The sequence below is a fragment of the Pinus tabuliformis genome, chromosome J (genome assembly GCF_031772625.1).
Source record: "Pinus tabuliformis cultivar Carrire ecotype Pingquan chromosome J, CPIR1, whole genome shotgun sequence".
Classification (NCBI taxonomy): domain Eukaryota; kingdom Viridiplantae; phylum Streptophyta; class Pinopsida; order Pinales; family Pinaceae; genus Pinus; species Pinus tabuliformis.
In genome coordinates this window covers 914050975-914195153 of record NC_142295.1, presented here as the reverse complement: position 1 = coordinate 914195153, position 144179 = coordinate 914050975, and the positions used below count along the sequence as shown (strand labels likewise).

The window sequence follows — 144179 nt, the reverse complement described above, 5'->3', positions numbered from 1 at the left end:
CAACATGTTCCATAGACCAATGTTACTCATTCAAAAGTTGTAGTCCTTGAATAGATCTTTCTAGCAAGGTATTGTGTGCGTCAAACAGAGATTGTATGCCAAAGTTACGACCTCGGGAAGTTGATGTACCACTTTACCCAAACGGGGCACACAGTTTGGCGTTTCATCTCCTAGGGTTAGGTCTTTGAATGTTTAGGGTTTTCCATTGTTTCTCAACAATAAATAGGTCTTTGAGCCTCATTGTAACCCAATTTAGAGGCATGTAGCTGCCACATCTCTTCTCAGAGATAAGCTACCTTCGCCCTAACTGGTTTATTTCCATTTCTGTTTGAAAGCATATTTCAGTATTTTACATTAATGAAATGAAGCATTATTTCTACTGCATCTATGTATTTATGGTTATATCTGTAATTTGTAGCGTTCCTGTTTAAATCCGAATCAATATGGGTTTTGCACATGGTTTTGGGCATGATGGTTTTTTGCCCATGGTATTTTGTAGATCTGGTCAAGGGAACTATGGTTATGTTCGAATCTAGGGTTAGTGGATTGGGGTTTATGAATGCTTCGACATGTATATATGTATTGTAACATTGAAAGGAATATAATGAAAAATCAATCTGGTAGTCTCGGTTTTGGGATCCAGGGGAAAATCTTTGTGTACGTTTGTTTTATGTTCTCGCCATTATTTATTTTTCCATTTTAAGAATTTGTTTGTATGTAATTTCTTTACATGGTTAAAAACTGCATCTCAAAGAATTGTTGGGTGGCTATCCTTGCAAGGGCTCATTGGAGGACTTTTTCTCTAATCTTTTTATAATATCTCGAATACAAATTTAAGAAAATATTTCTTTAGAAAAATATAAATTGTCTCCAAAAATTTACACCGTCAATTTTGACAAATAATTTATGCAGAATAAACCATAAAATTAAGGACAAAAACTGGAAAATATAATATGCAATTGAATAATAAACAAGACAAACAGGTAGAAAATCTCAACCTTGATTTTATTTAATATGGAAATATGTTGGTGCAAGAAACAAGAATATGGTTGAGGTGAAGGCCCGAAAAGATCTACAACAATGTTGCACCGACCACTATAACAATTGATCTGATGAATGCTCCTGTGAATTCTAGATGAATTCACCAAGGGAAGAGATGCGTTCTCGAATACTCTCACTAAATCACCCAAGGGTTTCTATCTTGGGGCTACAAAAGCATAAAACTAGGTTCTCCGAACCACACCAAAGAAAAATATTCAAATCCAAGATGTTCCCAAATGATATGCTCCTCCTCATTTTAAAGACTTAATAGAGAGATCTCCAATCTTCTAGAAGTATTTTATTTGATTATTTTGATATTATTTTAGAAGCTCCCCCTTGACTCCACCTAAGTGACTTTTAATTTTATTTTACTTCACTTAAGTCACTTTTGGCATTTTCCCTTTAATTAACCATTTTACCCATCTTTATTTAATTAGGTGACTAATTAAAGTCACTTTTAATCTAGGAAAATGGTAAATCATTCACCATAATTTACTTGGCCGCTATAAGTCACTTCTCATCATCACATCATATAGATCTTCTCGTTCCGATTCCGACGAACTATTACATTGTGGTGTTCCATCAAATATTCCTCCCGAAATGCCACCTTAAGTGTAAAGTATTAACTTAGGCTCAATAATAACCCCGTTTATGATGCATCACATGTTGTAGCAGTACTTGAAACTATCGATCAAGGACAATTAGTAGGAGAACAAGGCAAGTTAGAAACTATGTATAATAAAGGTATGCTCATACTTAATGATGCTAATTATTAGGACTAGAAAGAAAAGATGAAGTCTAAGATAATATCCCTCAGATTTGATGTTTTTCATTTGGTTTGTAATGGTTATACTAAAATTCCACCACCAGGACAAGAACTACAGAAGAATAGTCATAAATTAAATGATTTTTTTTGTACTGTACCTGATTCAATATTAGAGAACATTATGCATTATGGAACCACAAAGGAAGTATGGGATAATCTGCAGGCCATCCATGAAGGAGAAGGAAAAATAATAAAGAAAGAAGTTTGTTCATCAGGTAAACGAACATGTAATATGGTTTCTGAAACATTAAATGAATCTAAAGGAAAACGTAACCCATTAGAAGATTAGAGTGACCAAGAAACAACCTTTATTATATCAGGTAGAGTTATTGATTCACAAGAAGAAAGGTTAGAGGAAGAATTTAAACTTAGAAGAGAACTTGTTTCTTCTTTAGAAAGGATTAACAATCTTGAGAATAAGTTGCAGGAATATGAAAACAGGGACCATGATGAATCAATAAATACTGCAATAGTAAAAATCAACTTAACGAAATTAAACAATATTATGAAGTACTTGAAGTTGAGATCATCTTTCTAAGATCAGATTTGGAAAAGCCAAACAAACAAAATGAGGAATTACTTCATGTATTTGAAAAACAAGAGAATGAGCTTAAAGAAGAAATTATTGAGTTAAGAACACAACTGGAAGAAGGAATAAAAAAAGAAGAAGGAATGAGGAAGTGGTATAAGGAAAGGGAAGATCAACGTCAATGACTAGAGGCCATGGTAAGCATTCTAAAAGGTAAATTAACAGAAAAGGACAAACATTTGAAATATCATGGTAGTAATAAGATATTGGACAATCTTCTTAATAATCAAATACCCCCTTCCATCAAATCATGCCTTGAATTTCATGAAATAGTTAAGGGAGAATCTAGCTCACAAGCTTGTGTAAGTAATCTTGAGGTTAACATAGCAAACTATGAAAATCCTAGTAGAGAATTAAGAAGCCAACTAAACCAACAACCAAGGAAAGTGAATTTTAAAAGGAAATCATTTGCTCCCGATAATAGAAATAACAATCGATTCTCTCCTTTGGTCAATGATATTGAATGTTTTATTTGTCACAATTTGGACACATTGCAACCAATTGTAGAAGCAGAGTGTTCAGACCTCAAGGAAATAGACTGTCCACAGGAAGACCATCAGTTCCCATGTACTCAAGTTTCTTTAAGGGGTATTGTTTTACATTTAATGCATTTGGTCACAAATCTATTGATTGCAATAAGTGAAATATGAAGCGAAAATACTACGACTCTCTTGCCCCTTTCTTTGGTCACATAAGGTGTTATACATGTAATAAGTTTGGACGTATAGCAAAAGAATGTGGGACCAAGTCAATGAATTCATACAAACAACAAGTAAACTCCATAAAAAAAAGCAATCATACAAGAATATTGTCATCAAAAGACCTAAAAAAGATGGATCCACGTATACTCCTCATATTAAATAAAAGGAAGAAGGACAAGTGAGGTGTGGCATTGCTTTGTGCGCATTTGAAGAGGCATACCAATGGTACATAGATAATAGATGCTCTCATCACATATCTATAAATAAGAGTAAATTTATCTCTCTCAAAAACAAGAGTGGTAAAGTTATTCTTGGAAAGAGTTCACTAGCAAAGGTGCTAGGAAGGGGTACTACTGATCTTGAAGTCAAGAATATAGAAGAAAATGTATTATTGGTTGAAGGGGTAAAGAAAAACATTCTAAGTGTAGGCCAAATAGCTGATAAAAGGAATGTAATTGTACTTACATCAACTGGATGCAAAATTATAGAAGAAGACACTGGAAAAGTTATAGCAAAAGGATTTAGAAATGCATGATCTCGAGGGCGAGGGGGCGGGTGGGGGGGGGGGGGCACTATGCATGTGGGTTATTTCACTATTTCAACCTTGATGATGATTTCATATGTTGGTAGATTATTATTTTGGTGATTATTTAAGCTTCTAATGTTGCATCTGCTAAAGTTATTGCATTTAGTAAAATATATGACATGTTCAAGGGGAGTTGTGGTTATATGATTCTAAGAAAAAAAACAACATTTCACATTTTATATACACTCTTCTTACGAAGGACAATCACGTATCTACGTAGTCCTTACCTTAGGTAGTCGCGTATTATCAAGTCTAGTGATGAAGAATTGGCCCAGGTTCAGGGGGGAGCATCTCATGCGCTTATGATAATTCATTGTTCGCATTATGATCATGACATTTGTTTATTGCAAACTATCGATGATGTCTATCTAATGTTTGGGATTGGTGATCATCTTTTATGCTTCCAATGGTTCATTGTTCACATTATGGTTTCTAATGAGTTCATGTTTATTGTTGTTGTGATCAATCTTCTTACATTTGTTCTTCAATGCATTTAACTTATTGTTGGAAGATATATATTATGTTGTCACTATGTCAAGAGTTATTAATGATGCTTATATATTGCTTAGGTTGTATGTGATGAAGCTATTGATGGTGCCCTATTATTGCTATTGTTGTATAAACCAGTGTTCGTGATGCACTTGATGAGGAGGATATATATATAATGCTTATTGTTGTTAGTTAATATATGACATGTTGTTGATCAATCTTATCTACTACTATACTTAACGACTTGTTTTGCTACAAAAGGTCTGCATATATGTTGCTGCTGAAATCTTTGGAGAGTAACCATGTGATATGAATTCCATGTATTTGTTACAACTATGAATCTTTATGTCTCATCTTTTGGGGTATTGGTCATGAAGAGACCCATGTTGTCTGGCATGTAAACATTGTCAAATTCTATCATGTATGGGGTATTAGATGTCAAAGGCATGTATATCATTGTTATAACCTTATTGTAAACTTGGGTCCATAGAGTCATTGGTTATAAGAGAGGTCATATGTAGTTATGGATAGCCATGTATTTGCTTCATGAAGCCTTATACTTACATTGCATATCACTAGAAGGTCCAATATATGCTCATGGGAAGCATGGTCTTTGCTTCACATCAACAAATCAAATTTATAGTGTTGAGCATTTTAGGGGTAGTACTTCTCTCAACTTGGTTCTGCCATTTTCTCTTGATGTCAAAGGGGGAGAGAAGGACTTGGTGCTTTATAGGAGGTAGACATCAATTCCAAAGGTGGAGATTGTTGGCATTATGGCTAATGTGTTGTCCTTAATGTCAACCTTATGGTTCTGTTACACATTCTTGTCACATTATGACTGAGTGCAAAACTGATGTGCCTAGCTATATCTTGGATGGAGAATGTGCTTAATGATTGTATAGATGTTTCAAGAGTCATGATTGTTATAGAGGAGCTACAATGGTTTGTTAAGTGTTATAGGTAATATGAATGTTTGTACATGTTATGCAGAGGATGAGGAAGAGCTTTGGAAGCTTAGTCACAGTTTGGATTTGAAATGGATTGAAGAATTTGAAGTTTATAAAATATATACTACTCTTGTGTGGAAAAGTCGCGTATACATCCTAAAAGTGAAATACTCGATTTGTGCATGCACATGAAATACCATGAACATTTCCATGGTATTTTCCCAAGGTTTTGAGTCATCAATGTCTATTTGATTCTGTCAACTATTCCCATCAACAAATCCAAGGGATTTGACTATGGATGGTATCGATGAGGCAAAGAAGTTATAAAAGGGGAAGTAGATCAAGTAGTTGTGTCTGAATTCGATGGGTTATTCATTTGGGATATGATCTAGAACAAGTGTGCACCAGATTGCAAGGAGGATGCTCATATATGAGAGATCTAAATATGTGTTGAAAGGTAATTAATATGCTTGTTTGATTTGTTTATTGAAGGTCTATTAGAGGGACAATGAATTGGTTTATCAACGTTTTATATATAGGATTCATTAGTAGATTGATTGCAAATCAATATGATTGTGAATCAATATTTTTGCTTGTTAAGGTTTTATGCAAAGGTTAATGATCTTGATGACTTATCATATTATTGAGAAGAGAGTATGTTGCTGGGATATATTTGACAATGTATGCAAAGATCAAAGTGTTTATTTGACAGTATATTCAACAATTTGTGAAATAGAGTAGTATGCAAAATGTTGTGTTTGACATGGGTTATGTTTGAAGAGAGTATTTAATGAAAACCACGTTTTTGAGACCTGTACGCAAGTTGTATTCTTGAATAATGCGTACATATGCAGATTCTCCATATAAAAATCACATACACTATTTGAGTTAATTTGGTTTGATTAGTATTGCTGCTTGTTGGATTTGGTTGATTGTTGTCACTGTGATGTATGAGAGTGTTTAGTTGACAATTGTTTTGATGTTGATTGTTAAGTATATTGATGGTTGATGCAAATTTGTTGGCTTAACATTTGGTATATTGGCAAACTTGTTGAAGAGAAGGTTTGAGTGGCTTTAGGATATTGATGAATTCGTTGCAAAAAGTATTATATTTAGAGGCTATGTGCGTTGCAAATAGAGTTTGACAAAGAGTATAAATTGACTGATAATGATTTGAGATTTGTACGCTAGTGTTATGCATTAGAAGTGTGTATATACACTGGTAGCCTTAATTATAGGGACATATATATTCTAATTTGAGTATGGATAGGGTGCAAAGGGAATAACTTACAAATCTTCTGCGAATAATGTTGTTGTTTGTTTTTTATTGAAGTTAATGTTATTTTCCCTCATGGTTTCCTATTAATGATGCTACTGTTGGCAATGATACGGCATAGTGTGGTAATGGTTGCATGGATGAGTCTGAGACAGTGTTGATTAGAAAGAGTTTGAGTTGATATTGGACACTGTTTGGCTTGATATATGAGAAAATACTTTGACTTGGATAATGTTGATGAGATTTGGGTTGGTTGACCAATGATTGATTTCAGAGAGGTTATTGTAAATTTGTTTGATTAGTGATTTGGTTGTCGAAGGGTAATTTGTATTCAAATATTTAGTTTTTGGTTTTAGAGAGGTTATTGTTATTCAATGATTGAGCACAATAGATGGTTGTTTATTTAATTATTTGTATTCAAATAATTGAAAGATGGATGAAATGTGGCCTGTAGGTTTTTGTGATGGTTTTGAGTTAGGTAGGTCCAACGTGAAAGATTCTGAAATGTGGCTCACAGAATTGCTTGGTTGAGCCTTTCGACAACCATTAAACTTGATCAAGGAGTAGTAGCTTCCTTGCAGTTGGAGTTGGAGTTTTTCTGTAGGTTGTAGCCACCTGCAGGTAGGAGCCTGCGTAGTGGTAAGAGTTTGCACCAATACAAGAAGAAATGAAGATTTTCTTTATAATAAGAAAGAAGACGAAGATGACAACAATGGTAGTTTTCACCCAATTGGGTTTCCACCTAAAATTTTGGTGTCCCTATGTGTTGATTATGTGTTATGGTTTATCTACACTTTTGAATAGTGCTCATGGTTAATGCATAATGAATGATTGATGATATAATGATTCATATAACTCTTTAAAATTGTTAAATATCAAGTAATCTACATATACACTCTTTGCTTTCATTAAAAGATCATACACATACTAGTTGCTTTAAGCAAGGTTGCGTATAAAATGATGGTTGTGGAAATAAATATTAATTGAAATGAAATATTGATTCACCCCCCTTATCAGTATTTCTAACAATTTCTTCCCTCAATGGTCGTGTGTATGAGGAAGCTTTTTGTTGTGAAAATTATTTTTCGAAGAATGGCTTGGTTTGTAGGTTTAATGGGTATTAGCCGCCACTGGCCAACCTACAAAAATGGATCTCTGAGAGATGAAAGCCCCTTTTTATGGACAAACTAAACATTTAGCCTATGGCTTGTGGTTTTTTCACTGTGTTTTTTTATAACAAACAGGACAAAGCCATATGTGAAGCTAGGTCGTGGTTTTGGGCGGTGTTGGTCTCTTTATGCAACTATGGACTCCCACGTTTGATCCAATAACGACATCAATTTATACAACCCCAATTTGGGTAAGGCTTATGAACCTTCTATTGCATTTTTGGAATCTTACATCACTTTCCTCCTCTGGGAATGCTTTGGGAAATTTTTATCATTGTTGTTGTGAAACATTTTTTTTTTTACAAGACTACTTATGCCCACATTTGTGTGGAGATGGAATTCAACAAGTGTTTTCTTGTGGAGATTAATTTGATGGCTCCAAACTATGTTTTGGTACAAAAGCTCGACTATGAGAATATTTCATTTGGTGTAGAGCATGCTATGAAACAAGGCATGTAAATAAAAACTGCCCCAAACATTCTTAGAATAGAAAAGAGTGAAAAAATTCCCGAAGTCCTAATGGTAGGAAAGAGCACAAAGTGATCACTATACGATATTCAAAGAGGAAGAGCTTCAAGACAAGAAAGAACTAGAAAACAAGAAGGAAACAAATACAACCAAAGAAAACATATCCATAACAATAGAATTTAAGCAAGAAAAATTGCATGCCTGTGTGGATCCTCCGGTTTCCAGTAAGGATTCCCTAGTCGTAGCATTAGTGGAAAAGCAACAATCCCTCATGGAAAATTAATCCCCTCCAGAAACCACAAGGAATAAAGTTGAAAAGACAACTTCTCAGGAAAATTAGAAGGATGAGGAAGATTTTAGGAATATTATTGTGCACTTGCAAAGAACGATCCACCGAAATTTGTGGAAAATGCGGGTTGGACTCAAGTTAGGAAGAAAGGAAAAAGTTTTTCACCAAGAAAAACAAGAAGTCAGACTAGATCAAATAAACTAATGAAAAATGGAATGTAAATGTGTTTGGACATTGGGGATTTTTGGAAAATGTTTACTTGGAAAGGGACTAAAATTTTTGTGTCATGGGGAGCTTGTTTGAGGGTTGGGATTGGGCCTCCATGCTTAATCTCAAATTTGCAAGCCTTGGATATCTCTGAATCATGTAAATGGTTTTGGCCATGTACCGAGCTATTTTAATAAATGCTACCCATTCCATTTAAAAAAAACAATATGGAAAATTCCTCCGAAACTTGGATTGTATTGACTAAAAAACTTAAAATTATTATTTTTCCAAAATTTTGATCAAATTTAAGGCAGAATCCACTAGAAAAGCTTGGTCAGAAAGGGCCAAAAAATAATATTGTTAAACTACTATAATTTTTTCAAACCATGGTGAATAAGTAACACGTTAGAGTAATATATGTGAGGCTCACGATTAAATATTCTTGTTTTCACTATAATACTAAGAGTATATCCAACAATCTGCAAACCAAATATAGCAATAACTTATGACTTACCAAAAAATCACTTCGTTAAACTTGTTTTTTTTAATCATGGTGAATCAGTAACACAAAGGAGCATTCTAAGAGAGGCCCAATATTAAATATTCTCGCAACCACTATAAAACTAAGAGTATATCCAACAACTCACAAACTAAAGATACCAATGACTGATTACTTAGCAAACCAAATATACCGCTAAGTTATGACTTAGCAAGAGCTGAGACATCATGTGGGTGTGAGTGCTTGCTCTTTGAGCCTTATCACAATGGTCCAAACATGTCCATTAGAATTAAATTCAGGTGGATAAGAGAACAACACATACTCCCAACCACTTGAGTTACCAACATGGGACGTTAAACTACTATAATATTCTGAAGTAGCAAGTGGGAAAGATATTTTCAAAATAGTTAAGTTAAAATATTATCCAAACCTCAAAGCTTCACATTTTCAAATATTCCAAACGGTTCAAGGTTATACAATAACAAGGTTCAATGATATGAAACATAGGTGGGGAGGATAATAATCATTGCTCCCAACCACCAAGGATAAACCTAATTCACTAAATTATTTCGTGTAACAAGTACCTCACCCTCCAACTCATAGCTAAGTGTAAGATATTACATAGGGCTCAAGGTCCTACAACAACAAAACTCAAAGATATAAGTTCAACATGTCATTTGCAAAAATTGAACTTAGGTAAAAATGATACAATGAAATATATATATATATATATATATATATATATATATATATATATATGACAGTTTGCATAATAATAAGAGAATTTGCATATCATGTTTTCTTACATATACATATATTAGAATAAAATTAATCATTTTCTAATATATGTTTAAGATTATTATTTTTCAAAACTTTCATTTTAATACACACACACATATACACACTTAGTTTGATGTGTGTGTATTTGACCTTTTTTTGATTGATTTTAAATGCACACACATATATTAATTTTGTAATATAAAAATATCATATATGGACAAGTACTAAGTATTGTGCATTGTACGTTGCAAGTTGGGAATATCCAAATCTCAAAGTTGGTCAAAGTTGTGTGAAGAAGGCCTTATAAGTTATTGATTTATGGTTAGTTTTATTGCTTCAAAGATGGGTGCCCCTCCATTCATTTCACAATCTCTATGCTTACTTATCCAACACATTTGAAGTCAACATATGATCTATTTTAAATCACGGTTGTCACTTTAGTTTAGGTATTTTTGCCATGATATATTTGAATGAAAGGGTTCGTTTATGACACAATCCTTTCTTATTAGGGTTTTGTATGTTGGAACCTTCATGCTGTAAGGGGTATGTGGGAGAAGGGAACTTTGATAATACAAATTATTTTTGACATTTGTCCACTTGTGTCTCAAGGCTTACCTTGCCTTTAATGAATTGTGTGGTAGAAGAAGGGTAAAATTTTATCAATTTTCGTTGTGTAGAAGCAAAAGGAACTTTGTATTTCAAAAAGAAACGCTATGAGTTCTTGGAATTTTTGTAGCTGTGATTTCCAAAAGGAAAGGAGGTGTATTCTTGTTTATAGATTGATAAATGTGGACCATTTGAAGGTATTATGAAATAAAAATTTTAAAACTGTGGAAAAACACAGATGAGATATTATGTCATGAGGAAGAACTTGAGAAAAATTCTTAAATACTTGTTGGATTGTGCAAAAGTTCAGTGTACATTGACATCTTAAAGAACAAGTAGCATTTACCACCCAAAATTAAGCATTATGTATGCCTATTAGAATGTGATTATGCTACTTGTTTAGGAATATATTCAACTCGATTGTTCTAATCACTAATTTTACAGTATCAAGCTCTGGGTGAGTCACAATGGCTATGGAAAGTTCTGGTAGAAAAAGATGGTGATGTGAAGTTCTTTTGATTGTTATTTTGATAATTTGTGATCATCAAACCAAATGTACTGCTAATGAAATATGTAGTCTACATGGCTGGAATGCTGTAAATATCATTATTAAACTAAGATGACATACACAATAGCAATAATTTTTTTTTACATAAGTTACAAGAGAGACCAATAATTGATTTCCAAGAAAAATGAAATTATGTTTGTTGTCACTTTAAAAAGATTTGCAAAGAATTTATTAATGACTTCATAAATTTTGTATGCTTTTCCTATATGATTCACTTGCTGTGAGAAACATTTGTTTTCATATTGACCTGAGAAAATAGCAAAGACGATGTGCATGAAATTGGAATTTATTCCTCATATGTAGATCTAAATCTCTATGGAACCATACAAAACAGTTGTCATTTTTCATTTTGCAAAATAAAGATTATGCTAAATTGTGCCCATCAATTTGTTTTAATATTTGATACCAAAATATTTCCAACCTTTGTTACATAGAAAAATTAGTGTCATGGATGTTTAAAAGTAATACGAGCTTGATTACCGACTTTTACATGTTGTGCAAAAAGAGCATCCCTGGTACAATAATTGGGGGAATGAATTTGGGAGAGGAAGTTAGGAAGTTTTGGAACACATGAGACATACAAGAGAGCTCTTAAATGTCTATCAAATATTTGTTTGGACTTAGTTTTGTCTCCCATGACTAAGAGAGCATTATGGCAAGGAAGATTGCTGAAAGTACAAAGGGCACCCAACCTCCTTGTGGCATTTTATTCAACATGGCAGTCATGTAGATGCTTTCTACAAGGCCAAAAATAAGGAAGAAGGCTCATGTCTTTCTGAAGAGAGTCTCATGTCTCTCTTATTTGTTTTTTTCTCACCAACCCCCTCAGTCAACATTACTGATGGATCATAACAAATGAACCACCGCATTCTACATTTGGCCTACCATCCATCCATATTGCAGTAGACCATCTACTTCATTACATTTGCCTCATCCAGCAACAAAGTTATCGATCAAACGAGAACTATTACCTCAAAATGAGAACTCTAGCCAAGAAAACCCAAAAAAAACATGAAAAAATAACTTAAAAAAAGAAAAGTGTTGATGTTGGAATAACATTGTTTTTTATTTTTATTTTTTTTTTGTAAATTTTCAACATTTTTTAAAAATGGAAGTAAAAACCAGTAAAACCCAAATTTTCATGCAAAAAACACCCTAAAAATGAAAAGTGTTGCTGTTCGAATAAAGTCTTTTTTTCGAGGTAAATTTTCAAAATATTTTAATAATGACGTTAAAGATAAAATATCATGACTCCGAAAAACCTTAAAATTCCAACGATAGGCATGACATTAAAGATAAAATATCATGTCTCTGAAAAATCTTAAAATTCCAACAATTTTTAGGCATGGCATTAAAGATAAAATATCATGTCTCTAAAAAGCCTTAAAATTCCAACGATTTTCAAGCATGACATTAAAGATAAAATATCACCTCTATGAAAAGCCTTAAAATTCCAACAATTTTCAATTATGGTGTTAATATTCTTTTAAAAAATTATAACCATTCAATTTATATTAATTTATTTTTATTTTAAGTTTATCATATTAATAATAATTTACTAAAAATAATGTCTATTTAATATAACGTATTGAAGTCACTAGATAGGAAACACTTCAATTACGATGAACAAACAACTTTACGAAACAAGTAACTTTATATGTGATTTTGGAGTTTTTAATACTCTTTGCATTAAAACATTTGTTTTTTAAGAAATTTGTGTAAATATTCTATTTTTAAATAATTTTAAGATTATTAAATTTGTAAAAGAATTTTAAAAACTATATTTCATTATTCAGAAATAGATATATATATATATGTGTGTGTGTGTGTGTGTTAATTTTGTTTTTATATATAATAATAATAATTTAATATTAAAATTATATTTCTTTTGAATTTAATAAATCAGAACTGATAAACATATTGAAAGTTGGCAAAAAAAAAAGAGATTACACAAACTTGTCGTTTCCAAAATCTTATCAACCGCAAAGGAAGTACACCATCAACAAAAAATTATTCTCCTAGACTTATTACTTCTACATAATTTTTATTTTGACATATATATCCAATAAAATATATTCAGAATATAGAAACATTGAAAAAATCGAAACTAATAAACATATTGAAAGTGGGCAAAAAAAACAGAGATTACGCAACAACAACAAAAAACTTCTTGTTTCTAGAATCCTATCAAATGTAAAGGAAGTACACCATCAAGAAAAAATTGCTCTCCTTTTGATTTTGACATATATATCCAACCCAATATATTCACAATATAAAAACAAAAACAAACAAACAAAAAACACAAAAATTTAAAAATAATAATAAGAAGTAAGTAAAAGTATATATTAAAAAATAAAAATTAAAAACATAGCCACAAAATTACAATATATAAAATATATGTAGAAAAGACAAAAAAAATATGTATATATATATATATCCAAAAAAACATAATTAAAAAAAAAAATTCAAATATTGACAAAGAGAAAGAAAAATAAATAAATAACACTGATGAGATAAATTTATATATATATATATATATATATATATATATATATATATTGAAAAAACTTCAAAAAAAATAATTAAAAAAAAACATTTTAAACAAATTGAAAAAAAACATTAAAAATAATCAAAAATAATAATTAACGAAAAACATTTAAAAAATATCAATTTTATATAAAAAAAATTGAAACCCCTCGCCTCTTTACCCATGGGCCCTTGGCAGGCAAAGTCGATTCCGGGAATCGACTTTGCCTACCCAGGAGCCGCGGGGCCTGGGGTCTAGGTGGGCAGTGAGTTGCACAATCGACTTTTCCCACCTAGGGACCACGTGGGCAGGGGATTTCGATTTTTTTTTTTTATAAAATTAAATTTCTTTAAATGATTTTTTTTAATTTTATTTAAAATGTTTTTTTTTTTTAAATTATTATTTTAAATTTATTTTTGTGTTTTTTAATTATTATTTTTAACTTATTTTTAATGTTTTTTTTAATAGTTTTTAATTAGTTTTTTTAGTTTAATATGCATTTTTTTTTAATTTAAAAAAAATGTTTTAATGTTTTTTATTTTCAATTTAATTGTATTTTTTTTATTATGTTTTTAATTTTTATTTTGAAGGGTTTTTTCTTTAATTTATTGCTTTTTTAAAATTTTATGTTGTGTGTGTGTGTTGTTGTTGTTTTTTTTTTTTTTTTAAACTTAAATCTTATCTAAATCTTTTTCTCTTTTTTTTTGAAAAAAAAAAAAACTTAAAATGTCATCATCTTTGAATACAAAATTCATAAAATTTGTTATTTTTCAACTTTTTTATTTAATTTTTTCATAAAACAATTTTATTTAACATGTCTTTTTTAGCGAAAATGTCCTGAAATACATATTTTTTTAATTATATCTATATGCAAAATGTGTTTTTTTTGTTGAGTATTTAAAATTGTTATTTTTTAGTGACAATTATTTCATGTGTATTGAAGTTTCAATTAACGATATATAAATATATATAAAATCTTAACCTCAAAATATTAATGTTACTATTTTTTTCAAACTTTGCAAAGCAAATTAAAAAATTCATTACAAACAAACATTGCAAAGAAAAACAAAAAAAAAACAGGTATTGGATTTTTTTTTTTTTTTTTTTTGAAGGGTGTTTTCTTTAATTTATTGCTTTTTAAAAATTGTATGTTGTGTGTGTGTGTTGTTGTTGTTGTTGTTTTTTTTTTTACTTAAATCTTATCTGAATCTTTTTCTTTTTAAAAAAAAAAAAAAAACTTATAATGTCATCATCTTTGAATATAAAATTCATAAAATTTGTTATTTTTCAACTTTTTTATTTAATTTTTTCATAAAACAATTTTATTTAACATGTCATTTTTAGCGAAAATGTCCCGAAATACATATTTTTTTAATTATATCTATATGCAAAATGTGTTTTTTTTGTTGAGTATCTAAAATTGTTATTTTTTAGTGACAATTATTTCATGTGTATTGAAGTTTCAATTAACGATATATAAATATATATAAAATCTTAACCTCAAAATATTAATGTTACTATTTTTTTCAAACTTTGCAAAACAAATTAAAAAATTCATTACAAACAAACATTGCAAAGAAAAACAAAAAAAACAGGTATTGGAAAACCCTTAAAAAATAATCTTCTTAGGACGAAAAACAAGAAGATGAATAAAGAAACTTGAAAAATGGTAAAATAATCGACATTTACAAGAAAAAACATTTACACTAAATACATTAGAAAATTTGAAGTGTCAAAAATAAGCCCTCTAAAAAAAGGGGGTTGATGTTGTATCAACACTTATCAAAATCAACATGAAAATCACTAACATTTAAAAAAAATGTTCATACACGATACATAAGAAAATTTAAAGTGCCAAAAATATGCTCCCAAAAAAATATATATTCTAAATAACCACTTTTCAAAATCGGGTGATTTTTTTGCTACCTCAAAAAAAAGGGTAATCGGTAATTTTATCGTTTTATCAATAACTATGTCCATTGCACATGGATTCCAACCAATGAGGCGCCCACCCTCTGCAAAAAACCCACTTGAATCATCACACATGCCACCATTTTCTTGGGGCACTCGTTTCCATGTTTGTACATCCCCAACCACTTTTAAATTCTTTTGGCAAGCGTACAAATATTTTTTAAAGGAGCAGGATTCTCACCCATATTTTTGTGCCAATTACCTGGTGGAAATCCTTAGTCGCCGTTGGTTGGAGCTCACTTGTTATCCATCTCATACACATCCCAGTGATCACCATTTTCTCATACCATACCACTACATTCAGAATGAACATTTCCCCCCTTGGATGTCCTATTGAATCCAAGGGAATTATCTCAGCACCATTGTTTTGATTGTCGCTACTTTAATCAACGTTCTAACCTTGGGAAATTTTTTCATATCCCTCTCATACTATCAACTTGGATTTCCTGGAACCATCTTTCGGGTAGTTGGTGCTTCATTCTCTCAACATCAACAACCATCTTCCATAATTGAAGCAATAACCTTGTTTACTCCTATCTTATAGGGACAATCTTGGTTGGCACAGTGTGAACCATTATTTTCCCACTGATGTCTTCGGTCTCCATAACATTTAACTTCAGGATAGTTTTTCATGTCATGTTAATATCATACATTGTGACCATTTCATTTCTCTCATTTAGGTGAATACCCATGCATCCCATTGCACATCCTTCAACAATGCCTTATATTAGATGCATGGGGGCACCTAGTTCAGCCTGTTTGTCAGAGACACCCTGGAGAGTGAAATCAGTTATCTTCTTCAGCTAGCAACATGTCATCCATTTCACTGCTGACATGATAGGACCTTTCCTATATGTTTGTAATACTTCAATCCTAGCTATCATAATGAGCATGGGACATGCCCGCCTCGTATATAATCACCATTTCTTTAGAGCATGGTTTTCTTTAAGTTCTCTGTCAAGTAATCATCTCCATAGTAATCTCCTCTCTCTCAAAAAGCATGCTAGACCCATCGTCAGAAAAACAAAACATGATGTATTTCATCTATACACTTGCTCCTAGCTTCATACATCAAGGGGTAATTATTAATATGGAAAAATCATATGCACATTTGTATAAGCCAGATGACACCTAAAGTGAGAAAGAAACATGTACAGGTGAATCTTTTCCAGTTGGAAACATCATGAAAATAAAAAAACAAAGGTTTTCCAAAGTCCAATTAAAAACATCAGCCCACGCGGGTGCTCCAAAGGAAAAAATTCAATACTGCGTGGTTTTTCCTTTGATAGCCATGTGGGTCTCTCAAAGTCTAATCAACAGTCTGGGACCACTCCACATGATTTGATCTTAGTTTCCATGAAAATTACTTCCCAAGGACCACAAATTTTGAGTCGATTTGGAGATATACAACCCCCAAAGGAATCCTCTTGTCCTTCTCTCAAGTCACTTTCTCATTGATGAGTTAAGGGAGGGAAAGAGGCAGGGAAAATTTTAAGAACCACCCCTAAATTTATAAATATAATAAATGGGCGAATCTCCATGGTATATAGGAAAAATGGAAGGCGATTTTATCAATACTATAATATGTATACATAATTTTTTGGCAAATCTCTCACTAGGCATGGCGAATATTTTACTCAATTATAAAATCTTGTAAGACCTTGGCGATTCTTTCACTAAATAATAAAACTTTGTAAAGTCCTAGTGAATCTTAGCATAGGCTACATGCTGGTTTAATTCCCCCATTTAAATAGGCTACATTCCAGGTGAATACCATGGGTCAATACCATGTGCCATTTTGGTGAATACCATGGGTCAATACCATGTGTCATTTTCGTGAATACCATGGGTCAATACCATGTGCCATTTTTATTTTTATTAATTCTAATATTAGGGTTAATAATGGTTTTTTGCATGGTATTAATAACAATCTAGTCCATGGTATTTGTCCCATAGTATTTTTGCCATAGGTTTCACCTAAATATAACCCATTTGTTGAGTGTTCGTAAATATAAGGTGACTTATGGAGTAAATATAAAAAAATGTTTTATTTGTTTACCATACCTCTCGTTTATTTATATTTTTATTAATTTACCATACCTCTTTTACAAATATGGTATTTGGCCCATAGGATTCACTTAAATAAAACCTCTTTCTTGAGCCTTCATAAATAGAACGAGGGTTATGGACTAAATATAAAAAGAGGTTTTATTTATTTATGATACGCCTAGTTTATTTATATTTTTATTTATTTACCATACCTTTTGAGTAAGTATAAAAAGACGTTCTATTTATTTACCATACCTCCACTTTACCTATATTTTTATTTGTTTACACCCTTACATGTATATAAGGTGACTTATGGAGTAAATATAAAAAATGTTTTATTTATTTACCATACCTCTCACTTATTTATATTTTTATTAATTTACCATACCTCTTTTATAAATATGGTATTTGGCCCATAGGATTCACTTAAATAAAACCTATTCTTGAAAATGGGCGAATGGAAGGTTGTAAGTCCTAATTTCAAGGGCTAAATTTACCTTTTCTACCCTCTCCCTTAAAATAAGGTGGGCTATTTGAGGTGATTTGTAAAAATGTACTATGATACAAAATATTCGCCCACTAAAAATTTAAAACCCCTTAATTTCGCCAAAGGGCGAACATTCGCCCCTAAAATTATCCTTGGAAAGAGGAGTTCAAATTCTATATATAAAAGGCATTGGAAGACCACGAAGAAGAAGAAGTTTGTGCATTGTTACACTAGAAAAAGTGCTCCCAAGTAATCTTGCATTCCATTGTTGAGAGGATTCTACCACTATTGATAGTTCTATTTGCCTCTTTGTGAGAGAAGAAATTTGCAAAGGAGATTGAAAAATGGAAATCCTGCTTAGAGCTCTTGGGCACCAATTCTTAAGAAAATCTCTTCAAGTATCTTGATATCTTATTTGTAACTCTTCCACCACCAGTAATCAATAAAGAGGATCTTGTTCCTTTACCTTTGTTGATATGTTTATGTTTCATTAAGCTTGTTTTATGTTGGTCACTTTACGTTTAGTTTAATCTTACTCATGCATTGTTATCATTACATTCAATACTTTGTTAGTTATTGTTTCAACACTAACATCATCCAATTGTTTGTATGCTCCTTGTAGGAAACAACCAACTGCAAGGAAGGTATGTTTGGGACCCTAAGTCAACAAACACACCAATACAGATACGATTAAAAAGTAGTTGTTGGAGGAAACAACAACAAAAGATAAAGTGGCTAAAAAGCTAAAAAAGTCTCAAGAATTTTAGAGGTCATCTATTGACCTAGATATTTTACATTCCCTAGGACATGTTAAGGATATTTTTATTGAAACAGTAAAATAGAAGATGTTGACAAAGCAAGGATAAAGAAGCATATCAATAGTTGATACCAACATAGTCAAGTTCTGAAAAGATAACAACACCACAAAATTATTTCCTAGGTCAGTCGGGTGGAGGTGGAAAAGAGAAAGAACAAGTATCGGATATCTCCTCACCTCTTGTCACTTCAACACCAGTCGTAGAGGTGAATGTTGCTCAGAAGACACTAAATGGTCAACAAGTCGACATAATGAAATTTCATCAGAACAAGTTCATTCAACAAATTTGGGGAAGGGTATTATAGTAAATAATGAACTAGAGTTAAAAGGTACACACGACACATCTCAGACTTGAAAACAACATAGCCGACCATGGTCGGCACATCCACTCAGACATTAGGGTTAGGACCATTAAAGGAAAAATCTACAAAACTCTATGATCTTACTTATGCATCTAATAGACTCATTTTTTCTTTCCTACAATACAGTGAAATAATCCAGGGGGAGATGGAAAAAGAGAACATCCAACGACAACACACTATGATAAAGAAAGCAATAAGAAGAGGATATTTGGTCAAACTATATGACCCAGGCAACAGAAACAGTTAATTTAGACATTTTTTCTAATATAGATGATCTACTTGTTGTTATTCAGCAGTTGGTATACCAATCGGTTGATCCGGATTTAAGCAGGAACACAATAGATTACAGAGATAACCATAAATACAGAGATGCGATAACCATAAAAATAGAGATGCAGCGGAAATAATACTTCATTTCATTAATGGAGAATACTGAAATATGCTTACAAATAGAAATAACCCAGCTAGGGCGATGGTAGCTTATCTCTGAGAAGAGATGTGTCGGCTACATGCCTCTGAACTGTTTCGAACTGTGGTTACAATGAGGCTCGAAGGCCTATTTATTATTGAGAAACAATGGAAAACCCTTCACATTCCAAAACCTAACCCTAGAAGATGAAACGCCAAATTGTGGGCCCCGTTTTGGGGTGAGTTGGACAGCCAACTTCCCGGGGTCGCGAATTGGTCGTATTATCTCCGTTTGACGCGCATGATAGCCCGTTGGAAAGACCTCTCCGAGGACTACGACGGAAAAGACGATTTTTAAGAGAAAAATCGCTGGCGGTGGATTTCCCTAAAAACATCGTTTAGGGCCTCAAAACGGCTCCGGAAGTTTAGGACCCGAAAAACTGCTAAAAATAGTAAACTGTGCTATAATTAAGGAAACTGAAAAATTGAAAGAGACAGCTGTGGGGGTCCAAATGGGATAGGTGGGTGGCCACCAACATCCACCTGGATCATTCCTCCCCCCTTAGGAAGCAATGGTCCCCATTGCGTTGAGTTCCTCCCTGAGATGAGGAAGCTTCTGCTGAGCTGGGTCTCTAGTGAGCTGTTCTGCAATCTCTGATGTGTCCAGAAATGGTGGGAAGCATGGTCGGCGATGGTCCACATTGAACAATCGGTGCAAGCGAAGGAATGGAGGAATGCTGTGCTTCAAAGCATTGTTTCCCACAACCTTGTTACTGTTGTAAGGACCATGTCGAAGCGGTCTGAGTTTCTGATGGGTTCTGGTAAGGCGTTCTCTCTGCAGATGTAACCAAACTTTTTTCGCCCACCTGAAACTTGTGTGGTACCCCTCTGGGTAAGGAGAAGTTTTCCTGTGTTCTGTCATGACTGTATCCCTATGTTGCTGCTGCTGCGTGGAGGAACCCTTTGCGGGGGTCATGGATGTAGCAACGATCTTCCCCTTACTTTGGGAGCGAACTAGACAGAAAATAAATTTCCTAGTTTGTGAGATGAGCTTGCTGCCTTTCTTAGCAGTGATCAAAGAGGTGGTGGTAGGTGGAGCTACCTTTGGTATCCTGTATAATGAATTATCCAAAGAAATAATGACAACGCGAGGTCTTGACTCATACACAGCATGTCGCCTCCACAAGTATGGCTGGCCTAATAGTACATCACAAACATCCAGAGGTGTAACATCACACAATACCTCGTCTGTGAAGGGCTTGATGCTGTAGGGAAGGCGGCACTGCTGGCGAACTTTGAGATCTCGTCCTTCGTGAAGCCAACCGATACTGTACGGCTGTGGGTGTGGTGTAGTTGGTAGGCCCAACCGCTTCATGACCTCTGCTGAAATGAGGTTCTTTTGGCTGCCACTATCAACAATGAATTGCAGCGGCGAACCCTTCACCCACATCTGTGAGTGGAAAAGACGTTCCCCCTCCTCTGGATCTTCGGGCTCATTTTTCTGGATCTTGGCAGTAGCAACAGTGGCGTTGGGATCCACATCAATGATCTGCTTCCCTTTGTCATTCCCCTTGTCGGGTTCTGACTCAAAGTCGAAACATGCATCTGATTCAGAAGCCTTCAACTCGGCGACCAGCGACTGCTTGGTCCGACACTCACTCGTGTTATGAGTGGGACTCTTGTGGAACTCACACCACTTTCCTATGTCCTTCTTCGGCTTCGTGGTGTTGTTCTTTTCTTGCGGCTTCGACGGGTTGTCTTGGGTCACCCCGCCTTGGCTTTGTCCTTTGGGCTTTGGATTTGCAGACCCAAAGTCTCGCTTCTTCTATTTGAACTTTTGCTCGATTTTGACAGCGTATCGGTATGCTGTGCCAAGTGAGGAGATGTTCAAGAACTCCATCTCTTCCTGGATGTATCTGTGTAGGCAGCCGCGGTATTTGAGTACCAGATGCAGCTCAGAATCTTTGATACCCAACTGTGTGCGAAGGGTATGAAAAATATTTGTGAACTCTGGTACATCTTGGTCTCGTCCCTGCCGGAGTGTGGTCCATTTGATGTATTTGTCCTCATAGCTTTTGACAGGGTAGTATTGCTCCTTGATGGCATCCCGGAAGTCATTCCAAGTGGGGGCAGCTGAAAATAGTGAGCCTGTACTTTCATCCTTCTGCTCACAGTATGTTTCCCACCAGTCCTTGACGTGGGGGGCTGCTTTGAGAAGAGCGAAAACAATCTTTTCCCGACTTAAAAATTCATGAACAGAAAAATACCCATCTAGCAGATTTAACCATTTATCTACGACATCTGCGTCTATTTGACCCTCGAAGATGGGGATTTCAAAATTAACTTGTACCTTAAACGGTGTGGCATTTCCAGAGTAGCTGTTGGAAGCCGATGCGTCGCCTTTGGGTAGCCGCTGAAGGATCTGCGCAAAGCTATCCATCATCGCGTTCCTTTGCCGCTCGAGGGCTTCTTCGAGCAAGATTCTGATAGGATCTCCTACCCCCTCGTCTTTCTTCTCATCCACCATGGGAGGTCGTCGAGATTTGCGAGGCTGGTCTTGCAAAGGTTTGACCAATTCAAGCCCTAACTCCTTATATCCCGACCTCGTTGGGGACATGCAAAGAAAAACAGAGAAAAAGCAGACCGCTCTGATACCACTGATCCGGATTTAAGCAGGAACGCAATAGATTACAGAGATAACCATAAATACAGAGATGCGATAACCATAAAAATAGAGATGCAGCGGAAATAATACTTCATTTCATTAATGGAGAATACTGAAATATGCTTACAAATAGAAATAACCCAGCTAGGGCGATGGTAGCTTATCTCTGAGAAGAGATGTGTCGGCTACATGCCTCTGAACTGTGTTTACAATGAGGCTCGAAGGCCTATTTATTATTGAGAAACAATGGAAAACCCTTCACATTCCAAAACCTAACCCTAGAAGATGAAACGCCAAATTGTGGGCCCCGTTTTGGGGTGAGTTGGACAACCAACTTCCCGGGGTCGCGAATTGGTCGTATTATCTCCGTTTGACGCGCATGATAGCCCGTTGGAAAGATCTCTCCGAGGACTACGACGGAAAAGACGATTTTTAAGAGAAAAATCGCTGGCGGTGGATTTCCCAAAAAACGTCGTTTAGTTCCTCAAAACGGCTCCGGAAGTTTAGGACCCGAAAAACTGCTAAAAATAGTAAACTGTGCTATAATTAAGGAAACTGAAAAACTGAAAGAGACAACTGTGGGGGTCCAAATGGGATAGGTGGGTGGGATAGGTAAAAGGAAACATCTGCCCATGGCTGGGGAAGCGATAGCCTATCAATTCCTCTTCCTTTCTTTTCCAGTCGTTCTTCCCCTTGGAGAAAGTCCTCCTTCAAAGAGGGGTAATTGATCTTTCTGTTGAACCACCTATTGCCTTCTGGCTGCAATGTTGTCACATGAGAAAATACCTCCTCTTTGACTTCCAGCTGCAACCCCCTAACCTTCGTTTGATACTCATTCAAATTATTGGCAAATTGGATAGCACTTATTTCCTCCGATCCCTCCAGCTTTTGGAAAAATCCAAACCAACCTGCATCCTTGAAAATTTGGCATGCTTCAGGACAATTTTCCAATGTCTTGGTTGAGTCTAGTTCATGTCGGATTTCTACCCCACCCATCTCTACGTTGTTACAACACGTTGTTCTTCTTCCTTCTTCTCTCTGAGAAATTTCCAAGTAATGGCACAATGCTCAGTTGTTCTAACTCTTCAAATTTTTCTCCTCCGCTTCTTTCTGAGAGTTTTGAATGAGGATACAAAGCTTTAGTGGCAAGTGATGGTAGGGTGACGCAGTGAGGTTAAAGGCGAGGATTTCAAATCAGGGTTCGTAGTGCGCAATATTACTTCCCTATTAATGCTAAGTTATGGAGGATTTGTTATGAGGTACAATTCCCTTTTCGGTATGATTGGTCATAAAATTTTACAATGGTGGTTATAAATGATAATGATTATGAAATCATCGTTCTTTAATTCTGGTTTTAAAATTCATAGGTCATGCACAAGTCATGATGTAATTCGCCCTCCCCCTCGCTTAAGTGTGAGGGCCGTCCTCAGCCGTAAAAAGGATATCACATTAAATTTCCATAATTGCTAAATAAAATAGGACAGTGATATTACCATTCCATGATGTACCTGGTATGATGTGGAAAGAAGAAATTGGTGACAAGGTGTGCGTAATTAATTCCAGTGATCATGGAAATTACTCTTGAATCGTGGTGATGAATGATGTATATCGTGATGGATAGATTCACTTGGATCATGGTTTGTAAGTTTTCGGTTGTTACAAATGTAATAGCCAAGACAATTAGCATGCTCCTTTTCAGAAATTTATTATTAGTTTCCATAAGGATAAAAAAACAAAGAACTAAAAACAAGCTTGTAACAACGTTATTATAAGATATGCATGAAATGACAAATGTTGTTTCAATGAAAATGTGTAACATCCACCACAAAGTGGTTTTCAACTGTCACAAAAATTGTTTGTCTGCGCCCCTAAAAAGAGGTTTTCACAGTCATATTCTGTATTATTATTATTATTATAAACAGGTGTAACAACTGCCAACCAAGGTTCGTTTTCAGCTATTACCCTTATTGGAAAATTTAAAATTTTGGTAGCACAGGGGGGTTTTCCCCTGCTCCTGTAATCTGAAGGTCAGAATCTGTGACAATGTTAACAAATGAATCCCTTGAAGCAGGTTTATGATATAACCGAAGACGGTTTCCATTAGCAAGTAATGGTGTCCTCGCACTACCAATGGTAACCATATTCACAGTCCCATTTTCAAACACTGCATCAACTTCATAGGGACCTATCCATCTAGTGCAAAGCTTACCCTTGAAATCCTTGAATCTCGAATCATATATGAAAGCCCAATCTCCTTTCTGAAATTTATTTTTTTTTATAAGCATGTCATGCCACTTAGCTCTCCAATGCTGGATAATCTCTGTTTGTTGAATAGTAGCTAGTTGTTTCTCCTCCAATTCATTGAGCTGGTCCAATTGTTGTTTTTGTGTTGTAGCCAGATCCAGATTTACCTGCAATGTTGTTCTCAATGTCTTGATTTCGAACTCTAGGGAATAAGGAATTTTTACCATACACAAGTTTGTATGGTGAGAATCTCGAAGTATTCCTCCATGTAGTTCTATATGCCCATAGCACTTCTGGAAGTTTATCAACCCAATTACTTCAATGGCTAGCCACAGTCTTGGTAAGAATCCCCTTAATGACTTTGTTGGTGCTTTCCACTTGGACCTTTTCTTGTGGGTGATAAGGTGAAGTGATTCTATGATGTATTTTATACTTTTCAACCAACTTATGGATCAAGTGAGATGTAAATTGGGGCCCTCCAACTGTCACTATCTCCCTGGGTATCACAAAACGGACAAAGATGTCTTCAAACTAGAAGTCTAAAACAACCTGCTCTGTGGCTCTGGTTAGTGCTTTTTCCTCGACCCATTTTGTGACATAGTTCATGTAGAACAAGATGTAGGACTTCTACTGAGATGAAGGATTAATTGGTCCTGCGAAATCCAATGCCAATTTCTCAAATGGTTCTAAGACTATTTGAGGCTGTAACAACATCTCATTTGATTGCAGCAATTGGCCCATCCTCTGGCAGCTATCGCACCCTTTCACGAACTTCTTAGCATCCTGAAGTATTGTTGGCCAATAATATCCTCTCGAGAGGACTTTGTATCATGTTTGCTTGTCTGCGAAGTGCCCTCCACAAGGTTCCTCGTGACAAGATTTAAGGATATCAAAAATCTCATCTTCCCTGACACACCATCTGATCTGAAAATATGGTCCACTGCGATAGAGATTCCCTTCTATCCAGGAATAAGTAGCACTCTGTTGTATGATCTTTCTCTTTTCCCTAGAGGATAAGTATTGTGGGAACTTTCTTGCAGCAAGATAATTGGTTATGTCTACATACCATGGTGAGTGAGTAGAAATAGCAAAAAGATACTCACCAGGAAAAGAATACTCAGTACGAATGCAATTGTCATCAATAGTTAACCTAGAAAGAAAATCAACTACTACATTATATTTTCCAGGTTTTTCTAGGATTGTGATATCAAATTCTTGTAACAACAATAAACAACGTGTAACTCTGGCATTGGTAATTGTCTTATTCATTAAAAAATGAATGGCAGAGTGGTTAGTGTGTACAAATACTTGATACCCGGTGATTTAATGTCGAAACTTGTTGATGGCATGCACTACTGCTAGGAATTCTTTCTTGGTCACTATATAGTTGAGCTTAGTTGGAGTCAAGTTCTTTCTTATGTAATAAATATCATAGGGTTTCCTATCCTCCATCTGGCCCAAAACAACACCCATAGCAAAGTCAGATGCATTTGTAGCTATGTGAAACGGCAGTTTCCAATTTGGTCCACGAAAAACAGGGGTTGTTGATACACAGCTTTTCAACTTCAAAAAGGCCTGCTCACACTTTCCTATCCACACAAATTCCACATCTTTCATAAGGATAACAGAGGTGATGCAATTTTTGAAAAATTCTATATAAATCTCCTATAATACCCTACATGCCCCAAGAAACTACGTATCTCTTTTTATGTCTTGGGAGTTGGGATTTTCAAGATTACCTCTATCATAGCAGGGTTTACCTTGATCCCGTCAGCAAAAATGAGGTGTCCCAGCATGATCCCTTCATTCATCATCATGTGACACTTTTCGGTGCTCAAAGCAACATTATTTTGTACACAACATTCAAACATTTTTCTAGATTAACTAATGTTGTTTCAAAGGCATCACCATAAGTTGTAAATTCGTCCATGAAGATTTCAAGACAGTCATTCAACAGATCTGAGAAGATTCCCATTGTTTCCCTTTGGAAAGTTGTTGGTGCATTACAGAGTCCAAAAGGGAGAACTTTGTGTGTGAAAGTTCCCCAAGGGCAAGTAAAGGTCATTTTATCCTGGTCCTCTAGGGAAATTTGTATCTGATTGTAACCACTAAACCCATCTAAGGACAAAAAAACTTTCTTCCCAGAGAGGGTTTCAAGGACTTGATCTATAAATGGTAGAGGAAAATGGTCCTTTTGAGTGGATTTGTTAAGTTCTTTATAATCCACACAAACTCTCCACTTGTCATTCTTCTTACGGATGATGACAAGCGGAGACACCCACTGACTGTCAAATATCGGATACACCCACTAACTGTCAAATATCAGATAAATGAAGTTAGCATATAGGATTTTCTGCAATTCTTCTTTCACTACCTCCTTCAGTGAAGGGTTCATGTGGTACTGCGGTTGTCTAATAGGATTGCAACCATATTTCAAATAAATGTTGTGAGTGCACAGGCTGGGATGAATCCCTTTCATATATGTGTAGTCCCATGCAAATTACTTTTTGTATTTATGTAACAGCAGTTTATTTTTCTCAACAGTCAGGTTGGGATTGATATTCAAATACTTCCATAGTTCTATTTCAACTGGACTACTGTCAGTATGCGGAGTGGTTCTCATTTGTTCAAAGTTTACATCATCTACCTCATCTTCCTCCCTTGAATCTTCAATAGAGGTGACAAAAGTGAATTACTAATAAATCCATTAATGATATCATCCTATGTCTCATCCTTAAAATATTGGGCTTTTCCAAGGGTAAGGAGTGGTAGGGAAAGATCTAATTCGGGTTCAAATTCATCCCACCCGAGATTGTTCAAATCAATATTTGCTTTTGCTAGGGGGTAAATATTAAGGTTCTTTGTAGCTTGTCCATCTGAAATTATCATAGATCCAGATATGTACCCTATAAATGCATCTGCAATGGCCAACCAAGGTCTCCCTAAAATCAAGGGATGTCCCCCAGGTTGGATTTGGTTTGCAAGATAATAAAGCCAGTCAGATACCTCCAGGAAGCTATTATGATTACTATATCCTCCAATACCCCCTCGGGTTTAACACAGAACCTATATGTTAATTCAAGCACGATAGGCATATATCTAAGCCCATGTAGCCCAAGGTGGTAAAATGGTCCTTTTTCATTACGTTAATGGCCACCCCTAGATCAATCAGTGTATTAGTAATGGGTTGGTCATCAATATAAATAGTAACCGTAAGATTCCCTAGATCATTATACTTGGTTAAGAGAGGTTGATCAGTCATCAATTCAGACAGTTTTCCCATCACATGTATAGTAGCAGGGTCCTTAGGCTTCCTTCCAGGCTTCTTAATGCACAGGTCTCGTACTATTTTAGCATAGATGGGCACTTCTTTAAGAGCTTGTAGTAGAGGAATCCGTACATGCAAGTTTTGCAACTCCCTAAGAAAATCAGATTCAGTTTGTGAAGTCATTCCAGTCTCGATTAATCTTTGGAGATACGAAGGATCTTGAGTCGTAACAGCTGAATCGGTTGTTGCAAGTGTATCAGCTTTACTCGAGTTGGTTGTTACAGGAGAAACAACTCTTCTTAGGTTGGCTGTTACAGGTGTAACATTCCATCTTGCATCAGATGTTACAAGTGTAACATCCGCCTCAAGATCTATCATACCTTCTTTGGAAGACTCACATTCCTCCTTGGTGAGGATAGGGGAGCGGCTTGGTTTAATCACCTTACCCGATCGTAGTTGAATTTCATTAAGTCCAACGGGAGTGATAAGATAAGTCTAGAAGGTATTCGAAGCCTTTATGCTCCAGGTTGCCTTATTATTTGGGTTAGGGCTAGGTTGCACAGGTAATTGGGGTCGCACAGGCGGTGTAGGAACAGGAGTTTGGAGAGGAGGAAATTGTAACTATTGTTGCATCGGCAATGCAGAGGGGGATGGACTTTGGGCATTCCCCCTCCAGTTTTGACTCCAAGGATATGGTTGAGATGGAGGATACTGAATAGGTGGAGAGGGAGACCACTGGTTCCAGGGCGAAGGAAACTGTGCTGGAGAAGGAGTAGAGTACTGCCATGGATATTGTTGAGCATTATATGCATTATTCCATGAATTAAAAGAAGAGAAATATTGAGACATACCTAGGGGTCGTGGCTGCCATGGTCTCCTGGGTCCGATGAAATAGGAAGACTAAACTTCTTCACTCGACTCTCTAAGCACTGGTTTCACTCTGGGAAGCTCTGGACATTTACCTATAGGATGCTCCAATTCACAAATATTGCACAAGCTAATGATGTTCATTTCGCAATCACTCAACGGATGTTTCTTTCTGCACTTCGGACAGAACACAACTAAAGTTGTATTAGCTTCCCCTTGTGCCTTCTTGATTTGTGCCATCATTATCTGAGCAGATAAAGTACTGAGGAAGTCGGTTTTAAAATTTTCAAATAAATTCTCGATCTCTGCTCTAGTTACTCCTCCACTTACAGATTTCTATATTCGGGCAGAGGCATCTCATATCGCGCTTCTCCCCTTCAACAATCCTCTAGAGCGTCTCAAATAAAGCTTTATTATCTTGGCGAATGGTTCCTGAGATATGTCCCCCTTCCCTAATAGATTCAGGGTATCAAGGCAGTCATCTCTCATTCCCCTTATGAATATGGTCTTCAAGATCTCTTGATCTAAGTCACTATGTTTAGATCTCTGCAAATTGTAATGGAATCGCTCCACATAGTCCTCCAATCTCTCGTCCTCCTTTTGTGTCATCCTAAATATTTCTTCCCTCAAGTCCCTGGTTCTACAATAATCTTGATACTTAGATAAAAATGTCTCCTTCATGTCACCCCATGTTTGAATGCAAGCAGAGCCTAATCCCATGAACCATCTCTAGGATGCTCCTTTTAGACTAGCAGGAAATAATTTTAGTTTATGAGCTTCTGAAACATAATCATAACTCCTACAAAAGATATCAAATTCAAACAAGAAGGTGTTAGGATATTCTACAGTCATTCCTTGAAAAGATGGAAGAGATGATAAAGGAACGTTTTTCATGGGAGCCTCGCCTCTGATATCCCCTATTAGAAAGTCAAAGGTGGTGATGGTAGCATTCATTTTAGTGTTTTTATTATTTTTGTCCCCCATTTTTTACCCTCCTAATCCTTGTTGTAACAGATCTTCTTCATACCGTTCAAGTGATTGTCTTATGGGTGAAATTGATAACTCAAGCTGCTTCAAGTCTAGCTATTGCACTGTGCTACCCAAATCCTGATATTGATAAACCAATAAATGTTCTCTCATTTCAGGCTGCTAGTGCTCCCCCTCAGTTTCCCCTTGTCCCTCGGTCTTAAGCTTCTGGTCACTAGCTTCCCTCTATTGCTCTTGATTTGGATGCTTACCCTTGGGAGTGTTCACACTAGTTTTAGAATGATATGGTCTAGAGACAGAGGAATTGGATGCTTATGTTCTTATTATGGGAGTAACAGATTTTTGTGGCCCTGTTTTCCTTACGTCCCTCTGAGAATTTGACTGCTCTTTTTCTGCTTTTGAGATCATCTCATGAATAAATGTTTTCCTCCCCAAATCTACAATCTTCTTTTCCTTTCTATGACCCATGTTTCCTACGACTTATTAGAGTGGGGGTGTTTTCGGTATCTCTAATATTCCTACAATTGCACACATGTACCCTATGTGTATTGATTCACACCCTAAGTGTCTCATTTTCTACAGCAGTGAGCCCACCCAGATATGTTAGAGCGATGCGCAAGTTCTTACCTCTTGTCTTACCGCTAAGCAACTGAAGAGATGAAGACACGTTCTTTAATAAAATACCAAAATGCCACACCCTAAGGGCCCTAGTGATCACAATGGTGAGCCCGCCCGGGTATGTTAGAGCGATGTGCAGATTCTTACCTCTCATCTTACCACCCAGCAATTGTGGAATATGAACACTCTATCATCAAACAAACAGCTTGGCTGACTGTATCATCAACTGCCTTCCCCAGCAACAATGCCAAATGTAGTACTGTATTAATCAATTTTAATTGAATAAGACTACAACCATTTAATTGTCAACCAGGATGGGTCTGTTTATTTCAAAGGAGTATGCACTATCTGTGTCGATACACCATAGCCAATAATGAAAATGGAAAACAGTAAAGAATGTCGCTGAATCAATTACATAAATTAACATTCTTGTGGACATCAAAAATACTCTACAAGAATGGAATCACACTTCACATCTACCATAACAAAGGCGTGCCACACACTGTACTGATAACTACACCAATTGGTCAACTACCATACTTCTGGCCAAATCTATATAATAGCATATCATAAATCTAGATTTGAAGCAGATCTATTCTACAAATTATACAGCATCAGAAGAAATCGTGCATATACTAAAAAGAAAATAATAATAATATACAACTACTCTACCACTGCAGTCCCTGCTAAAGAGGAGGGCCCTTCCTCCCTAGCAGGGCGCGAGACTAAACACGAACTTAGTTAAGAATTCAACTCAGAGCCATTAACAGCATCACCAGAGTGTCTTGATATTAAAAATAATTAAGAATTACAAGAAGAGAATAACAGTACTCTCTGTGCCATCGCCCATGCCCGAGGGATTGAGTTTCTCTTATATAAATTACATACCCAAAAATCAGGAACAGATCAGTCGTGAGAATCTCACAATTCTCATGCAGATCAATAAAATAGAAATTGTTATAACAAGTTCCTAAATACAAGTTGTATTCAAATACATCAGTTGGAATCATAATCGCTTAGATTTGTCACTTTCTAAATGGATAATTCGTAACTCCCCAACAGTTGTCGCATGGAATAGTACCCACGGCTTGACAGCTACGGTGTAACAACATCTTGTGGTAAAACAACAATTTTGGATGTAACAACAACATTTGGTAACAACAACGACTTGTAATGCCACCCGAAATATAACTGCAGCAATCTGTAACTGTTAAGACACATACATGGAAAACAAAAAGTGTAAATGACAAACATGAGCGTCTGTTTATTATTGACAATGTTATACATTTATAGTACATTCACATGACTTTTGGTTTTGTATTCCAAGGTCTCTTGGACTTCCTTACACTATTCAGCTTCCACACCAACCCTTAGAGGATTAGGTGTCCAACATTCCTCCCCTTAATCCGAAGGGTTATGTATGAGTCCAAGAAGAGAGCTGTAATACAAAACATGCAAATATGCATGGCAGCACTATGTTGAATGTTCTCTATGAAATGTTGGTATAAGGGAGGTGGTTTAAGGATGACCACCAAAACTGGAACGCTTAGTGCAGTTTCCATAACTCTTCCAAGTCTGACATGAAGTTCAGGTCTTCTGCTAGAGGAAGTGCTCCTGATGTTTTGAAGAGGCAAACATTCAACCATGAAAGGGAGGTCTCACCCCGCAAAAAGGGAGAACCTCAACCTGAAAAGGGAGGTCTCAACTTGTGATGGTTTAAGAATGACCAACAACTCTAGAATTCTTAATGTAATTCCTGGAACTCTTCCAAAACTGGAAAGAAGCTAAAGTCTTCTTTTAGAGGAAGCGTCCCCAATTATTTGAAGAGGTATCCTCGACTGAAGGCATGCTCAGGGGCATATTTGTCTCTGGCTACAACTCTGAATCTGGTATGGCAGGTTTTGGCTTAGGCTCGCTTGATGTGGCTTTGAAGCTTGTAGATGACCATCATTCCCCCCCTGTCAGATGCAAGGTGAGAAGATGAAGAGATCTCAATTCTTTTCAATATTCGAGAACAAATCTTGTTGTATGAGTGAAATATCTTCTTGGCTGTTGAAGCCCATTCCCAACGACCCATCCAAGATGAATCTTTGTTCTTCAAGGATGTTTGTTTCTGAAGCATCTGTTTGAAGAATGACTAGTTTTATGACAGTTCTTACATGGATGAAGATCAAAACAATGATCTTTCATGTGGCCAACTCGGTCACAGTGTTGGCATTTCACAATCTATTGTTGTTGCTATGGAAGAGGGGCAAAATATGGAACAGATGAAGGTGAACTATCATGAAGGAATCTAGCACTCTGAAACTGGATGGGCTTTGAGTAATATGGAAAATGAAAGGACACGTCCTTGTCATATCCAAGACCAAGTCTATGCTTGTTGTGGACAAGCTCTTCCCAAGGTCTACTAACCGACTTGGGAAGTGTAGACTGAATTTCTGCATCTGCATGTACAACTGCTGCTTCATTGGGTACTAAATATGAATGAGCTTCAACAATATGGGAGTTAATCTCAATGTTCTGAATAGAATGATGTTTACCATGTTGTAGCTCTTCTTGTTGTAGCTTTGTCTCACGCTGCAAAAACTCAATATTCTCTTGTGCATTTTGGAGACAAATTTTAATATTGGAAGGAGAGGTTTTGTTGACCTTAACCATCTCGTCAACTATGGAATGTATTAAATTATTCAGTAGTTTGAATACATCATCCATTCGATCCATTTCAAACCAATATAATGATGTTATCTTCAACTACAAATTGTCCTATAAAATGATAAATAACTACAACTATTAGATGAGTAGCAGGATACCAATATCACCAAATCACTGTAGCAGATAGCGCAGTATCAATTTCAACACAACAAATGACTCGCTACTGCAATGTACTTACTTCTCAAATTATTCAAACTACTCACACTGTGAAAAAGAGAGTCAATCTTTGACTTTCTTTGCAAATGAAATTTGTCGACAGTTCTAGTAGAGCCTGGTTTGTGTCATCAAGATACCAAAGACAATCAATTCCAAGGAAGCTGGATCGAACCCTGCGAACTGATTTCTCATTACCAAACTAAAGCTTCAAAAGAATCAAGTACCTTCACCCAGTGCTAGAATCAGGAAAATTTTGAAACGATCAACGAAGTATCTTTAACGCAGTGATTTGTCAAGCCCCTTTTTGGAAGGTCAAAATTCAATAATTCTTCAAATTTAACATTTGTTTGCAAAGTAATGGCGTCATTGGTTTCAAATCCTCAACCAGCCATGGCCCCTGGATTTGTCCCCTTGGAAAATGCAGCACAAGGGATACAATTTAGATGCAGAGCGCTTGAGAAAGAAAATGCAAGAGGTCATTGTTGGTAATTATAGAGCATTCATTACTGCAGCTGACGCATTGTAGTCAGTTAGGGAAGAAGTGAGTTCAATTGACAAACATTTGGAGTCATTGATATCAGAAGTGCCAAGGCTTACTAGTGGATGCAGTGAGTTTATGGACTCAGCTCAGCAAATATTAGAGAAGCGAAGGTTAAACCATACTCTTCTAGTAAATCATAGTACACTACTTGATTTGCTTGAAATTCCTCAGCTTATGGACACGTGTGTATGAAATGGAAATTATGATGAGGCTCTTGACTTAGAAGCTTTTGTCCTGAAGTTAGCAACCATGCATTCGAAATTGCCTGTGATTCAATCATTAGCAGAAGAAGTTAGGCAAACAACACAATCTATGCTATCACAGCTTCTTCAGAGACTTAGAGCAAATATTCAGTTGCCAGAATGTCTTCGAGTGATTGGATACCTTTGTTGTTTAGGAGTATTTAATGAGCATGAAATGCACTTACAGTTCTTGAAATGCAGAGAAGCATGGCTTGCAGCTATCATTGACGATTTGGACCAAGGGAATGTATATGAGTTCTTAAAACGAATGGCAGATTGCCACAGAGTGCATCTTTTTGATGTTGTTACACAATACCAGGCTATATTTGCTGATGACACGTCTGGGAATGAAGAGAACTATGATGGTGGTCTGCTTTTCAGTTGGGCTATGCATAGGATAACTTCACATTTAAATACACTTCAAACTATGTTACCAAAAACAACTGAAGGTGTATCATTAGCAATTATTCTTGAGTAATGCATGTACTGTGCAATGAGCCTCGGCTGGGTTGGATTAGATTTCCGAGGTCTGCTTCCTTCCCTTTTTGAAGCCTCAGTGCATAATTTTTTTGTGCACAATATGGCTGCTACAGTTGAAAATTTTCAGCTTGCGTTGTGAACCGGTGGTAGGGAGGATAACAATACAGTGTTTAGGAGTAGTGTGTTGTATGACTCACTGCGGTAGGTCAACCGAAAGGTGTTGTGGGAGTGCAGTGAGGAGTTACCTGTGCTCGGAGGTATCGAAGAAGCCGAGTGTGGTATGTCGAGGGACCAGAGCACAGTCCATCGATATGTCTTCGCTGCTCAGACTTCCACCTCTATTAACCACCAGTTAGACTTCCTCAACTCGTTCCAGTGATATTCCTTATCACAGAGCCACGTGAATATTCATCTCACTGCTCCCAGCGTTCTTGTCTTATGTATGTTCATTGAACATGAGTGGCGCAGTGGAATCGAACACGAAGCCTATTGATCCATGCAAACCCCCAAAGGTGACTCCCAAATACCTTTGTATAATAAGGTAGAGAATACGAGGCAAGCAGGTAGGCAAGAGGTAGGCAGTCAGTCTCACTCCCCGACCCGTTTCTTCTCAACTACCAGGTTAAATAACTGCTATTGCATCAGATTCAAACACCAGGCGGCCTGTCTATCGGCCAAGCAATTAATCAAAATACAATAACAACTAAGCCTGTGTTGTCAGAATGCACAGCACTGTTAGGACCAGCCTATTTCATGATGAGGGAGCATTAGTGTAGTAGAGTCTTAGAACAATCGCATAAGGCGTTAAATGTGCAGAGAATATGGTAGAGGCGTTTTTGCTATTTGAGACCCTGGATAGAGAACCCAGCACGAATCTTGCTAAGAGGTCAGCCTGATAGTGCGCAGCATGAAATAGGCATGCACACAATAATGACAGTTCTATCCATAGGAATGCAGAACTAACATGCACAGAGAGGCCATAACTAGTGGCTCAAATTTGAGCAGGGCATAAATTTGCCTGCAACTCTGATACCATGTTAAGACACATACATGGCAAACACAAAGTGTAAATGATAAACATGAGTGTTTGTTTATTATTGACAATGATATACATTTATAGTACATTCACATGATTTTTGGTTTCGTATTCCAAGATCTCTTGGACTTCCTTAGACTATTAAGCTTCCACACCAACCCTTAGAGGATTAGGTGTCCAACAGTAACAGCAACGCGGTGTAACAGCAAAGTATGTGACAACACTGAGAGTGTAACAACAATTTGTTTCATCATGCTCATAGATCAATCGACGCGGTTTTCCTTTCATAACCTCGTTCTCACGGGTAGCACCTGAAAAAGAGGAAAGGAACCAAAATACTTCTCTGGCGTTTGCCCCAATCAGCCATAAAAAGGAATATTGCATCATTATATCTAGAAAAAATGGCAAAATAACATGATGGCAAAATATGTTGTTCATAATAAAGAAAGAGGCGTTTAATATGTGAAGTTCTATGGGTTCAGAGGGAAAAAGATAAAAAATGGGGAAAGAAAGTATAGAAGATAGGTACAAAAACTACACCCAACAGTATTGAGAACCCATGGTATTCATGTGGAATATGACCTATTTAAACCAGCCTAGATCCATCTTAACTATGGATCTACCAAGCGCTGAGCGGGCTTAAATCTCTTGAGATGCAAACCTCTTTTAGAGTGAAAAGAGATTTGATCCCTCTCGGCACTTGGTTGATCCAGTGTTGAGATGAATCTAGGCTTATTTATTTTGTTTTCAATTTTTAAGTGTTTTTCCAATTTTTATTTTAAACAATTTATTTTTATTTTGTTATTTTGACGACTTTTGTTAAAATTGTTTTTAATTTTTTTTAAACAACCATTTTATTTTGTTATTTTTATTTAAAATCATATGTGAATCATCATTTTTGGATATATATATATATATATATATATATATATTATCTCGAAATGTGTAGTTTTTTAATTATATCTATATGTGAAATGTGTATTGTTTGTCAACTAATTAAAGTCATTATTGTTTTAGTGACAATTATTCTATGTGTATTGAAGTATTAATTAATGATACATAAATATATAAAAAATGCTAACTTCAAAATAGTATTTTTTTACTTTGCAAACAATTGAAAATTTCATTACAAAAAAACACAAACTTGAAAAACACTTATATCCAATACTTAAAAGATAAAAAGTAAAAAATAAAAAATAAAATGCATACTTACGACATTTAAAAAAAAAATTGTCAAATATATGCCCCCAAAAAATGGTTTATGTTGCATCAACTCTTTTCAATATCAACATGAAAATCACCCACGTTTTTAAAAAATTGTTTCATACTTAATATGTAAAAGAATTTAAAGTGTCAGAAATATGCTCCCAAAAAAAGGGTGGATGTTGCATCAAAAATTTTCAAAATTGGCATGAAAATCACTTAACATTTAAAAAAACATTCATATATAATACATAAGGAAATTTAAAGTACAAGAATATGCTTCTCCAAAAAAAGGTGGATGCTTCATCAACACTTTTCAAAATTGGCATGAAAAACATGATTTAATATGACCTCTAAAAAAATGAAAACTCGATATAGTTCTCATTAAGTTGGTAACTTTTTTATCTCTGGTTCCATGTCAACTACAGAACAAATCCTTCTATGTTAGGGACTTCATGGTCCTAGTTAACATAGGTCCTTTGCTCCATAGAAAGTTAGAGTAATTTCAATAAAGCATTTAGAGTATCCCCAATTTTTATTTATTATTATCATTTTGGTATTTATCATTAATAATAATTTTTATATTCGTAATTAATGTCCATTTTCCTTCCTCCTTAACTTTTTACTTTTTAAACTTCATTATTTCAGCATTATATTCTATAATAAGATCTTCACTTGTAAATACTTCTAACCATTTTAAATTTGATATTTTACTGAATATACCATATTTATCAATCATCATTAGAACGTACCTTGATACACATAAAAATCTAGCTTTATATTCAAATATTTCATCCAACCTTCCCCTTTGTCACCTTGGAATTAACTGATGGAATAAAGTACCTTGGTTTTCGATTGAAACCATCTGGCTATAGAATTGCAGACTGGTTATGGCTTATATCCAAAGTGGAGAAGAGGCTTCAAGTCTGGTACCACAGATACCTCTCGCGGGCGGGCAGACTAGTACTCATCAAAGCTGTAATTGAAGCCACACCTGTCTACTGGATGGCCCTTGCTTGGATTCCAAGGGGCATCCTGAACAGGCTCCAGAGCATATGCTGCAGATTCCTATGGAAAGGACACCAGCCGGGGCGTTTATTTGCATGGGTAAAATGGGAAACCATAACTAAGCCTAAGAGTTGGGGAGGATGGGGCTTAAAGAGACTGGCTATATTCTCAAGAGCACTGGCGGCCAAACTCGGATGGAGCTTACTCACAGCAGACAGTCTCTGGACCCGGGTGGCATATTCAAAATACATCAAGCCTCTATCCATATTAGATTGGATTTGTACTCGACATGGAAACAATCATCAATTCTCCAACATCTGGAAAGCTGTCATCGACACCATACCCCTGCTTCGAGATGGCATCACATGGCGGATAAAAGAAGGGAATGCAGTGCGTGTTGGGGTGGACCCTTGGGTTGGATGTGGGAACACCCACAGATTGCCAGCTGATCTCATCCATCATCTCCATGATAGAGGCATCACTCATATCAAACACATTGGTGACCAAGCTAACTCCTCTTTCCTCCAGCAGGCTTGGTTATCCGCCAGAGCTCTAGACCTGCCTAACCAATGGATAAACGATTGGAAGGAATATACTACTGCCCTCACACAAGCACAAATCAGACTTACTGAGGGACCAGATGAGATTATCTGGGCACATGCAAAACATGGTGTATACACTCCTAAGCTGGGATATCTCAGACTCATGGAGCCTCATAAGCCCCCTGACATACAACCCACCTGGAAGTCGATTTGGAAACTTAAGGCCGCACCCAGGACGAGACTTCTGATGTGGAATATTATTTTTGATAAAATACCCACAGGTTCTAATCTCATGAAGCGGTCCTTCTATGGACCCTTCCGCTGTCATCTATGTCTTAATGCTGATGAAAGCACAGAGCACCTGTTCCTATCTTGCAGCTCGACCATTACCTTTTGGCAGTCAATATCTTCTCATATCCCGCTTTTGAAGGATTGGCACGGGAACAACCTTCTGGAGGCATGGTCTAACTGGTGCCTTGAGCATACAGGTAAGGCCAAGAACCTGCCTCTGCTGGTTTGTTGGGCTATATGGATCGCCCGTAACCAATCTATCTTCAATCTTAAAGTGCCTCACTGGCCTTCGATCATTCTTCACACGGTCGCTGATTATAATTTGTTACCTGATGAAGACCACTCCACCCCACCGAGAACTCTTAGACCTGTACCCATTGATAAATCAAAGCCTTGGGCTTTTTTCGATGGCTCAGCCCAAGATGATGGTTGCGGGGGGGGAGCCATACTCCACATTGACGAAAGGCATTGCTACAAGATCCAAATCAATTTAGGCAGAGGCACCAACAACTTTGCAGAACTCAGCACAGCCAAGCACATAATTCATTTTGCTATCCTTAAACAATGCAGACACTTACAGATTTTTGGTGACTCCAAAATTGTTTGCAATTGGCTCAATAATGCATCACATTGTCATGCTTTTTCTTTGAGACATATTCTTGACGAAGCAAAGAGATTGATCACCTCATTTGAATCTTTTGTCTGTCATCATATCTACAGGGAACAAAACACCACTGCAGACCAGCTCTCCAAAGAGGCAGCGCACAGAATAGGTGAAGATTGGTGGATCCAAGAGGAAGTTGACGACACTTTTTATCAGTATTATCATCGCCCTTTTGATGAACAAATGGAATGATGGGCTATAAAGCCTATATTCACATGCAGTTTTTTGCTTATTACAGTATGTAGATACAACAGATCAGTACATCTTTTTGTTTTATTTCAGCAGTATATATTGCTCTCTGCGAAGAGCCAGCCATAATTTTGAACATAGTTTTGACTTATTTTTTAAATGCTCCCTGCGTGGAGATATTTTGTTTATAGCAGTTATAAAATGAACTCGACAGGCTAAAGCCTGCATATGAATATGCTTCGGCATCTGCAAAATGTAATTTTCTTAACTTAATGAAAATTACGACTTTTTCCCAGGGGAAAAAATAAATTTCATCCAACCTTTTTATTTTTATAATATACACTATTTTGTTTTATTTGATTGATAAAACACTCAATGCCATTATTTTCTATAATTTAATTAAATATAAAATTTCTATTTAATAATTTTACTATAAGATTATTAATAAAACTAACAAAATTTCAACCATATATATATATCTATATATATATATATATATATATATATATATATATATATATATATATATATATATATATATATATAATGTTAATTAGGGTTATTTCAGGTGGTTGGATGAAATGGTTGTCATCTTCCCTACCTAGATTCAAACCCTCCTCTCTAGTGATATGATAAGCTATAATGCCTTAATAAATATTGTTTTATTGGCTTCGAGTCTTGTGAAGTCTCAAATAAATATATTTGTGAAATAGCTTGGTACCAACAACCTCACTCTAAACCACTAAAAGAAAAACTAATTTCTTTCCTTATATATATATATATATATATATAACTTCTTATATCAATTTATCAAAAAAAAATAGACAATCTATATATCCTATTTTTATAAATGCAATGCAATATTATATTACATTTAAAGTAATTAATATCATATAAAATTCATTTTATCCTATTTTTATAAATACAATGCAATATTATATTACATTTAAAAGTATTAATATCATATAAAATTCATTTTGTCCTATTTTTATAAATACAACGCGAATTTGAAATTATTAATATCATATAAAATTATAGAGATTTTACACTATTGGACACCTAATCCTCTTAGGGTTGGTGTGGAAGCTGAACAGTCAAAGGGAGTCCAAGGGACCACTTGGAATATGAAAACAAGGGTCACTCCTATGTATTATAAATATGTATCATTGTGAATAAGAAAAGAAATTCAATGTTTACCTTTCATATTGCCTCCGCCATGTATGTGTTTAACATGGTATCGGAGCCACGATGTGTGGCCTTCTCCCACCATTAAATGTGTGGTCTTCTCAAAACTAGGTGCTCTACTATTCAACCCACGCTTTGTGCACTATTTTAGTTTTCCTCTTTATCTTCTGCACTGTCCTTCCTGCAGAAACGTTACATTTACCTCAAAGTGAATCATGTCAGCTATTAATCTGTTACCTATCATTGTGCCTTATTATAGCCTGATATAACGTTCCTATGCACCATCTGTGTCAAGTGGAAATGGCTCTGCGCCATCTCTATTAGGTAGTTGTGGCTCAAGCTCGGTAAAAGATTCTTGGGCAGGAACTCATTCATTATGTCGTTCGTGCATCCAATATCACAGATCCTAGCTCATTTGGTGCCAATAACTGGAATTAGACCTCGTTTCCAACCAAAACATTGGCATTGCAATCATGCGCCATGCCAGTAATTTCATTATGAGGCATTATGCTCCCAAAGTCGCTCCCTATCCTGGCTGGAGAGTCGCCGACCTTCTGGCTCTTTGCAGAAGTTTTAGGGGGGCTCTTCATGGGTTTTATAGCAAAATTCTGGGGATAGAACAAAGGTTCGACGATGCTGCGAGATTGATGAAAAACCCCTAGATACAAGTATGGTCTAGGGTTTGAAGGAGCCTTTCAATGCCAAACTGAAGTGAAATTTTACTCCATCCACCACAACAGTTGACTCCCCTCGCATATCTTGGCACCTCTCCACAGTCGACTTCTCCAATGCATAGTCAGCATGCACTGTAATACTCCCCGGTCCTGCAATACCACCCTCCAACTGCTGCTACCCAATCCGTTGTTGTCAAGGGAATTCAAAATGTTTTGAACGTCCTTGTACGCAGTTGAATGTGATTCTCTGTGTTGAAGCCAATAAGCATCCCAGTTGCACCATACCAATCCATTGTCTCCTCCCGCAACAGAACCTCCATACGTTAATAGCTCCATACTCCCAACTAGTATGCAAATATCCCACTGTGCATTTTTTAGATCCCTTGATTCTCTACACCGTCGACTCCTCTTACTAGACCCATCGACTCCATACCCATCATTCCCCTCGCACCCCTCTCCACTACTATACCACAGTCCATTTAATATACCATCTCGAGAGCATGGAGCGTTGATTGTAACCACTGTCCAGTTCACTGCATACCACTCTGGTTTTCTCCACTTCCTCTGTCATGATGCTTAAAAAAAAACATTGGTGCACACCATGGTATAGTGGTACGCCTCCTATACGCTACCCTCTGGGATGCCATACCAATAACATAGTTATATACAACTCCCACAACACCTTTTGAGTCACTGCAACAAGCCATCCCACAGTTGGTTGGCCTCCCACAGCTCCTGAACGCTACTGTTGAACATTGTATCATTATCACACCTTCTCCTGGTCACAATACATGCATCATGTATCTTTATCCTCCCGACTACACAACGCACTCATCTCCCACCAGTTCACATCTCCCACCGCCTCCTACGTGGTTCCATACTCCACACTGCAAACGCATCGACTCCTTGGTCCTCACACCTCGGTTTCCTCCAAACCACCCATGTAATATCGGCCCCCCATATACAATTTCATAAACCAACAACATACAACAATTTGGTGTTGGCTGTGGGGTCCATATCTCTGTCATTCACGCATAGACCATCACTTCTTGATCTGGTTTGTTAACAGATGCATGTTAATATAGTTTGGTTCCCGTCGGTCATACGTTGCATCGTGGCCTTCATTCCATCATTACAAAAAAAATATGTTTGGCTAAATATGGTGTGTGGGTAGAGTAGGTCGACATAGAAACTGGTTTCCTAGGTGTTAATATCCAATACTATTTCCATTTGTTGCGCATCATATTTAGAGGATAAATAGGAGTATGCAGTGCTGCAAACTTATCAGCTATAAACATTAGTTGAGTTTCTCATCTTTTCAAGCCTTTGCATGACTCAAGGGTAGTATTTTTTTGTTTGAAGAGAGGTTGAAAAAAATTATTGAGTGCGACTTGCATATTTTTCCTTCGAAGAAAACTAGGCCAGTTGTTTGGTAAGTTCATTGGTGCATTTTTAATAGAAGTACATCTTTCATCTCTTGAGCTTGGATTGTTAAGAAAATGGCTAGGATTGATGAAGTATTAGAGTTACTCAACACTCTTATACACTCTACTACTGATAGCACAGTGAAAATTAGCAAAGCCTCTCTTTCATACATTCAGACTTGTCTGCAAAATGCACAAGACAAAATTGATTTTTTGCAGCTTGAATCACAGCTACAACAAGAGGAGTTACAGAAGTATAGTCATGATTCTGAACTTGTCTTTGTTTAGGACAATTCTTTGTTTGAGACACACTCCCATCAACAACTAGAAATTGATCAGATCATTGAGCCCCTCTCAGGAGTAGTTGTACATGCAGATGCAGAAATTCAGTTTGCACTTCCCAAGTCGATCATCAGACCTTGGGAAGAGCTTTTCCATAGCAAGCACAGAACCAGTCTTGGATATGAAAAGGAGGTTTCTTTTCATATTCCAGATTACTCAAAGCCCATCCAGTTTCAATGCGTTGGATTTCTTCATGACAATTCATCCTCAGTTGTTCCAGATTCTGCTCCTCTTCCATAGCAACAACAACAGATTGTGAAATGCCAACATTGTGAAATATTTGGCCATATGAAAGATCATTGTTTTGATCTTTATCCATATAAGCATTGTCATAAAACCAGTCATTCTTCAAACGGATGCTTCAAAAAGAAGCCTCCTACAAGAAAAAAGATTTATCTTGGATGGATCGCTTCTTGGCAATGGGCTTCAATAGCTAAGAAGATATTTCAATCATATGTCTGAACTTGTTCTAGAGTATTGAACAGTCTTGCACTTGATTTTTCTCCATCATCTCACCTTGTATCTGACAGGGGCGAAATGATGGTCATCTACAAGCTTCAAAGCCACATCAAGCGAGCCTGAGCCACAACCTTCCATACCAGATCAACCTGCCATACCAGATTCAAAGTTGTAGCTAGAGACAAAGATGCCCTTGAGCATGCCTTCAGTTGGTGATGCCTCCTTAAATAATTGGCGACACTTACTCTAGCAGAAGACTTCAACTTCTTGCTAGTTTTGGGAGAGTTTCAAGAATTGCATTAAGCGTTCCAGAGTTGGTGGTAATCCTTAAACCATCACAGATTGAGACCTCCCTTTTCAAGTTGAGATTCTCCCTTTTATGCGGGGTGAGACCTCCCTTTCATGGTTGAAGGTTTCCCTCTTCAAAACATTAGGAACACTTCCTCTAGTAGAAGACCTCAGCTTCTTGCTAGACATGGAAGAGTTCTGGGAATTGCACTAAGCATTCCAGTGTTGGTGGTCATCCTTAAGCCACCCCACGTATACCAACATTTCAGAGAGAACATTCAACCTAGTGTTGCCATGCATTTTTGCACATTTTGTATTTTGCACATTTTGTATTAAAACTCTCTTCTTGGACTCATACATACCCCTTCGGACTAGGGGGGAATGTTAGACACCTGACCCTCTAAGGGTTGGTGTGGAAGCTAAACATCCAAAGGGAGTCCAATGCACTACTTGGAATATGAAACCAAGGGTCACTCCTATGTATTATAAATATGTATCATTGTGAATAAGAAAAAAAAATTCAATGTTTATCTTTCATATTTCCTCCACCATATATGTGTTTAACATAAACACCAATTTTAATATAAATATCAAGCATAGAGATGCATGATTACTTTTATTATTGATTAACAATAGTTAAATTTTTATTAGAATCGCAAAGTTCGAATGTTATTTTATCCAATATTAAAGTCGGTATTTGCCTAGATATCAATAGGGGAGGTATTATGTATTAAATTGGGAAAGTTGATTTAGAAGAAAGATTGAATATAACTTGTGTTATAAGAAAAGTTCAATTTTAATATATGATCAAGTTTAATAGTAAGTGAAATTAATATGTATTAAACTGGGAATGTTGATTGAGAACGATGGAATATAATTTGTGTTATAAGAAAGTTCAATTTTAATATGGTCATGTTTAATGATTAGTGATATTAATATATTCATAAAAAATGTGGCTTTCGTATATGTTTTTTTTAATTAATTATTAAATTTAAAAGTGTTTTAATTATGTTGATAGGTGTTTTTTTAATGATTAGTGATATTAATATATTCATAAAAAAATGTGGCTTTTGTATATTTTTTTAATTAATTATTAAATTTAAAAGTGTTTTAATTATGTTGATAGGTGTTTTTTCTATCGAGTTAAGGTCAGCAGACACTATTCACTTTGTCTTTACTACAATTAAAATTCTATATGTGGAAGTGTTTGAAGATGACAATTTCAATGGTTTTGATAACCACGGGTAGCATTCAAACCCCTTATATAAACCTCACCGCTACATCACCTATTTATGAACAACGTTGTTACGATCGAGAATGGCTAATTCCTACTGGACTACCTTACCCACCGATCCTAGTTTATGAACACCACGATGTGGCAGTGGATTTGATGTCATCAAGTGACAAGCCTTTCTCATTACGCAAGCTTCAAGAACTAGAGCGTCAAAGGCTTGCTCTAGATGTTCTAGTATCATTGGAGCCAGAGAAGCGCTACAACTTCTGATGAACTGATGTTGTTATGATCATGTTTAATGATTAGTGATATTAATATATTCATAAAAAAATGTGGCTTTTGTATATTTTTTTAATTAATTATTAAATTTAAAAGTGTTTTAATTATGTTGATAGGTGTTTTTTCTATCGAGTTAAGGTGAGCAGACACTATTCACAATTAAAATTCTATATGTGGAAGTGTTGAAGATCACAATTTCAATGGTTTTGATAACCACGGGTAGCATTCAAACCCCTTATATAAACCTCACCGCTACATCACCTATTTATGAACAACGTTGTTATGATCGAGAATGGCTAATTCCTACTGGACTACCTTTTATGAACAACGTTGTTATGATCGAGAATGGCTAATTCCTACTGGACTACCTTTTATGAACAACGTTGTTATGATCGAGAATGGCTAATTCCTACTGGACTACCTTACCCACCGATCCTAGTTTATGAACACCACGATGTGGCAATGCATTTGATGTCATCAAGTGACAAGCCTTTCTCATTACGCAAGCTTCAAGAACTAGAGCGTCAAAGGCTTGCTCTAGATGTTCTAGTATCATTGGAGCCAGAGAAGCGCTACAGCTTCTGATGAACTGTAGCTTTGCATACTTGCTCTCAGGCTTTTTGATGTGCCTCTCTTGTAAAATTTGGTGAATGGTTGGCACAGTTGTGTACCAACTGGCACCATAGGTTTTCATATTGTTCTAGAATGATGAGGCCGAGAATCGATCAACAGACAAAATAACGACGGTTCCGCATGTATCTAGAAATGAGCTACAAGACCATAAATACGAAAGAGCGGTAAGAAAATGACCATTCAGTCAGAGGGTGAAAGTTCATACACGTCTATGATGTGTTTCGTATATGCCTCCAGGTTTAATTGCATCAACAGGACTCACTTGGGTTGGCTAGTGGTTTCAGACAAGTGTAGAAAGAGTGCTTTATCATCTTCTAGGTTCAAGTCTGTGTCGCTAACCTCATGGCTGCGCTCGGATGACATAAAGTTTGATCTCCAGTGGAACGCGATTGTTTTGTTTTTGTTCCTATCGAGGCAAAATTGTAATGTGGCCACAAAGATACCGAGCTTTATAGTTTCCATCTCGACCAACAAATTAATGAAAGGCCACAACAATCCTTTTACAGAATCTAAACTGTGCAATGGATGAAGGAGATACCAACAACTACAAGAAACAAAACAAACTATGTTCAAAAATTGGCTAAAACAATACCATAAATAACCCCACACTACTCTACAGATCTATTGAATTAAGTCTGTGCATTTTAAAAGCAACAAACAAACCATTATTATGCCATGACGCTTCCAGCAACGCAACAAAGATGCTCCATATGCTTCTACATTTTCGTACAATAAATAAACAACCCTACATGACCATTAATAACGCAAATAAATTTTAACTTTTACCTGCAAAATTTGATATTACACGTTTTCCTTTTACAAATGCATAGAATTACGGTCTACAAGCAGCAAGAAAGACACTAATTCCATGACTCTGCAGTAGCAAAAGAAGAATTTTCTAATTACAAGAGGTTAATGAAGTTTTGTGCAGCTACAGAATGCAAAGTTATAACAGACTCAATCTGTAAAATTATGGCAAAAAATGAATTGAAAAAATGGTCGTTTACCTTAATGGTCGTTTAAGATTTCCATACTGGAGTTCCTTGTTATTGTGTCCTCATTATTTATGGATTGGAAATGATTTCCATACTGGAGTTCCCTATTATTGTGTGCTCATTCTCTTACACGTATCATTTCCATTTTTGCATCACATCACTTGCTTCCCTCTCCTCATAACCGTCATTCTTTTCTTTGTGCATTGCCAAAAAAGTCTGCGAAGGGAAGGGTCTGTGTGAGCATTTAATGGAGACCCCAGGTGGGCTTCATGCAAGGGAGGCCCTGCACGAGGTCCAAATGCATGTTTTTTTTTTTATTGACATGTGTAATCTACCTATCACCAACTGAAAACTGCAAACATTCTGAGGGAAGCATGTAAGAAAAAGGGCGAAAAGGTAAATTAATTAGGGAATATGGCCCTACGTTTAGGAAGTATGATATGAAGTTTTCAACGCAACTATTCGTTTCAAACATACATGACAGTATTAAGACTTACTTTGGTTGGTTGAAATTAGTGCAGCTGATTATGAAGACAATTCAAACCAAAAGTTGAAATTATTCCAGGTGATTATGAAGGAAATTCAAACCCTTTTACGATCGATATCATTCATTCACATAGTTGATGTGTGCGAGGTTCATATATTTTTTATGGAGCAACCAAATGCACGAGCTAAACATATTTTCTCTGCATACTTTCTCACTGTTCCTGAACTCACACGTTTCATTCATAACTGTGATCCACATTTTACCTTAGAATTCATGTAAATAATATTCTTGTAAGGATCAGATCTATATTTGGCATATGCAATCTTCCTCTATGAAGTATTGTCTATATAGCATATGTATGTGTAATTATTAATGGGCAAGTGAGGTTGACTATTTATATCTTGTTGATTTTATAGACCATGAAGCGGGGTTAACAATTTTTATTTGGTATATTTTTATGTAATTATATGTCTTTTGAGGTGAGTTAACATGGTTTTTTCACTGCAACACTAATCACGAAGATGGGAAAGTGTATTTGTGCTAGCTAGAGTATCAACCTATTTTTTGAAAAAGATGGGGAAAGTGTATTTGTGCTAACTAGAGCATCAACCCATTTTTTGAAAAATTAGCAAGAGCGAGTTCTACAAGGTGCAACTATAAAAAAGGCGGGATAATATTTTATTTTGTAGAGGATTAAAAGCTTGAAAAATCACATTTGTGACAAATCTTAGGAATTCCTTAAGATATTTGTGGTCAAGTTCATGTTGAGAGTTCTTTGGAGAGAGAGCTTTATAGAGAAGATCATGGATATTGAAATAATCCATGATATTGTAATTTTCTAATATAAATTGTAAACCTTTGTGTGTATAAAAGGTAGCCTTTAGAACGAATATCTTGCCAGCTAAGTCACCAATAGATGCTATCTAATAGTATAGTATTTTAATTAATGAAATTTAGTTCTTGTGAAATTGTGTGTATATAAATCTCGTAGTTTATATTCAGTATTGATGGTGTGAACCCTGTCTTATTGTGTGGTCAAACATGTTGATGTTGCATGCACACTAAAGTGAGCCAACGTGAGGAATTAGTTGGCCATGTATGCATGGATCAAAATTGCAGGGGAAGAGTTTAGTGAACCCATACCCACAGGTCCAAGATCGAGATCAAAAAACAAACTGAAAATGAGAGACCCCCATAAATCGTTTTCATCAAGTGGTATTAGAGCGTAGAAGATTCTTGCGTGTAGTATGGAGGAGAAGTAGTAGAAGAAGGTACAAGTTGATTGAAGACCTGGTAAGATATTTGTTTTCTCTATGCTGGTGATAGCAGAGCAAGATGAGAATATTTGCAATAGTCTAGAGAAAAGAGTGCTCGTATGGTTCCAAAGAAGAGAACCAGGAAGATGACAAAATCCTAAACTCAAGAGAAAGTTTGGTGAGGTATCATGTAGCAAGGTGGAGACTCGTTGTTGTAGAAGCGTTTTATAGCTCTCAAATTAAAGTTGTTATGGGAAGACCAGACGAATATGACTAGGAGATCATAATTTTTTTTACCTTGGGTGTCTAATGCAGGAACATCAACCCATCCTTTGAAAAATAATCAAGAACGAGCTCTAGAAGGCACAAATGTCAAGGAGGCGGGATAATATTTATTTTGTAAAGGATTGAAAGCTTGAAAAATAATCTGTGAGAAAGCTTAGGAATTCGTTGAGATATTTGTTGTGAATATCATGTTGAGAGCTTTGTGGAGAGGATCATGTTAAGAGCTTTATGCAAAAGATTGTGGATCTTGAAATAATCATGACATTGTATCATTCTAATATAAATTGTAAACCTTTATGTGTATGAAGGGCATCCATTAGAATGAATATGTGGGCATTTAAGGGGCCAATATATGCTATGTAGTAGTATAGTAGTTTTAAATAATGAAATTTAGTTCTTGCAGAATTGTGTGTATATAAATCTTGTACATTATATTCAATCTTGATGGTGTGAACCTTGTCTTATTGTGTGAGCCAGTGTGTTGATGTCGCATGCACACTCAAATAAGACAACATGAGGAATTAGTCGGCCATGCATGCATGGATTGGAGATGCGGGGGAAGAGTGGTAGAAATTAATAGAAATTTGCTACTATTGATGAATTCAAACTGAAAACAAGATATCAAAAATTTCCTCTACAATACTGCGGAATGGAAATCACAATTTAGAAACACATGCAATGACATGCAACCATCAAAACCACTAGAACAAAATGATTTACAAGGAAACCCAACTGGGAAAAACCCCCTTGTTTATTTTCATTAACCACATGAGAGTGAGAAACTATTACAATGTCTTGCTTCAACTTTAAATCACACCTTGCATTATAAACATATTCTCCTATTGATTGTCCTGCTCTAGCCAACACTTAGCCAATTCAAGGCTCAATCCTCTTCCTATTTCCTAACACAATTCAGGAGAAATTGAGCTCTTAAATAATAGGTAAATTCCCTATTTCTTTGTGCAATTCCCAAGGAATATATCACCTGCGTAATTAACAATCATGTACACTCAACTAGTATATGATTGATAATTACAATGTGCCTTTTCCTCCACTCCAGCTAGGAAATTCGAATTCCATGCATGTATGGGTTATTTTTAGTTGATTGGCTAGTTTAATTGAGAAATCAGTGAGTTAACAATAATTCTACTACTCAATTGACTCAACTAATGACTTGAGCTAGGTTAACTGAGTTCAACTGAAAATAACTGAACTAGATTGCGAAATTTTAGCAATCAATCCATGCACAACACTATTTCTAGCCTATAGCTCTCGGGAGCTTTGAAACTGTATGGGAACATTCCCTTTTCAGTGAGAGATGCAATGGGAGCTCGGGAAAGTTCTGGGCGCTTTGAATACTTTTTTTTCGAGTTCTGGTGTTCCCTGGGGTTGGGGAATACAAATCTTGTAGAGAAATATGTTGAACTGCCCACAAAATATGAGCCTGTGTTGAAACCTTCGCAGGAAGAAAGGCCAAAGACATCCTTAACACTGATATCCTTAATTGAGAAACTGGAGCAATATCTTGGTGGGTTAAGGAAGCGTGTGGCACCTCAATGTAAGGGTGATATCTGGGATGTCATCATGTTGATGTGGAGAATTGATTTACTCAATTTTACTAAGGCACAAGTAAAATTGACCCTTTCTTGCTTCAATTTCTAATACTTCGTCTTAGCAAGAAAGGGATTTAGCACCCTTCCTATCTTGCACCTATGGAATTCGAATTTGCCTCTTGACAATGCCTTTGTTAATATATTTTCATCTTGCTCCTTAGTTGGAATGTACTATAGCATCATAATTATCCTATGCACACAATCTCACAAGTGATGGTACCTGATATCAATATGCTTGGACCTATCATGAAATATTGGATTCTTAGAGAGTTTAATACAACTCTGATTATCATAATAAATCATTGTCGGATCCATCTCCTGACTAAAATTACTCACAATTATTTTCCTTATCCATATGGCCTCACATGTTTCTTGACTTGAAGCCATGTATTTAGCCTTTGTTGAGCTGAGTACCACACACCTTTGTTTCCTGCTATACTAGGAAATAGTTGCATACCCAACGCTAAAGATAGCACCTAAAGTGATTTTCTTTTCTAATGGACTCCCTTCCCAATATGCATCAGTGAAGCCTTGGAGCTTCACTCCCTATGTCCTCTTGTACCATAACCCATACTCAGTTATGCCTCTGAGGTATCTTAAGACATGCTTTTCTGTCTTCCAATACATTTTTGTAGGCTTTACCATGGCTTGACTCGACTGATAAACTGCATAGCATATGTCGGGCCTTGTTTTCACTAGATACATCAAGGATCCTATTACATGTCTATTTGGGCACATCACTCCCGACGATCAGATCAGTGTAATTAGGGCTCATCAAACCCTAATTTAGTTGCTACATGCCCTAGACAAGTAATCAAATTGAATGCTTTTATCCATGAAAGTTTCCTAGCTTGAAACCCTACTGAAATGTCTCCTTGGGACACCAGCGCAGCCTTGGTCAAGGGAAACTGCGCTGCAGAGCAGGTAAGCCCATTCAGACCTGCACTGCAGTGCACTTAGGCCCACTTATACATGCGATGGGCAAGAATGAGCAAAATTGACATAGGATTTTGGGAATATTCCTTGATTCTAGAGCATTCTAGAAGGATGCCTAGCTCTTATCTCATCCTATGAGCTCGACATTGGATAGGCTATGGATCAATTATCCCTCTATCCTCTCATCCATTTCTTCATGGAAACTAACTCCAATTTTGGAAAACCATTCAATTCCCAATTTATGACAAAACCACTTGCATTTCCCTATAAATTGACCACTCATCATATTGATCAGGGGGCTGTAATTTGAAGATAGTAGAGAAATACTATTGGTTTGAAATTTGAGTTCATTGTTGAGTAATGTTATGTTTCTGGATTGATGTGATATTGGTGTGATGAGGGTTTGGACTAAGCTGAATGAGTGACACGGGATCGAACTGCATTAGGTGTAACTCTTCCTTCTACATTAATAAAGTTGTTTGTTCCTTTTCCCATATTCTTGTTCATATTTATGATGCATATATGTTTCAATGTTATCGATTCCATTTCTTTATATTAGATAGATCATATGCTTTGATTGTTGTCGTCTTCTGTTTCTGTTGACAGGTACCAATTGAGTGAATTCAGTTCGAGGGGGAGCGATGGGAGCAATTCAAAGGAGATCAAAGGAAGCAAAAGATCACAAGTTCCTTCATCTCATCTATCTATTGTAGAAAAAGTTCAAACCACTTCCTTTCTGTTGTTATAAGTGTAACTACCCACTTAGGGAAGATGTACTTATCCGTAGGTATAAATTCCATATAGCAAATTAGCGACCATATTGGTGAGGATAACATATGCTTGTAGTATAATTCCACCCTTCGAGTGAATCCATCGCTATGTGATGTTTTAACAAGTCTAGCGAAGGTAAAACTTGGTCTTGTCATGATAGACAAGTTTGTTGCTATTTGATGCTTTAACGAGTTTAAAGACAATGAGAACTTGGTCCTTTTCATATTTAGAGAGTTTGAAAAGGGACAAAAAGAAAACTCCACAAGTTCTTTTTCATAAATTTGTCTCTCAAGTCCAAAAAAACATAAAATAATACAAGAGAGAACGTATTGACCATGTTCGATCAACATATCCCTTTTTCGTAAGTAATCTATATCAGTCCGAAAAAGGGTTAAACTTATACTGAGTAGATGTCGTTTCCAATCCATTTACGAGCTGAAAAGGACAAGCGCCTGGCAATATTTTCATGTTTCAAGAGTCTAAAAAGAGCTTAAAGAGGACTCCACTTAGAGGAACGAGTGGTGTCTAGGATAGAAACTGGTTCCAGTGATGTTGGAATTTCTCAAAACATGTTGATTTATGTGAAGAGGTTGGCTAATAAGACCACTCGTTGTTATTGTTCCTCAAAAAGGGTAAAACAACCAAGTGAAAGCGTATGATTAGCCAAGCAGATAGTGGTGATGGAAGGAGAAAAACCAAGGCTCATTTGACGGAAGAGGCTGATAGAATGGCAATCATGAGGGTTAAAATGGACATGGGTTCATTTTTACACAAGCTTGAACCATCGGGAACTATGCTTGGATTCATTTTCATGTTTACACAAGCTTGAAATGAAAAAATATGCTTGGATTCAGTTTCATTTTTACACAAGTTGGGTTCATTTTTACACAAGCTTGAACCATAGGGAACTATGCTTGAGATTGGTTTACATGCCCCCAGCATGATGACTCGATTCTAGGTGCATGCCCCCCAGCATGAAGTCAAAAATTTGTTATATGGAATTTATACCTACAGATAAGTACATCTTCCCTAAGTGGGTAGTTACACTTAGAACAACAGAAAGAAAGTGGTTTGACCTTTTCCTACAATAGATAGATGAGATGAAGGAACTTACTTGTGATCTTTCGCTTCCTTTGATCTCCTTTGAATTGCTCCCATCGCTCCCGCTCGAACTGAATTCACTCAATTGGTACTTGTCAATAGAAACAGAAGACAACAACGATCAAATCATATGATCTATCTACTATAAACAAATGGAATCGACAACATTGAAACATATATGCATCATAGATATGAACAAGAATATGGGAAAAGGAACAAACAACTTTATTAATGTAGAAGGAAGAGTTACACCCAATGTGGTTCGATCCCGTGTCACTCATCCAGCTTAGTCCAAACCCTCATCACACCAATAGCACATCAATCCAGCAGCATAACATTACTCAACAATGAACTCAAATCTCAAACCAACAGTATCTCTCTACTATCTTCAAATTCAAGCCCCCTGATCACTATGATGAGTGGTCAATTTATAGGGAAATGCAAGTGGTTTTGTCATAAATTGGGAATTGAATGGTTTTCCAAAATTGGAGTTAGTTTCCATGGAGAAAGGGATGAGAGGATAGAGAGCTAATTGATCCATAGTCTATCCAAAGTTGAACTCATAGGATGAGATAAGAATTGGGAATCCTTCTAGAATGCTCTAGAATCAAGGAATATTTTGAGAATCCTATGTCAATTTCACTCATTCTCGCCCAGCGCAGGTATAAGTGGGCCTAAGTGCACTGCAGTGTAGGTTTGAATGGGCCTACCTGCTTTGCAGCGCAATTTCCCCTGACCAAGGCTGCGCTGGTGTCCCAAGGAGACATTTCAGCAAGGTTTCAAGCTAGGAAACTTTCATGGATAAAAACATTCAATTTGATGACTTGTCTAGGGCATGTAGCAACTAAATTAGGGTTTGATGAGCCCTAATTATATTGATATGATCGTCGGGAGTGATGTGCCCAAATGGACCTATAACAGTTGCCCCCTAAAGCATGAAGTCAAAAATGATAATGTTGAGTGGTATGCTTTAACAATGTAAACTTTGAAACGGGAACTGATACTGTTATTTGTTTCGTAGAGATAGCAAAAAGGTGACCCGATTTTGAAAAGGGGCGATGCAGAACACGCATATTTTTTTTAGAGCATAGTTTTTGACACTTTAAATTTTTTTATGCACATTACGTTTTAGAATGTTAGTGATTTGCGTGCTGATTTTAAAAAATGGTGATTTTGCATGAGGCCCTTTTTTTAAAAGACCTATTTTTTTACTTTAAATTTTCAAATGTATGAAATGTAAATAATTATTTTCTAAATTTAACAATTTTTTACACTTTAAATTTTTTAATGTTTCAAGTATGGATATTTTTTTTAAATGTTAGATTGTTTTACAACTTAAAATTTTTATGTCAAATTTTTTTGACATGAAAAAACAAATATAAAAATATATATATAAAAGACAAAAAAAAACATAAAAAATGTAAAAAATATATATAAATAAATAAATAAAAAATAAAAAAAAAAAAAAATAATAATAATAAAATTATCTCGTAAACCATTAAAAAAAAAAATTGAAAAAACTATAAAATTAAGTAACTAAAAATAGAAAAAATTTAAAAAGCATTAACAAAAAACTACTACTACTACTACCAAAAAAAAAAAAAAAAAGAAGAAAGAAAGAAAGAAAATTAAAAAGAAAGCCAATAACAATCTAAAAAACTATTAAAATCAAGATTTAAAAAAAAAAAAAAACAAAATATACTTAAATTAAAAAAAAAAAAAAAAAAAACATTTTAAACCAGAATCGATTTTCATGCTGGGGGCATGTAAACCAATCTCTAGCATAGTTCCCTATGATTCAAGCTTTTGTAAAAATTAAACTGAATCCAAGCATAGTTTTTCATTTCAAGCTTGTGTAAACATGAAATTGAATCCAAGCATAGTTTTTCATTTCAAGCTTGTGTAAACATGAAACTGAATCCAAGCATAGTTCCCTATGGTTCAAGCTTGTGTAAAAATGAACCCATCTCCATTTCAACCCTCGTGATTTCCATTCTATCAGCGTCTTCTATTAGATGAGCCTTGGTTTTTCTCCTTCCATCATCACTATCTGCTTGGCCGATCGTACGCTTTCACTTGGTTGTTTTAACCTTTTAGAGGAACAATTGCAATGAGTGGTCGTATTAGCCAGCCTCTTCACATAAATCAACATGTTTTGAGAAATTCCAACATCACCAGAACTAGTTGTTATCCTAGACACCACTCGTTCCTCTAAGTGGAGTCCACTTTAAGCTCTTTTCAGACTCTTGAAACATGAAAATATTGTCGAGCGCTTGTCCTTTTCAGCTCGTAAACGGATTGGAAATGACATCTACTCAGTATAAGTTTAACCCTTTTCTGGACTAAGATAGATTACTTATGAAAAAGGAATACGTTGATCGAACATGGTCAATAGGTTCACTCTTGTATTATTTTACGCTTTTTCAAACTTGAGAGACAAATTTACGAAAAATAACTTGTGGAGTTTTCTTTTTGTCCTTTTTCAAACTCTCTAAATATGAAAAGGATTGTTCTCATTGTCGTTAAACTCGTTAAAGCATCAAATAGCAACAAACTTTTCTATCATGACAAGACCAAGTTTCACCTTCGCTAGACTCTTTAAAACATCACATAGCGATGGATTCACCCAAAGGGTTGAATTATACTACAAGCATATGTTATCCTCTTCAAGCTTGTTAAAAAATAAAGAGGTACTGGTCAACAATGACTGGGGAAAATGGGAAAAGGGATAAATCACTTTATGGTAGCAAGTCAATCTTGAACATGACACTTTCACTTCATCTTTGTGACTATTTGGGTTAGATTATCTGCTTGATGGTTATCATACCTATGGTCTATCACACCATCCATCACTTTGGTTTTGGGTCAATGCTGCCAATTCATTCAATGTCGCCGACATGTTCAAGAGAAGTCACTCAGTAAACTTGATCCTTTGCAATACTCATAAACCTTCATTTTCATGACCACCATTCCTGAACATTGTGTCATCAGTCACATTCTGTCTTCAAAATCATTAAACTTGTTTCGTGTCGTTGATGGGGGATACATCAAGGCCCTTTTGTGATGAGTTGTTTCTTGTCGGCATCAGCACATTATCCAAGAAGTTGACTTAGAAACACCCTTCTAGTACCTTGAGGCTTGCATACATCAATGGCAAGTTTCTCACTTCCAGTGTCAGCTTTACATCACAGGCCTTCGACCAAAAGACTTTGTATGGTGTTCGACATCAAAACATCTATTCACACAATGCGGAATGTACTGTACTACCTTGAGAATCATTATCATTATCAATGATTTCTCTCGCGTCTGTTAACAGCTTACATCATTCGCTGGTAATCAGACGGTGTCTTCCCATGTTCGACTTTAGATCACATGTTCACATGGTTAGACTCATACTTGATCAAACAATTGGACGAGATAGAAGACCCTGGATCTAGTTTCATCCATCCAGGCTACGATTTCAGGAGAGTATTAAATCATCTGTACGATGGCTTTACATAGATGGTCTTCCTATCATGGGTCTATATTTATAGACGACTATCTTATTTATGTACATGTAATGAAAAGTTTATATGTTGAGTATGGGTATGCCTTCCCTCAGAAATTCATGAAAAATTCAAAGATATCATGATATTATGTATTGTAATTGATGCAGGTCATCGTCCGCTTCAGATCCTCCTCATCACATCATAAAGCATATCACTCAACATTATCATTTTCGACTTCATGCTTTAGGGGGCAACTATTACAGGTTTATTTGGGCACATCACTCCCGATAATTAGATCAATATAATTAGGGCTCATCAAACCCTAATTCAGTTGCTACATGCCCTAGACAAGTCATCAAATTGAATGCTTTCATCCATGAAAGTTTCCTAGCTTGAAACCCTACTAAAATGCCTCCTTGGGACACCAGCGCAGCCTTGGTCAGGGGCAACTACGCTGCAGAGTAGGTAGGCCCATTCAAACCTGCACTGCAGTGCACTTAGGCCCACTTATACCTGCGCTGGGCGAGAATGAGCGAAATTGACATAGGATTTTGGGAATATTCCTTGATTCTAGAGCATTCTAGAAGGATGCCCAGCTCTTATCTCATCCTATGAGCTCGACTTTGGATAGGCTATGGATCAATTAGCCCTCTATCCTCTCATCCCTTTCTCCATGGAAACTAACTCCAATTTTGGAAAACCATTCAATTCCCAATTTATGACAAAACCACTTGCATTTCCCTATAAATTGACCACTCATCATAGTGATCAGGGGGCTGGAATTTGAAGATTGTAGAGAAATATTGTTGGTTTGAGATTTGAGTTCATTGTTGAGTAATGTTATGCTGCTGGATTGATGTGCTATTGGTGTGATGAGGGTTTGGACTAAGCTGGATGAGTGACACAAGATCGAACCGCATTGGGTGTAACTCTTCCTTCTACATTAATAAAGTTGTTTGTTCCTTTTCCCATATTCTTGTTCATATCTATGATGCATATATGTTTGAATGTTGTCGATTCCATTTGTTTATAGTACATAGATCATATGCTTTGATCGTTGTTGTCTTTTGTTTCTTTTGATAGGTACTAATTGAGTGAATTCAATTCGAGCGGGAGCAACGAGAGAAATTCAAAGGAGATCAAAGGAAGTGAAAGATCGCAAGTAAGTTCCTTCATCTCATCTATATATTGTAGGAAAAGGTCAAACCACTCTATTTCTATTGTTCTAAGTGTAACTACCCACTCAGGGAATATGTATTGATCCGTAGGTATAAATTCCATATAACATATCCCACAAGTTGTTTGTAGATGGTAACATCTATTGCCTCTCCTGAAGAGGCATCCTCCTTCCTCCAGTTTGTAGCTAGAGGAGTGTCCATAGGTTTGTATTTCTCCATGTGAAATCTCGGAAGTATTTCAGAGGAATAATTCCCATGACTCACAAACAGCTCGCCATCACCCTGCCACACTTCTAGCCCAAGGAAGTAATGCATCAAGCCCATGTATTTCATCTTGAATTCTCTTGCAAGGTCCTCCTTGCAAGAGTGGATTAGATGCTCATCCCCTATAAGTATCAAGTTATCAACATACAATACCAAGATAAGCAACTTTCCATCTACTACAATGTGATAGAGATTGGCATCTGCTTCACTTTTGGTGAATCCCAATCCAATGAGATATGTGTCAATCCTAGTGTATCGTGCTTAGGGAACCTACATGAGACCATGCAGGGCTCTCCTGAGTATGCACACATGTGTCTTCCTTTCATATGTCTAAAATCCCTCTGGATGCTCTATGTAAATTTCCTCCTCAACAACACCATTGAGGAAGGTGGTCTTCAAATCCATCTGATGGATCTTCCACCCCATCTACGCAGATAATTCTAGAATGGTCATGATTGGGGAATATCTTGCCACAGGGAAAAAAGTTTCCTTATAGTCAACTTCCTCTACCTATGAGAAGCCTTTTTCCAAAAATTTGGCCTTGTACTTCTCAATGCTCCCATTAGTTGCATGCTTCACTTTGTAAATCCATCTAGAACCATCCACTGACTTGTTCTCTGGTCTCGACACCACCTCCCACACATTGTTCTTCATGATGGAGTCATACTCCTCCACCGTGGCATCAACCCACACTAGTTGAGAAATCTCTTCCTCAGCTAAAGAAGGCTCTGACTAAATAAGTTTTGTCATGAGATCCATACACCTATTGTATTTTTGTAGTAAACTCCTCTGTCTACACAAGGATGTAGGAGCTCCCACATTCTCCCTTGCATCTTGCACCAACCTGTCATCTTCTCTCGTTCTCTTCTTCCCTTCTCTAGAAGATTCCCATTGAGTGGGTGTCTCCACTCAGCCTCATGTTTTCTCCTCCACGTGTGGCTTCTCCACAATATCCTGAAGCTCTATATGAAGCTCCTCCTTTAGAGCTAAAAGATCCTCCTCTACTGATATACTCAACTCTCGCTCTAGACAACATCTCATAGCCTTCTCCTCATCAAATTTGACATGTCTCCTCACCACTGTCACCCTGTGTGAGGGAAAATACACCCTATAGTTATGTGGAGTCCCTGTGTATCCTACAAAGACCCCCATCTTTGTTTTAGCCTCCAATTTTTCCCTACTATCCTTGGAGACATGCCAAGACATAGTAGCTCCAAAAATTCGAAAATGAGATACATTTGGCTTCCTCCCAGACAAAGCTTCTTCGAGTGTGATCATGTCAAGTATTCTATGAGGGCTCCTTTTCCACCAATAAACTATGGTGTTGCATGCTTCTACCAAAATATTTAGTGAAAGCCCTTGATCATGCAACATGGCTCTTGTTTCTCCCACTATGCTTCTATTTTTCCTTTCAGGCACCCCATTTTGTTGTGGGTTAAGAAGTGTTATCAATTCTCTTCTAATCCCCTCTTTGGCACAAAAGTCCTTGAAGGTGTTAGAAACAAATTATCCTCCATTATCACTTCTCAGGGCTTTCAATTTATGAGCAGTGTCCTTTTAAACCAATGCTTTGAATTCAACAAATTTGGAAAACACTTCATCATATTTCCTCATGAAGAAAATCCAGCATTTTCTAGAAAAGTCATCAACAAAAACTACATAATACCTATTTTTTGTTGTAGAGGTTGTTGAAAAGGGTCCACATACATCATAGTGGACTCACTCCAAGATTTCTCTCGCTCTGTTATCTCAGCCCTGGAACGTGGATTTGGCATATTTCCCCGATATGCATCCCTTGAAAACATCATGTTGGTCAAGGGTGCATTTCGGAAGATCAGTGGTAATCTACTACACGATTTTTAAGGCTCCATGGTGTAAGTTTCCTATATGCCTACACCAGAGTTCTCCAACACCTCGACTCTACACATTTTCTACCTTGCTACTCAGTGCAGCGCAAGCTTCCACCTCAAGTTTGTAGATATTTTTCACTCTAATTCCAATCTATTTCACTTATCTGGTAGCTACATGTCTCAAAACGTCTTTCCCCTTACTGAAAACAACATCATAACCTCTATCCTCAATACATCTACAAAGATCAAATTCTTATTCAGCCCAGGTACATACATAACATCTTTCATATGAATATGGGAGCCTAACTCCCTCTTAAAGGTTACAATTCCAATTCCTTTGGTATTGTACCTCCCATCATCCCCAATTTATATGTGCATCTGGAGATCCTTATCCTCTAGGCTACTGAAGAATTATTTGCATCCTATCATATGGAACGATGCATCTGAATCTAGGTGCCACACACTCCCCATTACAGTGTATTCCATGCATGCAATTAGGGTGAAGTCTAATTCGAATTATGAGGAAAGTGCTTCACCTCCTTCTCCTTTTGAAGGCTTCTTGTTAGACTTCTTGTGCGGACACTTTGTTGCATGGTGCCCATATTCATGGCAGTGAAAACTTTTTATCTTGCTTAGGTCCTTCTTCTTTCCACATTTTTGGCTTGCTTTGGGAATTCTTGCCCTTAGCTTTCTTACCCTTCCAAACCAAGGCAAAATTCTCTTCCTCCTTAGCTTTGGATTTTACTCCATCACTAGTGTATCTTTGAATTTATTCCTACACCAAATCGGACCAAAGTCTCTCCCAATTTGGAAATTTATCCCTTCCATTTACAAAGTCGTGGTAACTATGCCAAGATTTTGGAAGTCCTAAGAGAGCTCACTAGCTCAAAAGACGGTATATTTTCTCCAACTCCTCCAAGCTCATCTTGACACTGATTTAATTTGGAGAGGTAATGTGGAATGGTTTCATTTTTCTTTAATCAGATGTTTCTGAGCTTGTCCCTCAATGCCAATTTTTCGGCATCACTGTTATTTTTGAATAGCTTAGCGAGGGTATTCCACATAGAAAATAGAGCTTCTTTGCCATGTAAATTCGAGATTATGTGGTTTCTCACACCCTCTAGGATGATCCTCCTGGATTTTGCAGTATCCTTCTTCCACTGGGCTAACTGTTGTGCGTCTAATATTCTTGGTTTTTGGATGTTAGTTTTGGTGTACTCCAACACTCCATTATCATCAAGTACAGCTTCCATGTTATCATTCCAAGCTATGAAATTTTAGGTTCCCTCTAGGGCATACTCCAATCTCAATTCATTGAAAGACATTTTCCTGCACAAAAGAAAACCTGCTTCACCGAATCTGCAAATCCAAATTTCTGAAGGAGAATATCTATTAACTAGTTTCTATTGTGATTTTGAGCTCTGGTACCATGCAGAAATTAATAGAAATTTTCTACTACAGATGAATTCGAACTGAAAATAAGAGATTACAAATTTCCTCTATAATATTACGGAATAGAAATCATAATTTAGAAACACATGCAATGACATGCAACCATCAAAACCATAAGAACACAATGATTTATAGGGGAACCCAACTGGGACAAACCCCTTCGTTGCTTTTCATTAATCAGATGAAAATGAGAAACTATGACAATCTCTTTCTTCAACTCTAAAGCACACCCTACACTATAAACATGTTCTCAGGTTGATTATCTTGTTTTGGCCAACACTTAGCCAATCCAAGGCTCCAACTCCCTCCTATTTACTTGTGCAATTCAGGAAAATTTGAGCTCCTAAATAATAGTGGAATTCCCTATTTCCTTACGTGATTCCTAAGGAATAGATCACCTGCTTAATTACCAAGCATGTACACTCATTTATTATAGAATTGATAATTACAATATGCCTTTTCCTCCACTCCAACTAGGTAATTCGAATTCCATGCCTGTCTAGGCTATTTTTAGTTGATTGACTAGTTTAATTGAGAGATTAGTGAGTTAACAATAGTTCTATTACTCAATTGACTAAACTAATGAATTGAGCTCAGATAACCGAGTTCAAATGAAAATAACTGAACTATATTGCTAAATTTTAGCAATCAGCCCATGCACAACTCTACTTCTAGCCTATAACTCGAATTAACATACTTAACTAGTAGACAAGGCCATGTCACTCTTGCTAACTGCAATCCAAGTCATCCTACTAAGGTGGAAAATCGAATTACTCAATTTGACTAAGGCACAAGTCAAATTGAGCCTTTCTTGCTACAATTTCTAACGAGAGTTTAGTGAGCCCATACCCACATGTCTAGGATCAAGACCAGTAAAAAATTAACATGGTTTTTTTTACTGCAACATGGATCACGAAGAGGGGCCAAATGTATTTGTGCTAGGTACATCTATAAAAAGGTTTTATGGTTTTTCTTACAAAGGGTTTAGAATATATCAAAATAAAAATTATAAGACACGATTCTTTTCCCTGCATAAACAGCTAATGTTTACACTAGCTAATATTTATTAAAATTATTATTATAATCAAACTAAATGATGTGAAATCTCTACATAGATTTCCAATACTTGTCATTTTACCCTAATCCTCTTAGGGTGTTTTTGTTATCACCTCTTCTTTAATGGAATTTCTAACCAACTCCCTCTTCTAATTAATTTAGATGAATCGTGATTTCTATTAAAGTTTAAAATATTAACTCATTGGTTTCACAATGAAAAAGTACTATAATTGAATTATTTTTTTGGTTTTGGGTTTTATGTTTAACTTTTTTTCTAAGCTCTTCTCAAAATATTTTAAGGTAATTGACATAACCCAAAAAAAAATTAAAGTCTAAAATATAAGCAGTTCAAGAATAAGAATTTGTTATCCATCTATATAAAGGTTGATTTCCCCATGAGAATGCTTTGGTTGACCAAGTCCCTTTTGTGATGCATTTATATGTCATGTTGAGAGTACAATATTCTTGTGATGCCTTTTTGGAATATATGATTATCTAGACAATAAGAGGGAGGTGTGTAATTTCTATTGTGCTCAACCTCAAGTTGATATATGTTTCTTCTAAATAAATATAAAATGTTGTTTAAAAAAATATTGGCTATGATAAAAATGAAAAATGAATATACTTATTTGGTTAGTTTTAGTTAAAAGTGTTATAATAAATCTCACTTTTAGTTTGCTCGCTTTGTTCGTTGTTGAACATTTTACAACCTAGTATGAGGGATATGTGTAATTCCCTTAGTGGAGTTGACACATATCTCTTTCAACCCAATGATATTACAACTCGATATGACACATAAAAATATTTCACTCTCACCCTTAGTCATAATTAAAATATTTCAATATTCATATCATGTAACATAATTTTTATTACCCGGCTCGAGCCAGTATGGTAGAGAAGTTGTAATGTAATGCCTTACTTAATATTTTGATATGTTTAAATTAAAAAATAAAATATATTAATTAATTAATTAATAATTATAATTATTAATAAAACATTTTGACTTAAGTTACATAAAAATAATTTTACAAGCCTAGATGAAGCTTAACTCCAGACCTACCAAGTGCCGAGAGAGATCAAATCTCTTGAGATGCAAACTTTTTTAGAGTGAAAAAATATTTGACCCCTCTGGATGCTCGGTATATTTGGAGTTAAGACGAATCTGGACTAATTGATATTTAGTTATGCTCTCATCCTTTTAAACAAAATATTTATAGCTATGCTATGGTTAAAACTTTTTGTTTTTAATAATATAAAATATGAAGAAAATATTAAATGAAATATCATTTTTATAGTTAATAAAAATAAATTTAAATATAATTTAAATAAACTATAATGTATAATAATAAACTTAAAAAATGTGATCAATTTATTTATTTATTTATTTTTACAAAGTCAGTTGCTAGATGTATTCAAAAAAGAAGGGGGACACTGAGCTCCGGTGTTACATTGGGAGAGCTCACAGTATGAGCTTGCAGCTGAATTACATTGTGGCAGTTCAAGGGAATACTTTTACAATCCAATTGAGAGATTCTAATACAAGTATAGATTCTGATAAATTGGGACAAAAGCAAGTTGACTTTACAATACATCTAGTCTATACTTATGTGGCTGATCTGCCGAGCGTTGGAATCCTCCGGGTGGCTGTCAGCTGCTGCAACTTTTGCACTAGAGGAACTGGTGCTTGGACCGTTGATCTTGTCCATCATAAACTTGAGAATCTCAACAGACTCCTGGATGTGCGCACGGGTATTTGAAAGAGCGTTGAATTGCTCCTGCAGAGAAGAGATGCGGTGCAGGAATAGGTTGAGATCGGCCTCATATTTGGCTGTGATAATCCTTGTAGCAGCATCAATTTTTTCGTCCAGTAGGCGCTGATGCATTCTGACTTGTTCTAGCTCAGCTTGAAGGTCACGGCAATGCAGGCAATCCTCACTTCGATCCATCAAAAGAGCTCCAAAGCTGGCTTGAAGCGACGCTGGAAGAGAACTCACACCAACTGCTACGACAAAACTGGGCACAGTTCTGTAGGAGGTATCAGACTTGGGATCGGGAGCTGTAGCCGGGCAATAGGAATTGCTAAAGATCAAAACAGGGGTACAGTGGAGCAGAAGAGCGGGCCTTATTAAATCGATGAGGAAGGATTGATCATAAGGGGACATGTAGAAGGAGGCGAGGCCAGTAATGGAGATTGACGACCAACTGATAGTCACTGCAGAGGAAGTGAAGACAACAAAGAGCTTGGAAGAAGGGGCTTGGAAATGAAGGGGAGGCTTTCTGAGATAAATAGTAAGCGAGCAGAGGCTTGATGAGTATCGGTTCACGTGGAATAGGCATGGGCGATCACGGATCTTGCAGTCAAAGATTTGATTCGGAGTATAAAAATATCCTGCAGTGTGATATGAATGGATTATCATGGATTTGCAACAGCATACCTCAGATTTGCTTTGGATTTGATCAGAGTCCTTTTTTACAATAGCGCGGTTCATTGAAGGAAAACAGTTTGAGACAATCATAGATATCAAGGTATGAATTGATGTAGGATCTTATTGTTGCATAGGATGCTTCCTTTTGCCCGTGAGCAGGCTTGACTAGCCCTTTTGTCGGCTTCTTGATTGTTCGAACGGAGGACGTGATAGAAGTGGTACCCCTGGTCATGAGATGTCAGACTTTTACATCGGTTGATGGTTTGTTGTAAAAAAAGATTGGAAGCTTGCCAGCTACTGTTCATTAAGCTGATTATAATGGCGGAATCACCAAATATGAGGCCTTTTTTGATCTCTTGGGCCTGTAGCTGAAGGATGCCTTGGTAGAGGCCCAGAGCTTCAGCTCTGTTGTTGGAAAGGATTCCCAATGCCCATTCATAAGAGGATATGGGATCACCTGAAGGATTATAAATGATACCCCCTGCTCCCACTGCTCCTGGGTTAGATTTAGATGCTCCGTCGAAAAATAAAGAATGAGAATTTCTTGATTGGAGACAGTTGTTGAATTCGTCATGTTTTAAGCGTATTTTCCAACTGAAACTGTTTGCTTTGCCCCTAATATTGTTAATTTTCACTGTTGAAGGAGTACTGGTCTTGTCAAGAAGATTTCGAATGAAATCTCTTTCCTCTGTCCAGAGACTGGTGGTATCTATTTTTTTGGTTATCTTGGAAGCTATGGTTTTAGTCGCTAGAAATTTTGCTTTGATGGAAAGGCGCCTGATCGATGTTTCTTTATCTCGAAATATCATGTTATTCCGAGCAATCCATATCCACCATAAAAGAGCAAATGGGAGGGCGTCCCATACTCTTTTAGCGGGATTATGCTTCATGGGTTGCCAAGGGTAGTTCCTCTTCCAATTATTTAGAGCTTCATCGATGGAGTGCTGAGAATTCGATATGGAAGGTGCGGAGGGGATGATACTGTTCTAGCATGAGACTGCAAAGGGACAGGAGATAAAAAGATGTTGTATGGATTCCTCTGCTACTTTACAGTTAGGACATCTGGAGGGTCCAGTAATGCCTCTTTTTTTGAGATTCTCTACAGTGAGAATTTTTCCTTTCAGGAGAGTCCACATGAAAAATTTAATCTTCGGAATTGCTTCTGCTTTCTTTAAAATCTTCCAGTGTATCCACGCTGTCGCTGGGTGTTCCTTGCTGCTTAAATAATCATAGCCTGCTTTGATTGAGTAACTAGTTCCTGTAGGGTCCCATCTGAACTCATCCTTGTCGTTTTTGAAGGTGGGCGCAATACTATGCAGGTGATTGCAAAAAAAGTCAAAGCTGCCTTTGAGATGATGGGGGATGGGAGGAAATTTCCATCGCATCCAAACGTGGGTTGATGCATCCCATTGAGAGATTTGGCCTAAATTACATATACCTTTACTTTGTAAATAGAAGATTATGGGATCCATACCTGGGAGACTATTTATGGGAGGGTTTCCCATGATTTTATCAGAACCGATGTTTACAGTTGCACCTCCTTTTGGCACTTTGGAGACATTTTGCGCCATGAAGGCAATAGCTTTTTTGCAAAGCTTCCATATCTTTGTACAATTTTTGTTGGGGATCTCAGTTGTGAGTAGATGCTGCCTTGGCTGATTGAGGTATTTTTCCTCCAGGACTTTTTTCCACCAAGCTGTTTGATTTTCCATAAGTCTCCATATCATCTTCCCTCCAAAAGCTAAATTCATGAGTGATGGGGATCTTATGCCAAGGCCTCCTTTCTATTGGTTTTGGATAACATGTTTCCATCTTACTAGGTTGAATTTTTTCTTCTTGTTCTTTCCTCCCTGCCAGAGAAATAATCTGAGAACACTATCCATTTTACGATGGAAGGATGCTGGAGCTTGAGCCAGAGAAAATTGATAGAGGGGCAGAGAGGAGAGGCCCGATTTGAGAAGCACCAATCGCCCAGCTAGATTGAGCCATGAAGTTCCCCATTTATGAACTTTCCTTTTCATTTTGTCTAAGGTTAAATCCCAAACACCTGCCCTTGCATTCCCTATACTCACCGACATTCCCAAGTAACTGAAGCAGTCCCAATTTAACCTACAAGGGACACCAAAAATGTTAGCAATGTTGTGGATCGTTTGAGATGAAGCATTCCATCCATAAATGCAACTTTTGAGATGATTAATTTGACCCCCTGAGTATCTCGTGAATTTATCTAGCAAGGATTTAAATCTTCGTGCTATAACAGTGGTTGCCCCCCCAACAATAGAGTATCATCAGCAAATTGAGAATGGTTTATATTTTTTATGCCATCTTCAAATTTAATTCCAGTGATGAGGCCTGTCTGCCTCTTATGGTCAAGCGCACAGCTTAATGATTCTGCCATTAGGATGAAAAGATATGGGGATAAGGGACAACCTTGTCTTAATCCGCTTGAGGATTGGAAGGAAGGTCCAGGTCTACCATTGATAAGGGGAGCGATCCATGGGCCAGAGATACAGGCTCTTATGATATTAAGAAGGAGAGGAGAGAAACCCATTTTCTGAAGAACTACAAAGAGGAAAGAATGCCTTACCCTGTCAAAGGCATTGGCCAAGTCTAATTTCAAAATAAAGCCTTTTTCATTCCTTGAATGGCTTGAATGTATGGCTTCCTGAACCAAAAGAATAGAGTCTGAAATTTGTCTATTAGCCATAAAGCTTCCTTGGTTTTCAGAAATTAGCATCGGTAGGAGTGGTTTGAGATGAGAGGCTAGGATTTTAGTGAAGATTTTGTATGAAGAGTTAGATAATGATATTGGCCTGAAGCGAGAGAAGTTGGAAGGGCGGTTCTCCTTAGGAATGAGGGCCAGATGAGTAGAGTTTGTATAACCTCCTATTTTGCCTTTTCTCTGTATCCACTTGAAATATTGATGAGATCCTTTTTTATCAGCTCCCAGTATTCCCTATAAAAGCAGATTGGGAAACCATCCGGTCCAGGTGCCTTGTTAGGCTGAAGGCTCCAAATTGCTTCCAATATTTCTTTCTCTTTTATCTCTTCTATCAACTTTTTGTTTAAATCAGCTATGACCTTGGTTGGCAAGTGCTGTAGTAGGTCATCATAGAGTTCTTCCTCCCCTGTTTCAGTTAAGATCTCCTTAAAATGGTCTGTGGCAGCCCCTTTGATATCTGCTTGTTCAATATTTTGAGTCCCTGCACTGTGTACGATGGCTGTTATGGTATTTGTGATTTGTTGTGCAGTGGCTTGTTTGTGAAAAAAGGAGGTATTCTTATCCCCGCTTTCCAGCCAGATTTGCCTTGACTTAATGCGCCACTTTTCTTCCTCCTCTCTTTTGATTCTGCACAGTTGATTGTATAATTTTTCTTCTTATGCCTTTTCATTCTGGAAATACTCCTATTGCTCTATTACGCATTGGAGGTCTTCGATTTTGGATTTCAACTCACGTTTTTTTTCCTCAGGTTCATTGTATTTCGTTTTGGCCCACTTTTTGAGCGCTTTTTGCACATTTCTTAACTTGTTCTCCCATATGAAGCCTGGAGATCCTTCAATATGTTGACCCCAGGTGTGCTGAATGATATTTCTGGCTGCTTGGTAATCGCTCCATATGTGATTATATTTGAATGGAAGCGGCCCGAGGGGGCAGTGCATATCCATTGGTAATATAATTGGGTAGCGATCTGAGACTGCAAAGGGCAAAATGGAAGAGTTGACAACTGAAAATGAAGAGAGAAAGGATATGTTGACCAAGAACCGGTCCAGTCTCTCCATTATATTGCTACTACCCAGTCTACGATTACTCCATGTATATTTTCGATTTTTTGGAATGATATCTATCATGTCACCGCTTTGCATTATGTTTTCCAGCTGATTTCTGAATGGATCTGGCATAAAGCTTCCCCCACGCTTTTCATTGGCATGGAGGATTAAGTTGAAGTCACCTCCTAAGATGATGTTACTATTATCTTCTTCCATTATGTTTTTGCTGAGAGAGTCCCAACAAACTTCTTTATCCCTGTAGTGATTAGGGGCATAAACATTAAAAATGACAATCTGTTGTTTGCTCATGTTATTCCTCAACAATGTTTTTATCCAATGCTGTTCTATTAGTTCAGCTTCGCTATTCCATTTATCCTGATTCCAGATGGTAGTAATTCCACCAGAGGCCCCTCTCACTTCACAAATACTTCCTTTATAACACTTATGCCTATTGATAATCTTATTGATTTCTGACTCTCTTTGCTTTGTTTCCTAAATTAAGATAATGGAAGGTTTCCCCTGTGTTATAAGATCTTTTAGGGTGTTGGTTTTGGAGGGGTGCCCGAGTCCCCTGCTGTTCCATGAAAGGATTTTGATCATTTCAAACTTGTGATTCGAGGAGGTGCTCTGCCTCCCTTGTCTTTGCTTGTTGTTTCTTGATCTTTTGTGCCCTGAATGTAAGATTCTATTGGATTTTGTAGTCCTAGAGCTATATCTTTCTGTGCATTCTCGTCCCTATGCTGTTTGGAGGTCTTTCTTCCCAGCTTCTTTTGACCATCTAGAGAGGATCCCTGGTCCTTGGAGTTGCTGCGAGTAATTCTAGGAGGGAGGGGATCTGATAAAAGGGGGGGAGAAATGGTCAAAGGATGGGGGGAAGAGGGGGGTTTAGGAAGATTCAAGGGAATAGGCTCATCTTCGGGTAGGGAGAGGACGTGGAAGGGATTGGAGGATGGAGGAGATGGAAGGGATTTCAGCATTCCAGGGGATTGAGGCAAGTGAGGAGAGGAAGGAGGAGGGGATGAGGGCAGGGCGAAAGGGTTATGGGAGGAGGGAGGGGGATGAGAGGAAGGTCCAGTTTCATTGGGCAGTTTGAGACCAGGGGCTGATTTTTTATTTTTTACCACTTCCCATTGTTCTTCTTGTGAGTTATTATCAACATTAGAGAGCTTAGTGCAGCGGTTAGAAAAATGACCATACTCGTGACATACCTTACACTTGACATGGATCTGTTCGTAGTCGAGTTGTTGTATGTGCGACCATTCATCAACTTTGAGCTTGATGGCTTCTGGAAGACCTTTACCCAGATCAACCTCGACACAGATACGGGCACATGCCTGCATATTATCTCTTGGCTCACTCCGATCAATGTATTTGCTGACCGCATTTCCAATGGCGCGCACTGATTCATATCCCCAGCAATGCAATGAGAGGTGAGGGAGACAAACCCAAACAGGAACCGCATTAGGGATATCTAGCTCTGGATCGAAATCCGGTGTCCATTTGTTTAAATACAAACCTCTGGAATCCATGAAGTAAGGGCCATTGCGAAATATCAAATCCTTGTTGTCCTTTGTCTCAAAGTGGAAAGTGAAGTATCCCTTCCCGCAGAACCTAATAGCAATTTTCCCTTGAATTTTGTCTGCCCAGTTCCTTTCCACCCACCTCTGAACAGTTTTTGGTGAGGGCCAAAGACCTGTAAATTTCCCTATTAGTCCCTTTTCCGCCAAAGCAAGAATAGCCATTCTAGGCAAGGTAGGAGGAAGAGAAACCTCCTATAATCCCTCGATTTTTTTAATGAATTTGGAGATAGAAAGACGAGCTCGTTGGGGCGGTAAGGAGTTTATAAGTGCAGAAAAAGCCTGTTGTTGAGCTGCCTCCTCCGGTGGAGCCTCCGGAGGGGCCATCTGGGAGGTAGCGAAGCGTTACAGGGGAGAACAGGCGGGCTCACGCGCTGTAGAAGTTGCAGGTGGCCGCAGCAGCAGGAGCGCGCGCTCTTTGTTGGTGGTTGTTACACCTTCAAAAAAAATTAAAAAAAAAAATCTGGCTGTTTTTTATTTATTATTATTAATATATAAAATAAATAAAACTTAAAGTAATAATATTGTTTATAATTAAGGCAGAACGTTGAGATTCCGCTGGAAACTCCCTTGGACGATCCGGCAAACCCCTCCGTCTCTCAGATATCTCAGAAACGTTCTCATTTTACTTCGTCCTCAGACTCTGATAAGGATATTCCGCCGCCAGGGCAGAATAGTCTTCAACTTGTTTCGGCTCAGCCAAGCTCCACTGGATGGGTCAAAGTAAGCAAGAAAAAAGGAAAAAAAAGTCGTGTAATAGTAACTGCCCCCTCAGGGTAGTTCTCTCTGCTTAGTTCCTGCTTTTTGTTATTCCGAGCTCGCTCTAGCCCTCTCCTGGTTTTTCGTCAAGGAGCAAGGTGGAGCCTTTCCTCTTTGGCTCCCTTGCTTTTTGCTTCGCTTGCTTGCAAGCTTGATTGTACTATACTCTTCTTTTCTTAATAGAATTAGTCTTTATTCAAAAAAAAAATAAAAAAAATATTGTTTATAATTAATATAAAAAATAAAATAAAATCTAATTTAATAATAATCGTTATAATTAGTAAAACTAACATTTTTTGTTAAAGCTTAAAACTTTCTTTCCTCGGCTCTGCATCCTGCGAGATCCGCATTTCGCACGATCTGATCCTGCGAGCGTGCCTGCACTTTCCGCGTTCTGAGCCTGCGGGGGAATCCGCTGAGGGATCTGCTGCAGACTGCGGCCGCCCTGGCTGGATCTGTTGGCTTTCCATGGAGGAGTCGACTCCCTCTTCTCCTTCATCTTCCGCTGTTGAGGCCTTCAAAACCCTGCTGGCCACTTTGCCCAAGAAGAAATGCATGGAAGCAGCAAAAATTGTGAAAAAGCTCGAAGATATCCCTGAGATCGCCCTTCCGCTAGAAGGACCGATTCAAGTATCTTTGTCGCTGGTAGATCGGGCTCTGGTTGGTCAGTTTACAGGACTTTGGTCTTCCCCGAAATCAACCGAGAACTGGGTCACCAGGAACTGGGCACCTTTGATAAAAAACAAGGTAACCTCTTACTTCCTCGGGAGAGGATATTTTTTGTTTGAGTTCACTGCAAAAGAGGACAAAGATCTCATTTTCAGGAATGGCCCCTACTTCATGGGCCCTTAAGGGCTGTACTTAAATAAATGGACGCCAGACTTCGATCCGGCAGTGGATGTGCCTACAGCGGTCCCAGTGTGGGTGAGACTCCCCAACCTCCCAGTTCACTACTGGAACTGGGATTCTTTGAAGCACATAGGAAATACCCTTGGAAAATTTATAGACAAGGCCAACAGCAAGGACCAGTATGATTGTGCTAGAATCTGTGTGGAATTAGATCTGAAGGTTGGACTACCGGAAGCCATAAAAATAGTTGTAGGTCCCTGGACCCATATGCAGAAGCTGGATTATGAGCAACTACCGTTCAAATGCCGGAAGTGCCACGTCTACGGACACTTTGCTAGAGACTACCCGTCCAAAGGGGTTGAAGACAAAGGGAAGGAAGAAGGATGGAACCAGGCAAAGCGCCCAAAAAAATTTCACAAGAAGAATGCAAGCGGAAATGCCAAAACCCCTCAAGCGGGTCCTACTTAGAAACCCTCCATGGAAAGCCAAGGGAATAAATTCGAAATCCTTGGATCTGAAATCATGAACACCCATGAGACAAAAATCCCAAAGGAGGCCTCCCCCTCTAAAGCCTCCCCCTCCAGCAAAAGTATTCCAGAGAAATCAAAAGGGAATATATTAGAAGAAGAGGAGGAAACCCAAGAGTCCGAGGAATCAGAGGAAAAAGGGGAAATCGGTGAATCCTAGTCCTCTCCTAGAAGATCTACAGGAGGACGCAAGTCTACAAAGGAAAAAAGAGAACAAGAAACCTACAAGGACAAGCTCCAGGGCAGGCAGCCAACATTAGAGAAGCTCCTAGCAAAAACCCTGAAGATGACGAGGATCCAATCCCAGGGCTCTAAGGGAGCTCATCAAGGCAAAAATAAATGATGAAGATAGTCTCCTGGAATTGTAGGGGAATGGGCACCACAGCGAAGGAAGAAGCAATGCATAGTTTAATAAGATTGGAAGCCCCGGATATCCTCCTCATCCAGGAGACCAAATTGGAGGACACAGCTTTCCTCCAAGCAAGCAAAAAAATTTGGAATAAAAGTGGAGCGCATGCAGTCTTTTCCCGTGGAGCATCGGGAGGACTTGGATCGCTCTGGAATACAAATAAGTTTTCATTAATCTCTGAGTCCCTGAATACCCATTGGATTTTTTTAAAAATGCAGCATTTAGAATCAAAGGAGATTATTTGTCTGTTCAATGTGTATGCTCCTAACAATGCAGGTGAGAAAAAAATGGTTGGGACTCCATCAAAAGTCTGGCAGATCTAGAAAATCTGGAAAACATAATCATAGCCGGAGATCTAAATCTCACCCTCCTCACAACAAAAAAGAGAGGGGGGAGCATAGTCAAAGATCTGACAAGAGAATGGGCAGAAGACCTCATGCAAGACTAGGATCTGCTAGATATAAAGCCGCTCATAGGCACGTTCACATGGTCAAATAAGAGAGTTGGACCAGGGCATATAGCGGCAAGACTTGATAGATTTTTTGTTCAAAGTTCTTTCCTGCTTCTCGGTTTAGAGACTAGAATGTGTATTCTCCATAGTAGTGTTTCAGATCATAAGCCCATCAGCCTAGAATTGTTGACTGCTAAGGATCTGGGGCCCAACCCTTTCAGATTTAACTCTGTATGGACTAAAGAGACAGACTTCATGCAAAATATCAGAGATTGCTGGAAAGAGCCAGTTAAGGGCTCTACTTTCTTTGTTTGGGAGGAAAAACTTCACAAAGTAAAAGCAATGCTGAAAGGCTGGGTTAAGACCTTGCCCAATCCCGCTGTGGAAAGGAAAAAGACTCAAAGTGAGCTGGAAAAACAGCACCTCCACCTAGAAGTCGCTGAAATCACTAAAGAAGAGTTGGACAAGGAATTTAGCTACAACAAAAATTCCATAAGGCTTGTCTGGCAGAAGAAGAATTCTGGAGGCTCAAGTCAAGGAGTCTATGGCTCAAAGCTAGTGACCGAAATTCTTCCTTTTTCCACCAGCAGGCTCTAGCCAGGAAATGCCGCAATTCTATATCAGAAATTAAAAAAGATAACTGCACTTTAAAAGAATTTGCCAACATTAAGAGGGCAGCTTCAGATCACTTTGAGAAGATGTATAGCGAAGGCGTGGAGACTAGCCAAAACGAAAATTTGCTAGATGTTGTCCCCAACCTCATCACTGCTACAATAAACCAGGCTCTAGAAGGCAAAATCACCAAAAACGAAGTTAGGGAAGCCCTCTTTGCAATGCAACCCGACAAAGCCCCGGGTCTAGATGGTTTCACGCCCAGATTCCTCCAGACATGTTGGCAGATAGTTGAGAAGGAGCTCTTTAAAATGATTCAGAAGTCCCAAGAGTGTCAGAAAATCGGGGGCTGCACAAACTCAGCATTCCTCGCCCTCATCCCTAAAGAAAAAGGTGCTAACTCATTTAATACATTCTGTCCTATATCCTTATGTAATATTGGATATAAACTGATTACCAAGGTCATAGCAAACAGATTAAAGAAAATCCTCCCCAAAATCATCCCGGAGAATCAAGGTGGATTTATACATGGCAGGCAACTAGTAGATAATTTCATCTTGGTCCAAGAGGAGATTCATTCCAGTCTTCGTCGAAAAGAAAAAGGTATGATCATTAAACTCGATCTAGCTAATGCATTCGATCATGTAAGACATAAATTTATGTTTGATGTTTTGCACAAACCTGGCTTTGGCCAAAATTTTATCAAGTGGATCAGAGCTTGTATTTCTGAACCCTGGATTGTACCCTTAGTGAATGGCAGCTACTGACTTCTTCAAAGCATCTAGAGGGCTGAGGCAGGGGTGCCCCCTCTCACCCCTCCTCTTTGTGCTGCAAACCTCTGTCCCCATTTTCTATTTAAACAAGAAGCAACAAGACCAAGATATAGTTGGCATGTGCATAGCAAGAGGGGTTAAGAGAATCAACCGCGCCCTCTTCGCAGATGATACCATGTTACTAGGGGCTGCAACTCAAATGTCTGCAAGCAAATTCAAAGAAGTGCTGGAAGATTACTGTCAAGCATCGGGCAGTGAACTAAACAGGGGTAAGTGTCATATTTACTATTGGAATATCTCAGCTGTTGTTGCAAGTTCCATAGCCAGATGTCTAGGCTTTGCAACTTCAACATCTTGGACCTCCTTTAAATACCTTGGGCTACCCATTTTTCATAAGAGGGATATGAGCAAGGATTGGCATCCCCAGATAGAAAAATTCAAAGCAAAAATGCAAGCCTGGGGATCCTCCTGGCTCAACATTGCTGGAAAATCAGTGCTCATCAAATCTGTACTAAGAAACCTGTCGCTATTTCAATTCTCTGTTCTTTTGGCGCTGGTAGGAATCATTAAGAGGATGGAGGAGCTAATCAGGAAATTTCTCTGGAAAGGAGGCAAACAAAATGAGAAGAGAACTTCTCTGTTTATTGGGAAATAGTCTCCAGATCGCTACAGGAGGGAGGATTAAACTATAAAAATCTAAGCACACAGAATCTAGCAATGGGAGCCAAACTGATATGGAATATCATAGCTCCAAAGCCAGGATGGGTTCAACTAGTGCTGTGGAGGAAATATTTCAGAGGTCAAAGACTTTGGTGCCTGGAGCAGCCCAAAGACCAAATCAAATCCCCCCTCAGTACTCTAATTATTAAAATTGGCCCACTAATAAGAGACAATGCATACTGGATACCAGGAAATGGCAAACACATCAGGATATGGGTTGACAGCATAATGAACAGGCCTCCACTAGTGAGCTCGAATCTTAGGAATGAGCTAAAGGTATGGATGGATGAAGCCAATTTAAAAATACTCTGGGACATATCGAAATGGCATGGAGACAGCTGGTCTGGCTGGAAAACGATCAAAGTGCCATCTGCGTGGCAGTCAAATTATTATGCGATGTTGAAGATGCTACATGGGGTGGCTCCACTGCACTCAAGAAGAAAAGACTCGAGAGGTTGGGGACCGAAGCAGCTTGGGTATTCGGTGGCACAGGGCTACACCAAAATCATGGAGAGACCTCACGTGCCTCCTAATCCGGCGCCCTAGACTGGTATCTGGAATTTCCCTACCATTCCAAAGATCGATTTTTCCTGCTAGCTGTTATGCCACCAAAAAATCCTAACAGGTGATAGACTTCAGAAAAGGGGATTTCTTGCGCCATCAAGATGCACACTATGCAAAGAAAATCCGGAATGTGCTCTTCACATGTCACTGGAGTGCAATTTCACAGGTCTGATCTGGCATGAACTCATTGGATCATCAAAATTTATGCCCACCCTCCCCCACTCTGTCTTGGATTTTTTTGCTAGGTGGCTGGCCAGGTATCCAGGCCCAAGTCCAAAAAACAAGATAGTCAAAGCAGCATGGACCGCTATACCCAAATTCATCAGCTGGAAAATCTAGTTGGAGAGGAACAGAAGGATCTTCAGAGATAAGGAACAGCACTACAAACTAGTAGCAAGTATAGTAAAAGGTCAGTTAAATGAGTGGCTAAGAGACAAAAGCGATGACACAAATCTAAGCCAGCAGGATATTGAGTTTGGAGCAGCCCTCAACCTCAATTTCCAAAAATCGAAAATCCCACCTATATGTCTCAAATATTGGCAAATCAGGAAAAACGAAGAAGAATTTCAATCTTAGCTATCCAAGCAAACACTCCCCTCCCTTTTCTTTGACGGGGCAGCCAAGGGAAATCCAGGAATGGCTGGAGCATGAGGACTAATTATAAATTCAAAAGAAGCATCTATACATAGGTTTGCATTGGGACTGGGCCACTCCTCAAGCATACAAGCTGAAGTCATGGCTCTATTTCAAGGAATCAAAATGCTTAAATAACTGGGGCACACAGAAGCAATTGTTTTTGGCGATTCCCGAGTCATCATCAATGTAATGGTGACCAACACAAATTTAGCAGATCTTCGACTTGCAAGGACAATTACAAGAATTAAAGGCATGACAAAGCTCCTAAAACTAGAATTCTTTCATATCCTGAGAAACAACAACAAAGAAGCAGATGTAGAGGAAAATAAGGCAGCCCAGCTAGATGCTGGAACTATTCTCAGAGATAATGAAATCTCTTGGGAACCAATCCCCTAAATTTTCTATGTTTTTTTGTCTTTTGCTAAATCAGTTTGTATGCATTCATAAGCTTGGGAAATCAGCAACAAGAGTTCATGTGAAAAATTGTAAAAAGAGGCGATCCATAAGCATATGTGCCATGTTCAGCTGGTGGGAGAGATGCCAAGAAACCAGTTTCACCTTTTGTAACCGAAATTATGACTTTTTTCCAGATTGTCAATGAAATCCCATAACCGTTTCTGTAAAATAAATAAATAAATAAATTAAAAAAAAAAAAAAAAAAAAACATTTTTTGTTTTTTAATTATTATTAATATACACCACTAGATAGCTCAATTGGCTATCACTATATTATGAAGTTTTATGTAAACTGTAAATAAAATCTAAAATAACAATAGTTTTATAATTAATTAAAATAATATTAAACTTTTTAAAAAATAACAAATTCATTTTCTTTATGTTAGAACTCATTTAAAATTACATAAAATTTCTCTTTGTGAAGTGGGTCACAATTTTCATCTACAGTTCCATTTTATGCTTTATGATCAATTTCATTTAATGTATTGTATTTTATTAATTCATCTTATTATAGAAAATAATAAATATTTAAAGTTTTTTTTAAAATGGTAGAGTTTATTCTATTTTTACACTGAAAGTGTTTTACAAGGGAGAGTTCCCCAACCATTCTTCATCGACTATCCAGAACCTATAGAAAAATGGCATATATTCAATGCTTTTCTTAGGATTAGAGCATCATAACAGCATCATTAAAGGCCTGCTGGTAAAAGTGAGTTGTAATTGAACAAAAGTTTAGGGCAGAGTAGTTTTGACCTCTACATATTAGATTCGAGCTATACATGTGACTCTAACTGATCCAGGATTTTTTTCTTATAGATGCATCAGAATTACATATAACAGAGCACTTAAAAACCACGGAACATAAACATATAAAATGAAGATAAAAGAGACATGATCACACATGAGATCAAGACACAGAGATTTTATTACGGAGTTCATCGAATTTGGACTACATCTCTGGTTCCTGCTCAATAGTGAGGAGGCCTTCATTCATTAAATGGCATGGAAAGAGAGAAGTACAAGCAGATTTTTACATAAAAATCATTATACCTCCAATCTGGAATATAGCTGGAAAATGGAGTACCCAGCTCTAGAAACAAACAATACCACTGACTTCCTGGAAAAAAATCATGCAAAAACGCCTATTCGAACACCCAATTCAGATAATCGGGCCTTCTGCACCTTCTCAAAACCTCCCTGTTACTCAGACGTGGTCCCAGCCTACTGCCAGGGTCAGGGTCTACTGCACAATAGATTTTGAATTAGTCGTCCAGTCCTCTCTACCTTCTTCCAACATATTAGGGTCCTTTAAATAAGCATGGTAGAAAATCCCTCAAACCTCGGGCAGTTCTAAACAACAGACCAAGTTAAGTAGGCGGGGTTGTCTTAAGATCAAGGATCTCAAGCCAGAATGATACATGGAAACAATCTTACAATTATGGCAAAAACCCTTACAAACATGGCATGAAACTTCTTTACTGCGCGTGGAACCAGCGGATTTTACTATCGGTGTTTCCAACCATCGGCGGATAGTCCCAAGCCCAAATAATTAGGCACACTGCGATACAGCTGACCTATCGGGCTATAGGACACAACATATAAAACATCGCATCTGGAAATTCCCATATCAAATCGAAATCTGCACTTTCCCTCAATAGATATAAAAGTCCATACAACTATGATAGTAGTGGACCCGTCGAGGTTATAAAATATAGTGTATAAAAATATCGAGTCCAAAAGTCCCCCATCAGAAATTGCAATCGGCGGCGATCGAGGTGATACTCCATGCTCCCGCTGTGATCTACGATTGTGATTTTATCGAATCGCAACTGGCTCTATGGGGACCGATTCTTAAAACACGTGTCCACCGCCAATCCGCGATATGCGATATCGCAATCGCAAATCGGCAATGCTGGGGGATGATTCCTTAACTCGCAACCTATGTTTTTCTGTGATAAACGATATGTGGGACCCAATGGCAGCCTACCACTTGGCACTCCCCCATTCACTTAAAATTTCCATGTCATCTCCTCCTACCACCTGGACAAGTCAAACTTGAACTTTGACTTGTTCTAACTTCATCATATGAACTCGGATTTGAGTGTTGTTCACACCGTTGGAATCAGGATGATGAGAACTTCGATATGATGCTAAGTTTATTCAGATTCTACCCCTTTGAGTTTTGAGCCTTTTACCATGCCACTAGTATTTTTTGAAGATCCACCTGGATCAATCCTCCAGCATCCCCCTGGATCAATCCTCCAGCATCCTCCTAGATCAATCCTCCCCACTAAGAGAATCTTTTGGTCTTCCAAAAGCATTAAATAATCTTCAACTGCTATGTATTTTGTCTGCACTGCAAGTGTCCTAATAGGTCATACTTCCTTCTCCTTCACCTTTGTCCTTCAGAGCCATAGGCGATGAGCTGACACCTGCATCCCCTACAAACCTATAGTACAATATCTTGCAAATTACATGTTTAGCTATATGACCAAAAAAATGAGTCAAGCATCCCATACTTTCCACGAGTTTACAATACATACTCTGTGGTCAAGTTTACATAAAAATGGAAACAATACTCCAACAATCAATACAAGGCCAAACATCATTTTTGCTTCAACAATTGATGGAAAACACATCATCACTGCAACACATGATTTACAAAAATAAGGCCATGACACTATGGTTGCTTCAACAAGTGATGTAAACACATCATCACTTTCACAATTTAAAATGCAACACAAAATAAGGCCAAACATCATTGTTGCTGAAATAAGTGATGGAAAACACATCATCACTTTTACAGTTTAAAATGCAACACATTATTTGCAAAAATAAGGCCATGACATTCTACCACACCTAGAAGAACCATCTCTCACTTATCAAAGTGAATGGGTCACCTCCTTGTGGTGAATTTGTTGATCGAACAATTGTTTCACCTGGTTCAGGCACGGATGCTTTGTCCTTGCGACACTGCTCTGGATGGAGCCTCCAACGTGGCTCTTTGATGACCACCTCTGTTGCAATGGCTACAATAAGCCTTCTTCCTCCAGATCTGCTTTACCTTTTTCGTTTCCTGCTGTTGAGAGGGTCTTTCACGCCTCATCCTTTTTCATGTTTTTATTCTTTTCCAACACTCAGCAAACATATGGTTATGCAATACACAAAAACTGCAAGTTCTTTTATGCAATGATTTTTGTTCATTATTAACAATACGGTTGTAATAAAAATGAACATTACAATGTCGAGACTGGTTATACCTTTCTTATTGGTCTCTGGTATGACCATGGGAACAATATCTTGCCTCATCTCTTCCTCTACAATGCATATTGCCATAGGTTGATTTGATGTGTTCCCATCATCCTCTTTCCTCGACAATTTCAATAATGTCATGGAAGCTTCTGACATATTTGAGCACTATCCTTCAATTCACCCCAACCTTGTGAATCGAGATCTTTTCTCAACCTCTAATGGCGGAGTTATGCCTTGGATTTTAACACCAAATCCTTCTTTGTCCCTGTAATTGGTATCTCCACATTTCCAACAGAAATTATACTATGTGAAGATGAAACTGAAGGGAAATCAACATATTTTACCTCCATTATCGATTTGGAAAGGACTGATGAGGTTTTCTTATCATCTATTTTTGGTGGTTCGTTGGTTGTTTTGGCGCATTCCCCAACTTCCTTCCTGACATACCCAAGTCCTACCTAACGGAGTAATTCCTCTACTTTGATGGGGTTTATGATGCCTTGGCCATTAATGTTGAGGCCCTTCCCCTCATACCCTATTATCTTTAACAGTTTGGAGCTGATTCATGTGGTATGATTTTCAAAAATGGTGAAATCATCATCAGGAAATATACATGAAGTCGAAGAATTACTTTTAACCTCACAAGGGTCACGCTGCAAATTTTCCAAGGCCTCGTCCTTAGCTTGTAGCTAGCATAGAAACCTCTTCTTTTCCTTTTTCTCTTCTCACAATAGCCTTCTTAATTCATCGTTCTCTTCTTTAAGCCTCTGGTTAATCTCCTCATTTGAGGAAGGCGAGGAATAAAATGCATAAGCACCGGAAGATGTGGATGGCGCATCGCTCTCCGATCTCTCTGTCTCCTCCTCTCTTCTCTTCTCATATGCTTCATACATCATGTCCACCATTTTGGACATTCGCGGGAAGGTCTTATGCATTTCTTTATCATTCTCCATGGTTGCACACTCGATCATTCACACTCACAATTCTTAATAGCAAGAAGATCACTTATCTTCCCAACGATATTCAACATCCGTCATGTATCCTCTTCTAGATGCACATCCTCTAAGGCTTATCTCTAGCTAGCGTACTCATGCAATTTGCATTAAGTAAGCCCTTCTCTGATACCACTTGATTCAGGATGTTTTTGCTTATAGATGCATCAAAATTACATATAACAGAGCACTTAAAAACCATGGAACATAAGCATATAAAATGAAGATAAAAGAGACATAACCACACATGAGATCAAGACACAAATATTTGGTCCCTGCTCAATAGTGGGGAGGCCTTCATTCATTAAATGGAATGGAAAGAGAGAAGTACAAGCAGATTTTTACATAAACATCCTTATACCTCCAATTTGGAAGATAGCTAGCAAATGGAGATCCTAGCTCTAGAAACAGAAAGTACCACTGACTTCTTGGTGAAAAATCATACAAAAACGCCTATCCGAACACCCAATTCGAATAATTAGGCCTTCTGCACCTTCTCAAAACCTCCCTGCTGCTTAGGCAAGGTCCCGGCCTGCTGCCAGGGTCAGGGTCTGTTGCACAATAGATTCTAAATTAATCGGCCAATTCACTCTACCTTCTTCTGACACAAAAGGGTCCTTTAAATAAGCATGTTGACAAATCCCTCAAAGCCTGGGCAATTCCGAACAACAAACCAAGTTAAGCAGGAGACATTGTATTAAGATCAAGGATCTTGGGCCAAAATGATACATGGAAACAATCTTACAATTATGGCGAAACCCCTTACAAACATGGCATGAAACTTCTTTAACTACCCGTGGAAACCAGCAGCTTTTACTATTGGCGTTTCCAACCATCGACGGATAGTCCCAAGCTCAAAGAATCGGGCACTCTGCGATACAGTGGACCTGTTGCGCTATAGGACACAACATATAAAACATCACATCCACCAGTTCCCATCACAAATCACAATCGGCACTTTCCCTCGGCGGATATCAAATTCCATAAAACTGCAATCATTTAGTACTAATTTCTATGATCATTTTTAAAAGTGTTGATGCAACATCACTCTTTTTTCATTTTAGGGTTAAAATTCCAAAATTTTCAACCATAGCATTACAACCCAAATATCGTGATTACAAAAGACATGAAAAAAAATTCTCTTGGTAGAAGCACTCTCTGATTTAGGTATTGTTTTTTAAGGTTTTTCATAGTCATGATATTTGGACTTTAATGCCATGGTTAAAAAACATTGAAATTTTAAGGTTTTTTGTAATTGTGATATTTCGTTTTGTTGAAAAATGTGTAACTAGGTTCGGTATTCATAAATATGAAATGTAGTTTTGATTCTTGTATAATGTAAAATTAAAGAAGAATCATTATCATTATTTTTGGAGCATGGGTTTCATGCTCAATATATTTTATTTTAGAGGTCAAGCACCCATTGAGTGCTTCTAGGATTTGTCCAAGGTCAAGAAGTCAAAATAGTCATTGTCATAAGTTGAAGACCCCATCGGGCACATTGTAACTTGTAAAGAAAAATATTTTTGTCATTAAAAGTGTCAAAATACCATTCAAGACCAAGTCAGTATGGGAGTTGGGAAGTCGACCTAATTTGAGGAGCCATGTCCACCTTAAGAAGCCTATATAAAGGAGGGAACTCGACGTCCTTGGAATACATTCATCACTCACTCATTCAAGCGAAGGAGGAAGAGAAAGAAGGAAGAAGATGAAGAAGACTTGTTTATGGGCTATTTCTCTCTCACACGTGCGAAGGAAGGCTAGGGTTTTTGTTGGTCTAGGGTTTTGCTTCTACAGGTTCAAGCTTGAAGAAGGAAGAGAAATAAGGCCAATGAAGGTCACATTAGGCCATCCTCAAGCACCAGAAGAAGGAGAAAGCCAAGTGATGGTCTGAAGAAGTCTTCGGAGGCTAGAATAAGCTCACATGTGTGGCAACAGCTATTGTTGGGAGGGCCAAAAATTTCATACCTGCAATAGAAGCCAAAATTTTGAAGCTGGAGGTCGAAGTTGTGTTGCTAGAAGAGATTTGATTAGGTTTGACTTAGAAAAAGGAAGCACATCGTATGGAAGGGTTGGACTTGGTCTTAGAGGGTATTGGTCTTATTCTAGAGGTCTTGGAATTCGTCAATTGGAGAATGTATAAGAAGAGAAGAGATTTGTGATTTTTCCTCTCAAGTGGAGAGGTTTTGGCCCTGGCTTGTAGACTACACTCTATGTTTTTGTTATTCCTATTTTGGTAGTTGTTTGTTGATATACAACCATAATAATGAGTAAAGAAGCTAATACGTAAGAAAAAAGTAAAAAGAGATCACAAGCAGTTATCAAGAAGAGAGAAATCACTCTAATCATTTCCCTATAGATTTCTCAACACGTTTTAATTCCATGGTTGAAAAATGTTGGAATTTTATGGTTTTTAGTAGTCATGATATTTGGTATTTAATGTCATGGTTGAAAATTATTGAAATTTTAAATTTTTCCATTGTCATGATTTTAGTCTTTAATGTCATGGATGAAAATTGTTGGAATTTGAACCCCTGAAAAAGTGTGTTGCAAAAATAGGGGGATTTTGGGGCTAGAGTTTTGAGGTCACAATTCTCATTAAGTTGGTAACTTTGTTAGCCTTGTATTCAAAATAAGTGGCTATAATTACCCAAGAATTTTAGACATAAATTCCCAAATTTATAGGAATAGATGTACGTACTCATATATACATATATTTATGTTTTAGTATCTATGTTTTGTGAAGAATGGAATGATTGAAAAGGGTCTAAGGACCCTAGAATAATTTCCCTTTTAATCACATCTTTTACAACCAAACTAGAAGGGAAATTTAGAGTATCCAAATTGGACTAGGTTGTGATCATGACTACTTGTAACTCATCAGTAACTCATTGTAGTTTATTTCCCCAAGCACTCACTATATTAACATGTGGATCCAAAAATAGGAGTTATAATTCCTCGTGAGGTCTACATAGGTTGTATCCCTTCCCAATATAGCATTCTCTGTCTCTTTCTCTCTCTCTCACACACACACACAAAATGATCGAGATGGAAAAAATACCGAGTTGGCTCAGCATGTCACCCTAATCAATCATGTATGATAATTAATATTGCTACAAAAGGGTTTCTATGGTAGGGTGTGACATTTCCTATCACAATCAAGTTCAAATTCCACATAACCAACATCCTATTTTTAGTCATGAAATAATTTGCATCGTTAGCAGAATCCAAAATCATTCATCATACTTGAGTAAGAGTTATGAAGCTAAAATTGTATCTTATATAAGTTTATTGGGGCAAGTAAGTTACCCCTACCATCTAAACATACAACCCTTCTCCAAGATATAATCTCATTCCTCAACATTTCATTACTATGAAGGGACAGTGATGCAACCAATACACCAAATCAATTCGATAATAGAGTTGTAATATTTGTGTTACAACTCAAAGCTAACACCACCCCATGTTTACATTTGAAATTATTTATTCTACTTAAGTGTTTTAACCTAACCTCTGAGAGAGATTTCTATCATCTAAGAGATTCATTCTGAATCCATTACCAAATATTAGTAACATGGTTGCATAAATCAGAAATAAAAGGAAAGGCATCACTACCATTCAAAATGGAAATGCTATGAGTTTATAGTCATGGATTCAAATATAAAATAATCCAACAAATGTAGTTTTCAAATTTGACCGACATAATTATCCTTTCATGCCATACTAGATATTACGCACAACAATATTAACCAGGACATGTTAAAACTCTATATGTAAGTAAATTATACATAAACACGTACACACTTCCTTTTCTTACATTTTACAACAACCATCTACATATAAAAACCAAAAACAAATATAAATCATAAAATAAATGAATACGGTTGAGTGTAAGTTTGTAAACATAATAAGAACACTTATCTAAGGTTCAAACTTACCAATGAATTGACCAAGGGTGTTCATTTTTCCACCCAATTGTAGGTTCAATTTCATTGGTCCTTTAGACAACTATCCAACCCTTATCTAGACCATGAAAAAAAAGGATAAATTTATAAAAAACACAAGGTAATTATGGGCAATTAACAACTTCTCAATATAGAGTTTCAGTACGGAAATATATTCCTCATTGAATGTAGGGCTTCCATGTTTCCTAGAGGTCCTTTTGCTAGCAAGCACAAAGCTTGAGTGATCCCTTTACCTGATACATAGTTCTCCTCAGCTAATCTTGTTGCTCGTGTTTTTCACATGCACCAAATAGAGTTCCAAATAGTATCCCACTTTTAGTGAATTCGAGTATTTTAATTAGATTTCTTACCAAAAATGAATCTACATAGTTCTCCTCAGCTAATCTTGTTGCTCGTGTTTTTCACATGCGCCAAATAGAGTTCCAAATAGTATCCCACTTTTAGTGAATTCGAGTATTTTAATTAGATTTCTTACCAAAAATGAATCTAACCACGTGCTTGTCCTCTTCCTTACTCTATTTGACATCATATTGTTTTTCAACTTGTGTGCATCCTCTATTCATACCCACAACCATCCTTTATCACTCAGAATCATGTACATGCACAAGTTCTCTCATCTTGGCTCCCCTATAACCCCCACACATGGTCTCTCTTCCCTCAAATGAATGAATCCTCCATCCATGTGTTTACCATTCAATTTTGTGGGAACAATTCTGAGGACGTGCTTTTTTCGGAAAGAAGTATATATAGGAGTGACTTTACACATTCATTCCTCCTCAAGATACTCATTCCATTCTCATAACTTCGAAAGGTGGTCCTTGTCCCTATTACGTTTGATGATTGGTTGTCAAGCCAACAAAGGGAGTGGAGGGTAATACTCACAATTTTATTTTGTAAACCAAATGATTTGATAAAGGTGGCTAGGGATCCTTAGACACAAAGAACCTCTTCTCCATTTCTCACTATTCCCTAGTTAATATCATTGTCTCTATAGGTTCTCATGCCTTAATCGTCGATTGGTATTTTTATTATTCGTCGAAGCATATAATGTTTACAATATAATCATGTCCAGCTTACCACCTCATCATAATTAATTATCCATGTCAGAACTAAAAACAACTATTAGTGTAATTAATTACAACTATTTATGGGGGGTGAAGGCTAAAGATGTTAAAATTTATATTAATAATCATAAATAACATCAAAGAGAAATAAAAAGATTAGGGGAACCTACAAACCTAAGGTTGGAATACAACCATAATTCCTAAAGTATCAAGGAATACATTTCCATGAAAATGTACTTGTAAGAGTCTAGCACTAATGTATTAATTGATATTAGAACAAGTGATTGGAAACTTAATGAGCCACCTTAATTTGTTGTCTTCTTTGAGCTTCATACAAGATATTTTGAGGTGAATCACTTCAACTAACTTTTCCTTATAAAACCCAAAGTGTAATGTTCCCTCTATAACCTTAGAATTTAATTTCAACCTCCTAAAGGTGAATTGGTGTTGTTTTTATTTCATGGATTCATTATTTATTCTTACTTTGATATTGCGTTAACGAACTTCTCCTCTAATATCATTTCTTTTTTTAATTGCTTGTTTTAATACAAAACATTTATAATATCACATGGCGTCAAATAGGACTAATAGAGGTGCTAACCACTCCAACACTCTTACTTGTGGAAGAAGTATATTATGAGTACATGGATACATATAGGAGCTTAAAATACTTACATATTTGTTTGATTTGGTTTAAATTAGTTCATTTAGTGAAATTAAAAACATTTACAATGGATAAAAAAATGGTTAGGCTTTTGGTGGAGGTGGATATTAAGTATGGTTTATTGACTAACCTCAAAATCATGTGAGTAGATGTGGAGTTGGTTGAATAATAAGATTATTTGAGGGTTCCTTTAAAGTGTTCAAGGTGTCAAAGGGTTGGAAAATTATGGAATGATTTCTTTGCAACGAAGACATCATGGTAGCCATGGTGAAAAATATGGTTCAAAGAAACAAATGATTAAGGAAAAGAAGGTCACTTACCTTTCAAGGAGATTGTGGTTCCAAAGTTTTTTGAGGAAAATATTTTTGGACCTAATGTTTTGGGCAAGTATCAACCTTATTCACCATGCATGGATGATCAATTAAAGAGTGATTCCTCTAAGGAGGCTCTTCTAACATGCATTAGTGAAGATATGCAAAATCATATTCTTTCTACTCTTTATTTGTTTGATGAGTCTGTAAATTTTCCTACTCCCATTTCAAACCATGAAGGGATTTTTGGGTATTCATATGCTCTTACCAGTGCATCAGTGTCTAGTGGGCCTTTAAAAGGTCATGAAAGTGGGGGTCTTCTGATCAAGGGGATCCCTCAAGAGGGTAGAGATTTAAACCAATATTTCTTATTCTTATTGACTCCCTTTGAGAAAGGATATGTTGGAGACTGAAGGCAGGAAAATCAAAGGAGACCTAGCATCGATGAATTCCAAATTAGGCCTAGTTCGTAAGAAGTTTACATTTATAAGGTTGAATTCAAGGCTTCAAAGGAGGTGAAGGAAGATAAATAAATTAACATTAACGGGGTTGTTAGAAAAAACAAACTTGTAAGGTAGTTTCCCCATGATTATTCTCTCCTTTTAATGTTCAAGGGAGAGGGGGTTCCTCAAATGATTAGTAATTCGACATATGTTTATGGTGCTTAAACCTAATGTAATTTTCCTTCAATAACCAATGTGTTGTAGGTAGAGTGATGTAGAATTTTTATTCACATTTTCAAAGTATGTAATTTGTATTTGATTGATGCAAAGGGCTTATCTAATGGAATTGTAACATGATGGAATGATAAATTTGAGGCTTTTAATTATGTTTCCTTCCTGAAAGTATTCTCTTTGAGGGAGTTCTAAAGGATTATGCAAAAAAATTAGGATTGTGAACTTATATTCTCCTTAAAATGAGATAAATTTGTTCTAGAACTTTAAATGTTAGATAATATTACGGAGAGAATGCAGGACCAAACTCACTTGTTGATAATTTCTCAAGGTTTTTTAAATATGTTAAATTTATTAATGTGAAAACCCATAAATTTTTTCCCATCTAACAAAACCCCAAGAGAAGAGATGGGATCTCAACCAAATTATATCATTTCCTAGTGGCATGAAAAGGTTTAGAAGAAGCTAGTCGATATAAATTTCAGGAAGATTTAGGAGGACTCTCAAATGACATGCATAATTTTCTATAGATTGAATAAATGGATAAAAAGAACCGTGTACTTTTAAATTCAACCGTGAATGTGTTCAATAAGAATGCTTTATTAATTTCATTGAGAACAAATGGAAAAAGTTTCAAGGAAATAGTGGTTCCTGTACAATGTTCCAATTCTCTAATAATTTGATAAGGATAAAAATAATCGCAATAGAATGGGATAAGGATAGAAAAAGATAATTAGAAGGATTTGAGGATGTGGATATTTCCTTATTTTTAATCATAATTGTGTTTTCTCTGAAGAGGATTTCAAGAAATTGAAGGGTTTGGAAACTAAAAAGAGGGTGTTGACGGTGTTGGACCCACCAACATTCAGGGGATCTCCCTGATGTGAAGTCCCAACTAGACCTCACACTGTTTGGAGTAGGAGTCACTGCAGTGGATGGTAATTTTATGCCTTGACTGCGAAAATGCGCAGAGTGAAGTATGGAACTTTGGGTGAGAGCAAGTGTGTGACCCTGTGGAAAACCAAGCGCGATGCATGAAGGTTCCAACACACGAAGGGAAAATGAAATGCACCCCTTGGAAGCATGTAATAGTATGCATCTTGAAAGAAACACATGAGCATAACGACATCACAAGCTAAGATGCGGAATAGTCCACAAGTGAAAGTGATGAATTAACACAACAACACGCATTCAACACAATTCATACAAATGAAAACTAAATAGTTCATAAGCGTCAGCATAAGTTAAATAACATACATTACAAATACAACAAGAATAGTCCTACTATATTCACAACATATGCATGAAAGTGTGATGGCTCTGATTTTATTATTATAAGTGAAAGTTCCATTCATACATACACCATTGACGGACCACTAGCCCCAATAGTGGAACATTAAAGTCAAGAACACATGCTCCTCCAAAGAAGTATACTCACTCTACGCTACGGAGAATCCAAGGCTCTTCATAATACTCACAAGATCCTTCTAAGCCTAATCCTAGCCAAAAGCTTGGCTCCCAAAATCCCTTTACATGAGTTATGAGGTTCTATTTATAACATGAGGGGGTGAATCTTCAACTCCACTTTGTGACCCTTTGGACTACTCTCTAAATCTTCAACTTCTTTACAAAATGACTCATTGCATTACATGATGACTTTTCATATTCCAAAATTGACACTTAGAATTTCACTTACAACATAACTACAATAATAATACATTTTACACTTGAACCCATATAAGACAAAATAGGGTAGAGACAACTTGACAGCCTAACAATACATAACATTATGATGCTTGAGTTTGGTAAAACTCTATCTCAACAACTTCCACTTGATGCTTCTCAGTGACATATTGGTGCTAAGCTCAATATTATGTGATGACATCCCCAAACTGCATGATGGTGTTTGGCTGGAAGTAGATTCTAGCCTCCATGGAATCCAGTTACAATGACTGGAGCCAATTTTAACATCCCTCCCGATAAAGAGAAACATTTTTCTAATCTGGACAGGACCACCGATGTAATTATCCATGTTCGGTCTGCTCATCTCCAAATCCTCCTTTGTGGAAATCTGTCACGGCTGCTTCAAGTACTCTTCGATCTCCTTCCTGACCTTGTGTCTGAGTTTGGCTTCAGTGAGCAATACAAATAATGGGATCATGTGAGTTTTCACCATGAAATCCAAATTGTTGTATAATTATACATATGAGACCTGAATACTTCCCATAAATGAGGCGAGCTACTTGTTTTTCTGAATCAACATTCAAATTCTTGATTTCTTCAACTCTGCCTGCGACTTAATCTTCTTTACCAAAGTAATTGGTGCCCCTTTGTATTTTATTGTCCATTCATGCACGACGACAATGCCACCTTGTACTTTCCTTTTGACAAATTCTTTGCTCTATTGCTGCAAACCATGCAAGTGAACAATTGCCTTACGTATAGTTATGAGATTCTCATAGAGGTCCTGCATGGTCTCTCCAAGTGTCAATACTTCACCAAGTATTGTTGCTCTCATTTCATCCAAGTAAAACTGTGGATATATTTCGTTCTGCACTGCTACATGGAGTTGTTCTATCTCTTGTTGGGTAGCCTGTAAGTCTTGTTGCAATTTCTTATTCTTGGTCGTCAAATACTGAGTGTTTGATCTTGTTTCACCTGCAATGGCCAAGTTGACTTCGGCAATGGAATTTGAATTCTTGTTGGTGTCTGCCACTATCACCCTTTCTCTAATGAATGCAGGTGATGGATGATCATCCGGAAAATTATTTATTCAAGATTTTACAATTCTCTCCTGAAGTTCATTATATGAAAGATTTTACACATGCATTACTAGATCATAATCAAGGGGAAGTATGTCTCCTTCCTCGCTTGGGGCTAACTCTGTAGTTGGAGGTGGTGGAGACTAAATGATGACATGTAGTGCACTAAGCATTAGATCAATATCTTCATCCAGTTCCAACTCCATGTCCACAACTTCAATCAAATCTTTGATCAATTGAGCAAGCTCTTGGTTCTGCATATGTTCGCTGTCTCCCCCTCAACTGCTGGTTGGTTTTGTTCCTGCTCTTCAACCTATATCGGTGTTGTTTCTTCTGTTATTTCACCTTTCCTTTCTTCTTACTCCTACTTCTGCTTCTCTTCTTATTCCCTCCTCCTCAACTCTTGTTCTTCCTTCAATTTATGCTCTACCTCCTACAACTTCAGTTATGCTTCCTGCAACCTCTATTTTTATCTCTTCCTCCACTCTGCTCTATGTATCCTTTGCTTCCTCTTTATTTTTGTTGCTAAAGTTTCTTTCATAAGAATATGATATGATTTCATCTTGCAGCTTTGTTCTCCCTCTGTAATGTCAGCAATCCTCCTCTTTCCTTTGTGCTGCATGGGAATTTTGTCTTTTGTCATTGTTTCTTTTGAAATTTTTGCCATGTGTGGAGCAGCTTGTGAATTCCATGCTAAATTGATCGGCTCATAGAATCTGGAGGAATTGTATAAATTCATCCATGGATCCTCATCTCACCAATGGAATGCCCGCCAATCCAGAGAAAGTAAACTCTCGCACATTGGTCTTTACAAATACCACGGGGATAATATGGATTAAAGCCCTGATTATCGAATGAAAACCTGAATTTTTCCTTTCCCTCGACATTTGTGACTTTCAAGTTATTTATCTTATATAATCCAATTTGCAAAGGAAGAGTCGGCCATGGTGTTCTCTTCTTCCTGTGAAAAGTTGATGACAACCTTGTGGCGAGATGATATGACAATTCTTGCATGACAAGCTTGTCAGTGGCATACCTTGGTAAAACATGTGGAGGCTTCTCTCCGCCAAACACTCTAAGGAAGGTTCCACTAGGTGAGGCATACCAATCTGCGTTGTATGGTATTGCCTCCATTGCTCCTTGTGACATGCAAGGTGGATCTCTTCAAAGATAAACTTGTAAAGCGGGATGATGAAGTGGTCAGTTAGTTGTTCCATTTCTCCTTGATGAATGCAATCAGAAAGAAACTTGCAATAGATATGCATGGCAGATTATCGTGGTGTCAATGTCGATTTCGTGTCAGGGAACTGTTGTTGTGCACAAATTGCATCCAGTAAATATGCATAGATATAGAAACTTGATTTCTCACCATAGGGAGGACTCCAAGTCTATGCTACATGGGTTCTTAATTGTCGAGCCAACAGATCTAACCAGTTTAATGGCTTCCCCTCGTTCACAACCTGATCCAATAATACTTCCCACCCTTCAGGAAAGGTTTTTGTGCTCTACTGACCATGCATCCTGCAAGCTAAGATAACCAAGAAGTCTTGGGCCTTCTTGAGGTACTTTCTCTAGTATACATGGGTGGGTGTATGTCTAAACTTCTATGGATCTTTCATACAGCCTTTGACAATGTCTCTTGTGTTCACATAGCTGTGGGTGGCATAGAAATATGATTCTGTGAGCTTCACTAGCTCAGGCAAGTGATACATGTGCTGATAATTTTTTTTCCCCAGAGGTGGCAAGATTTTGTCCACTAGCACTGCTCAATGTCATAGTCTTCTCATCAATGTGCGAGGAAATCCAGCTGATGAAATCTGCACATGGGAAGGTTGGATATCTACATGCAACATTATGTAGTCTTGACTGTCGAATACTGAGATACACTTGTCAATCCTCTAGATCTAACTCAAGGCTCTTTGCTAAATAAGATTCATTAAGTTGTTTCCATTTTAGTGTTGACCCCTTTTCAATAAACAGTTGAGTGTTTGCATACACTGGCAAGTTTACTGGTGTTTTCTCAACTACTTCCCCAGTACTGCTTTTAGTGGTCTCTTTTGAAGTAACTCCCTTTTCTTCCATGGTAATAGTGATTGTTGGATAGAAGTGATCAACAACGGTGGTACTTATGGGACAGAAAAGACACTCATGACAAGAAAATATCAGTATTTAGAAAATCTACTTACAAGGCATGATCAAGCAGCAAATTGGGCATCTGATCTGAAGGATTGCGCAATTTTCATTGGAAAGAGGGACTGCCTGCATGTGGGAACAGTGCAATGCACATTCCCAGCATCCAAGGATGAATCTTGAGGCTTGGCGCATTCCCAGCCTAGACAGATACTCGAAGAGATTGTTGCACAGTCTTAGTGGCCAAGGTGACAGGTTAACCCTAGAGTTGCGTAGTGCACAAGTGGATCCAGCTTGTACTATCCATTGTTTAGTTCCAAAGGCTAAGCTTGTGGCTTGAACCTTAGGATTTTGCAGTGCCCAGCTGGGCAAGGTAATATCTGGCCAAGGAAAGTACACATTTGCCCGACGGAAGTGTGAAAAACAAGAGAAGTGAGTGATAATGTGCGGTTGAGTGCAAAAATGACTAAGTATGAATAAATCAAAGTAGATTAAGTGCAGAAACTAATCAAACATAAGGAAAATCAAGTATGTGGGGAGAGTCGCCGCAACAGAGACCATCGGTGTAAAAATAGGGAAACCAATGCGACACTTGTGAAAGGAAAATTAAAACTTAAAACATTACTTCTGCAAGTTGAAACGCTAGCAACTATGAAGAGAAATAATTAAAAGAGCACTCACACAAGAAAAACGACAAAAAAGCAGCAAAAGACAACAAAATTTATACTCACTCGGAAAAGTGATGACAACTGCACCGAAGGTTCCTTGATCTCCTCGGGAATGTTATAAATCCAAGATCGAATGTGAAAATGACCTTTATAGCCATTAATTAAATAGATTTGAGTGAATTAGGGTTTATGACACGCATGCCTAAAATCAAGGAAAAAGCGACAATTGGAGGAAGTTTCTAAAAATAGCGAAAGTGTCTCCTTCGAGATAGTAAAAATAGTTCCTTGTTTTTATGGATGCTTTTTGCTTTTTTATCTTTTTGTTTTTTTGCTTTATCTAGGGAAACTTGCCATGCACACAGTCGGGAAAGATTGTGCATTTTCGAGGAACTGGGCAACTTTTTGGCTCAATGCAATGGTAGTTTCTGACCTCAGTGATGGATTGCGTAGTTTCTGGGATTAGTGTTGAGATTCTTTCCATGACTGCGCAGTTTCTAAGCTTAAGGCTAACTATCAGTCTAAACTGCATAAATCCAATCATCAAGGATGATTGCCTTCAAGGATTGCATTGTTTCTGGAGGCAAGACCAGAATTGTTGAGTGACCAATTCAGGAGGTCAGCTTGTGAGTAGAAATATCATCTAAGTGTGAAGAAAACAAAACAAAAAATGTACAAATGAAAAGATAAGTCTCAGTTGAAGCATGAATACCTGGATCGGTGCAAGACGAGCTCCTATGGATAAGAAGGAAGGCTCCAAAATCACAGCATAGGCAAAATTTTGGAGGGTGATTGTAGCCGCTACAACAGAGGGTTTTGTTGGAATTAGAGGAAACAAAGTGGAGGCTCAAGAGTCAAGCTATTTGGATTTTTGAAGGTGATAATAATAAGAAATTAATTTATAAATATGTAGTTTTCTAGAAAAAATTCAATAGAATTTGGGAAATAGATGGGGCGGATGGCTCTAAGGTTTCTTCTTTTAAGGACATCGCTTCAATTAGAAAAAACCATTTTCAAACCTTATTCAGAGAAAGTGTAACCTCTAATATTAATGTGATCCGGATTTAAACAGGAACGCAACAAATTATAGATATAACCATAAATACAAAGATGCATTATAAATAACACTTCATTTCATTAATATCAAATACTGAAATATGCTTACAAACAGAATGGAAATAAGACTAGCTCGGTCAATGGTGTCTTATCTTTGAGAAGAGATGTGGCGGCTACATGCCTCTGAACTGCATTACAATGAGGCTCGAGGGCCTTTTTATTATTGGACAATAAGAGCAAACCCTAAACAACCAAAACCCTAACCCGAGGAGATGTAACACCAAGAGTTTATGGGCCCGGTTGGGGTTAGTTGGACAGCCAACTTCCCGGGGTCACGACTTGGTCATAGTATCTCTGTTTGACACGCATGATACCCCATTTAAAATACTATTCGAGGAATACGACAGAAAATATGATTTTAAACAAAAAATTGATGGTAGAATATTTCCAAAAAAACGTCGTTTAGGGCCTCAAAATTGATCTGGAAGTTTAGGACCCGAAAACTGCTAAAAATAGTAAATTGTGCTACAATTGAGGAAACTGAAAAACTGAAATAAATAATGGTGGGGGTCCAAATGGAATTGGTGGGTGGACGTCAATATCCACCTGGATTATGATGAGATCAAGGTTGTGATAAATTTGTTTCTTATATTCTTTTTTGAGGAGGTAAATGTTGAAATGGAAATACTATTTCAAAAGAAGAAGTTGTCTTTTCTTATTTTAAAAAAGGTGAAAAGCCCTAATCCCAATGGCTAGATGATCGCATTCCATTTGTGTTTTTATGATCTCATAGGATGACCTTTATAGGGTTATCCAAGAATCAAAATAATCCAAAAAAAATTATGGGGGCCATGAATGCCACTTTAAGAACTCTGATACCCAAAATGAATAGTCCTACCACATTTGAGGATTTCAAGGTGATTTCACTTTGTAAGATCATAGAGAAAAATGTCTCAAAGATTAAAGCAAATAAATAAATAAAATCACTATCTAGCATGGTCATAAAAGAACGGCTCAAGTTCCTACTCAATAGGTATATCCATGATGCAAATGGGACTACATAAGAAAGTTTTGAATCAATCAAAGGTGGGAAGTAAGTCCAGTTATTATTCTTGAGTGATGCTCCTTCAATCTGCACCTTCTACCATTAAATTATATAATAGGATATATATAACCAATCAACTTCATAATATTATTCAATGACTCGCAATCAAAAAATCCAAGGCATCTAGGGGTGTGAGGCAAAGGTGTCCCTTAGAAACTGTTTTGCTTCTCATTGTAGAAAAATATTTAAACAAATTATTTATGGAAGTCATGGGAAATGACTTCATCAAAGATATCAAAATTGCAAGTACATTTTTTTTTCCACGTCTTATTCCTTGATGAAATCATCATTTTTGGGAAGGGAACATAAGGGAAATGAACTACCTTAAAATCATACTTTATTCCTTTTGTAAATCAACGTGGAAATTTATGTAAAGAAATATTTTATGTTTTGTTCAATGAATTGAGTGATACTTTCAAGAGGCATATTGCTCACATCTTTCTAATTATTACATAATCCTTTAAGAATGGAGTGAATCAATTGTTGGTGTCATATATGATTTCTTAGTGGTGGAAATCTTACTCTGGGTAAGTTTAGACTCAAGAGAATTCTTATGTATTGGTTATCCATTACAGAGGTTCCAAAGAGTATCATTGAAAGGAAAAGGAGGGCATTACCATTTTCAAGTGGTCAAGTATTGTTACTTCAAAAGATTTTATAGGTTGGGGGTTAAAAATTTTGCATATATTTGGACAAGATTTAACAATTACAAGTCTTTAGAGGATTTTGTTTAATGAATTATTATAAAGAAAGTGATGAGAGAAAAACAATTGGATGATAGGGATCTAAAGGAATGGATTAGAGAGGAAATCAAACCCAAGGGGCATCTCATATGTGGAAAGGATTGTTGAAATCCTATGATATTATACGAACATGGCTAACTTAAAAAAATGGAAAGGGTACAAAGGTTAAAATAGGTGTGGACCCATTGATTGGATGTGGGACTAGTTGTAGGCTTTCGAAACCTCTTAGGAGGAACCTTCATCTCAATATTAACAAAAGCTTCAAAAACAATGATTCATGGAGCAAGGTTAAAATTTTAGAAACCTATTATAGATTTGGGATTACTGGGTGAGTGGAATGAACACATTACATCATCTCACTTCAACATAGTTTCATATGCCTTTTAAAACAATATGGAAAACAAAGTTGTTCTAAGAATAGCATAGATCCATGTTAAATCATTATCTACCAAGCATCAAGAGGGATCAAATCCATTCAGATGCAAACATATTTTTAAGTGCAAAACTTGAGGAAAGGTTTTCACCTTGAGAGATTTTATTCCTCTTGATGCTTGGTATATCTAGATTTAATATGGATTTATGTTGGTTCTTAATAATATTATTTATATTCATAAAGTTCACATATCTATATATAGAAATATTCTTATTTTTAATATTCTTATATATGACCTTGGAATTTTTCTTTAACATGTTTTATAAAAAATTATTTTAATTTTCTAATGTGATATGCATAGAATTGATTTTAAAATGAATCTTAATTATGTCAATAGGAATTTCTATATTGGAATGGGGATTCCATAATTTTAATTTAATTATCAATAACTAATATGTGGATGGTTGGCATTTAAACTCCCCAAAATATTCTATAATTTTCTTAACAGTGGTTACAAATTAAAGATTGTGATTTATCTCAAAAATGGTTATGCTCCTTTTGCCTTTAACCTAAATTGGTTAATTGAAAAAAATGTCATATGAACATAAGTTATGGTTTTTTTGGCATGTGGTATTAATATGACCTAGCATTGGCCCATGGCATTGTAACAAAATCAATTAACAAGTTAAGAATCTCCATGGTAAAGTAGTGATAAATCTCCATGGTTAAGAATCTTGTTATATGTTTTTTTAAATGTATATATGTTTATGTCATGTATTAATTCTTTTTGTAATTAATAAGTGTTGCATGCAACATAATCGCTGAAAACAATTTTGAGTTTAACCTTGAAATTATGGATGATAGTTAAACTTGTGAATGATATGCTTCATATTGTAACGAATATTACCCATGAGGTGTAGAACAATTGGTTTGTGTGGGATTTACTCCCCATCAGGTCATAGGTTCAAATCTCATGGGGAGGGGTTGAGGATGGGAGCCACCTTTCGGGGGTTTACTATCCCAAGGGGCATCCAAGTTCAACAGAGCTTTGCACAATACTAGTGATAACATCCCACTAGGGGGAAGATCGTTCCATCCAACAATGGGGCTATCCCCAACCTAGGCTCAGCCTAGTTTGGAAAATAATAATAATAAATATAATATAATATAAGAAAATATTTTCATGGAATTAATTTGATTTATCAATGATGCATTCGCATTGTGACTAATATTGTGTGTGATAGAAATTATAGTGAATATTAAATTATACACTCAATATATATTTTTTTTACTTTATTTCAATATACTTCAGAGTCTCCTAGGGTTTTAAAAAGTGTTTTCGCCAATTTTGGAAGACATTTAAGGAAAAAGAATTTGTAGTGATTCGTTGTAAATAATAAACAATACATATATAGAAAATCATCTATCAAAATTATAGATGTCATTTCCTCCATGCCTAAATCTACCTCTGGGCCTATTTAGGACTACGCCAATCACAAAAAAGATAATATTAATGTCTTGCATGATCTAGTAGTGTAATCCCGCAAATCCAACAGTAAAAAACTCCCACCCATCAACTCCATTGGAATTGTAGCTTGCACACATTTTTTTATCTACTTGAATCTACCCAGGGAACCCTGGATATAACCCCTTTCCATATATTCCAAGGTAGCAAACACAACCTCTAAAGAGGTGCAAGCATTTCCTAGTAAGTAGTTTTTGTTGAATGGATTAGTCATTACACCCACCAGAACAGTAGCAATGTCGATGATCATCCCATCGATGCCCATGTCATCATTTGGTGCCACCCGAGGAGGAGTCTCAAGTTTGTAGATTGGTTGATGGAAAGGTCATGTGCATTGTCTGAGGCACTAAATTATAGATTTGCCAACCTATGCATATGGAAGAAGCTATTGATGCTTCTTCCCCTTCCCTATCATTCATATTTTAGTTGATTTCTGATCTAATAAAATATTTAGAATGCCATGGAATCCAAAAGAACTCACGTGGAACTCCTCCATAGTAACTGTTAAAAATGAAAACAATTAAAATAATTATGTAAATGTAGTTTTTTTACCTCAATAAATCTTGTTTCATAGATCAGGTAGTTGTATAACGATATGTAGTTCGTAACAGTACCTATTGATTAAAATATTGTATGTCGAGAGGAAAAATGTATCGGAGAATCATTATTTGGCCTTGATCAATAAAAGTATTCCAATCCCTTGCCTGTGGAGGTTTCCTTGACACATTGTAATGGTTTTACCACATATATCCTATGTATGTGTTTATATTGTTAGTTCCCTTTTTGTTTCTACATTTTTCCTTCTTATTAAATTGAATGAAATCTATGAGCTCAAAAATACCAACAAGTGGCATCAGAGCTCTAGTTGGCGAGAGTGCCCTGGGAAAACCCATCACCTATAGAGAGAGGATCCCTTAAGACAGATCTAGATCATAATGAGGAGAAGAAAACATTTTTTAAAACCCTAATAGAAAACTCAAAAAATTGTAAAACTCAAAATGGGGAAGCAAGAAATTGTTTAAAAAACCCTAGTTGAAGGTTTCATATAAGAACCCGAAAATCAATTTGTAAAAAAAAAAATTATTAAAGGAGCCTGTGTAGGAGGAAAATGGAAAAAATTACTAATTCCAAGTTTGAGGTGGATAAATTCACTCGAAAAAAATATATATATAATAATAATAATAAATAAATATAAATATAAATAAAAATTGTTGTGGCAGCTGAAGATACGAAATTTTCTAATGAAACAAGGGTTGCATAAAGTGTTAGATGGGGAAATAAAGAGACTTGTTGACATGATTGATTCGGACTAGGAGGACTTAGACGTCTAAGCTCTCAGTGAAACTAGGTTGTGCCTGGTGGATTACATTCTCTTCAACATTGTTAAAGGGATATGTTTACAATGTTGGATACCACCAACATACATGGGATCTCCCCGATGTGAGGTCCCAATTAGGCCTCACACCATTTGGTGTATGATTCCCATCTGGCTATATGGTCTGGCCACCATTGCAAAGGTTTTAGAGATGTGCCTTAGTTACAACAAATACGCAAGAGATCACAACACCTCTTTGGGGCAGTAAGTACGTAAGCTTTGTGTAACACTAGATGTAGAATGCAAAGGAAACTTCCATGGTTGGTAAAGGGAAACAAGCCTCCATTTAGGGAAGTAATAATACTATCCTAAGAGAGACCCGCAAGCGGAAGAGAAAGACTTGTTGATTTACCTACAAATCATTTCACAAGATAAACATCAATCATAAGAGTATAACAACACTTACTCAACAATATCCATATCTAAGTAACAAAATAGTTCTTTAATCTTAGTATGTATTACGCCAATATATACTGCAAAAATATCAAGAATAACCTTACTACATTCAAAATCCATGCATGAATAAGTGTTGGCTCGAAGAGCTTCTAATTATTAATGAAAGATTCCAAGTGCACTATTACATAAGTGAAACACTAGATCCAGTAGTGGAACATAAAGCCACAACTTGCTTCTCGAAATAATTATTTATCTCCTATGCATTACAAGAGAAGCCAAGGCAATACTCTCATAACCCAAGCCCTTTACTTGAGTAATGAGGAGCTATTTATAAAAAATGACAATGACTTTTGAGTTTCCTCTTGACTTTTCAACTTCTATGACCTATGGGATTCCATACAACCTTTCACATTCTATACATGACCTTTGACATTCCACATGTGACTTTCACATTCCACGTGTGTCTCTTGGACTTCATTACACTAAACTTATTACATAGGACAAAATACATATAAGACAATGGCTATATTAGACAAAAGTTCTAATAGGACAAAAAATTCTATCAAATAGATAATTCATTTGCTTCTTCATGGAGCTCAGTGGTGATATATGTGTGCCACGCTCTCAAATCCCTAGAAATGACTTAGATCCTAACCAGCAAGTCCACTGTAAATCACATCTTCACCTCTAGTGCTTCTGTCAGTATAGATTTAGAGCTTGATTGCACATTATTCCATAACCATGACAGTTTCATGTGAGCCTTAGCTGGTGCAATGGAATATTGTATAATAATGTCTTTAGTGATATCCAATCCTTCTTGTTCTAATGTTTTATTGATTTTCTCAATGTACTGCCTCACTTCCTGTAAGATGATTTCCTGACCTCTTATTTCTCCAAACAATCCCACTAAAGGCATCATGTGTTTCTGTGCTAAAGACTCTAAGCCATTGTGTAGCTAACTATAGGCAGCAAGAGTATTAGTTGACTTTTCTCCAAGAAAAATATAATTATGATTATGGAATCTTAGTTGTACTCTATCTACCTCAGTGGAAATCCTATCCTTTCTAACCAGTTGTTGTGGAACATCTGGATATTTGGCATCCCATTCCTGGATTTGATCAACAGTTATGTTTTCCACCTTCAGGAGCTTTAATACTTCTTGTGCTTTATTTTTTATACCAACAAGGGGTGCCACTAATTCATGCATAAGTATCATTCATCGTACAATTGCACCATGATATCCTCCATTGGCCCCAATTCCTCATGTATGGTTCACTGCCATTCTAATGTGTTGAAATTGTGAGAAGATAGTCATTGGTTTTCTACAATGAGGTGTTTCAATTGTTGCTTTGATGCAACCAAATATTTCCTCAGTTGTGCATTCTCACTCAAAAAATACTCTGATTTATCCTGTGTCGTTGTAGCAAAACAACATTAGCTTCCATGATTTCCTAGGGATTCCTCCTAGTGTTTACATTTATCACCTTTTTTATCGATACAGAGACTAGATTATGAGGATCATTTGGGAACAATCTTAACCTTTTTGCATGATCATTTTCTTTAGTTTATCAAATGTGACATTACACACATCCATGAATCTGTCTTTTGGTGGAGGTGTAACCCCCATCTCATTAAATTGAAGATGGCCACCAGTGAGAGGAGGTTATATCATGGGACCTGGTTCATCATCTATGGGATGGATGGAATCATATTCCTCCAATTCTTATTATATTTCTTGATTCATCTATTCTTATTCCAACCTTTGTGTTGCTTCATCCTCCTGTGATTTCCTTTGTTCTTCTTCTTCTACTTTCCTTCTTTCCTCTTCTTCTTCATGTTTCTTCCTGAGAAATTCATCTTGCTTCCTCTTCTCCTCTTCTTCTTGTTGTATATTTGCCTCTAATTCTCTCTTCTCTTCTTCAGCTTCAATAGCTCCCTTATTTGACGGGTCAGCTTTTCATTTCCTTTTCTTTTTTTGTTGGGTCGTGCTTGATCCTTTTCCTAGGAGCTATAGTCTTTACTTGAGCAGTTGCTTGCGACGCCTCTTGTACCTATACATATTGTGCTGGTGGAGCTTGGGGGGGACCGGCTTCAACTCCTAGATGTGTCTTTCTTAATTCATTATACCAATTCTTCACTTTTTCATCCTCTACGGTAGTCATTGATGAATATCCCCAAGCAAAGCCAATCCGGTCATAATGTTGCTTACACACTCTTCTGGGGTCATACCCATGAAATTCCTTGACTGTGAAGTGCAAGCGGTCTAGCTCTTTTATTTCTTCTTTTTTCAACTTGTGCCTCTTCAGCTCATACATTCTAATCCTCAAAGGAAAGGTGGGTCAATGGGATTTATTTCTTCTTTGAAGAACTCCTGATATCCCTTTATTCAATTGATAAGCCATTTTTTGCAAGACCACCTTGTTAGTCACATATCACAGCATAAGATGAGGATAAATATGACATCCAAAGCATTTGATATATGTACCTTCTGGTGCAGCAAACCAATCTGCGATATCATGTAATGACTCCTTCACCTGGTCAGTCATGCAAGGAGGATCAATCTCATATATCATCTGAAATATGACTGTGAAGAAATGCTTTGCCAATCTGTTGTATGCCCCTCTAAAACTCAAATATGACAACACCCTGCAATGGAAGTAAAATGGAAACTTATCCTGTGGGTTCTAATTCCAATACATCCCTGGGAATGCATACCATGCATAGATCCCATCTAATAGATATGTTGACATATAAAACTCTGGTGCCTTGTTTGTTCTTAGATATGCTTTAGCCTGCCCAACATGACGTTGCAACTCAAAAGAAAATATATCTTCCCAATTGAAGATTTTTCCATGTATAACGACTAGGTTGGGCATAAATATCCAATTTTATTCAAATAATTCAGTGTTCTTCTGCCCATGCAGCCTACAACACATCGAAATAAGGTATTGGTACACCTCCCTAAGAATCCTAGTCAGGTAAACTCCAGATGGGCGATGTCAAAACTTGGCAGGATCTCGACACCAAGACTTGATGATATCACTTGTGTCGAGATCAACCCATCTAATGTAAAAGTTGTTATTGCCATACTATGTGGTCTTTAGCATATTGTAATAAGTGTTCATGTCTTCTCCATATAGGTGGCAATCTTACCACCACTTTCACTATGAAGCGCCAAATCTGAATCATCCATATGTGAGAGAATCCATTCAATAACCTCTACACAAGGTGTGACTGGGAACCTGCATGCAATCATGTGTATCCTTGATCATTTTATATTAATGTATACTTCCTTGTCTTCCAAATATTTAATGAACTGCTTATGCATGAATGTGTCTTTAATGTCTTTCCACGTGACCTCGGTGGATTTGTATATGAAGCATTGTGTATCTGCAAGAATAGAAATGGTAGGATTTGTAACTTCTATTGCTTCTTCAGTGCTTTCTTATTAAGCTTCTTTTGAGGCCACTCAACATGTAGCAAGAGGCATCATTCCAACACATGATGATAAAGTAATAATACTAGTAACTGGAACACCTACACGTGGAAGCACACTCATGGAAACAAAGATTATCTTTATGAAATCTTCTATCTATTACAAGCAACAACTTTGAAAATCATATTCAAAAGGCCATCAGATGTAGTTGAGAGTTTAATTTGATTAATGACGGGGCATGGCTACTTGTACAGGCAAGAAATTTGCACTAAAACAAGGATGGATCATTGTCGAAGCATGAAGGAAATCATTCGTGTGTTTAGGATGCACTCATGCGCTCAAAGAGGCTAAGAGGGTGCAAGGGCACACACTAAAGGGCCAAAGGAGTCAGGCTTCAAACCTTCCAAGTGCACTCGTGAAATCAAGGGAACAAGGAGGGCACAGGGGTGCATGTCGAAGGGATGAAGGGGAAAAAACTCATGGGTTCAAGGTGTGCTCAAGGAGAGCGTAGTTCTTCATGTCGAAGGAGTGTGCCCTTGAGGAAAAATTGTCTTTCTAGGCGCAGTTTTCTTTGAAAGTCAAGACTTTGCTTCCACAAGTGTGCTCTATATTGGAATTTCTCAAAAACAAGTTCAACAACAAGATAGAATGATATAAATTCTGATAGGACAGATCTACAATCTCTTATAGATTTTTTCGCAATCATGATTAGAATATGAAGAGTTACAAAATGTGAAGGGTCACAACCTGTGACAGCCAATTGACACTTGTAGTAGAAGGAATGAACTAAAATTCCAGTAAAGGAATTGAAAATAAGTGAAACACAAACAAGGAAAGAAAGATCAACAACAAAATATCAAAGGAAAGTAATAGATTCGACATGCAAAACTTACTTGGAATGAAAGTCGACAAAGAGCTCCTTGATCCAAAGAAGTGCACTCAACCCATATGAGAGTGATTATGTGAAAGAATTATTAGCAATATTGATTATAATGAGATTACATGAAAATCCATCTCATGCATGCTCACCACTTGTCGATAGGTGGATGAGTTAGTTAAGAAAAGTGGGGCTCCTATTTTCTAAGAGTGTTCCCAATGCAACCAAAAAAGCACATGCATGAGTTGAATAGGTCTTTGTGTCGAAGGAGTGCACTCATGTGGAGGGTGCACCGATTGAGCATGAAGGAGTGCACTCCTCTAGAGTGCAGTTGTTCAGCCCAGAGGAGTGTGCTCTACAAGAGTGCAACTATTCATCATCTTGGAGTGCACTTTTGTCCAAGAAAAGTGTTTTTCTCTTGCTTTTGTGTGTGTGTTGCATGGAAAACAAAGCTAGTTGCTAACCCAAGAAAAGTTATGTCTTCGCCTATCTTTGGACATGATAACACAAGCTCTTTTAAGCATAAGGTGATGACACTTAGAAAACATTGACCTAGGAGAATGCTACAATTAGGGAAAACACAAGTATAGTCAAGAAAACAATGTGACGACACTAGATATTTTAGAACGATAATTCATGTAGGATCCAAAATTGAGTTAGACCAAAATTTTGGAGGGTCGTTATTGCTGCGACAACAAGAGATCAAAAGAAAGACTATGGAGAAAATTGAGGAGTTTATACATGGCCAAATATCTAACCAACATGATTTACTTGAAGATGCAGTTGTACAACTTCTGAATGAAGGAGGTAACTAAGATTACAAACCACCTAAATGTATTTAATAGTCTTATTTTCCAGCTGACCATTATGGAGGTCAAATTTTAAGAAGAAGATAAAGTTATTATGCCCTTGCTATGTTCATTGCTTGAGTCCTGGGATATTTTATTAGTTCTATCAGTTTGAGCACAATTGGTCTTCTAGATTTTGATTCAGTTGTGGGATCTCTATTATATGAATAAGTACGAAGGAATTTTAATATTGAAACTTCCATGCCATAATTTATGGTAGCTAGAGTTCAGTCCAAGGAGAAAGGAGAGAAATCAAGAGTCATTTCCAGATCAAAGTTAAGAGACAAGAATAGTAAAGTGACATTTTGGTTCTGCAACAAAACAGGGCATCTCAAGGATTGTTGGAAAAGACAAGAGTCTAGTGAAAACTCAAAGAAGGAAGAAAATAATGTCAAGTCATGTATGTTAGATGAAGTTTTTTCCATTTGTAGTGTTTCTAGGAATTTCAAATATTTTTTGTTATATTTTGGCACTTCTCATCACATGAATCCACACATAAATTTGTTCACTTCATATCAAGCTATGGATGGAAATTCAGTGCTTATGGGGAATAATGTATCTTGTAAGACTTTTGGAGTGGTAAATGTTAGAATAAAAACGTATGATGGTACAATAAGAACATTTCCAGATGTCAGACATGTACTAGAGATGAAGAAGAATTTAATTTCTTTGTGAGTATTGGATTTGGATGGTTACAAATTCATGGGTCAAGGTGGAACATTGAAAGTTTAAAAGGGCACTTTGGTTGTTATGAATGCAGAGAAGATTTAAAACCTTTATAGACTCAAAGGAAGTCGTTAGATCAATGAGGCAGCGACTATATCTCAGGATGCATGAGAAGTTACTTGCCTATGGCTTCAACGACTGGGTCACATGAGTGAGAAGGGCCTTCAAGTACTAATGAATCATAAATTACTTCCTAATTTGAAATCTTTGAATTTGAAATTTTGCAAGCATTATGTATATGGAAAACAACTTGGACATGAATTTAAAGTTGGTATTCATAACAGAAAAGGAATGTTGGATTATATTCATTTTGATCTTTGGGGACCATCTCCTAGAGTGACTTATGGAGGTGCATCATATTTTGTAACATTTATTGATGACTACTCCAGAAAAGTTTGGGTTTACATGTTAAAAAAAATGGATGTACTTACCATTTTTAAACAATTTAAAGTTATGGTGGAAAACAAAATAGGCAAAACAATTAAATATTTAAGAACTGACAATGGCGGTGAATTTACTTCCTTATAATTTGAAAGGTATTGGAAGGATGGAGGGATTATTAGACAAAGAAATTGTTGTCCATACTCCTCAACAGAATGTCGTTGTTAAATGTATGAATGAGACTCTTATCGAAAGGTATTGGAGTGTGATCATCAATGTTATCCTACAATAATAACTGTGGGCAGAAGTAGTGACCATTTCTCGTTATTTGGTAAACATATCACCTTCAATTGTTAACTGTAAAATTATTGAAGAAGTTTAGTTGGGTCAATTTTGTGATTATTCAAACTTTTAAAAAATTATTTTTCGAATATCAAGTTTACATGTACACAAAAAATGTGCTATGTAGATTATGGCTTCTTGCCACTAGGGTTTCCCTAGTTGTCGAAGGTTTTCTTGCAGATCTTGAGAAAGTTTCAAGCGTGTTTGGATGGTTTCATCAAAGATGCATGGATGGATGTGTTGGGTAGTGACTCCGCTGCTTTGAGATCACGTAGCTCCACTCGTTTATGTTATCAATTATGTCTTCTCTTTGTTGGATCATTTTGTTCAATATTTCATGGAGGAGGAGGAGGAAGCATTCAGAGACCTAGTGTAGGCTCAAAAACCTCAGCGTACTTCTTCTTCCCCCCAAAAAAATAGTTAATAAATTAGTCGCAATCCCTACGGTGGATCTCTCTCCTTCGAATCCATGCAAGCAATCCTTGGCTCTCTCAGAAAAAGCGTTGGTAGACAAGTTTATGGGCTTGTGGCCGAATCCAAAAGAATTTGAATCCCGGATTACATAACAATGGACCCTCGAGATACAAGTTCAAGTAACTTTCTTTGCATTTGGAAGGGGCTTCTGTGTCTTTTTGTTTCCCAATAAAATGGAAAGAGATTTTATTTTCAGATTAGGTTTTCATTTCAAGGAGTCTAAATTCTTGCAGATCTCGAGAAAGTTTCAAGCGTGTTTGGATGGTTTCATCAAAGATGCATGGATGGATGTGTTTGGTAGTGACTCAACTGCTTTGAGATCACGTAGCTCCACTCGTTTATGTTATCAATTGTGTCTTCTCTTTGTTGGATCATTTTGTTCAATATGTCATGGAGGAGGAGGAGGAAGCATTCAGAGACCTAGTGTAGGCTCAAAAACCTCAGCGTACTTCTTCTTCCCCCAAAAAAATAGTTAATAAATTAGTCGCAATTCCTGCGGTGGATCTCTCTCCTTCGAATCCATGAAAGCAATCCTTGGCTCTCTCAGAAAAAGCGTTGGTAGACAAGTTTATGGGCTTGTGGCCGAATCCAAAAGAATTTGAATCCCGGATTACATAACAATGGACCCTCGAGATACAGGTTCAAGTAACTTTCTTTGCAGTTGGAAGGGGCTTCTATGTCTTTTTGTTTCCCAATAAAATGGAAAGATATTTTATTTTCATATTAGGTTTGCATTTCAAGGGGTCTAAAGGCCTCTTTCTCACTCCACGGATTCTTGATTCAATCCAGATTATGAGATCTTTGTCGTGTCTCTGTGGGTTTGACTACCACACCTTCCTCTTCATCTTTGGAGGCCTAATGCACTAAAATACATTGGGAACAAGTTGGGTTGTTATCTAGATAAATTATAATCAAAAGGAGGTCAATTTTCTTGTGACTACATTTGTGTTGAGGTAAACGTCAATGAAGCTTTATCAAAATCCCTAAAGATAAATCTTGGAGAATGGAGCCATATTCAAGAATTTGACTATGAGCACAATGGTTTCAAATCCATCTTCTATCATTATCACAGCAACTTTGCCAAAAATTCCCCCTAGGGAAAAAAGATGAGTAGGCCCAAGCCCCTGTTTCTAAAGAGGCAATTTTCCAACCATCACAAAAGTGAACAAGGAATCAATAGAACAAGGTTTTACCCCCAACTAAATCTACGAAAGTGGATTCAATTCTAGAAACTTCCTTCAACGAAAACTCTTTGAGGCTCTTCAAGATCTAAAACAATAAAATGATACCCATATGGATGAATCCCAAAATGAGGATCAAGGAAACACAAAAGTGTCGGTGTAAAATGAAGAGCAAAACCCTTCATGAGTCGGCCCTCCTTGTCTAGAGTTGAATTTTGTGAAAATAGCATTGGAATTGATGCAAAATCATGCATGGGAGACAACGCAGAAAAATCATTCTCCTCGAATGCAGTGGAACCACCTCTCACAAGAGGCAGGAAATCTAATAAAGAAAAGCAAGAACGTGAAATAGATTCTGGTTTGTCTTCAGGATCCCAACTTCGTGTGGGTTCCCTACCCCAGAAGCCTCCTAAATAACTCAATGTATTATTTTTGCATTCTCTTATGCTTGCAATTCATAGGAATTTATTCTTATAAACATGTAGAAAGACTCAATTGTAGTACATGTGGAAAATATTGGGATCTATCTCCTATGAATGTAGTCATTATATCAAATGAAGATCTCGTAGAAACATGGTAATGTATTGAATTCCCTGTGTATTTGTTGTGACCGAGCACATATTTAATAAATTCACTTCTCATTTATGTAAAACAAAAATCGTTATGATGTCTATGCTTTTATTCCAAAGAATAATTGTTCCTTATGTGAAAGCATACAGGTTGTGGGATCCTTTTGTGAACAAGATAATCATTAGTAGAGGCGTAATATTTGATAAGTATTATCTTCTAAAAAAAGACGTTGAAAAAGTTGAATAAGAACAGGTAGCACAAGATTAGTAAATTCAGTTGGAGATTCAGCCATTTTTGGAAAATCAGAAGCAAGAAGCTTCTAAAGAAAAAGATGGAGAAGAGATAAAGGAATGTGTAGAAGTTTAGAAACCATTCATTCTTAGGTGGTCTATAAGGGAAAGAAAAGCTCCAAAGAGGTATGAATATTATGCTTCATCTATTGCCCTAGTCACTGAGGATGGGGAACCTTCTTGTTATCATGAGGCAATGAATGATGTGGATAGTGAAAAATGGAAGAAGGCTATAGATGAGGAAATGGATTCCTTGGCCAGGACCAAAACCTAGGACCTTGTAGAACTTCTTAAAGGTAGAAGTGTTGTTGATGGGGCTTCGAATGGAAGAGAGATGTTGATGGAAATATTGAAAGATATAAAGCGAGGTTGGTAGTAAAAGGGTATTCTCATGCAAAAGGTATTGACTTTCAAGAGATTTTTTTGCCAGTTGTAAAACTTGTTTCTATTCATATTGTGTTAGCACTAACTGCATTATTTGACCTTTAGTTAGAGTAGTTAAATGTTAAAAAAAATGTTCATGTAGATTTGGATGATGAGATCTATATGGAACAACCAAAAGGTTTTGTACAAGATCACAGCAAGAGATTAGTTTGCAAGCTCAAGAAATTATTATATGGCCTAGGACAATCACTAGGAAATGGTACAAGAAGTTTGATTCCTTCATGGTGAGCCATAACTTTACTAGAAGTGAATATGGCTATTGTGTACTTCAAAATTTTTAATGGTATATTCATTATCTTGGTTTTGTGCGTTGACGATATGCTTGTTACAAGAAAAAGCACGTAAGAGATCAATAGGTTAAAGGCTTAGCTTGCTAGGAAATTCAATATGAAGGATCTTGGAGCTACAAAATAGATCTTGGGCATGGAAATACATAGAGAACAAAGTTACCAACTTAACGATAACTTTAATGAGTTCTTGTTTTTTTAGAGGTTGCAAAAAATCATGATTTTCGTGTCAATTTTGATAAGTGTTGATGTAGCATCAACCTTTTTTAGCACATTTTTACTTTAAATTTTCTTATGTACTAAGTATGCACATTTTTTTTTAATTAGTGATTTTCATGTCAATTTTGAAAAGTGTTGATGCAGCGTCAACCCCATTTCTTGAGGGGCTTATTCTTGACACTTTAAATTTTCTTATGTATTAAGTATGGACTTTTTTTTAAAATGTTCGTGATTTTCATGTTGATTTTGAAAAGTGTTGACGAAGCGTCAGCCATTTCTTTTGGGGGGGCATATTTTTGACACTTTAAATTTTCTTATGTCTTAAGTATGCACCTTTTTTTTTAAATGTTGGTTATTAAATCATTTTTCAAGTCATCTTCTTCTTCTTCTTTGTTTTTCTTCCTGAGATATTTGTTTTGGAAGGGTTTTTCAAGTTTGTGGCTTTTGTTTTTCTTTGCAATGTTTTTTTTGTAATGAAATTTTCAATTTTTTTGCGAAGTTTAAAAAAAACAATAAAATTAATATATTTTTTATATATTTATGTATCATTAATTAATACTTTGATACACATAAAATAATTGTCACTAAAAAAATAATAACTTTAAACACTTGAAAAAATAATACACATTTTGCATCTAGATATAATTTTAAAAAATACACATTTCTGAACCTTTTTGCTAAAAATAACATGTCAAACAAAGGTTTTTTATGGAAAAAATTAAACAAAAAAGGTTGAAAAAATACCAAATTTTATGAAATTTTCATGAATTTTATGTCCATAGATGATAGCATTCAAAGGCTTTTTTACAAAAACAACGAATCGCATAAAATTTTAAATAAAAATAATAATAAAACTTTAAAAACAAATAAAATAAAAACAACTTTAACTAAGAAAAAAATAAAAAATAAAAAGTTGTTAAAAATATTTGTTATGGAAGGAGCTCCGAAACCCTTGCGGCGGTTAGGGTCTCCCCTAGCTGTTCAATCTTTGCTTCGCTTGTGTGGATTTTCTGCAGATCTCTTCTTCAAATCATTCAATGGTGAATCCTTATGATTCAACGAAAAAGACTATTTATTTTGTAGGTATGGTTGTTGGTCAAGCTAACTCTTCTTTGGTTTTGTACAACTCTGTGCTAAAATTTGGTTATGGCCTTTTGGTGATTCAAGAAATTCATTCCATTAACATTCTTGTGGATCAGGAATCTGTGTTGTGAAAAATATTTTTCGGAGAATGGATTGGTTTGTAGGTTTAATTGGTATTGGTCGCAATTTACTGATCTACACAAATGGATCTCTAAGTCTTGGAAGCCCCTTTTGACAGAGGAACTAAACATTTACCCTATGGCTTTGGGTTTTTTTGATGTGTTTTTTGATAATATATAGGACAAGAAGGCCATATGTAAAGTTGGGCCATGGTTTTGGGGTAGTGTTAGTCTCTTCATGCAGCGGCCCTATACTCCCACTTTTGATCTCGTAACGGCATCAATCTCCACATCCCCAGTTTGGGTAAGGCTTTTCAACCTTCCCTTGCATTTCTAGAATCTTACATCACTTTCCTCCAATGGGAACGCACTGGGAAGTCTTTATCGTCGTTGTTCTAAAAAAAAAAAATCATAAGACTACTTATGCCTGCATTTTTGTGGAGATTGAATTCAACATGGGTTTTCCCATGGAGATTAATTGACGGCTCCAAACTGTTTTTGGTTCCAAAAGCTCGACTATGAGAATATTTCATTTCAATGTAGAGCATGCTATGAAATAAGGCATGTAATTAAAAATTGCCACAAACGTTCTCAGAGTAGCAAAGACCAGAAAAAACCCCGAAGTCCCAAATGGTGGGAAGGAGTGCAAGGTGATCATTATACGGCATACAAAGCAGAAGACATTTAGGACAAAAAAAGAACCAAAAGCCAAGAAGGAAGCAGATACAGCCAAAGAAATCGCATCTGCGGTAACAAAATCTAAGGAGGATAAGTCATAGGCCAATGTAGATCCCTCAATTGTCAATAAGGATTTCCCAGACACATCATTAGTGGAAAAGAAACAATCCCTTGTGAAAACATGTCTCCTCCAGAAACCACAAGGAATCATGTTGGAAAGCCATCTTTTTGGCAGTTCAAGAAGAAGAGGTCCTCTCCACATGTAAATGGTTATTGCCATGAATCCAATTGTTTTAATATAAATGTTAAAATGAAAACAAACAAATTTAATTTCAAAAACAAAATCCATTTAAAACAAAATTTTGTGTGTATATATATATAAATATTAAAAAATTATTTAAAAAAAAATCAATAAATTAAAAATAATAATAATTATATATATATATATATATATATATATATATTAAAATTGGAAATAATAAACAAATTAAAAAAGAAATAACTCAACATGTAAATGGTTCTTGCCATGAATCCAATTGTTTTAATATAAATGTTAAAATGAAAAAAAACAAAATTAATTTCAAAAAAAAAATTGTATATATATATAATTAAACAATTATTTTTAAAAAAATGAATAAAATAAAAATAATAATAATTAAAAAAAAAACATTATTAAAAATTGAAATAATAATAATTGATTAAGATATGTTGCTTTTTTTTCTTAATATTTAATATAATTAAATATTAGAATTAATGGAAACATTGAATTCGCAACAAGATTGGAGCGCGCGCGCGGAGCAAAGGTGACCGACTCGGCGAGCTTCTGCATGTTGCACCATCGCCATGGCCCCAGGAGGGGGCCCCGAGCTCAACCCTCCTCTTCCTCCCAAGCTAACGACGTTTCGGAAGTTGGTAGTTGCATGCAATAAACGCCTAGCAAATGAAAACCAACAGAAGTTTGTCAAAATAATGGAAACCATCCCCACAGTTGCCCTGCCGACTGAAGAACCTTGTAGATCGGCTTTGAACCTAGCAGAACGAGGGCTCATTGGGCAGTTCACTTGGCTATGGCCCTCGCCTAAACCTCTTGATGATTGGGTGCAAAGGAACTAGCGACCTCTTGTTAAAGAAGGAATCAAAATCCATTTAGTTGGCAAAGGCTTCTTCGTGTTCGTATTTGAATCGATAGAGGATAGGAATCTCATATTCAGAAATGGCCTGTATTTCATGGGCCCTCAAGGTTTGTACCTGAACCAATGGACCCCAGATTTTGATCCGACTAAGGATGTTCCCTTGGTTGTCCTTGTCTAAGTACGTCTGCTTCATTTACCTCTGCACTATTGGAACCCAAATCCCTAGAAATCATAGGCAATAAGCTCGACAAATACATAGATCGTGCAGAAAGGAGGGATTAGTACTCTTGCGTGAGAATTTTTGTAGAAGTCAACCTGGAGGAAGGCCTCCCTGAAGTTATAAATCTCACGGTGGCTGATTGGTCTCACATTCAAATGTTATACTACGAGAAACTCCTGTTTAAATGCCGGCATTGCCATGGCTACAGGAACTTTTCCAGGCATTGTAAAAAGAAAGCAGAGGAGGAGGTCGAGAACTCGAAAGGAGAACAATGAACTCAGGTCCAAAAATCAGCATAAGCTAAACAGAACAACAGAACCAAAGGGAAAGGAGTGCCCACAGGGAGCGGTGCTTCACCCATGGTATAAGGGGAGGGGAGCACAAGCCCTCCAAAAGCAGACATATCTAGCAATCCCTTTGAAATACTCAGCACACCAGAAGAACTCCTAGCTCCAGCAGACGAAGAGGCTGAACAGCAGCCCATTACTATGGAAGAAGATAAAATATCATAGGAAACAGGCCCTCTTCAAGCCAGACCTCCAAGAGGTGCCTCTAACCCCTCATCCTATTCAGAGATGACAAGGAAAAAGTCTCTAGAGATTTCTGGATCCTTCGAAGATGAGACAACCGAGAGGCCTTCGAAAAGAGTTGGGAGGAAATCTCATAGAGAGGCAAGGGAAAAAGAGGCTGAGAGACAAAAAAATGCAAGGCAGGCAGCCCACGATTGAGATGTCCATCGGCAGAAATACTAGAACGAGGCCTCCCAAGGGAGGGTCTGCTCCCCCCTCTGCTAGTAAATAATGCAATTAGTCTCTTGGAATTACAGAGGCCTGGGGAATCCCTTAAAAGCTAAAGTTGTGAAGAACCTTTTGAAATCATAATCCCCCGATATCCTCATGCTCCAAGAGACTAAAATAGAAGAGGATGCTCTTCTTGATCTCAGCAAAGTAAAATCAAAAACAAAAGTCAGAAAAGCAGTAAGTGCAAGGGGTACATGTGGTGGGCTTGCCACCCTCTAGGAGGAAGACAAATTTCAACTTGAGAGCTCCTTCCAAACGCGACACTAGATCTATACTGAACTCCGACACCTTGCAAGTAAGATCACCTTCGCACTCTTTAATCTGTATGTCCTTGTCCTCTATGCAGAAAAGAAATATTGTTGGCAAACCCTGTCCAATTTTCTAGACGCTTACTCCCCCAAGAATATAATTCTAGCAGGAGACTACAATCTAATCTTTGACCCAAAGGAAAAAAGAGGAGGAATCAGCAGCAGGGACCACTTCCTTCCCTTCATGGAAGACCTAATTCAACAATGGGACTTACTAGATTTTAAGCCAAAAAAAGGGCTCTACACTTGGTCAAATAACAGAGCTGGGGTGGAGCATATATCAGCCTGTTTGGACAGATTTTTACTTCATAGCACCTTCCTCTCCGAAAAGAAGATTATCTCCACTAAAATTCTACCAAAGTTGACATCTGATCATAAACCCATTCTTTTGTTGTTCGAAGAAGAGGAAAAACTGGGGCCCATCCCCTTTCGGTTCAGCCCTCTCTCGTCAGACAAGGAAGGATTTATGGACACAATCATGAAGGCTTGGTCCATCCCTGTTCTTGGATTTCCCAGCTATGTGTGGGAACAAAAACTAAAGGCCACCAAAACAGCCTTGAAAGAATGGATAAAAAAGCCCTTAGACTCCCCCACTAGGCTTAGAAAGAAGAACATCAAGCAGCTGCTCGATTTGCAATTGGACATGGAGCTGCAAGACATTACCTGTTCAGAAAATTAGAATGAGAAAGAAGCCCAACTCAGCGCTCTTCGATCATTCAGAGTAGAGGAAGAATCCTTGAGGCTCAAATCTCGTAATCTCTGGCTTGTGTCTGGAGACAAAAAATTTCTTTCTTCCATAAGCAAATTCGAACTCATCTTTCTAGAAATCACATTGCTAAAATCACCTCCCTGGATGGGGTTGTCCTCAAAGGCACAACTCTGTTAAAAGAGGCTGCAACCTCTCATTTCCAGCAGCTGTACAAAGAAGAAGGTGTGGACGATGATGAGGAATCATCAGACTTCCTCACCCACGTTCCAAGAATGGTAAACGAGGAGGATAACTCAAGACTCCTGAAGCCCTTCACTGAAGATGAAATCAGCAATGTCATCTGGAAGATGGAACCAGACAAAGCTCCAGGACCCGATGGGTTCTCCATTCATTTTTATAGAATTTGTTGGGACATCATCAAGGTTGATCTGTTTCGAATTATCAAAGGCTTCCTCCAAAAGGCCAAAGTGGGAGGAAGCAAAAATTCCACTTTCCTAGCGCTAATCCCAAAATAAGTGAACCCGGTGGCTTTTGATCGTTTTAGGCCAACTTCATTATGCAATGCGTCCTACAAAATTCTCTCCAAACTACTTGCGAATAGAATAAATTCGTTGCTGGAAAAACTCATCTCTCCCAACCAAGGTGGGTTTGTTAAAGGCAGGCATATCCTGGACAATGTGATCCTGGTGCAGGAAATCATTCATTCCAGCCACCAACGCCAAGAGCAAGGCATGCTCATTAAGCTGGACATGGTGAACGCCTTTGATCGAGTAAGGCATTCTTTCCTCCTCCAAGTTCTTTCCGCTTTTGGTTTCAGCTCTGATTTTATAAAATTGATTAAAGCATGTATAGGAGAGCCATGGATAGCCCCTTTAGTAAATGGCAAGTCGGCTAACTATTTCAAAGCCTCGAGGGGCATAAGGCAAGGTTGCCCACTGTCCCCCTTCCTGTACATTTTGATGGCAGATTCCCTAAGCCGAAAGTTGACAGTAGAAAAGTTAAATGGGACACTTCTAAGCATCAAGGCGATAAAAGGAACAAACCCAATCAACCATGCCTTGTTCGCAGATGACTCTCTTCTTATGGTAGGTGCCTCCATTAAAATTGCAAGGGCTTTTAATGATGTTAATCAAATATTTTGCAGAGTTTCCAGAGCTCTATTCAATAGGAGGAAAAGCGCAGTGTATGGTTGGGCGGTAGATCAGCAAACTATTCTTCGGATTTCTCAAGCCCTGGGCTTCGCCTCTTGGGACAAATTCAAGTACTTAGGCTTGCCTTTAACTTTGGGAACCCGCAAGGCCCCTCATTGGATGGAAATTATCAGCAAAATTAAGGCAAAAATGACTACTTGGGGCAGCCAGTGGCTTACCACAGCCGAGAAGCTTATCCTTGTAAATATCTTCTCTCCTCCCTTCCAATCTATTAGGGTTCATTTCTTTTGGCTCCAAAAATGATCACCGAATAGCTTTCTAAGCTGATTCGAAATTTCTTGTGGCAAGGAGGAAAGGGGAATCAAAAAAAAATCACCTAGTAAGTTGGGACATTGTGAAAAAACCACTATCAAAAGGCGGTCTTCAAGTAAGAGACCCTGGCTTGGCTAATCTCGCCTTGGGAGGAAAGATTCTCTGGAAAATATTCTCAAATCATCAACATCCTATAATTCAAGTTCTCATTAAAAAGTATTTGCATGGGCTCTCAATAAACAATATGGATGAAGGAGCCTCCTGCAAAGGAACCACTCTATGGAATCTATGCAAACGAGGCTGGGAGTTCTTTAAAGATCACCTCTATAGAATTCCTAGAAACGGGAAAAGAATCGGGTTATGGGAGGACAAGATCATGGGCCTCCAACCCCTCAAATTCGCCCCTGAATTCGCAGATCTGCGTGACTGGCTCACTCAACATGGCATCGACAAGCTGGCAGATATTTCTTCATGGGACTCCGGTGGGAATTGGATCGCTTGGGCTTTCCATCGCCTCCCAAATAGGCTGCATCCTCAACACCACCTCTTCCTAGCTGCGATCTCGGGTCTGGCTCCTGTGCACCTCCATTCAAGGGACAACTGGGGTTGGGGGAAGACCGGTGCTTACACAGCATTGCAGGGCTTTACAGCTCTCCAAGAACATCATCTGCAAATCCACTCTCCTTCGCTTTGGCAGCATGTATGGGACCCCTTTGGCCTCCGAAAGATAAACTTATTCTGCTGGATTCTAATGCACAGAAGGGTCCTCACAGGAGATAACTTAGCGAAACGTGGAATTATCAGACCCCATAGATGCCCTCTTTGTTGCTCGGCTCAAGAAACTCTTGAACATTTGTTCATTGATTCCCCTTCACTCAAGAAGTATGGACGCAGGCAATGCACGGGCTCAATGCTCAAACCCCAGCACAACTCTTAGTAGTTAATCGATTTGCCTCCTGGAAAGGGCGCTCCCCTCACGCATTGAAGAGAAAATCTACGTGGGCCAAAATCTGGTATGCAATACCAAAATTCATTCGCTAGGAAGTGTGGTTAGCAAGGAATGAAGCCATTTTCAAAAATAGATTGCGTTCTCCCACTGTAGTGGTTGCCAAAGCCAAAGAATTGTTGTTGGAAACTATCAAGAATCGACCTCATAAGCCAGACAATGTGCTCCTCCCTGAAGAGATCAGCTAGCTTGGTGAGTCTCTGAGGCATGCCAGTAATAAAAAGAACCCCTCTAAGCCTTGCTCCAATCTAGAGTGGCGGCTCTAAACCTCTAAATTGTATTTCAAAAGTTGTGGAAGAAACAGGGCTAAGTTACGATATTCTTCGACGGAGCCTCCAAATGAAACCAAAGGATATCAGGAGCAGGGGGGTGTAATCTACTCCTCGGACGGGCATAATAAAGACAGTTTCAATTAGGGCCTAGGACAGATCACTAACAACGAGGCAGAAATCCTAGTACTGCTCAAAGCATGCCAGCTTACTTAGGGGAACGGAGAAAAAAACCTTCAAGTCTTCAGGGATTTGGAAATCCTAATAACAATCTTAAACACAAGTGATCATCTCAATAATCCAGCGCTCAACAAGACCCTACATAGACTTAGGAAAGTGCTACAGAACTTCACTACCAATTCATTCTACCACATCCTCTGAAATCTAAACAAAGAAGCGAACATAACGGCAAACATGGGATGTATCTTAGCCCAAGGAGATCTTTCAAAGAATGATGAATCATCAGTATGGCACCCTATTCCATAAGAGAGAAGTTTCCAAGTTGTGCAAGAACAGGGCAATTGTTAGAAAAATTATATATGACAGAGAAATGCAAGACATATAATATGCGAAAAAACACAAACACATAAAACCAGAGAGACACAGATATACTTGGTTCACCAGTTTGGGCTACGTCCACCCCGAACAGCTAGTCCTTCCCTTCTATTATCCAGCAAAATGAAGAGACACAACCTACAACAGATCCACTGTAATATCCTCTGTTTTCTCTCATAGTCTCACCTCTCTGTTTCTCGCTCTAAAAATACACACATATTCCACAGCCTCAATACAATACCCTCATACAAAGAGAGGGGTTGCTTTCTAGAGCAAAAAACCCTAAACTAAACATAAATTCTACTATCAAATCATCCGCCTAATGAACGGCCCAGATTGACTAGAAATTACTATACTTTTACAAGGCAATTTTACATATGTTTTTAGCTTCGGGGGCGTTGCCCCCGAAACCCCCGCCAGGGGACCGCTAGCGCCGAACCCCCTAGCCGGGGGGGATTAGCCCCCCCCCGGGCCCCTGTGGGGGGGGGGGGGGGGGCAAGTCCCCCCCGCACTCCCCTACATGGAGGGTTGTACAATCTTCCTGGTGTATACATCCGGCTGAAACAAATACCTCTAAATAATCATGCTCCACACCCAACAATCTCCCACTTGGAGAATGATTGTAGCAACTCCACCGCTGCTTCATTTGCTGGACAATGACTCCTATTTTGACCTGGCTATTTCTCATCTTCATCGTCATCCTTGAAGACCAATTGGAACTGAGCATATTCTCAGTTTCTCCCTGGTTACAACTTTTGTTAGCATATCTGCAGGATTCTGGCTAGTGTGTACCTTTTCCAGCTTCAACTCTCCATGTTCCAATACTGATCGTATGAAATGGTACTTGAGATGTATGTGTCTGGTCCTGGAATAAAATGTTGAGTTCTTTGCAAGATGAATGGCACTTTGGCTATCACTATATAATGTGCCCATATCATGTTTCTTACCCAATTCATCCATAAACCTTTGTAACCAAATCATTTCTTTACTAGCCTCTGTAACAGCAACATACTCTGCTTCTGTTGTTAAAAATGCAACAACACTTTGGATTTTTGAAACCCAACTGACAGTTGTTCCACCTCCAGTAAATACATATCCTGTAGTGCTTCTCTTGTTATCTTTGTCACCTGCCATATCTGCATCAACATATACCTGTAGAGAAATGTTTGAACCACCAAAGCATAATGCTTGATTTGTGGTACTTCTCAAATATTTGAGAATCCATTTCACTACCATCCAATGTTCTTTTCCTGGATTGTTCATGTACCTGCTTACAACTCCCACTGCATGTGCAATATCAAGCCTTGTGCAGACCATTGCATACATTATGCTTCCAACTGCTAATGCATATGGAACTTTAGACATATAATCCATGTCTTCATGGGTCTTTGGGCACATCTTCTTACTAAGTTTGAAATGGCTAGCAAAAGGTGTACTAACTGGGTTTGCATTGTGCATATTAAATCTTTTCAAAACCTTTTGTATGTACTTATTCTGAGACAATGTTAATTTGTGATTTTTCTTGTCTTTAGTTATTCTCATACCAAGGATTTGTTTTGCAGCTCCCAAATCCTTCATTGCAAATGAATTTGCCAATTTTCTTTTGAGAACATTTATTTCCTGCCTATTAGACCCTGCAACAAACATTTCATCTACATACAATAACAATATAATATAGTTGCCATCATTTTATTTTTTCAGATGAACACAATGATCAGAGTGACATCTAATATAACCTTGTTGATACATAAACTTGTCAAATTTTAGATACCACTGCCTTGGAGCCTGTTTTAAGCCATACAAGCTCTTCTTCAACCTGCACACTAGTTTCTCCTTCCCTTTTACCTCATATCCTTATGGTTGTTGCATATATATCTCTTCCTCCAAATCCCCATGGAAAAACGCTGTCTTTATATCTAACTGCTCAAGATGCAAATTTTCAACTGCTACTAGACCAAAATAGTTCTGATTGAAGTCATTTTAACAACAGGAGAAAATATTCCATCAAAATCAATACCTTTCTTCTGTGCAAACCCCTTCACACAAGTCTAGCTTTGTACCTCTGTTTTCCTCCATCTTCTTTCTTCAACCTATAAACCCATTTATTCTGCGATGTAGTTTTACCTGCGGGCAACCTGACTAAGTCCCAAGTCTGGTTATGCATTAAGGAGTCCATCTCTTCTTCCATGGCTAGCTCTCACTTCTTTCTGCTTTCAACCTGCATTGCTTCTTCATAACATTCGGGTTCACCAGAATCAATCAACAATAAATAATATAATGAAGGAGAGTATCATTCAGGGGATATACTTATCTTGGTACGTCTTCTAACACCACTTTCAGGTGTTTGGAGTGCATGTTGTTGTTGTGGTGGTCGCTGTTGTGGTGGTTGTTGTGGTTGTGGGTGTTGATTATTATTATTTTCAGGCACCTTTACTTTTTCAGTGATCCCATGAAGAATTGTGTATTCCTTGTTTTCTTTTCCCTGTTTCTTTTCCTGCAACTGATTCTTATACAAGACCTTTTCATTGAATATTACATCTCTGCTCCTAATGATTTTTTGATTTTCATAATCATATAAACGATAACCAAAATCATTAACACCATATCCAATAAAAGTACATTTCTTTGATTTTGCCTCAAGCTTTGTTCTATTTTCTTTATTAATATGGACAAAGGCCTCACAACCAAAAGGCTTTAAAAATGAGTAGTTTACCTTTTTACTTGTCCATGCTTCCTCTGAAATACCACCATCCAGGGAACTTGAAGGCCCTCTGTTTATTAGATAAACAGCAGTATCTATGGCATCTGCCCAAAATTGTAAAGGCAATCCTGCATGCAATCTCATGCACCTTGCATGCTCCATGATTGTTCTGTTCATCCTTTCTGACACACCATTTTCTTGTGGTGTTCTTGGAACTATCTTCTCTCTGTGAATTCCATGCTCTGAATAGTACCTATCAAACTCTTTGCTGCAATATTCACCTCCATTGTCTGATCTAAGACACTTCAACCTTTTTCCTGTCTCATTTTCAACCAAAGTTTTCCATTTCTTAAAAGTATCAAATACATCAAATTTATTCTAAATACAATAAATCCAATTTTTTTTAGTTACATCATCAATAAAAGTAACATAATAACGAGAGCCACCGAAAGATGATACCTGAGCAGGTCCCCATACATCTGTATGCACAAGCTCTAATTTTTCGCTCTTCTTTTCTTTCCCAACTTTGAAAAATCTGACTCTCTTCTGTTTTCCATAAATGCAATTCTCACAGAAGTCCAAATCAACATTCTTCAAACCCAGCAACAAATTCCTTAAGTGAAGAATCTTCATCCCCTTCTCACTCATGTGTCCGAGCCTATGATGCCATAATGCTGCATCTGCTCCTTTGGAAGTTAAAGCATTAAAAGAGTTAGAAATACCATTGCATAAATACAATGTACCAACCTTTTCGCCTTTTGTTACTACTAGGGCTCTTTTGGTGACCTTCCAAGCTTTATCTGTGAAAGTTGTCACACAACCTTCACTGCCTAACTGCCCTGTTGAAATCAGAGTTTTCTTCAGACCTGGAACATGCCTTACCTCCTTTAGTAGCCATTGGTTTCCATTCTATTGTTTTACAAGAACCTTACCCATTCCGATAATTTTACAGGGTTTATCATCATCCAAACGGACTTGTTCAAAATGTCCTTGAACATAGTCATGAAAATATTTCTTATCAGGTGTGGCATGGAATGAGGCCCCTGAATCTACCACACAGGAATCAGTAATATTTTCGAAAAAAAAGAATCAAAGCATCTTGTAACACCTCACATGTCACATTTGTTTCATGATTGTTTTATTGTTGTGCATCTCCTTCTTTTCCCTTCCGAGATCTACAGTCTTTCTTTAGGTGTCCTTTCTTTCCGCATTTCCAGCACACTATCCCTGATCTGGACTTGGATTTGTCTTTCCTTGATTTACTGCGATATCCTAAGCTCTTTCCTCTTTCCATTCTTCTTCCCCTAGACTCTGCACTTAAAGCATTACCCGATGTCTCACCGGAGCTTTTCCGTTGCATTTCCTCGCTAAGGATAGCACCAACAACATCATCAAACTTTAAAGTAATAGATCCAGAAATAGAGTTACTAATGGCCATTACTAAACCATTCCAACTTTCTGGCAATGAGCACAAGAATAACAGAGCTCTAACTTCATCATTAAAGTTTACCCCTACATAACTTAACTAACTTGTAACTGTATTAAAATCATTTAAATGGTCTGCAACAGATCCACCTTTCGACATCTTCATAGTAAATAACCGTTTCATAAGAAATACCTTGTTTGAGGCCGATGGTTTTTCATATAGTTTTGCCAACGCCTGAATGAAACCCTCTGTCGTTGTTTCCTTTGAAATGTTGAAGGCAACAAACGCTACGAGGCACAACCGTACTATTCCCAGTCCCTTTCTATAGAGAATGTTCCATTTTACATCTGTCATAACAGTGGACTTCTTTGCTTTTCTGCTCAATGGGAGGTACAAATCTTTCTGATACAGATAATCTTCCATCTGCATCTTCCACAACGGGAAGTTTTGGCCGTTAAATTTCTCGACCCTGAACTTACCATCTTCCACCATTTCTCCCACTCGAACGAGGAACCCTTCTTTCCTGCAAGTTTATCAACGAAATAGACCTTCGGCTCCGATACCAATTGTTAGAAAAATTATATGACAGAGAAATGCAAGACATATAATATGCGGAAAAACACAAACACATAAAACCAGAGAGACAGATATACGTGGTTCACCCAGTTTGGGCTATGTCCACCTCGAACAGCTAGTCCTTTCTTTCTATTATCCAGCAAATGAAGAGACACAACCTACAGCAAATCCACTATAATATCCTCTGTTTTCTCTCATAGTCTCACCTCTCTGTTTCTCGCTCTGAGAATACACACATATTCCACAGCCTCAATACAATACCCTCATACAAAGAGAGGGGTTGCCTTCTAGGGCAAAAAACCCTAAACTAAACATAAATTCTACCGTCAGATCATCTGCCTAATGAACGGCCCAAATTGACTAGAAATTACTATACTTTTACAAGGCAATTTTACATTTGTTTTTAGCTTCGGGGGCGCTGCCCTCGAAACCCCCGTCGGGGGACCGCTGGCCTTCGGACCCCCGCAAGTAGGACAAGTCCACCCTACACCCCCCCGCGTGGAGGGGTATACAATCTTCCTGGGGTATACATCCGGCTAAAACAAAAACCTCTAAATAATCATGTTCCACACCCAACAGCGATGGTGGAAATGATCTCCTTGTTACGCCCTCCATCTGGCAAAGCAACTTTCTCCATGATTTTTCCAAATAATCGTCGCAGACAACATACAATCGATCTAACCACTTCTGAGCTCTGATGAATGCACGGCCCTTGTCATGACTCTGTTTTAACATCACAGCCAGGACCTCATTCCATGCTTGTCCCATTCAACTCGGCCAATACCCCTTGCCCAAGCTACTACCTACGCATTCAACAAATAAACAAGTTTATAAAATAGCGGCTCAGCAAAATATTTCCATGAACACAAAGGAAATCAGATCTGATGTGTTGAAGGAATCGATTCGAAACACCTTCAGGTTTCGATTCTTCCTATTAGCGAGAAACGGAAATGGATCACAAGTTGTTCCCCCTTTTTGAGGCTCCTGTGCATCGTTCAAGGTTCCCTATGTAACTACATCAGAAACTAATGCTTAAGCTGAATTCTCATCGCATGACCAATGGATCCATTTGGATACTGTTGATGTTGTGTCGCTTGGAAGCAAACAACTGAAGTATGATGTAATGGTTGTTGATTAGGCTCCAGCCCAACCTTTCATCACTAAATAAAAATTAATCTCTCTTGTTAAAAAATAATAATAATAATAAACCAACAAATATAAATTCTCATGGGGACTTGTTTGGAAATCCAAATAACCAAGGAAAAATATATAAACTCTACTTAGGGATAATGTTAGTGCAAAAACAAGGAATCCAAGACATTAGAACATTATCATTTTGGATGACTTTTATTTATTATCCTATCACTGAGAAGGGGCGCTCCTCTAAAAGACAACACATTAAACATACCTCTTGTTCCATCGAATTATTTCTGATCTCAAGGAATATTATGGTTATATCTCTACAAAAGTGCCTAATTTAATTTCATCAATGTGGATAAGACCTGCTCTCAATCCTGAGCTCATGGCCTACAAGAAGTGTAACTCAGGCCAATTTTTGATGATTATTCTGTATTGCGACACTGGAAGCAATGATGGGGAATTGATAGCTCAAGCGTGGGTTTCAAGGTGCAATGAGCATACATCTCGCAATGGGAACCCATCCAAATTCATAATTTGCAATTTGAGTGGGCTTCGAATCCTTAATTCTATGTGGAAATTACAAAGGAAAGTATCTATGTTAAGGGTGGCGTCCAAGCGTTGGCAACTTTGGAAACTTAGCGATGAGCTTCGTGCTTTCTTTCGTTGATTGAGTTGTGTGGAACCAGCGCCATTGTTGTTGGGTGGTTTGGCGTCTCAATCTCATTAGGCCAAAGGTAACCGTAGTGATCTTCATTCTCCTTTGCATTATTCGAATTGGGTTTCGTGCAGGCTCCTTCTCGGTCATAAGCATTTGTCTTGTTCTTGTTGTTGTGATTCAATCGAGTGTGGCTTTACCTTCCTTTCTGGACTTTGTTCCTTTAAGTGGTCATCCTCCCTCATTTCATATTTTCCAGTCGTTTGCCTGAAGATCATTGATTTTCGGGAGTTATCTTGGTAACATGTGGTCATTCCTTTCTGTTTAACCTATTGTTAAAGCAATTTTTTAGCGACGTTGGCATCATCATGTCCTCGTCATAGAATCCAGCTCTCCTTCAGACTCATCAACTTCTACGGTGTGTGAACACTGTAAAAAGAAATCATGTAGTCGTCAAAGGTCTTCAGAGTGTACCACCTATGACATAATAAAAGCTCTACAACCAAGTATCACCTATGACATAATAAAGGCTCTACAACTGAGTATCTCACGCCTTGAAAATGAAGTTGATGCACAACAAAATGTTCAGCGAGACAATTACATTGCAGAGCCTCCCCTGGACAATGATCTCAATCGACCGGCTGACTCTTCAGATTGACTATCTTTGTTATGTTAGGCTTCAAATGCATATGTCCTTTGTCTCAATTTCTACACATATGCTCCTCTCGGTAAATAAGAGTATTGATAGGATATGGTTTTTTTGGTGTAATAGGTAGGGGAATTTAGAAATCAGTGGTCACTCTAGATGATTTTGAGCATTCTAGCAATGTAATTCACTTAGGTATTTGTCACGACCGAGCATGGATTTAATACAAAAGTAATCCATTTATGTTAAAAATATATATATATATATATATACTTCTAAATTAATTTATATATATATATATATATATATATATATATATATATATATTTATATAATTAAAATTTATTAAAAAAATTCATCACTTTAGTCAGCACCTTTATGGTACCAAAAACAATTTAAATATGTTTTGTTTTTAATATTTTATCTATTTATCCTTGGCTCAAGTGGTATGTATGGTTCACGATTTGTGTCTCATGTAATGTGGGTTCAATTCTCCAGAGACATGTTGGCCCTTGTGGCATTTATGAAATATTAGTTCTATCAGATATAATAATGTCAATGGGTTCTATGAAATTATCAATTGTACCAAATGGTATATATATGTGTGTTTTTTTTTAATTTTTGTTTTTTCTTATTTGTTAAATTTTTATTTTTTAAATTACAAGTGTTAGTGATTTGTTAAACGTTTTCAATTTGTTTTTAATTTATTTTAAGTTTGTTTTTTAAATCATTATTTTTGTCTTTTTAAATTTTTAATAATTGATTTATTTTTTGTCATTTTTAATATTTTTTGGACCATTTTTATTTCATTTTTTTGAAGGAAAAAAATAACTTCTGTTTATTTTGTTTTCTTTTTTATGTATAGATTTTTTCACATAATGGATCAAGTTTTCACTCACAATGTGTTAATTTTATCTGTTGAATGTCAATTTAATAATTTATTTTTAAATTCTTGTTGCAATTTGTCAAATTGTTTTTTAGGCTAAGATTTTAAAAAAGCTACACTTTTAGCTTTAATAAAATATGCTATTAGCATAATAAATCTTTGATTTAGATATTGATCTTTAAGGGTTTTTTCATGATATTTGATCTTATATACATTGATAAAATATGTTGAAATTTTAAGGCTTTTCATAATAGTGATTTAGGTATTGATTTTTAAGGTTTTTTTCATGATATTTGATTTTAATTACGTTGATAAAATATGTTGAAATTTTAAGGCTTTTCAACATCATGGTTGAAACATGTCAAAATTTTATGGTTTTGTAAAGACAATAATATTTATCTTTAAACATGTCAAAATTTTATGGTTTTGTGGAGACAATAATATTTATCTTTAATGCGATGGTTGAAACTTTTTGGATTTTAAGTTATTTTTAATGTCATTGCTCAAAAATGTTGGAAATTTTAACCCAAAACAAAAACAAAAAAACATTGATGCAACATCAATCGGGATTTTTCATATTTATTGCACAAGAAAATTGATTTTAAAAAAATGAATTTTAACCCCAAAAGAACATTGATGACAGCATCAACACTTTGTTTTTGGGATTTTTTTAATGTTTTTGTGCAAAAATAAGGGGGTTTTAGGCTACAGTTGTTTTTATATTATAGTTCAGTACAAAAGTATGCTGAGAAAATACTTGTAAAGATTGGGATGAACAATAATGCCTCTTTCGCTTAATCCCTCTTTGTTAATGTATAGTTCCCAATTTAATTTTTCTTCAGGTTTATGTCCTAGTATTGATGAATTAAATGAGTATATGTCTAGTGTATCGTGTATCGTGTGTTAATGTTGTAGATAGTTTTGTGTGTGATTGTGTCTATAAAGCCCGATATTTCACATGCAGTTGGTATAGTTCCCAATTTAATTTTTTTCCAGTTTATGTCCTAGTATTGATGAAGAAATGAGTATATCTCTAGTGTATCATGCGCTAATGTAGATAGTTCTATGGATGTGGTCGTGACTACAAAACCCCATATTTCACATACAGTTGGAGTTATCAAAAAGTACATAATAAATCTAGGAAGAGAACATTGGCCAGAAATGAAATGGGTGTTTTGGTATTTGAGTGGCACAAGTGACCATTATATCATCTTTAGTGATTGTATTGATTCAGTTTGTGAATATGATGATTCAAATTATGTTGGTGACTTAGACAAGAGGAAATCTAATTCAAGATAATGTCTTTACTCTTGTAAGTAGAGTGATAAGTTGGATGTCAAAGTTTCCAAAAACAATTATTTTTTCCACTATTGAAGCAAAGTATATAGTTGCTTCACATGTTTGTAAAGAAGCAATTTGGTTGGATGGTATATTGGGTGAGCTTGGAAAGATGCAGGAGAAAGTGAATATATTTTGTGAGAGTCCTAGTGCTATTCATTTGGCTACTAATACAACTCATCATATGAAAACTAAACATATTATGTAAAATACCATTTTGTAAGACAAATCAAAACATATTATGTAAAATACCATTTTGTAAGACAAATCATTGATGTCGGTAAAATAGCTCTCAAAAAAGTCTACACAAGAGAATTGTATCAACACATTCACGAAACCAATTTTCGTAAATAAGTTGCAGTGGACCAAAAAAAGATGATAAATGGGGAGTGGACAAAGGATTCGAAAAATTGTGTCAAGGTGGAGATTATTAAAAATTACAACAATTAAAAGAATTATATAAATGTAATTTTTTTACCTCTAAATTTTGTACTTTAATTTGATTGTATAACAATAGCTAGTTCGTAACAATACTATTAATTAAAATATTATAGTTCGTAACAGTCAAAGAAACATTATGACTTTGATCAATAAAAGTGTTTCAATCCCTTGCGCTGTGGAGATTTTCTTAACATATTGTTAGGGTTTTCCTATATATAGATCCTATGTCTGCGTTTATAATTCAATTCCCTATTTATTTTTGCATTTTTCCTTTATGTTAATTACTTCACTTGCCAAGGTAAATGGTTATTATGGTTTCTTGGTGTCTTCGTGTGATTGTGGCCTTCAGGTAGCTCACTCTGAAATCACTCTGAAATCGACAAACTCACTCCTAACTACTAGTCTACAACTGCTTCTAACTCCAACATTCCTTCAACCAGCAAATGTGTCCCCTTTTGGCTGTCTTAGAGGGAATGTTGGAGAGTGGTTGCAACATCACAAAAAGTATGTTCAAGTTTCATTACAGCTACCAATGGTAAGGATAAGGATGTGTGCCCTGGTTTGTAGAGGCACTACAAGAAGAAGGGGCTTGTGGATTGGGTGTTTTGAGCATATTTTAAGCTACAGTCAAGGCTTCTCTTTAGACCTCCCCCGACACAAGATGTTCATATGTTGAAACTTGCAAGATGTTCATATAAAATGAAGAAATAGATATTTATAGTATGATATCCTCTTCTTTATAGGATTTTAATGATATAACAACTAAAATATAACATTAAACATGCATCCCCAACCATAAAGTTCCCTACAGTTAACCAAGAGCCTTGTTTTAACATGAAAATACAAAAAAAATTGGAAATACAATAAAATAGAACCATTACGATAAACCTACTTAATGTTAGATTAGACATTATTTTGAAAAGGAATTCAAACAAACATACCGTAGAAATTTGACAAAATCAAATTTACTTCAATTATCATCATTTGATATCAATTAACAATTCAAATTTACTTCAATTACCATGTTTTAAATTTACAAATAACCCTCATACCTTGATTTTTTACAAAATCAATTTACTTCAATTATCATCATTTCATATCAATTAACTATCCAAATTTACTTCAATTACCATGTTCTAAATTTACTTCAATTATCATCCTTTTGATATCAATTAAAGATCCAAATTTACTTCAATTACCATCTTTTGACATCAATTAACAATTCAAACTGACATCAACAGAGAAAAGTTGTTGATAAAGAACAAACCTTTACAGGGAAACAATCGTTGATAAAGGAAAATACCTAAAGATCGCTTATCCAAAATATTTTTTGAATAAGCATGGTTTAACAGTTTTACATTTTGAAATTTGACTAGAATTCAACAAACCTAAAATTACACAAGCAGATTCAACACCGTGCAAAATCCCTAACCACTATAATTCACAGCTCAAACTTGAGTCTAATATAAATGTCTAAAAAACACTCCAAAACATAAAACAATACAACCCATCGAATAGAGGAAAATCAATGGTTTACTGCAAGTATCATCCTAAAAGGAAGCCGCCTACTATATTTCGAAAAACAATAGGAGTTTCCTCGAGACATATTGCGAAAGAAGGAAAAATATAGTTTAATTTTGAGGCTAATTCAAAGACCCAATAATTAGCAACTTTTAAGTCGTCTGGTACGTCACTTTTAATAGCTCAAAGATTAAAGAAATTTACAATGTGATCACAACATGAGTTCCGATCAGTCTAAATTAAACACCAATATCTTACGACTAGCTTGGACAACGAATAAAATAAATCAATGACCTCACGTACTTAACATAGCAGAACGAACAACATCACATTTTACAAGTTGAACCCTTTTGCTCGGAACCAAAAACGTTAAGTGACAAACAAGCTAGATAATTTGTGATGAGCAAGTTGGATAACCAAATTCATCAATCCAAATGACTAACACCCACAATATGTTCCTACAAGCAAATTATTTTATAGAAATGGTGCCCTAGAATGTGGTGAGACAAGATACCCACAATGTGTTCCTACAAGCAAACTATTTTAAAACAATAATGACATTCCCTAGATCTCAATCTGGTGAGACGAGTTCTATTGTCACGGGACTTTCCTCTTCATTAAATCTAATATAGATAAGTTGATTGGATGCCCGTTAAAAACAACTGTTTACAGAGACAGCTCTATGAATGAACCCATATTTCCACGTCCACAGAAGAGCCTGAACCCAAGTAAATGTTACTGCATACAGAACAAATGAACATATTAACATCCACGATATAAATTCCGCCCTGATAGGGAATAAAAGCACGATGAAACTCATTCCAAAAAGATATATTATAGAACATGGGTGAAAAGCTAACATTTACAAACACGTTGGATTTAATAGCAGACTTATGGGAGGATTATTCTTATTCACAAATGTAAGTCCGCAAAGAGCAGAGTTTAATATACAAATTACAAAAAGGGACAAACAATCCGTCAAAAAACCAATGAAATGTATTGTGAGAACACCCTCATCAATTGTATCCAATTAAGAAAGGGACAAAAGATCTCTAACATCGGGAGTGAATTTACAGAAATTTATCTTATATTTAAACAAAAGACCGTTAATGGAACCCCTCAACAGAATTACAAACTGTTCCCATGTAATTTGGTAATCTTGAATAAAATACTAATGTGATCAAACACATCGCAAACTTCAATTCTTCATGTGTTTTGAGTTTTTGACAAGTAAAATAAAATATAGAGCTGCTGCTATAATATTTTGTGGCTAATAATTTAAGAGTTTTGAACTACCAAAACGAAGACACACATTAATGGAACCCCTCAACAGAATTACAAACTGTTCACATGTAATTTGGTAATCTTGCATAAAATACTAATGTGATCAAACACATCGCAAACTTCAATTCTCCATGTGTTTTGAGTTTTTGACAGTTAAGTAAAATAAAATATTGAACTGGTGCTATAATATTTTTGTGGCTATTACTAATCCCAACTAGTATAATTTAAGAGTTTTGAACTACCAAAACGAAGACATACACTAGCTTACAAAGACAGACTCCGCTGTAATTTGCACAGTGAATAGAGGACACCTATAGCTTCCCGTTTGCCAAGTGGAAATGCTCCAGACTAATTTACCTGCTGCTGATAATTTCCATATGCATAAGGGGCATAACTGTACATATTGGGATCCTGAGGTTGTGGTGCATAACCATAACCTGCATCATATCCTTGTCCATAACCATAATAAGCTCCATTCCATTGATTTGGATCTGGTTGTTGGGGTTGAACCCACCCAGCAGTCTGCAGCTACAACAATATAAATCCATCATATGAACTGACATAAAGAATAATCACTTAAACAACAATTGTACCATTAAATGCACGCACTTGTTTGTTTGCAGGACTTCGTCCCCAAGAAAGACGAATGGCTTGCTGACCAAGAACTGTACCATGTAGCATTTGCAATGCTTCCTCTGCAGAAGCCCTGTAAATGGAATGATTTTGTCAAAAACAATACAGAAATTAAACTATTAAAATTTGAACCAACACTGGTTTCTAAAATTTCAGATTCTACGTGAAGTGGCAAGCTTATGCATGTCAAGAAAATGAAGAGTAAAAAGCTACATTCTAATATCCTGACATGAAATGCTGAAATATCCTAAACAAGAAAGTGTGCAATAGGTGCTTAAAAATCTTCATAAGAAATACCTGTTACTAAACTGAACAAATCCACAACGTTTGCCCACTGGTATTTTGACATGCACAAGTTCTCCAAACTGGCCAAATAATGATCTCAGCATTTCATCTGTCACAGTTGGGTCTAAGCCACCCACAAATATCTGTCCAAAAGGAAAATAGAATAAGAATATAAAGTAACAAATTCCTTGAAGAAATGAAAGCATGCAAAGAGAAAAAAAAAACAGAGGAACGCACAGTTGTATTATTTGGATCATTATCTGAGGCAACTACTTGAGGAGGAACTGCCGCTGCTGCAAACAAAGCACTTGTGAGGGGTATAGGACATATATAGAATAAATAAAGAACAACAAATATTAAACAAGTGATATATCTCAATAAATTATCACATAGCAAACCCTGCATTAATAAATAATCACATAACATTTCATAAACAATAAACATAGCCAGAATTGATGGCTAAAGAAACTATGCTGAAAGGAACAATCACACCTGATATGACGAACTAGTAACCAGGGTGTAATCAGTTGCCACCAATGACAAGCAGCTTGCTAAAATCCTTTACAAAAGGGTAAAATAAATGATGTATGACAGGAATATTAGGCATGCATTCGGAATGGGTAAACATAACATAAAATAATAATAATACCAACATATGGGCAACTATGATTTAGTTTCGCAAAACCAAAGGCAACATAGGACAAGACATTTTTTGCCAGACCAGTAGAAAATTAGGTTTACATCCAACTAGGCATACCCTCAGCCTTTTATGCCAAGATCCACAACAATTACGCTTCCAAAAAATCAGATCTTGGCTTATTTGATCGAGCATCCATATCTTGCACCATCCCGAGGGACTCAGCAAATATCCCATGTTGCTGGAAATTCAACCCCTAGGCACTGGAAACATGACTCAAAATGTTTCATTCATCACTTTTCAACATCCTGAGGGGCTCAGCAAATATCCCATGTTGCTGGAAATTCCACCCCTAGGCACTGGAAACATGACTCAAAATGTTTCATTCATCACTTTTCAAATTTTCTGGTAACTCCTCTTTTAGCTTTATTTCCAAGTTCAAAATTCACAAATCATGCTTGTTGGACATTGAATAAACCAGCACTCCCTGTGTGTTTCTCTCATAGTACCAGTAGTCCTTGATCGGATCAAGGAGTACCTTTCATATCTTCCTGAACTAAGACTGCTTGGAAAGAACAATTTGTACCAAGAACTGTTGTTGACTTGCCGTAGCACACAAGCAATTAACACATAATTTGCATTAACCTACCTAGACCTTGATCAAATCTCAGGGTTTACCCTTTATATCTTCCTGAACTCACACTGCTTAGAAAAAAATACTTCAATGCCCTCCTCTCTCCCACACAATACAAGGGCCAGGGTTCAGCAGATATACAACACAGCAGGTTCAAATATTGGCAAGCTATCAACTACACTGCATGGGTCTGCCATGTTACAGGGTCATGTGGCCTATCAGATGTAGCCACAATTTGTGCCAAACATTATTGCTGGCTTGCTATAGCATGCAGGCAATTAATACATAATTTGCATTGACCTACCTAGTACTAGTACCACTAGTCCTTGCTCAGATCTCAATGTTTACCTTTCATATCTTCATGAACTCAGACTGCTTGTAAATAACAATTTGTACCAAGAATTGTTGTTGCCTTGCTGTAGCTTGCAAGCAATTAATACATATTTTGCAATGACCTACCTAGTACAACTAGTCCTTGCTCAGATCTTAGGGTTTACCCTCTGTATCTTCCTGAGCACACCCTGCTTGGAAAGAATATTTCAATGCCCTCCTACCCCACAATAAAAGGGCCAGGATTCAGCAGATATACAACACAGCATGTTCAAATACTGGCAAGCTATCAACTACCTTGCATGGGGTCTGCCATATTACAGAGGCATGTGGCCTCTCAGATGTAGCCAAAATTTGTGCCAAGCATTGCTGTTTCCTAGCTTAGCATGAAGGCAATTAATACATAATTTGCATTCACCTACCTAATGCCTCTATAGTCCTTGCTCAGATCTCAGGCTTTACCCTTTGTATCTTCCTGAAAGACTGAAGGTACATTATTCACTAACTTCAAGATTATCATGTACAAGGACCTTACCATGCTTTGAATCAGAAATAAGCTTACAATGTTGGACCTTACCATGCTTTGAATCACAGATAAGCTTACAATACTTTCAATGCATTACACCTTTGTTTCATTACAACATGCCCCTAGAATAGTAAAAATAAAGACTGAACAGGGACCTTAAAATGGATCCTAACCATAGGTCATTTGGGTAACCACACAAAAATCATTAATAATAGAATCAACTAAGTAGCCACAACATGAAGGTAGCATCCACTTGACTATCCTTTACAGAAAATCCAAAAGATAGTCTCAGGGCCTCCAAACTGTTGATCAATCATTCATGACAACATGATACCTATGCCAACGATATACCATGCCTGCCTACAAGATGTCTTGAATGTTTGAAAATCTTTTGTAAAGATACAGAAGATGAAAAATAAGATGGACAATGAGCAATTGGGAAAAAAAGCTTATATCATTCTATGATAAAACTTCAAAAAAAAGAATTGAACAGTAAACTTTCTATAAAAAATGAAGGAAACAACCATATTAAAACAGGAAATGGAGAAAGTGATTATATAAACAGGATTTTGGAAAAGGAAAGCTAACAAGGTGGACAACTCATGAATATAAAAGAAAGAAAAAAATGTTCGACGGTAGCATAAAATGCTACAAAAATGTCAAATGAATGACAGAATAGCAGTTCATTACATAAACAGTAAAACTGACCTAAGTGAGGCCACCCACTAAAAGGACGCTTTTTCTGTGCTGAATTTTGTTCCAGGCCCCTAACGGAACAGAGCCTCTTGGCATCCTGCTTTGAGACAACATCAGTTTTATAAGCTTTCATAACTTTGATCTCCAATTAAATTTTGCCCAATTTCAAAAAGGAAAGGAAAATAATTGGAAGGAAATGACTTTGCAGATCAACTGAAGCAACCACCGTGGTTTCTCTTGAAGTAGTTAAAATATAAATTAATTCCAAAGCTTAGCAAAGTTGGCTTGTATAGAACTCACTAGTTTTAAAAACCTCACACATCACCTGACCAAATTCTAGTGTAATTTAAAAAAGCTCTTAATCGGGTATAATGGATTCAAACATAACTGGAATCAGGAATATACAAAAAAGCAACTGCAATACCAGCCAGCTGCTAATTTAGAAAGGAAAGTACTCAGTACATAGAATAGAGCATAAAGCTACACAGCACAGAGGAAAGTAAAAGCAGTTCTGATCCATATCAATGGAAAATATGAATTTTGCCAACCAACACAACCATTATTTACCATTATAGCATCTGCTACCAGACTACTTAAATCTCAAAAAATCAATATATTTATGTATACATTTGCACAACTTACGTTTCGGATATGGTTGCTGAAAAACTGTGGTCTTTTTTGTTGTGGCAGGACCTATTCGCATAGGTCTTGAGGAACAAAACACCCCATTCATCTCTGTCATAGCCCGTACTTGCTCATTCTCATCCCCAAACCTTACAAACCCATATCCTTTTGAACGGCCTGTAACCCTATCAGTAACAACCTTGGCTCCTTTTACAGTTTGGTATCTATTTCGGAATGTCTCTTGCAACAAATAGTCTGTCACATCAGATGCCAAATCTCCAACAAATATAGGATAATCAGGTCCAATCTCAGGCCGCTTTTCTCCAATGCCAAAGGTTGCCCAATTTATCCTGTAAAATTGTTCAGTGTTGGGCATCTGTGCACCATTGTAAGTTTGCAAAGCTCTCTCAGCTCCTGCATGGCTTGCAAACTCCACAAAGCCATAACCCTCTGATTGTCCAGTCTGTTTATTGCGAATAATTTTAACAGAAACAACCTGCCATTGACAACATGATTATGATCAAAACAACTATGTATCCAGACAAACATTTCTGATAATAAAAATGCAAATAATATTCAGTAGGTTTTAAATTTGCATACAGAATACAATGAGATAGGAAAAAAGAAGTAAAAAGCATAAATTACAATTAATATACATATTTCCTTCATGATATTTTGGAATTGAAGGACCACGCCCTTGAACATGCATGGCTGGGCCCCAACCCTACACTTTTCCTCAATTTCCAAACACAAGAAGATTGAATCAAAGCCGTCTCAACTCAGAAGAATGGCTTTACTCCCACCCACACAAAGGATCCTCCTCAATGCTAACATCACCTAATCCTAGCAGGCAAAACTCAAGCTATCTAGGGACCATGTCACAACTATGCAAAAAGAAGTGAAGTGGGTAGTTATCCAAGATGTAACAACATCAAAGGCCCATCAAGATTGTTTATCACATACAAGATTCCCTCCAAAACAGGGTTACTATGTTGTAATCATATGAACATGCCAAATTTCTATGGGTCCATTTCCATCAAAATTGCACCCTTCTCTGAGACAACTACATTACAATTTTCTACTTCTCAAGCTTCACTAGTCTTATATGTAACTTCAACACCCACAACAAAAATATATTAGTATCCCAGTCATGACAGATTCAAGGATGTACTTTGCCTTGCGGACAGCCAAAGTTTATGGGCCTTCCTAGGAGTTCAAGGCAATAAAGAGCCCATCATAGTAGGGGAACCAATGTTTCTAATAGTGTCCTAGCCAAACAAGATCTTCTCCATGCATTCAACACTTCTTAAAATCCCAACTCCTAGAATACCACACCCTCCTCACCTTCACCTTAGAACAGCAAGCAACAAATCCAAGCAATTAGCAGAGTTCCAAACTGCATCAGATAATAGAATGGTGAGACCTTTAAGTCTCTCCTCAACCTCCCCTTCTAAGACCCAATCAATATCACCAAGAATATTTTGAATGCGTCAGACTACTTCAATCCACACACATTAGGAATGTTACAAGTACTAGCTCCAAACAAATGCCAAGGAAGGTGCCTCCCACCAAAACATACCCAAATATGTATATAATTATAGCCTTATTCACAAACATATAACGAAAATGTGATAAGAGACGTGCAATAAATTGGAAGAGACCAGGTTCAAATGCCATAAAAGGGGACAAAAAAAGCTTACTAAGAAAGAAATTCATGTCTTAGTAAGATGTCTAATTTACAAAAATGAAAAAAGGAAATCAATTGTTCTAAATAATAAAGACAACAGTCCTTATCAAAGCATACAACTTATTGCTAAAACGTAGATCCTATCAATTGATCCAAACCTTGGATTATGAAAACATGGCATTCAAATGCCATTGAATGCCATACATATTTCCAAACAGGGCACTTACAGGATTCTGTCCGCGGACTAAAAAGCCCCCAATAAAGAAAAAGGGGCAGGTCCACAAACAAAAGGCTTGTAACCTTTTGATCCCATTTTTTCAAAGAATGAAGGGCACATCAAGGAGTACCCTCCCAACACACAATGATATGAGAACTCAAAATCCTGATGAACCTGCACAGCCCATGCAGAATGATATAGAAACAAAAACAATCCTTGAATCTGATTATTCATGGAGCTGTGGCATGCAAAGAGGATGGGTTGCTGGGTTCAAAAAGAGCCCGTGTTTCAGAAAGTTCAAATTCTGATAAATAACACCCCGCTGTGGTGCCTGTGACTGAGCTGGCAGTCTTACCTGTTGATCCACCTCTGGGCGAGGGCAAACGGTCCAAAGAAAGAAAGAAAAAATAAACAGAAGTTGAGTGACTATTACAACACTTAATTTCTCTTTTGATCTTATTTTTATTTTTATTTTTATTTTAGGGCGGAGAGGCTGTTAATCTGCTCTCACAAGACTACAGATCTTGGTCACACAAAACAAACTATTTCGTAAAGTCAAACTCCTAGTCTGATTCAATTATTTCTACTTGTATAATTCTAATTAGACGAATTAAATATAAAAACCATGGAAAGAAAACAGACAAAAAACAAAAAAAGGTCGAAGCTCAAGCATTCTCCTTAATCTATCGATCATACTCCATAGTAAGGCCGTACCAGTACCACGACTACAAGAAATAATTTCAAATAGGGTAAACATGCTCTACCTTAAGTTCCAAGACATCAATCAGAATCACATGCTACATGCATTTCGTCGTATCCAAACACGAGAATCAGATTAAAAGGGCTGAGACCCATTTTACAAGTCCCGGCAATTTTAATAGCACAGATACCATCAGATCTAGCTTCTAAACAGAAGTAATAACATAGTTTGTCGAGTATACCAAGGCCAAGAAAAATTAAGAAGTCAGGAGAAAGATCACGAAAAGTTGAGCTGTTACCGATTATAACGCATATCACTACAGCGAAGATATATTGAGAATTACATAACCAAAACTACGAATTAAACAGCAGCTCATCACAGCAAACCGTGCAAATAATTCAATTCACTAACCATTAAAAAGAACCCTCCCGAACCCCTTAGCCTTTACTTACACTATGCTAAACATGAGCCAAACAAACAACTCCAAAATATTCAAAAAATATATAACAGTGTTGTATACTACAAGTCATATGGGTTGTGGACAAATGGCTAAATCAAAGCACTCTGAAGGCATCACTTCCTTAACAAAGGGTAAATAACAAACCAACTAAATAACAATGATATTTAAAATCCAATGAACCCACGAAAATTTTGGGAATGTTGACCCTGCCTTCAAAAGCAATCATCCCTATCCCTAGGCTAAACGTACTTTCAATCGAATAAGAGAAATCTATTAAAAAACTAAACCAGATCAAGCATACATACCTCTTGGCTATTACCAAAACAGCCATGCAGATAACTCTCATCCATCCAATACTGCAAATCTCCGACCCACAGGGTTCTAATCTCGTCAGCTGAGGTCGGCTGCTGCGGGTATTGCTGAGCCATAAGCTGCGGTTGGGGATGCTGGGGTTGGGGTTGGTGTTGCGGGGGCCAAAACCCAGCCTGAGGAGGCGGCTGAGGCTGAGGCTGCTGAGGCTGCATCTGCTGCTGCATCATCATCCACTGCTGTTGCTGCTGCTGGGGATCGATCGCGGGTGCAGCAACAGGAGGGGGAGGAGCGACACCGACGGTTGGCTGCATCATTCTGAGATGTCTTGAAAGAATAAGGGGACAAAAACGGGAAAACAAAACCCTCGAAGCAAAGAAAAACCCTCAAACTACAATCAAACAAAAACCTGCGAAACTCGCAAGAGCCGCGGAACAAAGAGTTCCAAGAAACCTATGGCAGCTCAGTGAATGTGCTAAGACTGTATACAGGCCGTGCAGATTTCGATCGAGAATCCACGAGACTAGGGTTTCTCTGTAATCTGCGCGAGCTCCGAAGGAGCCAAAAAGGGGAATGAAATTGCGATAATGAAACAAGATAAAGAAGAGAATATGTGTAAAATTTATAAAGGATATAAAATATATCATGCGTATGACTGTGGTTTAAAAAGAATAATAAGGTTTCGGTGTTTCGGTCATATTAGGTTTGTTAAATGTCGGTCGTCAGTGGGGAATATGGTGAGCTGGCCGGGTTTAATGGTGCTACACTCCTCGCTCCTCAACCCTGATTTAACGCCGCGGTAGTAAAAGCATTAGTCTAACTATTTCGATGTGATTGTATTTTTTCTGGTACTTTTCTCAGTTAATTTTACTCAAAATCAAAATGGGGTAGGGATTTCTTGAAATTAAAAAAAAAAAATTAAGTGTCCTACGAAATTTGGTACAAAATCGTACAAAATCAAGCGGTTGTAGGATGTTAAATTTATTTTTATATTAAAAAATATTTAAAAATTAATTATGATTTATTTAAAAATGGTGAGGTTCGAGATCAAATTTAGTAGGTGTTACTATAACGCCAAGAATATATTTAATAGTCTTTATATCAAGAATTTATGACTTGGTAAAAACCAGAAACTTCACATACAGTGATGTGTGGTGTGGTGGCTGAGTTCATTGGGTGAAACCCACAAGGTCAGGGGTCAAATCACACTGAGTATATTATCCTGCTATGGTGTGCGGATAAAGGAGTAGACTCCAGACTCCCCTTATCCGTGAGTCTCGGCTCTTGCCAAAACCATGTGCCTAAAAAAAAAAACCAGAAACTTCACAAAAGTAGGAAAACCACTAGTATACTTCTTGAACCTAGAAATTAATTATTATAATAATAATTAAAAATGAAATTTGATCCCCGGATCCGGGTGGCGATACGCGGCATATCGGTCTTCATGCGTGAATTAATTACCCAGTACTGCCAGCTGCAGAGCAGCGTGGACTCCCGGGCTATTACCTCACGCGAGCTGCTCCTGCGCATTAAAACAGTCCTGGGTGAAGGATGGGCAATCAATGTCTGCATTGATCAGCGCATCAGGTCTCTCGTTATAATCATGCAGATCCAAGGTTTATTCTCCATGCTTGGTGTTCTGCAGTATGGTGACAGAACCTGGCCTGCGGAAGCTGCGGTTGATGGTGTCGTTTTGGCGCATTGCGGCAAGCTTGAGCCTTTAATTCCTCAGGGTAATCTCCTTCCTGCTCTGGTCTCGCATTCTCTGTTTGTGTTTAATAATTCCGTTGCTGGGTTTAAGTTCTGTCATCCGGCGGTCTTGGTTGATATCTCCAGTGGGCAAACCTCTGGCTTCTCCCAATTCGGTCCTGTTGTTTTCTTAGCCCACTCCCCCTCTGAGTTTGTCTTTCTTTATCTCACCATGGTGCGTTCTGGAAAGCGCCATCACTCTGGGGAGCGTAGGGAAACCAGTCGGCACCCTCCAGTCGCTCTGGCTGTGGAAACTGCGCCCTCCCCTGTTCATGAAACTGGCCCCTCTGTTGGTTCTGCCTCGAAGCCTAAACCCAATAGTGCGTTTCAAACCGCACATTTTAAGTTCCAGAGTAATTTGCATAGACCCCTAATTACTACCCACATCACCCTCATTATCTCAGAAGAGGAAAACGTGGTCTCCCCCTTAGCCTGTATAGTCCCTGACCCGTCTCCTCGCAATGAGAATTCCTCAGATGATGACAGCATGGGAAATTGGGAAAAAGGAAAAGAGGAACAGGAAGCAATGCTCATAATTCCTCCTCCTACTGTTGATCCAGCGCCTGTTGATGAGAACAGGAATCCCGAAGCAGAAGAACATGTTATTGTTATCCAGGACAATAATACTAGTGGCAGTGACAGTCGGAAGAGAGAAGATGTTGTTCAGCCTGAGAAGACGAAGAATGACCCAACCATGGAGAAGTAACGCCTCTGAGGATCATTCTTTTTCGCTTTTGTTCAGGTCTCAGGATTCTGGTCAGGCTTTTATGAAATTTTCCTACAGTTTTTGTTTAGCTCTCAGGCAGTTTCTGATGAATGTTCTCATCCTGAGATGGAAAATTTTGGATATGTTTGTCAAGGCTTGGGCCATCTTCTGGGCAACGAATGGCTATCTACATGTTCAGTGTCTGTTCTCTGTCTATTGTCTATTCTTATGCTCGGTCTGTAATGGAGCTGTGTAATGTCTGTGCTCATGCTCAGTCTGTAATGGAGCAGGGTGTTGATGACAAAGGTTGTTCAGCCTCGTCCTTATGTAAAAATATTTTGATTTACAGTTAATAGAATTAGTATTTGCACAAAAAAAAAAAATGAAATTTGATGAGTAAATTGTTTATTATAAATAATTTATTTATTAAATGTGATTGTAATTTTTTAATATTCTTAATATTGTTCTTTAAAATTGTGAAAACTAATAATAACATTATCAAAATTTGATGAGTAAATTGTTTATTATAAATAATTTATTTATTAAATGTGATTGTAATCTTTTAATATTCTTAATATTGTTCTTTAAAATTGTGAAAACTAGTAATAACATTATCAAACCTAACCTAACAAACCTAACAATGAGTGGTAACACAAGTCTAATTAAATTTAAATAAAACAAACTTAAAAGAAAGTATAATGCCTGAAATTTGTAGTATACATAATGGTTTAGTGGGTGGATAGGGATGAGCAATGAAAAGTATTTTTGTTAAAGTTAATTTAAAAAAATTCTAAAAAGGTTGAGTAGAAATAAGTGTTTGGTTAAATTAATGAAAGGAAGCTAAAAAGAAGAAAGAACACATGAAATTTTTAATTTAGAAAATGTTGAAGAGTTGATAATTATGAGCAAAGGTGGGGTTTTACTTAAAATAAGCTAAATGAGCTTAAAGAAAGGAAGAACTCGTGGATTTTATAGTGTAGAAAAAGGTAAGATGAAACCCAAATGGAGAAAGAAAAGTGGCTAATGAATATAAGAATGCTAAAAAAATCATGGAGTTTTACTTAAAATAAAGAAATGAAGAACTCGTGGATTTTATAGTGTAGAAAAAGGTAAGATGAAACCCAAATGGAGAAAGAAAAGTGGCTAATGAATATAGGAATGCTAAAAAAATCATGTACATTAACTACTTGTTTAATATCCATGTCATGAAAAACAAGTAGTAACACATCAAACAACCAATGACCAAAAGTTGAGATGTGAGATGAAAATGTGGGAACAACCCAAGTTATTGTGGGAGGAAACAATAGGTTGAATATGTGGAAAGGTTGAGGTGGAAACCAAGCATTTCTCCTCAGTTGAGTAATATAATAAAAAATCAAGGAGAAACATAACATGCACATCAATCATTAGGAAGTGGCATTCTAAAAGAACTTGGTGGAAGATATAATAATGGCAGTTAACATAGTGATGCAAGCAAGAATCAAGGTGTTAAAAGTAGGGCTGATAGGAAGTCGACCCTTGATGTGGAGCAAGGGGAATCTGAGCTAAATGAGTAGACCAAGGCCATGACTTACTCTTGTTACTGCATCACTATCTTTATGTATTGTAATCTTTTGCTTTGAGCTCTTTGCGCCAAATGTAAAGAAATTGTCATGTGTGGGGTACTTAATGTAGTGGATGGTTTAATAAAAGTTATCTACCACAACTAGCTCATAACTAATTCATAGCTATAAAAAGGCAGTGTTGTTATGCACCTCTCTTGATGTTGTATATCCATGTCTTGTTATAATAATACTATAAGCAATGAGATTAGTGTAGGAAAAACATGCATAAATGTTAAACTTATTGTTATAAGTCTTGGGAGTCCATTGGGTTATAGTTAAGATGAGGTGTTATTGCAATAATATGAGAATTTTAAACCCATATAAGCATAAAGCCCTAGATTCTTAAAAAGTTACCTCCAAGTGTTAGCTTAAGCAAATATGAGCAGGATGTAAGATCTCTCCCCTAAGATGGGGAGGCCACAAGTTCAACTCTCTTAATCTCCTTAGGGTGAGGTGCTTGGAACTTAGACAACAACAATTTACCCTAGTGAAGTCTACAAGGATTTCTTGTGCTTGGTTATGAGGGGAAAAATAGTTAAGTTTGATAGGATTTTAAGGTACTATTGGCTTCCACATATCATGATGCAATTAGCATGCTTAACTTTGTCTAGGAGTGAGTGCAACTAATAACATTCCAACAATAATCCTTTGGCTAGCCTGCTTAATTATGCCCATGAATGAGTGAAACTAATAACACTCCAACTAGGATCCTTTGACTAAGAGGTCATGAATGAGGGGAACTTATTATGCCAAAGATATCGAAGACTTGCACTTGGTCCCAACCTTTATCACAAGTATCCATGTACAATAAATGTGAGCACAAGTATGAGAATCTCGTTAGAGAAACTTGCACCCTAATAACAATCTTGACAACATCTCATTTTCACCCACTTGACAAGCCATAATTAATTAATATAAAATTTGTATACCATATTAATTTAAAAAATAATAAATTTAAAAATAAATAAATAGTTTACGTCAAAATTTAAAAAAATAAATAAATAAATTATAGTATAAATAATTAAAAAAAACTCTCATAAATATAGTGAAAAACCTAAATATAATAAAATAAAAAATTCTTAAGAATTCAAAAAATGTATCCATATATTCATAGTAATCAAATTAAAAAAAAAAAAAAACCAAA

At 36.9% G+C, this 144179-nt stretch overlaps 3 protein-coding genes and 1 pseudogene across 7 annotated transcripts; 2 read left to right on the top strand and 2 right to left on the bottom strand.

Moving 5' to 3' along the window:
• Positions 1-33668: 33668 nt before the first annotated feature.
• LOC149229721 (conserved oligomeric Golgi complex subunit 8 pseudogene) lies at positions 33669-34575 on the top strand (annotated as a pseudogene).
• A 33365-nt stretch (positions 34576-67940) lies between these two features.
• Positions 67941-69038, bottom strand: LOC149229720 (uncharacterized). The gene is made up of 2 exons (XM_089381114.1): positions 68551-69038; positions 67941-68403 (listed from the first exon to the last, which is right to left on the bottom strand). Exons 1-2 carry the CDS (start codon positions 69036-69038, stop codon positions 67941-67943), a joined length of 951 nt encoding a protein of 316 aa, XP_089237240.1.
• Positions 69039-73526: 4488 nt separating this feature from the next.
• On the top strand, positions 73527-116785 carry LOC149229719 (uncharacterized). The gene is made up of 4 exons (XM_089381113.1): positions 73527-73797; positions 73905-74609; positions 115494-115710; positions 115876-116785. The coding sequence occupies exons 1-4, from the start codon at positions 73527-73529 to the stop codon at positions 116783-116785; spliced, it is 2103 nt and encodes a 700-aa protein (XP_089237239.1).
• Positions 116786-130407: 13622 nt separating this feature from the next.
• On the bottom strand, positions 130408-139601 carry LOC149229718 (polyadenylate-binding protein RBP45A-like). 5 transcript variants are annotated; one of them, XM_089378712.1, is made up of 7 exons: positions 138973-139599; positions 135622-136099; positions 132394-132449; positions 132169-132299; positions 131848-131944; positions 131596-131766; positions 130408-130692 (listed from the first exon to the last, which is right to left on the bottom strand). In XM_089378712.1, the coding sequence occupies exons 1-7, from the start codon at positions 139291-139293 to the stop codon at positions 130690-130692; spliced, it is 1257 nt and encodes a 418-aa protein (XP_089234838.1). In that variant the 5' UTR covers positions 139294-139599; the 3' UTR covers positions 130408-130689. The 5 variants fall into 5 exon arrangements, with proteins under 5 accessions (XP_089234838.1, XP_089234836.1, XP_089234835.1 ...); XM_089378710.1 differs by having other exon boundaries at positions 130636-131766; positions 132394-132446; positions 138973-139601; XM_089378709.1 differs by having other exon boundaries at positions 130636-131766.
• Between the last annotated feature and the right edge of the window lie 4578 nt (positions 139602-144179).

What these genes read in the sequence shown, in the direction of transcription:
- LOC149229720 (XM_089381114.1), bottom strand. Translation starts at nt 69,038, where the DNA reads ATGGAAGAAGATAATAGTAACATCATCTTAGGAGGTGACTTCAACTTA. An exon ending in GTGCAAAAAGCGCTCAAAAA is followed by an intron (nt 68,404 to 68,550) that starts GTGGGCCAAAAC and finishes TCAACTGTGCAG; the next exon opens with AATCAAAAGAGAGGAGGAAG.
- LOC149229719 (XM_089381113.1), top strand. Translation starts at nt 73,527, where the DNA reads ATGTGTATTCTCCATAGTAGTGTTTCAGATCATAAGCCCATCAGCCTA. An exon ending in GGAAAGGAAAAAGACTCAAA is followed by an intron (nt 73,798 to 73,904) that starts GTGAGCTGGAAA and finishes CTTGTCTGGCAG; the next exon opens with AAGAAGAATTCTGGAGGCTC. An exon ending in AAAGCTCCAGGACCCGATGG is followed by an intron (nt 115,711 to 115,875) that starts GTTCTCCATTCA and finishes TGATCGTTTTAG; the next exon opens with GCCAACTTCATTATGCAATG.
- LOC149229718 (XM_089378709.1), bottom strand. Translation starts at nt 139,293, where the DNA reads ATGATGCAGCCAACCGTCGGTGTCGCTCCTCCCCCTCCTGTTGCTGCA. An exon ending in TCAGCAACCATATCCGAAAC is followed by an intron (nt 132,450 to 135,621) that starts GTAAGTTGTGCA and finishes CTTTGTTTGCAG; the next exon opens with CAGCGGCAGTTCCTCCTCAA. An exon ending in GAAGTCCTGCAAACAAACAA is followed by an intron (nt 131,767 to 131,847) that starts GTGCGTGCATTT and finishes ATATTGTTGTAG; the next exon opens with CTGCAGACTGCTGGGTGGGT.